The sequence below is a fragment of the Gobius niger genome, assembly GCF_951799975.1.
Source record: "Gobius niger genome assembly, chromosome: 24".
Classification (NCBI taxonomy): domain Eukaryota; kingdom Metazoa; phylum Chordata; class Actinopteri; order Gobiiformes; family Gobiidae; genus Gobius; species Gobius niger.
This window is the reverse complement of record NC_136875.1, coordinates 8,647,376-8,791,554: the sequence shown is the minus strand read 5'-3', so window position 1 is coordinate 8,791,554 and position 144,179 is coordinate 8,647,376. Positions and strand designations below refer to the sequence as shown.

At 42.2% G+C, this 144,179-nt stretch overlaps 1 protein-coding gene across 1 annotated transcript; it reads left to right on the top strand.

Annotated features, from left to right (window-relative positions):
• Positions 1-25,587: 25,587 nt before the first annotated feature.
• Positions 25,588-80,635, top strand: mdfi (MyoD family inhibitor; the record flags this gene model as incomplete). Its single annotated transcript, XM_079582228.1, has 4 exons — positions 25,588-25,772; positions 48,899-49,027; positions 79,032-79,409; positions 80,382-80,635. Exons 3-4 carry the CDS (start codon positions 79,040-79,042, stop codon positions 80,633-80,635), a joined length of 624 nt encoding a protein of 207 aa, XP_079438354.1. The 5' UTR covers positions 25,588-25,772; positions 48,899-49,027; positions 79,032-79,039.
• Between the last annotated feature and the right edge of the window lie 63,544 nt (positions 80,636-144,179).

The following is a 144,179-nucleotide window of genomic DNA, read 5'->3' as shown; positions in this document are numbered from 1 at the left end:
ATGTGCAACTGTTCATCAATATGCATTGTCCCGATCAAATAAATAAATAAATAAATAAATATCAGAAATGAACTTTGACTTTTTCTTCGAGAAATAAATCCCAGCAGCGGAGTCTGAATAATGGACGGAGCCAGGTTTAAACGTGTGCTTTTATTCTATTGACATCTTTGTGACTTTGTTAAGACTTTTTCAGAGGGGATTTTGGAAATCTCACTCAGTTTTAAAATATGCTGGGTTTTTTTAGTGGAAGAATCTGTAAAAAATGTAGATTTCGGCCTCGGTTTTTCACTTTCAAAACTCAATAAATCAGACTTGGAATAAGATGTTTAAAAAAAATCCCTCTGGAAAAATAAAAGCAACTTCGGTCCAAGGCTGTCCAAATTTGAAGTTGAGTTTTTTTATTTTTTTATTATTTTATTGAAAGTTAAGGTGAAAAGGGTTCAATTCTGACATTTTGCAACAACAGCGGCATCACATTCAATTTAAAAATCCCCCCCTTTTTATTTCTCTCCTTGACGATCCATGTTCTATAAGTTTGCATGACCTAGCTCCAACTTTCCCCGTCTTCTCTACACTCTTTCTTTTTTTTTTTTTTTTGTGCAGATTGTGGCACATGCCCTTAAGCCCTGTCTTTAAACCTGGGGCTGCACCGCGCTTCGTAGCCACGGGGAACTTTCTCTCTTTTTTTTTTTTTTTTTACCTTTCCCCGCATAAAGAAGAGAAAAGGCTTTTTTCATCCCGGAGTGAACTTTTGGGGAGGAGACCTGCTCCTTTCTGCTCCTTCTAAATCCCCTCAGTGACATTCGGATTTGGGTAGTGAGCGGCCCTGTATTCCCCGTGGGGTACCCGACACTGTGCACCGAGCAGGAATACTGAGCAGGGACGTGGGGGTGAGAGCAGAACAATGAGGTGATTCTTGGAGAGTTTTTTTGTTTCGTTTTGGGGTTTTTTTTTGGCGTGAGGGCCCAAAATGCACTCTGAGCGAAATGTGATACTCCAGCAATTTACCTAAAATAAAGTTGTGTGATGCGCGTTTGCTGTGGATTACAGACAGGGTCAGCCCTGAGCATAGGCGACCCAATTTAGGGACAGACACTCATAGAGACGTGCGGTCTTTTGTGTTGAAAACTTGAATTTTTGAGCTTCCAGACCACTCCTCCCTGGTCCTTATATGTGTCCAGGGATCCATGTAACATCACAGTGAAAACTGGAACATTGATTTCAGTTTCTCCTCAAATATATCCATCCATCCATTTTCTTCCGCTTTATCCGGGGCTCAGCAGAGATGCCCAAACTTCCCGGTCCACACACACCTCCTCCAGCTGTTCTGGGGAGACCCCGAGGTGACACCAGGCCAGCTCGGAGGCATAGTCCCACCACCGTGTCCTGGGTCTTCCACGAGGCCTCGTCCCACTAGGACATGCCTGGAACACCTCCCGCGGGAGGCGACCAGGAGGCATCCGGAACAGATGCCCGAGCCACCTCAGCTGCTCCTTTCGACGTGAACCACGATGAATAGATTTTGAGCCCACGTCTGCTCAGAACAGGCTCTGGCGATGGATCAGTGCTTCAGCAGTAGAAGAAGAAATGACTGTGTCAATGAAGCAAAATACTACTGTCTTCTGTTTTTTTTTTTTTTATAGTGAGGGAACAACATTATAACATGGTCGAAAGCTCCAAAAAGAATTATGCATGATGTGTTTCCTTTAAAATGGTGTAAAAGCAGCTTTGCACACATTTCCATGAGCTCCAGTAACGCCCAGTTATCCAAATCTTATCAAAACACAAGTAGCTTTTTCCATTTTTTGCATAAAAGTAAAGGTTGGAGATGGGAGTTGTTTAAATCCCTGACTGAAAGTAGGACGTCATTGCTCAGAGCCTTTAGTTCTCAAAGCACCACCTGAGACTGTTACCAAGGAAATGCTCATTCAAATTCTTTTTTGCAATTTCACCCAAAATAGAATGACCTTGAAGCAGTAATATGTGTCAGTGCACCAGTTTTTACTGCACAGCTGAGCTGCAAGTCTGAGGAGGGCATTACAGAAGTTCGATCCAGTTATTGTCCTGTTGTCCTGTGTGGAGGCCGCCCTGAGCAGCAGGACATCTCTGACGGAGCAGAGACGAGACAGGAGCAGTCCAGACCAAGCATCTCTGTGCACTCCCCCAGGTCAGTCTGCTTTCAGAACAGACCAGGGGCGGACTGGGACTGAAAAACAGCCCTGGACTCTGACCAGCTTGGCCCAAATTAGCATAAATGTGACACTTCCACAAATACATATTTTAACCTCTTCCCACCCGCCCTAACTGAGAGCATTTTCGACTCATCATCAGCAAAAAGAACGGGAAATGTGGTCATAGAAACAGAAGCACAATCATTAATATAAATAATAAATAATAATGGTCCCAAAATTGATCCTTGTGGTCCACCATACTCCACGGAATTCCTTTTAGATTCATGTTTTTTTATACTGGGCTTTACCCAAATCTAAAAGCTTCTCAACTGAAGAGCAACAATGTAACGCCTCATTTGAAAGCTAAGACCTACAAAAGTGATGGAAACTTTTTGTGACGTCATTTTTGGCATATTTTTGTTGTTTTTTTCATTATTTTTCTACGATTTTTTTTTGTGTTTTTATCACGGTTTTGTCACGTTTTTTGTTGATTTTCCAGCACATTTTTGTTTTGTTTTCATCCTCTATTTCTCGCTATGTTGATGCTTTTCTTTCTAGCTTTTTAGATTTGGGTAAAGCTCAGTTGAGGCGGGACCGGTGGCCCTAGAGCCAGTGGCCCTTCTGTGCTCTTCCAGAATGGACATATGGCCAGTCCGCCCCTGGAACAGACCCTGCTGGTCTGAGCTGCAGAGAGGTGGACATGGTGAACAGGATGTTTTATATAACATCCGACCTGCTCCATCAGCTGGAGGAGCGGGGCCCTAACTGGGACATTCAGGTGAAGTCGAGCGAGTGTCAAATAATGATAATGATAATAATAATAATAATGGCTTACACATACAGTTGTGCTCAAAAGTCTTCATACACTTTTTCAGATGATAAAGATAACACCAAGAAACTAACAAAATGACCCTAATCAAAAGTTTACATAACTTGTGATTTTAGCCTGATAATACACACACGTTGATACAAATGGGTTTGAATGGCTACTAAAGGTAAACATCCTCACCTGTGACCTGTGACCTGTGACCTGTGCTTGTAATTACTGTGTCTGTATAAAAGTGTTAGAGAATGAACAATGGTGTTCGAGAGGATAGATGAAAAATAGGCAGCAGTCTGGATGTCTTATAGATACAGACGGCATCTCTGGAATCGCCCATATATGGTCATTTTTTTAAACAGTTAAGGGGGAAAACAATTTTGAAAAAATTTAAATCTTCTCTAATTATTCAAAAACTACTGAACAAATGCTGAAATCTCAATATAGTTTTCTACTAAATAATGATGCAAAGACATGGAGAGGAGCAAAGTGGTTCAACAGCCCATAAATACATAAAAAACGGAGAATGCTAACTTGATGCTACATGTTAGCATCGCGCTAATGCTAACGGTTAGCTCGCGCTAGCTACAACTGCCGTTTTTTCACTTCTACTGAACAATATGCTGTGAGAAAATATCCATATGGACCCGATTTACACTTGACTTTCTTTGAATGATAAATAAGTTCATATTCCACCGGAAAATGGCTAAAAAGAGTGAAAAATTGTGTTTCTCTAAAGATTCTATGACGAGATGCCGTCTGTATCTATACAGGAGATGTTTATTTACCATCGGTGCGGGACCCGGAGACATGAACTTGAGACATTGTGCTAGTCCTACCATTCAAGTCTGTCTATGCTTCCACAGAATAGGGATCAATACTGATACACAAGCAAACGTTCAGTGACTGAGAGTGGGCTCCAGAGCACCACAGTCAAGGCTATGACAGAGACAGTGCGACTGTACAGCTTGACCCACTATGATAAATAGCGATTTAATGTCATCCTCGAACAAAAAGGTCAGTGAGTTTTTGGGCTTCTGACAGACCCTTTTTCATCCAGTGCTGTGCTGACGTTTTGGGTTTCTGAGTCATGGAGAAAGCAACATGTTAGAATGCTGTTTTTAAACTTCAGCTCAGCATTTAACACCACAGCAGCTAATACACAAACTGCTCCACCCGGGGGTCAACACATCACTGTGCAACTGGCTGCTGGACTTCCTGACGGGGAGACCACAGGCTGTACGTGTCGGCGGCAAGTCCTCCAGAACCATCACACTGAACACGGGGGCTCCCCAAGGCTGTGTGCTGAGCCCCCTCCTGTTCACTCTGCTGACCCAGGACTGCACTCCAAAGCACGACTCAAACCTCTTCATCAAGTTTGCAGACGACACAACAGTGGTTCTTGATTATGTCACTGGCTATCGAACCATCCTGAGATCCACAACCAGACCAAAAAGGCCTGTTTTCACATACAGTGCCTCTCAAAAGTATTCATACACCTTGAACTTTTGTACAGTTGTTGTGTTTACAACCCTAAACATCAAGATTTTATTTTGATTTTTTTACTGAACGTTCACACACAAGTAACAGACAACTGTGAAGTGAAAGCAAAATGATACATGATTCTGTTGTGTTTCAAAAAATAGAAAAGTGAAAAGTGGGGCGTGCATAAGTATTCATACAGCATGAATGAATACTTTGTGGAACCCCCTTTTGCTACAATAACAGCAGAAAGTCTTTTGGGGTTTGACTCTACAAGATTTGCACATGTAGAGACTGACATTTTAGCCCATTCATCTTTACGAAACAACTCAAGCTCTGTCACATTAGAAGGAGAGCGTTTGTGAACAGCAGTTTTCTGATCTTTCACAGATTTTCAATAGGATTTAGGTCAGGTTGTCCTGCTGAAGGTGAATCTCCGCCCCAGCCTCAGTTCTCTTGTGACTCCAGCAGGTTTTCCTCCAAAATGTCCCCGTATTTGGCTCCATCCATCTTCACAACTATTCTTACAATCTCCCCAGTCCCTGCTGAGGAAGAGCAGCCCCACAGCATGATGCTCCCCCCCGTATATTTGACACTGGAGATGGTGCACTCAGGACGATGAGCAGTGTTAGGTTTGCTCCATACAGAACGTTTTGCATCTGGGCCAAAAAGTTCAATTTAAATTTAAATCTTTATGTTTAGGGTTGTAAACATGACAAAATGTGCAAAAGTTCAAGGTGTATGAATACTTACGAGAGGCACTGTATGTATTTGAGCGTGTTTTGGGCCTTTTTTTTCTTTGATTATTTGACGTTGCACCACAGAAATGTAAAGGTTCTGCTGCCTTGAAGTTGTTGTCAAAACCTGAATGGAGCCTCTACTGTCTATTTCTGAACCCCTCGCCTGATCCTCCCTGTTTCATGCCACAAAGCCATCAAAACAAACGTTGGCCAATTACCATAATGATTTTCAGTCTTCATATTTGGAGGCAAAAACATGATGCAGCGTTGCTTTGAACGGGGCAAAAAACGTTTAGGCGGAGCTTGTTTACATTCAGAGAAGTGATGACAGCAGAGAAAGTGGGATTTTGAGCTGGGTTTAAGCAGATCCATGTGGACGCGGGGCAGCGGCCGAGACATGGCTCAAGAAACATGAAAATATGTTTCGACGCAAGGAGATGAGTTAAAACGACTGTCATGGTTTGCTTATTTAACAGGTATTTGTAATCATTTCAAACACTCCAAACAGTTTGTTGGTCATAACGGCGGTTCTCAACCTTTTTTTGTCTTGAGTGCCCCCTATGCACCCCCGAACTCAACTTTGGTGACTGAAAAGAGATTTTCGTTTCTTACTTTCTTCATAATATCACCAAAAGTTCCTTATTGTATATTTTCATTAATAGTCTGTAAGAAATGCAAAATGAAGAAAGAGCGAGTGACGGATTTCAAAGGTAAATGATTTAGTCCCGCCCCCGTCTCCTCCTGATTGGATCTGAAAGCCCACACCCAGTTTCTAAAATGACACTACAAAGTATAATTTCTAAGCGGATAAAAGGGGGGACTATATTGTAAGGCGTAGTAATACCAGGAGTAGTTTGGCATCCGCACAGTAAAGTGAAGATTACTGCGCGGATTTCGAACTACTCCTGGTATTATTACGCCTTACAATATAGTTCCCCCTTTTATCCGCTTCGAAAATCCACATTGTTTAATTTTGTGTAATTCTACTTTGTAGTGAAACACTTCACGTAACCATATTTAAATAGGGAAAACGTGGAAGAGCTTGGTAGCTTCTATCTTGACCTGTTTTGGAGCTATAGTGGAGAGAGGGAGAGGCTAAATGCTAACGCCGTCTGCGCTGTGTTTACGTGACTGAAGGCACGGGGGAAGATCAGACAGGTCCTAAAGAACTCGTTAAAGCTAAGGTAAGAACATATCTCAGCATGTAAAAACGGTGGCCTATTCCTTTAACAAATCTGTAACAAATAATGTAAATGTAAAAGTGCTTTACAGATTAAAATGAACCCCTCATATACAGTAAATGATGACGAAGACACACAATTTAACCTCAAAACAATAGTATCCTTATACTGCGCGTAAGGTTTTTGTGGTGTGGCTGAAACGCTCACAGCCCAAGGTGTTTATTCAGTGACTCAAGGTCTGCCTGGACCTCAGTGCTCCACACCCAGCACCATATCACTCTCACAGGCAGGAAATACAACGCACGCAGGCAGGAGCCAGCATAATGCGCCCATACAGCCTCATCTTCGTCACATGTGTAACCTCAGACCGGTTTGGGTACTAGCCTCTTTGTTTTCAACTAAAGGGAAAAAAACTGTCTTTTTTTGTTGTGTTGCTGTGGAGATTCGGAGAGTGATGTTAGACTTTTTTCACTGCTAATACAAAATAAGTCAATAATAAAATGATCCAGTTTTAAAGCGTTCAACATGTTGTAGAAACGCTGTTTTGTCACCGGCGGCGAAGTTGACATCAGTATTTTTTAAAACAATAGCTGTGCTCATCTCATAAACAGTTTCATTTACCCAGATGACCTAAGACATCTCATAAGCAACGAATGTTCACTGTAGCTATATTTACAGTTTCCATGTCGTCACGCTGCTTTACTGTTTGATTTGACGTACGCTATGTTTACATTGTAAAAGCTGATCATGTTCAAGTCTTAGAGGGAGGTCATTATCCAGCATGGATGTATGTTAGAGGCACTATTTGATTCTGCGCATGGTCTTTTAGGCTAATGAGCGTGTTTACATGCACTCCCGTTCTGGCCATATTCGGGTTATGGCCGTTTTGGGGATGAGGTGTTTATATGTAAAGTGAGGAACCGGAAAACTCAAGGTCCAAGTTGTAGTCGACAAATATAAAGCTCGAGAATATTCTTTAAATCAGCTTTGCTTGTTTACAGGCTCTTCACGGTCCAGCACTGAAGAAGATCTCTGACGTGCTAGAGCCATATACCTCAGGGACAGGTCTGCTGCTGGTCCCAGAGTCAGGACTAAACACAGTGAGAACCTCAGGGACAGGTCAGCTGCTGGTCCCAGAGTCAGGACTAAACACAGTGAGAACCTCAGGGACAGGTCAGCTGCTGGTCCCAGAGTCAGGACTAAACACAAGGAGAACCTCAGGGACAGGTCTGCTGCTGGTCCCAGAGTCAGGACTAAACACAGTGAGAACCTCAGGGACAGGTCTGCTGCTGGTCCCAGAGTCAGGACTAAACACAGTGAGAACCTCAGGGACAGGTCTGCTGCTGGTCCCAGAGTCAGGACTAAACACAGTGAGAACCTCAGGGACAGGTCTGCTGCTGGTCCCAGAGTCAGGACTAAACACAGTGAGAACCTGAGGGACAGGTCTGCTGCTGGTCCCAGAGTCAGGACTAAACACAGTGAGAACCTGAGGGACAGGTCTGCTGCTGGTCCCAGAGTCAGGACTAAACCTGAACCTCAGGGACAGGTCTGCTGCTGGTCCCAGAGTCAGGACTAAACACAGTGAGAACCTCAGGGACAGGTCTGCTGCTGGTCCCAGAGTCAGGACTAAACACAGTGAGACCTGAGGGACAGGTCTGCTGCTGGTCCCAGAGTCAGGACTAAACACAAGGAGAACCTCAGGGACAGGTCTGCTGCTGGTCCCAGAGTCAGGACTAAACACAGTGAGAACCTCAGGGACAGGTCTGCTGCTGGTCCCAGAGTCAGGACTAAACCTGAACCTCAGGGACAGGTCTGCTGCTGGTCCCAGAGTCAGGACTAAACCTGAACCTCAGGGACAGGTCTGCTGCTGGTCCCAGAGTCAGGACTAAACACAGTGAGAACCTCAGGGACAGGTCTGCTGCTGGTCCCAGAGTCAGGACTAAACACAGTGAGAACCTCAGGGACAGGTCTGCTGCTGGTCCCAGAGTCAGGACTAAACACAGGGAGAACCTCAGGGACAGGTCTGCTGCTGGTCCCAGAGTCAGGACTAAACACAGTGAGAACCTCAGGGACAGGTCTGCTGCTGGTCCCAGAGTCAGGACTAAACACAGTGAGAACCTCAGGGACAGGTCTGCTGCTGGTCCCAGAGTCAGGACTAAACACAAGGAGAACCTCAGGGACAGGTCTGCTGCTGGTCCCAGAGTCAGGACTAAACACAGGGAGAACCTCAGGGACAGGTCTGCTGCTGGTCCCAGAGTCAGGACTAAACACAAGGAGAACCTCAGGGACAGGTCTGCTGCTGGTCCCAGAGTCAGGACTAAACACAGGGAGAACCTCAGGGACAGGTCTGCTGCTGGTCCCAGAGTCAGGACTAAACACAGTGAGAACCTCAGGGACAGGTCTGCTGCTAGTCCCAGAGTCAGGACTAAACCTGAACCTCAGGGACAGGTCTGCTGCTGGTCCCAGAGTCAGGACTAAACACAAGGAGAACCTCAGGGACAGGTCTGCTGCTGGTCCCAGAGTCAGGACTAAACATGAACCTCAGGGAAAGGTCTGCTGCTGGTCCCAGAGTCAGGACTAAACCTGAACCTCAGGGACAGGTCTGCTGCTGGTCCCAGAGTCAGGACTAAACACAGTGAGAACCTCAGGGACAGGTCTGCTGCTGGTCCCAGAGTCAGGACTAAACACAGTGAGAACCTCAGGGACAGGTCTGCTGCTGGTCCCAGAGTCAGGACTAAACACAGTGAGAACCTCAGGGACAGGTCTGCTGCTAGTCCCAGAGTCAGGACTAAACCTGAACCTGAGGGACAGGTCTGCTGCCTTTCCCAGAGTCAGGACTAAACACAGTGAGAAGCTCAGGGACAGGTCTGCTGCTGGTCCCAGAGTCAGGACTAAACACAGTGAGAACCTCAGGGACAGGTCTGCTGCTGGTCCCAGAGTCAGGACTAAACACAGTGAGAAGCTCAGGGACAGGTCTGCTGCTGGTCCCAGAGTCAGGACTAAACACAAGGAGAACCTCAGGGACAGGTCTGCTGCTGGTCCCAGAGTCAGGACTAAACCTGAACCTCAGGGACAGGTCTGCTGCTGGTCCCAGAGTCAGGACTAAACCTGAACCTCAGGGACAGGTCTGCTGCTGGTCCCAGAGTCAGGACTAAACCTGAACCTCAGGGACAGGTCTGCTGCTGGTCCCAGAGTCAGGACTAAACACGCAGAGAACATCAGGGACAGGTCTGCTGCTGGTCCCAGAGTCAGGACTAAACACAGTGAGAACCTCAGGGACAGGTCTGCTGCTGGTCCCAGAGTCAGGACTAAACACAGTGAGAACCTCAGGGACAGGTCTGCTGCTGGTCCCAGAGTCAGGACTAAACACAGTGAGAACCTCAGGGACAGGTCTGCTGCTGGTCCCAGAGTCAGGACTAAACCTGAACCTCAGGGACAGGTCTGCTGCTGGTCCCAGAGTCAGGACTAAACCTGAACCTCAGGGACAGGTCTGCTGCTGGTCCCAGAGTCAGGACTAAACACGCAGAGAACATCAGGGACAGGTCTGCTGCTGGTCCCAGAGTCAGGACTAAACACAGTGAGAACCTCAGGGACAGGTCTGCAGCTGGTCCCAGAGTCAGGACTAAACACAGTGAGAACCTCAGGGACAGGTCTGCTGCTGGTCCCAGAGTCAGGACTAAACACAGTGAGAACCTCAGGGACAGGTCTGCTGCTGGTCCCAGAGTCAGGACTAAACACAGTGAGAACCTCAGGGACAGGTCTGCTGCTGGTCCCAGAGTCAGGACTAAACACAAGGAGAACCTCAGGGAAAGGTCTGCTGCTGGTCCCAGAGTCAGGACTAAACACAAGGAGAACCTCAGGGACAGGTCTGCTGCTGGTCCCAGAGTCAGGACTAAACACAATGAGAACCTCTGCTGGTCCCAGAGTCGGGACTAAACACAGTGAGAACCTCAGGGACAGGTCTGCTGCTGGTCCCAGAGTCAGGACTAAACACAAGGAGAACCTCAGGGACAGGTCTGCTGCTGGTCCCAGAGTCAGGACTAAACACAAGGAGAACCTCAGGGACAGGTCTGCTGCTGGTCCCAGAGTCAGGACTAAACCTGAACCTCAGGGACAGGTCTGCTGCTGGTCCCAGAGTCAGGACTAAACCTGAACCTGAGGGACAGGTCTGCTGCTGGTCCCAGACTCAGGACTAAACACAGTGAGAACCTCAGGGACAGGTCTGCTGCTGGTCCCAGAGTCAGGACTAAACACAGTGAGAACCTCAGGGCCAACTAACAGTGATTAGGCTCAATATTTGTGGATATTTTCATGAACTTTCTTTTGGAACCAGCCATAAACCAGGTCAAAGCCTATTTCGAGTCTATAATAGAAAAATCCATGACCTGAACACAGCTCATATCAGCCTCCTGGAGCCCGTCACAGGTTCTGTTCCCAGTGGGCGGCGGCTCAGATGGGAACTCGCATGTCTTCATGTGTGGCGGCGGTGCGGAGCGGCCAGGGCCCCGGCCGCCGAACAAAAGCATCTTTGTGAATGATTGGAACCACATTTTCACTGTTACTGCGATCTCGCTCCCCTCTCTCTCTCTCTCTCTCTCTCTTTACTTTCTTCCTCGTTTCTCGCTTTCCAGACTTTTCCCCCAAAAACCACCAAAACAATCAGCATGAAGAGATTACAGTAAAACACACACTGCCTGTCGGGTTATGCTCCGACTGACTGAAGTTTGCTTTTCTTCTTCTTCTTCTTGCGGGTTTTTTCTTTTTCTTTTTTGCAACTGGTTTGAAGACGACGCCCACCTTCCTCGACGGCTCCTCCCACAGCCGTGCGTGTGATTTCGGGTTGGCCCTGAAAGCGGCGTTTTGTGGAGTCAGGATGACAAGTGTGTTTTCAGAAGATACTGCGTGTCCAAAGTCCCGGACGAGCCCCCGAATGTTCAAATGTTTTCCTTTAAAGGGACAGGCCACTGTTTTTCCATACGGAGATATGTTCTTACCTGAGCTTAGACGAGTTCATACGTACCTGTCTGGTCCGTGTGCGTGCCCGTGGAAGAGCATGGTAGCTTTTAACTTCACTCCCGTTTGGAGCCATAGGAATATGCTGGGAGATGCCAAATGCTAACAACATCTTTAGTCTTTTTGCACAGTTTTTCCATATTGTGATATGTTCTTACCTGAGCTTAGACGAGTTGATACGTACCTGTCTGGTCTTTGTGCCCGTGGAAGAGCTTGGTAGCTTTTAACTTCACCCCCGTTTGGAGCCATAGGAATATGCTGGGAAAGGCCAAATGCTAACAACATCTTTGGTCGTTTTGAGTGACTGAGGGGACGCACAAAAACCAGACAGGTACGCATCAGCTCGTCTAAACTTAGGTAAGAACATATCACAGTATGTAAAAATGGCGGCCTGTTCCTTTAAGTATGTATGTAAATATGCTTACTTAAAGTGATAGTCTGAAGGTTGGCAAAGTGAGGAGACATAGGGTGAAATGTGCAAGTAAACTCCTCCCCTCTTGGACCAGAAAGCCCTTCTTAGTTTGCAAAATGAGGAGGACAGGAACAGGATTTTCAAAAGTAAATGATCAAGCTCCTCCCCCTCCCTCCTGATTGGACCTGACAGGCTGGTTCACAGGAAAAGCTCGTCTCATTGGTTAATGTGGGAGGATACTAGACTCTGATTAGCTGAAGAAATCTGGGAAGGAGGGACTTTACTAAAAAAATATTTAGATATATATTACTTTACATCAAAATGCAAAACCAGGTGGTCGATTTTGCACATAAAAAAAAAAAAAAGTAAAACATTTAAGACTTCCAGACTATCACTTTAACCTGTCGCACTGTTTGGATGGATTTTCCTAAAAGGTTCTTACTAGATTCTGACTTCTTAAAGCTACACAGTGGAGCATTCCGGGTTACATGGTCACAAGAGCAACCAAACTGTCGTAAAAGTCATAAGTCAAAACATAAACAGACGTGTCAGCGCTAACATGCTCCTAATGACCAGCCGACGCCCACAATGCTTAGCAGTGGATGAGAGTCGTAAATCCTGTCAGCGCAAACAACAGAGGAGGAGGAGGAGGAGGAGGGGGAGGGGGTGTTGTTTGTCAAACTGAAAGTTGTCTGAAAGATTTGTTGCAGTGAATTAGCTGTGAGCCCCGTCCCGCCTCGTGCATCAATGACACACACAGATCGAACCATACATGTTCTGACAGTCAGGTTAGCTTAATAAGGGTCTTTGTAAAGGCATTTTTAGTGTTGGTGCTAACTTTTTAGCTTGCTGGCCACTGTGGCTTGTCTGTTTTTTTTAAGTTGTCAGCCAGAATTATTTGCTAGCCCCAAATTAATAACATGTATGCTTAGTGGGGGTTACAAAAAATATGAAATGTGTACATTAATATGGTATGGGGGCTAGCTTAGAGCGCCAGTGCTTCGGGAAATTGTATGCCCGCTATTTAAAGGAAGGCTGCGTCTGAAACCATCAAATTGTAGCCTCTAAGCACTAACACTAGCAACTAACTCCTAACCTTTCATGGGGTCGACTGTTAGATCTCTATGCAGTCAGTGAACTGGAGCTTCAGCAGAATTTGCACAATCCGTCCGTCCTTAAACAGGGGAAAGGGAAGTGACATCACCAACAGCTGTTTTTCTTCTTCTTTAAAGTTATTGGTGGAGTGCAGGCCAAACAAAAGCGCATGTCGCCCCCTACTGTACAGTGTCCAACAGCAACATAGTGTCCAAACAAAGACATTTAAGGAGAAAAAATAAATACAAATGATCCAAACATTTCCCTTTAGTGTTATTTTATTTCAACAGCTGTTTCTTAAAGCTACATTATGCAAATGATCCATGTGGCTTAAGTTTCTACTAAATGAAAACAAAAGCATTTAATCTGTTTACTGAGTTTCCTCTTTAACACTGACATGTGACTGAGCTGTGGGGACGACAACATGGATTTATCACTTTTATAAAGTTTGACTTGTGCAGAATCTTAATTTTTAATTATTATTATTTTTATCATTAAATGTGCTCCTGTCAATCAACAGTGGTTGCGCATGAATCACTCCAGGGCGGGGCCGAGGGGTTTGGCGCAGTGGCTTATGGGATGGCACATAGCTCCTAATCACCGGTTAGTTAGCATCAGAGGTCCCTATGCTAAAGTGGCCATGATAGTTAGCATCAAGGCTCCTTTTCTTAACTACTTCCTCACTGACTTACCAATTCGGAAGCAACTTGCCATGGCGGACGCTGACGCACATCCGGTTTGGCGTAAGAGCTCTAACCAATCTGCTCGTTTCGGACGCAGCCGAACAGTTTTTCCATACCAAGATATGTTCTTACCTGAGCTTAGACGAGTTGATGTGTACCTGTCTGGTCTTTGTGTGTGCTCCCAAATACCCAGAAATTCAAATTGAAGCTGTGTATTACATACGTCACCACCGAACGCTAGCGAAAATCAGATCTAATCATTTCAAAGGAGTTCACCCCTCCCACCTGATGACGGAGCTCAATTGTGAAGATCCAGAGCCTTGTACGAAACGAAGTAAGTACGAGGGTATGGTAAAACCAGGCTACTGTAGAGGAGATGTGCTTGATCATTTAGCTCAAAGTGAAGGTCAGCAGCTAACGTTAGCAACTCTTTACCGTAACAATTTTCTATTAAAGTGGTTTATTCAGGAAAAATACAGCTGCCTGCTGTAACTGATCCTCTGAAACAGTGCAGCGCCTCCTGGGTTTGTCCCTGTTTCAAAGCGCGGTGTCCTGCACTGGTCAGCTCCTCCGCCGCCTCCTTCCTCTTGCGCAGCTCCACCGCTCCACAACAGTCTTTCACCATCTGGGAAGAGCTTAGCAGGCGAATATATAATCGATCTTATTCTCCAGTGAACGAACATTAGCCAGAACAATAGTAGGGATAGAAGGCATGCGTGGCTTAGCTGCAAGTCTTGCCCGGATACCTCCTCGTTTGTCCCTTTTTTGCTTCCAGTAGCTCCTCTTGTTACGCCTCCACTTTGCTGCAGGTGTGGGGGGCTCTTGGTGCCTCTTCAGTGTTTCAGAAGAAGAAATTAGTAGGTCTAAAATGTCTTTAGCTTATAAGCTAGCAGTTTGTTTACTTAAAACTTTTACTTCACGGCTAGTACAGACTGCAGTAAAGAATCTGTTGTACCTGATAAAAACACAACAAATAAGAAAATACAAAAGTTTCCAATCAAACAATGTGGAGCACAGAAACTACAAATGCAGTTTGTAGAAAAAGGCAAAAAAAAGATGCTGCTTGTTTACACGTCAATAAGTACATCAAAGTGGAATACATGGTTTGATTTACTGCAAAATCTAACATAGAATAGTGTAAGCCGTGTTGTGAAAATTTGATGTAATGATCTGGCATTCATTTGGTTGCGCAGCATGTGTTTAAATGATGCATTTGCTTTCCTCAAAACAATCCCCACTGTGCACATCGAAGCTGTTTCCGCATCTTTGTTTTGGTCACCGTTACGTTGCCTCTCAAAGAAACAAAAAAAAAGCCTCCTCCTCTCCGCGCTGAAGCCTATTCTCTGCAGACTTAGTGTTTCTTTTACGAGCGGCTCTCAGTGTGAAATCATTGGTTATGTGTTTAAACCATAGCTTCAAAGAGAAAGCTGAGCCTGACTCGTAAAAACTAAACAGCCTGCTCTGAAATGCTGGGTTCTTAACATAACGGTGCTTAACTCATTTTGTCCCCAACTGGTCTCTCACTCTCGTTTTTTTTTTTTGACAAGTTAATTAAGGCCTTTACCTGGAGTTGTTTACTTTACGGCAAAAGCGCATTATTTAGGGATTAGCCGGTTGTCACTTTCCTGTCTGCGGATTCGTAACGTCGGCTTGTGCAGTAACTCGAGCGTGGAAGCCAGATTATGCCCGAAACCTTTAAAGTCACACTGCACAACATTTCACCCAATGAGAGAAGGACACCGGGTATGGTTGTAGCACTTTTTACTTTTAATTTTTTCACACAAAGTACCCACATGTGTTTACTACAAATGGCACCAATTCAAACCTCTGCGAGAACATCACAAACCTCGCGAGTTGACGTCAAATACATGGTGTTCCTTTGTTACAACCTACCCCAGTAGTAAAGGCAAATAAAGACAAAATGTATTGAAAGATCTCAGAACAATTGAAATAATCTAGACCAAATGTCCAATTTAACAACTCAAAACAACTCAAATTTAAACATATTATGCTAAATTTGAGATATTTAAACAAGATTGTTTCTGTTCTCCAGGGCAGGCTTTACTTTCAAGTGGTATCAACTCTCTAGACAGTTCATAAGGATCGAATCCTACGTCTTCAGTTATCTTTAACCCTTTATAGGGCTCTATAAATCATTTCAACTTAAGAGTGTTATTGGGGGACAAAACACAAGTTTATTTCTGTTGTGACATTTTTCAGAATGTATCATTATCATGCAGCAACATAAAAACATAGTCCTAGGGTATAGTGGTGCCTTTGTCAAGAAAGTACTGTAAGTATGAATAATAGGTGCAACAGGCATGTCCAAATATGGACAAAGCTAATTAACTTCAGGTTTAAGTAAAGTATGATCAAATATGGTGCCTGCCTTTTTCATGCTGTAATTTCACTTATTTCACTATGTCCTCCAAAACCAACACATATATATCATCACTTAGCAGTTTTTCACCAAAGAAATGTACCATGAATTTAGCCAGACTTGGGGTTTTTTCAGACGTCAGAGAAAAACAGGAAGTTGAGAGCGCAGCCGGTCTCCGCTGATTGATCAAATGCCACAGGATCTGTGATGTAGGATGATCTCTTCTGATTGGCTGAATGAGGACTACATGCTTCTTTACTTTACAGATGTGCAGCAGGGAGGCCATAAGTAAAGTAAATCTTCTTCGGCTTTATCCGGGGCCGAGTCGCGGGGGCAGCAGTCTCAGCAGAGATGCCCAGACTTCCAGATCCACGCACACCTCCTCCAGCTGTTCTGTGGGGACCACGAGGCGACACCAGGCCAGCTCGGGGACATAGTCCCACCACCGTGTCCTGGGTCTTCCACGAGGCCTTGTCCCACTAGGACATGCCTGGAGCACCTCCCACGGGAGGCGGCCAGGAGGCATCCGAAACAGATGCCCGAGCCACCTCAGCTGCTCCTTTGGACGTGAAGGAGCAGCGACTCTACTCCGAGCTCCTCCCGGGTAACTGAGCCCTTCACCCGATCTCAAAGGGTACGCCCAGCCACCCTGCGAAGGAAGCTCATTTCAGCTGCTTGTATTCGCGATCTTGTCCTTTCGTCATTACCCAAATCTCATGACCATAGGGGAACAATAATTCAATAATAAGTAAAGTGTGTGGAAATAACCAAAAATAGTCACTTGCCCTATAAAGGGTTAAGTATCATTTGAGGCACTGTTTTAGCATGTAGCATCTTGACTTCAGTGCAGAAGCATAGCTTGACATGATGTACACCAGCCAGAGGTCCCCAACATGGCGGCCACAACAATAAAACTCACTTGACTGAAAGGCCTGTAGTTAGACATAAGGGTACAGTAAGGAGGCCCCCCATTATTTTTACTCCTTCTACAAATAGTTTCTTAAGCAGGAAAAGCATGAGCCCGAAACCCATGAATAGGCCATGAATATCAACACAGAGGGGAAAAAGAAGAACTCCCTGCCACTGTGGGACTGAAACTAATAGAGATGTAACTGGAGCTTCAAGTCGCAACAATATCCACAATTAATCCACCATGTCACTATAATAACACCAGTTCTAATATCTGCCTAAACCTGCCCGCGTAAGCCCCCGGTGTTATTGTTTTTGTCTGCCTCGGAGTTTTATAGTGGCTCTGACTCACTGGAGAGCGCTGTGATGAGAATAATCACACATGCATTTGTTTACAGTTTCAGTAAATGTGTGTTTTAAACCCCCATCTATTCTTGGAACAGTCTGAGTCATGGGTTCATATGGGACAGAAACGACTGCTCCCGACTACTGTGGGGAAGGGCCATTGTTATTAGTCACATCCACTCAAATAACAATGTTTTGGTTTTTAGTCACTGATGAAATACCGTAAGCCATTCTCAAGAAGCGGGAACACTTAATGTTGGACGCGGTACTTCTACAAATGATGTACTACAACTCTTTTTGTCATGATGCTTGCATACAGTGTCATAGCATTCTCTGTTGTTCATCTATTTATGGGCTTTTGAACCACTTTGCTCCACTCCATGTCTTTGTATCTTTATTGAGTAGAAAACTTTATTGATAATTCAGCATTTGTTAGGGTAGTTTTGGAGCAATTCTAGAAAGTTTTGATTTTTCTCCGTTTTGTTTTCCCCCTCAACTGCTTCAAACATGACCATATATGGGCGATTCCAGAGACGCCGTCTGTATAGTCCTTGCAAAATGATGACAATGGTGACAATACGAGGATGACAACGCAACAAAGGAGCCATGGAAAAGCAATCAAAAAAGTGACACAAATTTGTGACAAAAAAAGCAACAAAAGGGCGACAGAAAAGTGAGTTACACTGTCCTATAGGCTGCAAACCTTTTAGATTTGGGTAAAGCTGAACTGGTGAAAATGCACAGGGTTATGGTGGAGGTGAAGAGGTTAGAACAAGGAGCTGCTAGTATACAGCAAACCGACAGTGCTCATGGAAATAGGCAATAGAATATGCATAAAAAGGTTAGGTCCTGGCACTTATCATTTGCGAAAATAGAAAATACTTTATTTTAGGGCCAGAAACTTTAAAAAGCACTCCAATGCACAAGTACAGGTTTTTAGTGGTAGGGACAGACACAGGGAGAACATGCAAACGCCACAGAAAGGTGCCGTTCAGGTGGGAATCGAACCCGGGTGTCTCCTAGCTGTGAAGCACGCGCGCTAACCACTGTGCTGCCCCAAATGCCGCTAAAGGAGTTGGTATTTTACCAACTATCTCTCCCATCATGTATCATGTTAAAGGTCCTTTATCATGTAAAATTAACATTGTGGAGCTTTTAGCCATGATGTTATGCTATTTCCTTATAAAAAAAAAAACACCCTCAGAGTGGTTTTTGACTTCATTCATGCAGTTCTCAGTAATCCACCTGAATCCTGCTCTCTGAGCCGCTACACCGCCCTCTCCTGGCCTAAGTTGTGACAATCCGACGTTTTTTACGTCATAGTGTCAAACCAGAAAACAAACGTACCCCCTGAGTTTCTGTGCACTCCGCCCTCTGCCACTGCGTCCTGGGTGAAGAAGCAAGCGCGCTGCAGTTTTTGGACATTTTTGTTTACACATTGTAACAAAAATGAAGAAGGAGAAGGAGCTCTTTCTAACCTACTCTGGACACACCTGTTCTTTTTTCTTACCTAACGATAATGTCACGGAGAAAAACATAGACTTTATTCAACCTGCCAAAGAAGAGGACACTCGCCAGAAGTTGGAATTTCTTTCCGGGATTCAGCGACAATCAGCCAATATAGTGTTTTCCTGTGACTGTCTCTGATGGATGTTTGGTGAACCTTGGCCAGAATCAAAGTGGATTCACTTTTATAACCAACGCGAGTCCCACAATGTAAACCCCCAATGGAGCGGCCAGGACAGAGCGGTGTCAATCAAAACGTGTGTTAGCTTGTGTGTTAGCGTGTGTGCTAGCTTGTGTGTTAGCGGCAGTGTTAACTTGTGTGTTAGCTTGTGTGTTAGCGTGTGTGTTAGCTTGTGTGTTAGCCATTTATGAAGCTGTGTTGCAGATGTCAACTCCTTATAGCTGAATCGTGAAGTATCTTCACTTATTGCAGTGATGTTTATATTTCTACTGTTGCATGGGCGGATTGGCTCGGAGAGAGGGGGCGGAGTTAACTGAATCGAAGCGTTGTATCTTCCGGGTTTGCAAAATACCCCCAGAAAATACTTGTATTTCTTACAAAAAATAGTACTCCGTAGTGGTAGAGGTACAATATATCACATAAATGGCTATACTTTACTTTAGGATGGCTAAAATAGCATGATACCCTTTAACATAGAGACTGCAGTTACGCATAAGACCTGAGGTGGCAGTAGCGGGTAAAAAATGACAACTTCCACCAAGTCCCTTTAAAGGTGCTACGCAACATATTCATATTAGTGCGTCATTTTCTTTTCAATGGTCAAATACACCAGTTCTGGCAGTTTCTGGTAGGTTTTCGGAATGGAATGCATATGTAACCATGGATACGGTTTAGTTGAAAACCTAAGACAAAAATTGATCCTGGAACGTCCTACAGGCCATCAGGATGGTAAGTAAAGGCACTAGGCTAGCCACCCAAGCATCTGCTAGGTCACTCAAAGGTCAAATGCGTATTAACATCAACTTTCTTCCTTTTTTTTTTTACATAAACAATTTGCATAGGGTACCTTTAAAGGGACTATATGGTGTTAAAAAATCTTAAACTTATGTATTTTCCTCCCCCCATGTTCCAGCCATGTCCTAATGCAGGGGTGTCCAAACTTTTTTCATGGGGGGCCACATATTGGAGCGTACACGGGGTAAAGGGCCATGGGTCGGTGGTTAGTTCCACGAAACCTTCGACTAGCAGATGTTTAAATTGTGCCTCATGCCTTTATTTATGCTTAAAACCTTAATGCCAGCTCTGTCTCACAATAAAATGCTAGTTGTTAGGTTAGAATTGTGTAGAATTATTACATATTAAATAAAAAGGACCATCTCTGATGATGTGAACCGATTCAGCAAGCAGCCGGAGGGCCACCAAAAATTGGTCAGAGGGCCACATTTGGCCCGCGGGCCGCACTTTGGACACCCCTGTCCTAATGTGTAGAATGAGCTCAGACCTGTTCACCACAACTAATCCTGCACTGAATCAAAAAGTTGTTTAAGTGCCGTCATGCACGAGCTTAATATAGAAACTGCAGTTACGCGTAAGCCCTGAGGTGGCAGTAGTGTAAACGCAAAAAAGTACTGTGTTGTAGTTTAAAAAAAAGTTACTCAAGTACAACCCTGATATGTTATTTATCTATTCCCCGCAAATCGCCTTCTTTTTTTGTACATCCATCCAGAACGCTCGGTGAAACACTTTGATTCTCTCTCCAGACTCTGTCATCAGGAGTCTTAACTTTATGTGAACGGCGGTTTCGCGTGTTAAGTAGTGGCTATAACGCAGGAGTAGCCGGTACTAAAGTAGTATCCGTGGTGGTGGAGGAGGAGGAGGGAGTAAAAAAAAGAAAAGAAAACACACTCACACACACATGGGCTCCGGCTCGTAACTCCTGATGAAAAGCTCAGCCCGTGTTAGTGCCGTGTCTGGTTCGGGTTAGCGGCTAATTATATGACAGCGTAGCTCGGCCCAACTAGTTTGTAGCCCGGAGGAAGCGCAATCTCGCTGACTGGAGCTTCCTGTCCAATAACTGCACGGCGCAACACACACACAAAAAAAAAAAAAAAACTTGGGCAAGAGGCTGCGGAGAAGGGGAAGGGAAGGCAGAGCGGGGAGACGACAAGCCGAGCGCACGGGACACCGCAGGCGCCTTTCGCAACTTTTTAGGACGCGTTTACGCACGGGGGTTTTTTGGAGGGGGGTTTTCTCCTCGGCTTGCAGAAAGTTGGTGAAGACGTGAGGAAGAGTGGACAAAGCGCTTGGCTGCACCGACACATCTGGAGGAGTGCAAGGCGAGCCGGGAGAGGAGAGAGAGAGAGAGGGGGAGAGAGAAAAGTTCTGTCCCGACTGTGGGAATGCGCCGGAGAAGCGGGGTTTAGGATCCGAGGAGCGGGACCAGGGGGGTGGTTGTTGTTGTTGTTATTGTTGTTGTTGTTGTTCTGGAGGCACGTTCGGGGTTCGGGGAAGGTCTCAACCAGGCCGAGCTGTCTGTCCACCTGGAGCGGCCGAAGAATGAATTAGCCCCTGGACTCGACGCACCGCGCGCAGCCTCCGCAAAGGTAACAGGCTGTTTTTTTTGTTTTCGGCACAAGTTTGGAGATTGCACGTTTGCACGCTCAGAGCCGCGCCAGAGGCTGTAAAGAGAGGCTCTTCTCAAGTGGTTTCGAAGAGCGTGAGTGTGCGTAGACTTGGACCGACTCCAGTATTCTCTGGGTTTGTTGATGTTTTCTCTTTTTGGCCAAAGCTTTCACAACGCGGCTCCGAAATGCGCTTAATTCGAACCATTCCCGCGCGCTGGCTCCTCCTCGTCCAACTGTTTGCGTTTGTTTTATCACGTTTTTTTTCCTGCTCCAAAATAAAGTTGTGTAAACTTTCAGGGCAGCGAGTGCGTCGCGAGCCTCGGGAGCGCGCGCACAGCTGTCCAGCTGAGCCGCTGCGGGCACGGGGGCGCGCACAGCGTTGGCACGTGACAAAGCTCTGCGTTGGCCCTGTTCGTAAGTGGGGGCTTATCTGATCAAAACAGTGTTTCAGCAGGTTACATTTACAGGAGAGGAGGGACAGGGGCCAGGGGACAGACGTGTGTGAGGCTTTACAGCTTATTCTAGTCTTCAGATGTCTCAGAGGTTTGGAAAGAAACACATCAGCATCAGAGAGAGTTTGGCATTTACTTCCTAACAGCTCATTCTGCAGTAACAATAGACCACATTCATATTCCTTTCAACTTGTATTCACTTTCTTGTATCTCATCTCAAGAAATAGTTTGTCAATTCAATTTTTATGCCGTATTCTTTGGATAAATCAGAGCTTTCTCGTCCAGCATTAACCTTCAAACATAAATCAAACGTTCCCTCTTGCTTACTCAGCACTTAAGTTGTGCTTCTCTATATTTTTACTTCTACTTGAGTAAAATATTGCAATCTAACGTGTACTCCTGCTTGAGTAAACTTTCGAGTTATACTCTACCCACCTCTGCGTATCAGAAACGGAACTCTAAACCAAGCTGTGTGTTCGGGAAATACAAAGGGAGTCGCAGAACCATTTCCCGTGGATCGTGATTCTTCCCCAGGGATCATTTAACTTCTGAAAAAGTTACTTAAGTCTCATTAGTTGCTGACGAAGCCTCTCGGACGCTTAAACCACCAAGTGCAGATGTATGAAGTGGATGCTGCTGAGCTGTTTTGATCATGAAGTTAGCTTTCCTACACTTATTTAATAATTGAATAGTTTATTGGTTTGTTTGGTCAGGACAGTGTTTGGTAATGGACAAGCTACAGACTGCCAGTCACGACATCTCCGCCATAGATACAGACGGCATCTCGTCATCGAAGGGGGCGTGGCTTCGCCGAGGGGGAAAATAGAATCTTTAGAGAAACACAATTTTTCACTCTTTTTTGCCATTTTCTGGTTGAATATCAACTTATTTATCACATAAATAAAGTCAAGTGTAAATCAGGCCCATATGGATATTTTCTCACAGCAGATTGTGCAGTAGAAGTGAAAAAACGGCAGTTGTAGCTAGCGCTAGCTAACCGTTAGCACTAGCCCGATGCTAACATGTAGCATCAAGTTAGCATTCTCCGTTATTCATGTATTTATGGGCTGTTGAACCACTTTGCTCCTCCCCATGTCTTTGTATCATTATTTAGTAGAAACTATGTTCATATTTCAGCGTTTGTTACAGTAGTTTTTGAATAATTAGAGAAAATAAACATTTTTTCAAAATTGTTTTCCCCCTTAACTGTTTTCAAAAATGACCATATATGGGCGATTCCAGAGATGCCGTCTGTATCTATGGGCCCTTTAGTTGTAAACATAGTATTTTACACTACATATATAACATTACATTACATATATAACAAGTTCACTTCAGTCTTGACCTTTTAAAACCTTATCTTTTGTCATAATTCATTTTTTTGTTTTGCGTGACCCACGTTTGAGCAGAAACCTCCTGCTTTGTGCCACAACCCTTTTAACCCCCAGTCCCGGTTTGACCCACTTCTGTGCGCGCCCCACGTGTTGAGACACCTTGTAAGTGAGCTAATGAGTGATAGTCTGATGGCAGTGGGTTTTTTTCTGAATAGCTGGGAGCGGTTCATGCCGGCTCAGGTTCGTCTGTGCACTCCGCCCTCTGCCACCGCGTCCCGGCTGAAGCAGCAAACGCGCCGCAGTTTTCATCACTTTTGTTTGCACATTGTAAACAAAAAGTTATTGATTTAACAAAAGGATTGATGCTAATTTGCAAGTGTTATAGACGGCATGGCAGAGATTACAGACACAAGATTTGACAATGTTTTAAAGGAACAGGCCACCGTTTTCCCATGCTGAGACATTCTTACCTTAGCTTAGACGAGTTGATGTGTACCTGTTTGGTCTCAGTCACGCTAATGTTGCTAGCATTTAGCCTCTCCCAGCAAAGGTATAGCTTCAAACTGGGGTGAAGTTAGAAGCTACCAAGCTGTTCCACGTTATTTAAATACAGTTATGTGAGCCTGTACTAGTTAAACATGTCGATTTTCTAAGCGGATAAAAGGGGGAACTATATTGTAAGGCGTAATAATACCAGGAGTAGTTTGGCATCCGCACAGTAAAGTGAAGATTACTGCGCAGTAAAGTGAAGATTACTGCGCAGTAAAGTGAAGATTACTGCGCGGATTTCGAACTACTCCTGGTATTATTACGCCTTACAATATAGTTCCCCCTTTTATCCGCTTAGAAAATCCACATTGTTTAATTTTGTGTGATTATACTTTGTAGTGGAACACTTCACGTAACCATATTTAAATAGGGAAAACGTGGAAGAGCTTGGTAGCTTCTATCTTGACCTGTTTTAGAGCTATAGAGGAGAGGGGGAGAGGCTAAATGCTAACGCCGTCTGCGCTGTGTTTACGTGACTGAAGGCACGGGTGAAGATCAGACAGGTCCTAAAGAACTCGTCAAAGCTAAGGTAAGAACATATCTCAGTATGTAAAAACGGTGGCCTATTCCTTTAATTTTGTGTAAGTAGACTTGGATCGTGCAACGTTTCTTCACTTCACTCCAGTTTGGAGCTATACCTTTGCTGGGAGAGGCTAATGCTAACAACGTCTTTGGTCTAGTTCCATGACAGAGCGCACAGACAAAGACCAGACAGAAAAAATGGTGGCCTGTTCCTTTAACATACATTCATACATGTACTTTTAATAACGCTGAACACAATTAAACTCAAAAAGGAGTTGGGGGAATATATTTTGAGTTTTTTCGCTCTTGTTTGTGTCCTACATAATCCCATGTGTTCATTCATAGTTGAATTTGGTTATTTAAAGGAACAGGCCACTGTTTTTACATACTGTGATATGTTCTTACCTGAGCTTAGACGAGTTGATACGTACCTGACTGGTCTCTGTGTGTGACCGTGGAAGAGCTTAGTCGCTTCTATCTTCACCTCGTTTGGAGCTATAGGAATATGCTGGGAGAGGCCAAATGCGAACAACATCTTTGGTCGTTTGGGACATATCTCAGTATGTAAAAATGGTGGCCTGTTCCTTTAAATGTGCAATATGCAACTTTTTATGCACAAATAAAAGTGAATATGCGTATTTGACCTTTCAGTGACTCAGTAGTGGTATGGGTGCCGGCTCCCGATGCTCCAAGACCAATTGTTATTTTCAGGTTTCTGGTAGGCTTTCACTGCTGATGGATCTGTGTCCATGGTTACGCATGCATTCCATCCAGAAAACTTACAAAAGAGCCTGGAATAAAATTGGAAATTGGAAAGCAAAGGCGCCAAGCTAATCGGCCATGCATCCGCTAGGTCACTGACAGGTCAAATATGAAGACATCAACCTCTTAACCCCAACTTCAACCAGTTCGGTACTACCCAAATCTAAAATCTTCCCCACTGGAGCTTACAGCTCAATAGGCTAGTGTAATGCCTCATTCTACTACAAAACCGATCCTAACGTTTTTCCCCCACATTGCCACTGCGTTCATCTCTTTTTGATTGCTTTATTTGTCGTGTTTTAATCCCTCTTTAGTCGTGTTTTTGTTGCTTTTTCTTTGGGTTATTGTTGCTTTTATTGTTGCTTTTTTTGTCGCACGTTTTTGTCAGTCTTTTGTCACTTTTTTTTGTCGCGTTCTCATCCTTCTTATCGTCACTATTTTGACACTTTTTTCAAGAAGCTTTTAGATCTGGGTTATAGAAAATGTGCTCGGTTCAGGTGGGGAGTCAGATATTAGCTGATTTCATCTTCACATTTATTCTCACTTCCCAGGCTCCATCCTCGGCCCGTCCAGCTCCTCCTCCCCAGAGCCCATGGACGAGGAGCGGGGAGCGGCTTCCACCTCCCCAGAACCTCCGGACCATGGGGGGACCTCCGCGACGACGGCTACGTCTACCGCAACCACCGCAACTACTTCCAACGCTCCAAACACTACGAGTACTGCTACTACTACTACGACTACTTCGACCACAGACGCCTCTCCGACGAACCATCGCACGACTCCGGGCGCGCCAAACGGATTTACGGACCTCCGGGCGGGTCCGGGTGAAGGTAAGGATCACCGTAGAGATGTCTGTGTAGGCTCTCAGTCGTACAGGAGTTGTCCATCTTCAATAAAGGGTTTTGAGTCATCTTCTGTACTCGAAGTGTTGAACGTTTCTATATAGGCAAAGATAAACTCCTCCCTTTGGTCTATGGTCTGAGCTGAAACTTTAGTGTTGCTGAAAAAGCCTTTTGGATGAAGAGGCGAAACGTTCAACACTTTACCTAGTACAGAAGATGACCCAAGAACCTTCACCACTGTATAGAGTTCTCTCAAAGTGAACGGAAATATCTTGGGCTTTGTAAGTTAGAAATCGGCTTGTAGTGGAATGGAATTGGTTTGTCGTCATCTCTATGAAGAAGAGTGCGGTTGGTAGAGGCCGACCGATATTTGGGAACCCGAGAGTGATAGAGGCTTCCTGTTGTTCGCACTGGAAAGAGAGAATGGAGGGCTTTAAAACGAGTTCTCTCACAAATCCCCTAGGCCTCATAGGAACAGAGAAACACTGCGACGTAAATTGGTTTGCTACAACTTTGTTAAACAAGTTTCACCAACTAAACTTCGGTCAATATGGACACGCTGAGAGATGAATCACTGAGTTAGTTTGAACCCCTAACTCATAAAGTTCTTCTTCTTCTCTGCAATTGTATTTTGGATCGCCGTGCAAGATGCCGCAAGCTAGCAACATTATGCTAATGCTAACGGCAACTAATCAAAGCTGGGAGAGAATCACCTCAAGCAGTGAAATAAATTCGACCACTGCTGTAGTGACTAAGTAGCCTATTTGTGTATTTCCAGGATTATAGACATTATAGACACACCAGACATTTGGAAAAAAATATCGATCAATAAATATCGGCTGTGCATATTTGGCATCGGTCAATACCAATCCAAAATAATCAGAATTGGCCTTAGACAAACCCCCATATCGGTCGACCTCTTGCTTTTTGAAAGTTAGGAATCAAGAATCGTGCTCCAGCCGAGCTTGAGACTTGCAGTATTTTTTTTTTTATATAACGTGAGTACTGTGTTTAGGGCCTAAGGAATCTAAATAGGAATCTCCGTCAGGTGGTGGAGTGAATGGTTGTGGCTGTAGGGTTCCACGATGGCGCTAACTGGAAGCCATACATCCCTCAGTCTGCCTCCAGTCAGGTAGTACTTGTGCACTTGTTTCGCAGTACCTCTGAAGGGCCCCGGTCCTCACTTTGGGAACAACTGGTCAAATGGTTTAAGTGATAGTCTGCAAGATTCTAAAATTAAAGATGTACAAGTAGGAAAAAAAATCACACCACATCCTGATTAGACATGAAAGCCACTCCCCAAAGGAAGGGCATTTAGTAAAATAAAAAGTCTTATTTTTCTAATGCAGATGGTAGAGCGGGTCGTCTCGTGATCGGAAGGTCGGGGGTTCGAATCCCGCCTATTGAAGGTGCTCATTGTTGTTGTGACACTTCACCCGCCTTGCCTCCAGTACCCGCGCACATTGGTGAATGAATCAGAGTACGAATGGGTGACTGGATCCTTGCTGTGAAGCGCTTTGAGTGCCTAATGTAGGTGGAAAAGCCATTTACCATTCATCGGTGTCAGATCGTCCGATACCCGATTATTGCAAAATCCCCAACTATTGGCGTCGACGATCCAAATTCAACACTGTCTATTGAATTTGTAAAACATTTCATCCTACCGACTATCGCTTTAAGGCTGCTGCTGAATCCGCCATCTTTGTTTTTTGAGCCAAACACCCAACAAAGAACTTGCGCCTGCAGCATTGCATTTGCAACACAACTGGCACGGAGACAGAAGGCACTCGGATGGAAATTGGCGTGTGCTCCTAACGGGAACTTCCTGCTTTTACTCCACCACATTTGAAAGATACATGTACTTTCTACTCCACTGTAATACACTCCAGAACCAGGGGCGTAGCACCAAATTCTGGGCCCTAAGTACAAACTATCTTTTTGGACCCCCCTCATATTTCTTGTTCTTTAACCACATAACAGTGGTTTGACAGTGCAGTTGATTTATTTTCTATTATAACTTTATTATATACAGCGACCTAAAAATCTAGATTAGTCCTGGATACTTTTGTTTTTGTTTGCTGTGTACTCGATGTTTGACTTGAAATTTCATCTGGATTGGCTTCAGTTACAGAAATTGAATAACCTTCAATCCCGGTAGTGATATAGATATTTAAATAGGTGGTGGAATATTCTGCATGCAAAATGATTATTGGCATACCACATTAAACAGGACCAGGGACAGAGGATATGTGTGCTGTGAATAACAAATGTGTGACTTTAAAGTAGTATATGTTGTCTCATGAACATAAAAGCTCAAGGGCTTCAGCCTCATTTAGTCTCGCACCATATTTGAAGCCGGCTGAACCATTTGGCACATTTTTAAATTCATCCATCATTATTGTTTGTGCAAAATTCTGTCTAGCAACCATTGTATTTCAGCCCGGTTGTGTTCAATTCTAATAGTATCAATTATGAGGAAACTTGGAAAGTACAAAACGCTTTTTGCAGCACTTTTTAGGGCCCCCACCCTGCTCTGGGCCCTGGGTACACAGTACCCTTTACCCCCCCCAGTCCGACGCCCCTGTCCAGAACAACAGGGGGCGCCGTGCAGATTTACTGCTAAACACCACTGACTGGCAAAGAAAAGGAAGACGGTGCTGTGGGTGAATTTTTATGCTTTTTCATTTTTCTGTAAACTTTGATGACTTGGGGGGGGGAGGGAAAAATCGCAACTCCGGTCCGAGCAGATCGCCGTCGTCCCGGTCGGTGCCCCGGTTTTACTCGCCCCGATCAAAAGCCACGTCCCGAAAATATACACGTGAGTCAGCGCGGGCCGTCTTGTCCGTACTTGAGCGTGAACTGGCTGCGGGATACTAACACCGCGTTGCCACATTGGGATGACTCATCCTCCCAAGGGCTCCCAGACTTGACACAAATGAAGGAAGTGTTTCTTTTGTCTGGCCCAGAGTGACTCACCGCGTCTGGGGTCGGGCCAGCGGCAGCGGCGGCGGCGGCAGCAGCGGCCCTCGGGCGGTGGACGCGGTTCAGGATGTTGTGTGAAGACGAAACCAAAAAAGTCCAAACACGACGGACCAGGAAATTTGCGTGTTCAGCTTTTGAATGATTACTGTCCAGACTGCCTCTTTCTACGCATTACTTTCATATCAGCGCTCAAATTGCCTCCACTTCTGCTCCACTCTCTCTACACTCGGGCTGCGATCGGTCATGGTTCTGGTGCGTTGCTCGAGCCATCGGTGTTGCGGCGTTTGAAGAAGTAATGGGAGATCACGGGGCAGGTCCCGCGAGGTGTGGTTAAGCGTTTTGGGGAAGTGCGCTGCCCGCTGTCATGGCAACCCGCCGCAAAATCGTGGCTTTGTTTGACTTTTAAGGCAAGTCTCAACCTTAATATGATGATGCTGCGAGCTGGGAGAAATAGTCATGTGGTTTCTGAAGAGGATAGAAGCTATACGGTATACGCTGACACTAAACATTCAATTTGATAAAATGTCTCCTTTCAAAATGAATAAATGTGTTGGATCTTTGATAGCGTCTATGCTGCTTGGAGCGCCTGCTGCTGTGAGAAGGTTGACTCAGCCAACATCTCAGCTCAATGCTAACTAATTCATGGACCCCAGTTTCTGAGCAGGAGGGTTCTGGTGACAGACTTTGAGAGACGCTTTCGGGTTCAACCCATTAGGCAACAGAATCAAGAACTTAATCGATAAAGAAATGACCAAATCTAGATCTAGAAATCGATCTGCATGAGTGAATGATAAATGACTCTTCTGCTGATCCACTTTTGCACATGTTACTTGCTCTGCACATGACATACGACTCCAGGTGTGTTCAAAGGCCAAAAAGGTACATTTTTCAGTACTTACCGTAAATGCTCTAATATAGGCCCGGGCCTTTATTTACTCAAGGGCATCTAGGACCAGGCCTTTATTGGAACCAAGCCACAATTAGAGACAGGCCTTTATTTCTATTTGAGCAAAACGGACGACCAGGAAAATGAAGAAAAATGAGATTTGTGTCCATTTGCACCTAAAATATTAGGTTCATTTATTAATTAACATTTCAAACACTCTCCCATTGGCTGGAACATTGACACCTTTTATTTTGTCGGGACAACAGGAAGTGTTTCGATGCTGTAATCGGAGCATTGACATCAATGTCACTGCAGGTTTCTGTTTCGTTTTTACCGCGGACTGGATTATTTGTTGTTATCTTGTGTAAAGGCGAGTTTAGACGTAGCGTTTGTGTTTGTGATCGATCATGAGACTGACCCGAGAGAAGACGAGACGCTCGCGCTGATGGGAGGAGTTATTTTGAGGCGTGGGACTGACCTGCACACGGAGCAGCTGGACGTGCTTTGAAGACACGATGGTGACGTTATTATTAAAAGTGGCTAAATCTGTGTCAAAGTTACACTTGGATCAGCTCCTCCGCAGCGTCCCCCTCGGCCCGGGTTCCCGTCTGTTTACTTCCTGCACGTGAGTTTTCTTTTACACGAGTATGAGACAAATTCCTAACTTGGGGAATATTTCTACCGCTATAGTTTCTAATAAAAGCCCTGGCCTGTTTTAGAGACCGGCTTTAATTTGCCTCCGCCAGCCGCGAACCCGGCCTCTGTTAGAGACCCGGCCGCTAATGGAATACACGCCAGTATTAGAGAATTTACGGTATCTCTTCAGGATAGGTCGATTGCTTTCACGCCATTTTCTTAGTTTTTTTGGTCGGGACAGTGCATGTTAATGAACATACATGGGACTCATGCATGTAAACACGCCACACACTCTCAATCATCCTAGCCTATTGTACATGTTTTAGTGGTAAGGGGAAACCGGAGTACCCAGAGGAAACCTACGCAGACAAATATTCCTCCTCAACAGTATGTAATGTGTGTATGCTTATTTAAAGCATGTCCTGCTATGACATAAAACTGAAAAACAAAATGACCAAGGACACGTCAGTCTAATATGTAATACGCTACTTCACCCTTAGCTGAAATATGGCTTTAATATTTAATTAACTGTAGATAATAACAAAATATGGCAGAGTTTTAATAAGCTATAGCGTGATAAGATTTCAAAGGGTGCTCTTTTATGGCGTGTACTGAAGCTGAGGTCTGGTCTCAACAGGCTGCTGCTCCAGTGCGGTTCACCTCCACCAGTTAATGATAATATTTGCGAGAGGAGTTTTACAGTGATTAACCCGACGGCGTGTGCCTCGACACGTCCGCGACACCTCGCCCAAGCACAATGCTCGGGTCAAAGCATCATTCGCTTCATGCACAGTACACGGGTCAAATATGTTACTCCAAAGCAAGTTCAAGTGACTCATTCAAACGCTGCTTTCTGTAGAAAATGGTCAGCAAAGTTGAAATCATTGTAAATAAGAAATGAGAGCGCAGTCGGCCTGGCTGGGCGGAGGTTTGGGGGTGGAGGCAGGAGGGGAGAGAGGGCAACAAGGCCCTGCTTTGAGCGGCCCCTCACCCACTCCTCACATCGGGCCTAAGTTCACCGAGGCCTGCAGTTATGGACCGGCCTGTATGGATATAAGGAGTCCACGAGTTGGTAAAAAGCCAGCGCATATAGGACTTAGGAAGTAGGAAAGGAAACCCCTTGTGCTTTATAATTTCAGATCATTGCCAAACAATACCATTTTTTAAGACTTTATATTGGCCGATACCGACACAATCCAGTCCTCTTCAAAAAGGCTATGATGTTTTAGATACTAATATTAATAAATTGTATACATTGTAGAAGTACTGCATTTGACAGAAGTTACACCAACTTGACAGTCAATTACAGGCTTTTTTTTTTTAAATAAACATGTACGTATATTTTAAAGGTGCACTTTGCAACTTTTTATGTAAAAAAAAAAAGTTGATATTAATATAACAACAACAACAAAGGACCAGTTGCCAGACAGTAGACACAATATACGATCTATACATGGACTTATTCAAATAAACAAGTCTGCCTCCTCATCCAGGCTTTACAAAAAAAAAAGTTTCCAACACTGATCCAGAACTTTTCAGGCTTTTGAACAAACAATTCACCAATTACAGTTATACATTTCTAAGATCAAGAAATGAGTTTCACTTTCAACCTCTCTTGACTCACACACTCTACAGAGTCTATGTGTTTGACCTTTCACTGACCCAGCAGATGCTTGGGTGGTTAGCATAGCACCTTTGCCTTCTATCCTGATGGCCTGTAGGATGCTCCCGATTTTTAGGTTTTCACTGCTGATTGAACCGTATCCATGGCTACGGATGCATTCCATTCTGAAAACCTACCAGAAACCCTAAAAAACTGAAATAAAATTGATCGTGAAGCAGAAAGAGAATGCGCCAAGCTAGCCACCCATACAGCGGCTGGATCAAAGGTCAAATATGTATTAACATCAAGTCTGTGTAGGCTCTCAGTCGTACAGGAGTTGTCCATCTTTAATGAAGGTCCTTGAGTCGTCTTTTGTTCTCTGAGTTGAAGTGTAGAACGTTTTGCCTCTTCATCCAAAAAGCTTCGTCAGCGACACTAAAGTTTATGCTCAGCCCGCAGACCAGATGTATAGACCACTGGGAGGCGTTTAGCTTGGCTAATGTCTATTAAGGCGAGACACTGCAGGTGAATAGGGAAAAAATAAATAAATGTAGAGATCTCAATTTGAAACTTTTGCTGAACATTACAGATATAAATATGAGAAAAAAATGTATTGCATTTTTTCTGTCATTTTATGTTTTCACATAAAAATAAGGCATTTTGAGCATTAAAATGGCCAAAATTGCCTATATTTTGGGCAACGAAATCTAAATAATGAATTTAGCCAGATTCAATTTTATGGTTTTATTTTATTGACATATTAGTAACTAAGATTTTTTGTGTGTGGATATTTTGTTTAGTTTTTCAATAAACTGATCATCCGTGAAAAAATCTGTAAAAACTCAAATTTCGCCTGTTTTTTTTGTTTCAAAGCTGAATAAATCAGGCTAGGAATTAGATATTAAAAAATCCCTCTGATAAAACCTTCAAAATATTGTTAGGTCTCAGACTGGAAAGTTTGGAATCTGTGGGAGCTTCTATAAGGGCTCAGGCTCTGCCCGAGTGCGGCTTCTCTCATTCAGAGAAAACCAGCCCTGAAGTTTTGTAGCGACTGCGCATGCGCGGCCCGTTCTCCGACTTTTTCGCACCAGCGTCTCGTAGGAGGAAAAATACCATATTTGGGTGAAAGCGTCGTCACGGGGACCCTTCGCAGGACACGTGGATGTAAAATCTGTCAATATTTATGAATGAAAACCCGCTTGAAAGACGGCCTTTCTACGCGGCGCAGCAGCTACTTCCGGGTTGCCCCCACCTCGCAGACAAAACATCATAAAATAAACATCATGCGGGTGAGTTTTGTCATTTTTATATCTGACATGAAAACTAAGACGTAAAGGGAGGAAAATAGATAAAAATCTCCACTTCGACCACTGCGTGAAAAATCAATACTTTCACCTGCCGTGTCTCGCCTTAATGTCTACTCCAACCTGTAGGTAAACTTCTTTGCAGTTCTAAGTCTTTGTAGTTCTAAGTCCTATTGACCTGATCACTGTCAGCCTATTGATCTGTCCCGGGCCGAGTTTAAGATAGTAATATCAACTTTTTTGTTACATAAAAAGTTGCATGGTGCACCTTTGCAATTAAAAGTTGATATGTTAAGAAACCGAAACCTGAAATGTAAAAAAAAAAGTGTTTTGCCTGCAGTGTCTCCCCTACAACATAACTGGTGTCTGGACTCACAGAAGAAGTTACTAATTTAAAGAGGGGGTTTTATGCAAAATCGACTTTTTCAAGCTTTACATCATGTTATTATGTCATTCCCTCATCAAAAACATGCCTGAAGTGTTGCCTTGGCACATTCATGTATTTTTGAGTAATCTGTAAAAACTCTGATGGCGGCCATTTTAGGGATAGGTTTGCCTGAGTCCTCCTAGGAACGCCCCCACCTCCTGGAGACGCCTCCGAGCTTTCGTCACCAGCCGAGTAACCGACCACTGCTCCTCAGCAGAACCCCCTCCCCACTGATGCCACAGACAGCGTGTGGAGGGGGCGTGTCGGAAAGGCTCAGCGGTTCTTAAAGAGACAGAGGCCTATTTCAAGACATTCGCTACAGCCATTTTGAGAGAGCAATTTTATACAAGGCAGTTATTTTAATTTACTGCATTTACAGACCAACAGAAGGTTCATCATTGTAGTGTGCTATAGACTGGTGCTATGTGATTGAAAAAAGCATAACACCCCATCTTTAAGTTACTTCTTAATGGTCGTACAAAGGTGTACTTATCTCTTCAACCAGTGGCTTTGGAGATCCCAGCAGCTCTCCAATAACTCTCCAAGTAAACAAAGACTTTCAACATTTTTAAATTCACTCGATGAGGCACAATTTCTATTTCCATTTTGTAAAAGTAGCTTAGGGCGTTCAAAAAAATGTTTGAAAGCCCCTGGTGTGCATTACATTGTGATCTGGTGATGGTAGCCAAGAGAAAAAGAAAAGGCCTACTCTCTTCTGCCGTACGAGGGTCATGACTGTAGAAGCTAAAGGACAGAGGGAAGAGAGAGTACCGTAATATGACCGGCTGGAGAGGCTGTGTCAGAAATGTGTCTTATTTTTATGTTGTTTACACGGTCCACACCGACGCCAGTTCCCCGTGAAAACAGCAGCGTCCATGTGCTCCTCTCTGTCGGTGCGTTCTCCAGAGCAGCACTGGCTGTTGAAAGACGCTCGCCGAGGCATGAAGAAGCGCCGCTCCCGTGTGTTTGTCGAAGGCACCTCCGTGACACACAGTATTGACTCCTGGATCGCTCTGGTTTCTGCTTTCTTACGTAGAGCATTCGATCGTTCGGACATTGATCGCGCAGTTCAACGTAAGAAAATGTGGCGGTCAAATCTGTTGGCGTCTGGAGATCTGGGACGGCAAAGTGCTTTGAAAGAAGACTCTTCAGACATCCACATTGTCACAGAAAATGGAGTGGTCACCAGGAACGAAAGAAGAGTCTCCGGTAGTTTTGTTCATCATGGAAGAGTCAATGATGGCTCCTTCCAGTTTTTAATAATAATGCATTCTCACGGTAGGTTAATCGTAAATCATTTTAGGATCCACGGTGAACCTCTGTCAAGTCTCATGAGCTGTGGCGCATCATGTTGTTCCAAACGATAAAGGCTGAAGAAACAGCGTCCAGTGTTAAAGCAGTGCTAAGTAACTTGTTTACCTTAGTAAATCCTTTCCGTAGTCTCTCTGGGGGTAATACAAGTGTTAATTGTATTACTACCCCTCTGGCCAGAAAACCACAATTTGCAACTTGACTGCCACCGGACCAGAGCAACCAATGCGCACTAATAGAATCACGAAGAAGAAGCTAGCATGCTAACGGGCAAAGCTAGCTCCAGCCTAGCGCCACTTAAACAGTATTTACGGCCGAGTTTGAGGGAAAATAAATATTTCCATTGTGTAATTGGATGTACAATATCCCTCTCTCCCTTTGCCTTTTCTACAACACCTGCTGTTGCGCTTATGGCCTCCAGGGGCAAGAGTTACTTAGTGCTGCGTTAAATCCAGCCCAGAACACATGAAGTCAGCGGCAGGTTCAATAATCCGTTGTACAGTAAAAAGTAAAAGTACAGTTTAGTCTAGTTTAGATTATTGCTTTATTTGGTTGGGACCGGATTGTAGTCTTTTCATCCGTCGTCCCCCATACGCACTCTCAAACACACTCTTATTCATCCTGGCCTATTGTGCATGTTTTTAGTGGTAGGGGAAACCGGAGTACCCGGAGGAAACCTACGCAGACACGGGGAGAACATGCAAGCTCCACACAGAAAGCCCATGTCCTTGGTGGGAATCGAACCCGGACCTTCTAGCTGTGAAGCACAAGCACTAGCTGCCCAGAGTGCATAACATTACCAAAGGAAGAGTCCCAAAAGAACTATGTGCTGCTGCGTGTGTTATGGGAACTAGCTGTAGGTTAAATTGTTTAGGAACTCTTGTAATCATAGTGAATTCAGTAGGATAGAAAGTCTGTTGAAAACATTCACAGCCATTTGCGTCCTTTCGATATGGCTAATAATATTCTAATGCCTTGTTTTTTTGTGTGTGAGAAAAATCCAACAGTTATTTCCGTCCTTAGCTTGTTTAACCGTGAATAGTCAAGATTTTTCCTCACAATAATCGTGACTCAAAACTTTAGCACCGTGCCATCCTGACCAGACCGGAATCGATATTTGGTGAAATGATTCGTGGACAGGAACACGATCTTACGGAAACACATCATTCTTCTTTGTTCTGGCTCATTCCCGCCATAGTGCCCCCCATTGGTGATACATTGCTAAAGCTTGAGCGCAGTTTCCACAAGCGGTTCGATGAAACGATGACGCAAATGTGGCTCCTAATCCCGACAAATCCACTCTCAGGGTTGAGAAAAGTGAAGAGTGGATGGAAGAAAGGGCTGTTTGTTGGATTGAGAAAGGAAAACGTCCTCTTGACCGAATCCTTTTAAATCGAAAAGACATCACTAACTCCTCGGTTATGTCCTGTGCGAACAAACTCCTGGCCCCTCAGGTTGACTGTCCAGGCATTTCTAAGGCATACTTTAGTCAGAGAATGTGTTTTCCACCGCAGCTCTCGCAAACCGACCGAGGAACTGCTGCTGACGGCGCTCATGTCACTCAGTGCCGATTTGAGCGCGGCCGAGCTCCTTCGCAGATGGCTCTCGTCAACAAACACACTTCTAGGCCATGTGTTGAAAGACTTTTTTGAACTTTTGACTTGGTAATAAAGTCTGTTCATATGTAATCTCCTGGAAGCAATGACATTTTAAGGGGAGACACTACAGGAAAGACTATTTTTTTTTTTTTTCAGTTTTCAGGTTTTGGGCCAGATTGGTGTCTGAACATACAAGCTTTCACCTGGAAACAAAAAATATGCCTAATCTTCACAATAACATGTTTAAATATTGCGCTGATTCAATGTTCCCCCATAGACTTATATGGGAGAACGTAATTTCAAGGGCCTTTTTCTCAAAACACATTTTCCTCTCATTGTGGCGACACTATCTCTACATCAGTCGCTCCTAAAGACTTACAATTTTCCAACCTTGGACTGAACAATATTTTGAAGAGTTTTTCAGAGGGATTGTTTAATATCTAATTCTTAGCCTGATTTATTGAGTTTTGAATGTAAAAAAAAAAAGGCGGAAATTACATTTTTTACATATTTTTCCACTAAAAACAGATCATTTTAAAACTCCCCCCTGAAAACGTCTTGGTAACTCATTCATCAATAAAATAAAAGCATAAATTTGAATGTAGCTCAATCCGTTATTCAGATTTCGTCGCCGAAAAGATGGGAAATTTGGGGCATTTTTAGGCGTAAAACACCTTGTTTTTGCATAAAAAGATAAAATGACAGAAAACGTGCAATGTATTTTTTTCTCACATTTATGCCAGTCATCTACAGCAAAAGTTTCAAACTGATATCTGCAAATTTGCCATTTTTCCCTATTCACCTGCAGTGTCTCGCCGCCCACACAAATTCAAGATTAATTACATTTCACCCTCTTTTCGAAGCATCCTTTCAAGAGTTCTGGACTGTACAAATGACTTTCAGAAGGATATTCGACTTAACTAATGCAAGAAAGAGTTAGCTTGAGATAGAACAAAGTCGTGAAAGCGTGTATTTCCTTGTTTGTAGACAATCACGTACATACTATAACGTTCACGTGCTTGTCAGTCCGCTTCGTCCAGCTGCACAGCGACTCTTATCTGTTCCTGCCCGGTCCTCCTCGGGTTGTGAGGCAGGCATTTTTCTTTTTGCGTGTGTGTATGGGGAATCTGTGAGACAAAGCCACAGCATCAAATCCCCATTAGGCCTGTTGTACACGACACCGGGGCCCTTAATGAGCTGCTCCGTTCTCCCCTTAATCTACGAAGCTTTGGACCTCTTCCAGCGACTCCGCCGCCTCGCTCCCTCTCTCCACCGCCTCATGCGTTCCTCCCATTGCGTGTTTGAAGTGTCCCTAATGGCGGCAGGATAAAAGCGCAGGTTTCCTTAACGCGCAGGGGGGGGAGGACCGCGGCGTTTGTTGTTTGGGTCACAAAAGTGCGGCGTGTTTTGAATTAGTTCCACTCGTTACCGTTTGGCCCCCAGGGTCAGCGCTGCGCCGTTTCCACTGCGGAGGAGGAGGAGGAGGACGTACTCCAAACCTGGACTCAAGCTAGGTTTACAAAGGGTTACCGTGCAGGGTGTGTGTCTGCATTTCACCTATCCTTCGGTGGGATGGCAGGGATTGAAATGTCAATTCCACGCAGCTTCTTCCGGTTGTGGTTTCCTTTGGCAAGGCACTTCCACCACATGGCTTGGGTAATGGGTTGCGGACAGGGGACACGCAACATGACGAAATAATGACGTCTCGTGATCCCTGAACCACTCTTTCACAGCATGAGCCCGACCAATCCTGGCATTGTCGTCTTGGAACACGCCCGTGCCATCGGGGAAGAAGTAATCCACTGATGGAATAACCTGGTCGTTCAGATGATCTCATTCTTTGGGCGCAAATTGCTGAACCTAGACCCGACCAACTGCATCAACACCAGATCAGAAGAGTTACCGTAGTTAAGGGGAGACACTACAGGCAAAACTCATTTTTTTCAGTTTTCAGGTTTTGGGCCAAATTGGTCTCTGAACATACAAGCTTTCACCCGGAAACCAAAAATATACCTAATCTTCACAACAACATGTTTAAATATTGCGCTGATTCAATGTTCCCCCATAGACTTATATGGGAGAATGCAATTTCAAGGGCCTTTTTCTCAAAACACATTTTTCTGTCATTGTGGCGACACTATGTCCACGTCAGTCGGACCTAAAGACTTCACATTTTCCAGCCTTGGACTGAACAATATTTGGAAGATTTTTTCAGAGGGATTTTTTATTATTTAATCCCTAAGCCCCGTTTATTGAGTTTTGAATGTCAAAAAATAAGGCGAAAATTAATTTTTTACAAATTTTTCCACTAAAAAACAGCTTATTTTAAAACTAAACAAGAAATCCAAAATCCGCTCTGAAAAAGTCTTGGTAACTCATTCATCAATAAAATGAAACCATAAATTTGAATGGAGCTCTATCCATTATTCAGATTTCGTCGCCGAAAAGATGGGAAATTTGGGGCATTTTTAGGCATAAAACACCTTATATGAAAAGATAAAATGACAGAAAACTTGCAATGTATTTTTTTCTCACATTTATGTCAGTGATCGACAGCAAAAGTTTCAAATTGATATCTGTAAATATACATTTATTCCCTATTCACCTGCAGTGTCTCGCCTTAAATCCAGGTTGTGAATAAGACTGTAAACTTTGCACTGCGTTTACATTTTTATACTATCTTTCATTCTGTTTTTTTTTTTTTAATTATTATTCATTGTACAAAAGATACTACTTGTTTGCATATCATCCTGTTCTCCTTTGATTGCACATTTTCCTGACTACTTGCACCCCTAGAGTGTTCTCAAGAACCGATGCAACAAGTGAATTTCTCCATAAAGTTTTGTCTAAACTTATTTAATCTAAGTCAAATCAGGCTCTGTAAATTTAATCAAATAATGCAATAAAATGTGAATAATACGATATTACATGTATGTACTGTAGTAGGGCTGGGTATTGCTAAAAGGATTAGATTTTGTATTACATTTCTTTAAATTATTTGCGTATCACGACACAAGCGCCTCGGTACGCTATAAATATACGCTAGGGCTGCACAATTTTGAAGTGACTTGCGATATGCGACACTGCTGTGCAATATCGCGATAACGGTATAATGGCGATATTTCACTAAACGCGATATGTTCCATTTTTTGGGCAAATTGTGTCAAAAGAAGACTTAAAAAACACCCCATCAGGACCAAAACAAGGGTAGAATTTAACAAAGCTAGTAAATGTTCAACTAAAACTGAACTTTTACACATGACTTGCAAAAAAAAAAGGGTCAATCTCAGTCCGATGAAGGCTACGGTGATGTTGCGATATATTGTGGCTTCTCGCGATACGGATATTGCATCAGCTAATATCGCGCTACGATATTTATGCTAATTTTCAACACCTGTCCACCGGGGACTTTTAGCCTTCGACAGATTAAACAGATTTTTAACCTGAACAAGACAAGGCACAATTTGCACATGAGAACAACTCTGGCTGGATTTTAGCAAACGTTTGAGCTCACTGCTAAAGATGTTGATATTAAAGCAGTACTAAGTAACTTGTTTACCTTCATAAATCCTTTCCGTTGGCCCTCTGGGGGTAATAAGAGTGTTAATGGGGTCTTTCATCTCCCCCTGGTGTCTCTGACCAGAAAAGCACAATTGCAACTTGACTGCCACCGGGCCGGAGCCACCAATACACAATAATGGAATCACGAAGAAGAAGCTAGCAGGCTAACGGGCAAAGCTAACTGCGGGCTAGCGCCATTTTTACAGCCAAGTGATTTTTCTCCATTGTATAATTGGATGTACAATATCCGTCTCTCCCTTCGCCTTTTCTGTCAGTGTAGTATTGACTCTCACGGACAATAAATGAATTAAAAAAACGACACCTGCAGTGGCGCTTTTGGCCTCTAGGGGCAAGAGTTACTTAGTACTGCTTTAATAAGATCAGATCAGATCAGATAAGCCTTTATTGATCTCACAATGGAGAAGTTCACTTGTTACATCTGCTCTCAAGACACAAAATAGTGCAAAATAGACAGGAAAATGTGCAATCAAATATGTAGTTTTAGTCCTTTGAAAGAGAAACTGGACTGTCCCAAAGACATTCTGAACTTTGGGAGCACGCCGTCCCCCGCTAACTGTAAGCTGTTATATAAATCCAAGTCATTCTTACTAATGCAGTATGTTATTATGTCACGGGAAGAGTGTGATTGTCAGATGTTGCTTTACTCACTGTAGAGCAGTACTTATGTATATGTGCAGTACACTGGCTGTTCTCCGCCTGCACCACGGCAGTAAAAGCGTCCGTAGCCCGGGGTCCTGTCTGTAAATGGTGTAATAAAGCAGCTCTGTACAGGAGCGTGGAGCTGGAGGTACTGTATGTAAGGAGTTTTATAGCGACAGCAGGTAACTCTCCTGCTGTCCTATCGCTGCAGGAGAATTTGGCTAAAGAAAAAAAGAAGATATAGGAATTAAATGGATAAATATGAGGAATAATTTACTGAAAGTTTTCTTTTATTTCACTTTTTCAAATGTAAAGTTGACACCATAGAAGTAAACAAATACATGCGGATAGCTAGCATGTCAGCTAGTCCGGGAGTTTACGGAGTTCGTTAGCTTGTTCAATGCAGTTAGCAACTAGCCGTCAAACATCGCAAATTATCAAAGGTCCAGATGCTTCAGCTGTTGTCAACATTTACTGTAGGTGATATCAAAGCCGAATTAGAAATAGTTTCTGAATGTACAGACCTTTTGAGGTTTTACTTTAGGTAAGAATTAGCGAATAAAAGTGACCTCTGAGCTAAATGCTAACTCATATTCAGATCAGGTTTCTGCTTTTTGTGGGGTCAGAAACACATCCATTAAGGATAGAGACATCACAGAAATGATATACAGGTAAATGTGAGGAAACGGACATGTCATACCTCGCCATAGAGTTCGGGAAAGTCCACAGTTACCATGGAGATCCGCCATCTTTGCAGCTGTTAGCATACATTTCCATGATTAACATTAGCTAAAAACATTATAAAAGAAAAAAGCCGTCGAACAACTCCGTTAGCTGCTGAGTTACTGCTGGTAAAAACATCTAACTCACTGTGGTGTCCAAGTGTTTTAATGTGAACAATAACTCCAGTATTTTAACTTTTAAAATCTCTATTAGTTTACAATTGCTGCTAATCCCATAATGCTTAGCGATATGACGTCACATTCCCAAACTCTATACTTAGGGACTGATTTCACCATTCATTTGTGTAGGGGATAGAACACTCAATTCAAACAGGTCTGGGAAGCTGTTTGCTAACAGATGTGCACATTTGTATGAACAGGCTTTACCAGGATGTCTTGGGTTAAAGGGAAAATTCAGGATTTTTGACATGGCCTGATTTCCTAGTTATCCAGAGTGTTGTTGATTTCTGGAGATACTGTATGTATATTTTTCAATTCACGCAGTCCTTGTATTTGTGGTGCTAGGCTAGTGCTAGGCTAGCGCATGTCTATGGTAACTAGTAGCCTGCATTAAAAACAGTCTGACCCAAGCATAGTGCGCCTGAGGCAAATCACTTATAACACCAGACTACCGATATAAATGTCTGTTTTTACTGAATCCTTTTTGAAATATAACCATTTTGCATTTAAAAGAACTTATATTTGAGCATCATCAGCTTCCTGGTTGTAAGCTACGCAGCGGCGGAGTGATCTGCTAGGTTACCGGATCTACAGTAGTTAGTTTACTTTCGGCCGGCATTACTACACGTGGAATTCACAAAGGAGCTTTCTACAAATCAGATATGGCAACGATTGGATGTTTTTAATGCAGGCTACTAGTTACCATAGACATGCACTAGCCTAGCAATAGCCTAGCACCACTAAACTCTTCAAATATAAGGACTGCATGAATAAAAAATTCAAACAACACTGGATAGCTATAGGAAATGAAGCCCTATGTCAAAAATCCTGAAATATCCCTTTAACGCTAGACAACTGGATGTACATTTTCTGCCGGATGCCAAACTTTCACTCTCCATCCAGATATAGGCAGAGGAAACGGCAGTGAGATTGTCAATCAGTGTCAGAGTCTCTCTGGATGGAGAGTGAAACGTTGGCATCTGTCAAAAAAAGTAGGTCTTGTTTTAACTTTACTGGATTGAGATGTACTCCCTGGTTGACAGAGAATTGATGATGTTTTATGAAACTGAGGTGTTTTCCAGGTAATAATGGTCAAAATTGCCATACAAATGTAATAATGGATAGGATCAATTTCTGAAAGCGTCTTGTTTGGTTTTTGAATGGACTAGCTCTAACTGAAAATATCTGTGAAACATGAAATTTTCTGTTTCCCCGGCCTTAACCAAGCGCATTGTTTCCAGTTCGGCTTTACCCAAAATCTACAGCTTTCTTGACTGGACTGACAGTGTTAGGTCTCATTTGAAAGAACGCGCTCACTTTTTTGTGTTTTTGCCGCGGTTTGGTCACATATTTGAAGCGTTTTTTTTGTAGTTTTGTCTCTTTTTATAATGTCTATAGGTGCTACTTATGTGGAAATATGAGGGGATACAATTCCATACAATTTTTCAAAACATATTATTGGAAAGTCTAGGTATTATTTCAATTCCTCCAGTTGCCGACACTGTAAGTAATCTACACCCAGAAAACCAGTCATTCTGTCATTTCTTTAAGCCAAGGCAAGGCAAGGCAAGTTTATTTGTAGAGCACAATTCATACACAAGGCAATTCAAAGTGCTTCACAGTTGCATAAATATAAGAAAACAAATACAATCAATAAAAACATCAACATAGAATTAATCAATTACAGAAAGAGGCAAGTGTAGATAAAATACTTTCAGTTATATGCATTTTTAAGTCTTGTTTTGACTCGCTCTGTCTTGAGCACTATTTTTAAGTCTTGTTTTGACTCGCTCTGTCTTGAGCACTATTTCACTCTGTCTTGAGCACTATTTTTAAGTCTTGTTTTGACTCGCTCTGTCTTGAGCACTATTTCACTCTGTCTTGAGCACTATTTTTAAGCCTTGTTTGGACTCGCTCTGTCTTGAGCATTATTTCGCTCTGTCTTGAGCACTATTTTTAAGTCTTGTTTGGACTCGCTCTGTCTTGAGCACTATTTCACTCTGTCTTGAGCACTATTTTAAGTCTTGTTTTGACTCGCTCTGTCTTGAGCACTATTTCACTCTCTCTTGAGCACTATTTTAAGTCTTGTTTTGACTCGCTCTGTCTTGAGCACTATTTTTAAGTCTTGTTTGGACTCGCTCTGTCTTGAGCACTATTTCGCTCTGTCTTGAGCACTATTTTTAAGTCTTGTTTGGACTCGCTCTGTCTTGAGCACTATTTCACGCAACTATTTTCCTGTCCCGTACTGGTATACCTTTTTACAGCGACGGTGCTCACTCTAGCGGCGTGTGGAGCAGGCCGCGTTCATCCCCTGTGAAGGAGAACGGCTCGACATGCAGGATTACTCAAGCATTCATGAATGAAACAAAAGACTCCTGTGGTATTTCTGATGTTTGGAAATAGTCCAACCATTGCATCTCGGCAGCAGATGCGCAGCCAGTGTCTCCTGATTGCTGGGGTCTGATTTGAGTTATCTGCTCCCGCTCTTTCTCTGATGTCTCTAAGCTCCGGTGGGTTTGGCGGTCTGAGGTTTGTTCCACCGAATCATTGGTCAAAATCCTTGGAATGGTGTGAGGAGGGGAGGGGAGAGGGGGCCAGCTATTGTAGACCAGGAGAAACCCTGGCAGCCCAGATATATGGACCTAAACATTACGAGCGGTGATGGTGAAGTGGATCGGGTGGCTTTCGTGGTCACTGCCCACTGGTAGAGGTCAGAAACGGTGAACCTGTTTGATGATCCGGGAGGGCTGTAAGAAAGTTGGTGAGAATGGATTCGTGGAGTCTCTGCTGGACCTTCTCGTAGAGGGCGTCACTATCCTGAAAGGGTTGTGGCACAGACTTTGCAGATCGTTCCACGCCGCTTTTCTCAAACCCCAAAATATTTCACAGTAATTGAACTGATTGAATCTTTGCAAACGGCTCCTTTGCATCTTCTTGTGTTCCCGGGGAGTTCTTCAGCCATTTCATGCAAGCACCAGTAAAGCGTTAGGCAGTTTACACAGTGTTGTTGATACAGCGCACCGCCAAGCATACAAACTTGTTGTGCCGCTGCCACTTTTGATTGGCCAGTTGCCGAAAGGACGGGAGTTCTGATTGGCGAACGTGTCCATCACTCAGACTTCAGACAAGGTAGAGAAAAAAGAAAAAAACCCATCACAGCCTTTTAGGTTATGGCAAAAGTTAAAACTTAAAGGAACAGGCCACCGTTTTTTCATACTGAGATATGTTCTTACCTGCGCTTGACGAGTTGATACGTAGATACGAGGAATATACTGGGAGAGGCCAAACGCTAACAACATCTTTGGTCTTTTTGTGTGACTGAGGGCACATAGTTCTTCCATACTGTGATATGTTCTTACCTGAGTTTAGACGAGTTAATGCGTACCTGTCTGGTCTTTGTGTGTGCCCGTGGAAGAGTGTGGTAGCTTCTAACTTCACCCCCAATGTGGAGCTATAGGAATACATTGGGAGAGGCCAAATGCTAACAACGTCTTTGGTCTTTTTGCGTGAATGAGGGCATGGCACAAAGATCAGACAGGTATGTATCAACTCGTCTAAGCTCAGGTAAGAACATATCTAAGTATGGAAAAACGGTGGCCTGTTCCTTTAACTGTCGATGTTGATGGTTTGTATCAATCTGGAAAACAGTAAAATGTGTTAGCGTAAAATCTCTACGTACATGCCAGAGTTCGAGTCCAAGCTACCTTTAAGTTGTCATCGTCTAAGTCCTAGTCTTCAATTTCCAAATCGTCTAAGTTCTATATGTGTGAATTATGCAATGTCGTCTGCCGCTGCCTCTCAGAGTCTAGTCACCAGTCCCGGTTAAGCCGCTCTGAAATACTCTCCTATGATAAATTTTCTTTCATAAGGCAGTACAGAAGGCAGACTGCCTGGCCTTGGAGCTGATAAACTGTCGATGTGTACTTTTAGGGGCCCATCTCCTCACGCTGTATCAAAGCCCCAGTCTGACTGGTTTACGTAAGGCGGCCATGCTCAAGTGAAGAGGAGCAGTGTGCGCAGTTTGGGGACTGGTCAACATGTTTTCTGTGGACACGTTTGTGGTCAGGAGAGGCCCGGGGCGGCGGACGAGAGACACTATAAACAGAGGAATGGGATAGCGCTTCCTGCTCAGCTGGGCGCCACTCGCACAACGGGCAAACAAAAGATCCATCATTAGGAAGAGAGAGGTTACGCCTGCGAGCGGCGGTACCCAGCTCGACTGCAGTGTGCTTGGATCTGCCTTCCTCCCGAGTCACTGTCTGTAGGTCTTTAAGTGGAGACACTGCAGGTGTATTGGAAAAATATTTAATTTATTTACAGGCATCATTTTGAACTTACGGATGCATACAAAACGTCTGAAAATGTGTATAGTTTCAAAGTATTCAAACATTATACAGTCACGGACTCATGGATAATCACTGACGTCAGGTTTAAATATTGTGTGGGATGTAACCTCACCAGAGGTCACTTGGTGTTTGACTTAAAGCTAAAGGATAGCAGTAATTGATGTGTAAAATAAAATAAACAACAATACAATTATGCCAAAGTCATCTTTTTACGATCCCAGAAAGGCGTCCCCTAGTCAGCCAGATATGACCTGGAAGCTAACTTGTTGGAGCTAACTGAGTTTAACTTGTAAATTAGCTGCTAGCTTGAAGACAAAAGCAATAAAAGTGACAATAAAAAGGAGAATTGCCTTACAAACCTAACGTATGCGGAAAGTGAACAAGCCTGTTCAGAGTTTGCTAGCTTCTTCAGTGTATTTTTCTTCCTGTATAGCCGTTAGCATTTAGCCATAGCTCTTCTTAGCCATTTTCTGGTGAAATATGACCTTATTTACCACACATAAATAAAGCCAAGTGTAAATCGGGCCCGTATATTTTATATATATTTTATATGGGCCCGAATATTTTCTCACAGCAGATTGTTCAGAAGAAGTGAAAAAATGGCAGACGTAGCTAGCGCCGTTAGCATTAGCACGAGGCTAACATGAAGCATTCTCCGTTATTTATGTATTTATGGGCTGTTGAACCTCTTTGCTCCTCCCCATGTCTTTGTTTCTCTATTTGATAGACAACTATGTTCATAATTCAGCATTTGTTAAAATATTTTTTGAATAATTAGAGAAAGTTTAGATAGAGCGATCAATTAAAATGTACGGTAAACTGTTGGCTAACAGATGTGTAGCCAACAACAGGCTCTTATTGAACCACTATTACTACATACTGTATATGCCACATCTGACAGCAGTAAGCTCCAGTCAGTGTGTGTGTATTAATATTGCAAAGGAGGCACCGTGAGACTTCAAATAGTTGTCGCAAGAGTGTCAAATATTTCTCAAACATGCATGATTGACTCAGAACACATCTCTTGGTGCATTTTCCTATGATAAAACAACATTTAATGTGGTAGAAAGCTATGAAAAGCTGATTTTCTACAACATCCCTCATTTTACTCTCAAACACTGAAATCCTCACCCACTGTTGCACCTTGTTTCTTCACTGTAGATGATAAGACTTCAGCAGAAGAAACTTAAGCCCAGTGTTGTACATTTTTCGTGGTTTCAGTGGCGTCGAACCCAAACCTCCATCTTGTAACATTTTTGAGGCTTCTGCCGGCCTACTCCTGCAAATTCTACTTTTGTGCTCTTACCCACACATCTCGTTCTAAATATAAACCCTTCTAAATATGAGTCCAGATAGTAAGTGAAGGAATTTGTTTGTGAGAAACGTGTGTGAGAGACAGAAAGAGGCCGAGTGCAGATAGATGAGTTAAAGTGGCTAAGGTAAATAAATAAGCTCGGGAAGTGTGGGCCACGACAGGACGTGGTTTGGACCTCTGTATGTGTCTATGAGAGACTGGGAGAGCGAGATTATCAAAAGCAGCTGGCTCCGTTTGCAGTGAGTGCACGTCTGTGAGCCGCCTGTTAGAGCTGAAAGTGTTGGGCTCAGTATAGATTCATTAAGACTGCTTTATAAGAGGGACCTATAGGTTATAAAATTCATAACTCAGAACTTGGGGGTAAACTTTCTGCTCTAAGGCAAAACTTAAACATGTTTTCTGTTAGCAGCAGCCTTACTACAATTGTGCAATTGTGCAGTGTGAGGCTTTGAAGCTTGTAAAAACTTATACAAGAGTTTAATTTTGTGTATTTGTTGTGACTATGAGATTTCGGATTGTTACACATTTGTTACAGTGCACTGCAATGTTACACTATTAATAGGCTGTGTTACACTTCTGAGGTAACTTTTGTAACTTTTGCACTGAGGACAGTAATAAGGTCATGTTGCTTTCAGAAACTGTAACCACTCCATGTTACGAGACTGTGTTACACTCAGGACTGTGAAAAGGCTTGGTTGCACTATATGCACTGTCACAAAATGTACACTCTGGACAGTCCCGCTACTCTCTGGACAGTAACAAGACTACGTTACACTCTGCACTATAAACAGGGCTTTGTTACATTCTGGACTATCAGAAAACTTTTATACGCTGGACAGTAACGAGACTATGTTGCACTCTTGACTGTAACAGTCATATTATTATCTGGACTGTATCACGACTGTGCTACACTCCAACTGTAGCAAGACTGAGTTACATTCTGGAAAACAACAAAGTCTTGTTGCACTATGGACCGCAATGAGGTTATGCTTGTGTGACATGCTGGACTGTAACAAGGCTGTTACACTCTGGACTGTAACAAGGCTGTTACACTCTGGACTGTAACGAGGTTATGTTTGTGTGACATGCTGGACTGTAACAAGGCTGTTACACTCTGGACTGTAACAAGGCTGTTACACTCTGGACTGTAACGAGGTTATGTTTGTGTGACATGCTGGACTGTAACAAGGCTGTTACACTCTGGACTGTAACAAGACTGTTACACTCTGGACTGTAACAAGACTGTTACACTCGGGACTGTAACAAGGCTGTTACACTCGGGACTGTAACAAGGCTGTTACACTCGGGACTGTAACAAGGCTGTTACTCTATGGACTGTAATGAGGTTATGTTTGTATGACATGCTGAACTGTAACAAGACTGTTACACTCGGGACTGTAACAAGGCTGTTACACTATGGACTGTAACGAGGTTATGTTTGTATGCCATGCTGGACTGTAACAAGGCTGTTACTCTCTGGACTGTAACAAGGCTGTTACACTCTGGACTGTAACATCTTTGGTCGTTTTGTGTGACTGAGAGCATGCAAATAATTGTTTCTCCCTCTGCCCTTCCTATCGTAGACGAGGTCCTGACCTACACAGAGCCTCTGATCCTGAGGTCGAACGGCCCTCACCGGTTCCTTTGTGAAGATGGAGACAGCCTCATACTACCCCACACAGACATCACCACGCCCGCCCGAACGGTCACATGTGAGTAAAACAAACGCACCCGCTCGAACCGAGACACTTGTGACGGACTTTTCATCCATTGGCAGGGGAAACAGCTATGGCACAGTTGGACAGTATTTTGGGAACACTATGTATTTGAGCAAGTCACCTGAATTTGACAATCTTTACTTTCGCACGTACGGTCTCATTCGTTTGTATTTGTAAAGGCTCCTCAAATGGATACAGACCGATGTAACTAAAGGTCGTTCTGCTGTGAGTAAACAAGCAGAGGAAGAGGAGGAGGTGGAGGAGAGGGGGATTGTGGGAGTTAGAGTTTCCATTACCGATGGCTGCCCACTGACTCACTCTGCCCTGACCTTTGAATACTCCTATCCCCGAGAAATGGGTCAACTATCAGTCACACTGGAAACCTACAGCGCACGAGCTAACTACGGGGGAACACACACACATCTTGTATTTTTTGGGGGGCTTTTGGCTCCTTCTCCTAATAAATGAAATTATTATGATGACATAGAGGTGATGTAAGCTTGCTACAGTTTCGGTTTAATGCTGAAAGCGGAAGAAAGAGGACTGCCATTTTGAACTGTGAGAACAGCCAATAAATAACCATTGGTTTTATTTAATTATGGTTTTAGGCTCATTTATGTTTATGTCTTATTGTAGGTTTGCCCTGTTAGTTTAAATGGGTACACCCCTTGGAGAACGTGATACTTTTTGATTGGGATGTTCGGGGCCCCTATAGTCTTCGGTCATGGAAGGAATTTGGGCTGCCAAAAAGTTAACTTACCTTCCTCTTCTGTATGTTTTTGATTTTTTTCTTGTATCTTTGTATTGGCTGCTGTGTGGGCAGGTCTTCTCTGTAACAACTTCTTGGAATGATTATGGAATGGCTCAAGTGATAGAGGGGTCATCTTTTCTTGGAAGGTTGGTGATTTGAGTCGAGGTCAGGTCATCCAGTCTGGTTAATGGCTAATGGTTGTAGTGGTGTGTGTGTCAGACATCACACTGGCAAATAGAATATCTTTTTGGAACAAATCATAAGAAATCAGTCATTAATAATGAAATGATGTTATTTTAACCCTTGTGCCCAGATTTAACATCCACAGACGTTACAGAACATTCCACTCTTGCAACAGCATCATGCTCCTACAGACTCCAAATATTCCAGGCTTGGACTGAACAATATTTTGATGTTTTTCAGAGGGATTTTCTAAACATCTGATTCTCAGCATAATGTGTTGAGTTTTGAATGCAAAAGACAGGGCCAAATCTTGATATTTATATCAGTAATCTACAGCAGTGCCCGTAGAGGCCATGAGCGCCACTGCAGGTGTCGTAGCATGTTACGTTTTTTTACTCATTAATTGTCCGTGAGAGTAAATACTACGCTGACAGAAAAGACAAAAGGACAGAGGGATATTGTTCATCCATTTACACAATAAAGATTTTTTTTTTCACTCAAACTTGGCTGTAAATACTGTTTAACCTGTTAGCTTCTTCTTCGTGATTCCATTAGTTTGTATTGGTGACTCCGACCCGTAGGCAGTGAAGTTGAAAGTGTGGTTTTCTGGCCAGAGACACCAGGGGGAGATGAAAGACCCCCCAATCATCCCATAAACACTTGTATTACCCTCAGAGGGACCACGAAAAGGATTTATTAAGGTAAACACGCTACTTAGCACTGCTTTAACCTGATGCATGTTTGATTGAAAACGGCATGTTTTAGTGGAATTAAGCCAAATATCAAAATACGGTTTTCAAACTAACATTATGAACCCAATTTTAAAAGTTTTGGGCTGGTTGTTGAGTGCTTATGGGGGTCGCACCCTGAAAAGTTTGGGAACATCTGCAGTGTCTCGTCTTATAAAGAACTAAGAGGGCACTGGTTGTACTTTTGAAATAGCTGTTCCTTTTACTGGACATTCGTCGGAAAAAAAAACAAGTTACAAACAAACCAATACCGTACAGCTTTGAGACCCCTGACCGGCATCAGCGTCATCGTTTTGCTGCGGTTTTCGGATGAGTCGCTGAGCAACATCTGCGAGCATGTGGTTTACGTCGCGCTGCCGTGCAGGACGTCAGCGCCTCGATGATGTCAGAGTCTGCAGCGCGCTGATGACATCGCACAATCTGCTCCTGCCGTTACCAGTGAGTCAGGTTCAAAAGTGCTGAGAAAAACGCCCCGTTCTCCATCAAGGGCTGTCTCCACTCTCCTCACAGCCGCTTCTAAAGGGCGACGCGCCAGACTTCTCGCATTCTGCTGCGCTGATGTCATCACTACGGGACGCGAGGGGGGAGGCAGAAAGGGAGAGGAGCGGCCCGGAGGGTGGTGGTGGTGGTGGTGGTGGATGAGAGTTTGCGCTTCCGAGTCTGCTCCCGCCGGGCGAAACACGTCTGGAGTATTTGCAGCAGCTGTGACCGGGATTTGGGCCTGAGTCAACCTGACGGGCGTTATTTATGAGCTGCGCAGACAGACGGTACACACTGACTGCGTTGTAATTATATGTCATCGTGGTGTGACAGGTTCAAGTGCTCCTCTGACCTGAAGTGTGGTTGAATCCCGTTCTGTTGGCTCTTTACCTGTTGTCAGTGTCGGTGAGTCAGTGTTTGTTTGTAGATGGTTTTGTCAAATTAGACTGGACTAAATACAGTCCCCGTTCAAAAGTTTAAGACCAGTTGAAATGTGGCAAAAAATATAGATCACATTTTGCATGTTTGGATCTTAACAAGGTTTCATTATGCAACAAGTTTGTTTTTGCAGCTGATCATGTTGTGATGTTGATGATGATGTTTTTACATACTGAGATATGTTCTTACCTGAGCTAAGGCAAGTTGATCCGTACCTGTCTGGTGCCCGGAAAGAGCTTGGTCGCTTCTAACTTCAACCCCGTTTGGAGCTATAGGAATATACAGGGAGAGGCTAAATGCTAACAACATCTTTGGTCTTCTTGCGTGACTGAGGGCACACAGTTCTTCCATAGATACAGACGGCATCTCTGGAATCGTCCATATATGGTCATGTTTGAAAACAGTTAAGGGGGAAAACAATTCAAAAACTACTTCAAATGCAGAATTATGAATATAGTTTTCTACTAAATAAAGATACAAAGACATGGGGAGGAGCAAAGTGGTTCAACTGCCCATAAATACATAAATAACAGAGAGTGCTAACTTGATGCTACATGTTAGCATCGGGCTAATGCTAACGGTTAGCTAGCACTAGCTACAACTGCCGTTTTTTTCACTTCTACTGAACAATCTGCTGTGAGAAAATATCCATATGGGATATCGATTTACACTTGACTTTATTTGTGTGATAAATACGTTGATATTCCACCAGAAAATGGCTAAAAAGAGTGGAAAATTGTGTTTCCCAAAAGATTCTATTTTCCCCCTCGGCGAGGCCACGCCCCCTTCTATGACGAGATGCCGTCTGTATCTATACTGAGATATGTTCTTACCTGAGCTTAGACGAGTTGACGCGTACCTGTCTGGTCTTTGTGCGCGCCTGTGAAAGAACGTGGTCGCTTCCAACTTCACCCCCGTTTGGAGCCATAGGAATACATTGAGAGAGGCCAAACGCTAAGAACATCTTTGGTCGTTGTGCGTGACTGAGCGCACGCACAAAGACCAGACAGGTACGCGTCAACTCGTCTAAGCTCAGGCAAGGACATATCTCAGTATGGAAAAATGGTGGCCCGTTCCTTTAAAAGGCCAAATCTGTGGAAAAAAATGTGGATTCAGTCTCATTTTCTGTCAGGTATTCACACTGTCATGACGTCCTGATGGCGTCAGTACCTTCAGGAGCGTGTTTGTGTTGTTGAGCTGCTTAAGCAGGGCCTCACAGAGCGTCGTCGCCGCTGAGTGGGGATGCAGTAAGGCAAGGCAAGGCAAGGCAAGTTTATTTGTAGAGCACAATTCATACACAAGGCAATTCAAAGTGCTTCACAGTTGCATAAATATAAGAAAACAAATACAATCAATAAAAACATCAAAATAAAACTAATCAATTGCAGTAAGAGGCAAGAGTGTAGATAAAATACTTTCAGTTATATGCATTTTTAAGTCTTGTTTGGACTCGCTCTGTCTTGAGCACTATTTTTAAGTCTTGTTTGGACTCGCTCTGTCTTGAGCACTATTTTTAAGTCTTGTTTGGACTCGCTCTGTCTTGAGCACTATTTTTAAGTCTTGTTTGGACTCGCTCTGTCTTGAGCACTATTTTTAAGTCTTGTAAGACATTTGGAATTTCTTAAAAGATCCTGAGGGTTATGGAACAAAAAAGTCAAGACCCCAAAAATGTCACCCGCGCTGAGCTGGAGGATCCGATTGGCTGTTGACCCTTTACCCAAAGGCCGTTACTGGAGCAGACTGCAGTAACAGATTTCACATTTCTACAAAACATATGGACTACAAGTTAAAACCAGCCTCTTGGGTTAGGAGAGACGTTTTTAAATATAAAGGGATTATTTAAAGTGAAAACATTTATCAACTAAACGGCTTTTTCAGTAGGCAAATCTCTATACTGCAAATTCAACAACAACGTACACTGTCCGTGTGGCGCCTCAGGATTAACTCATCACACAGGCGGGTGGTGTAAGTTGTCATGGTCTGTCTTTTAATTTAAGTCTGTCATATCATGGAAATTAGCTTTTTTATGTCACAATGTCTAGATCAGAGACAAAACAAGAGCCATTGGTCTCCAAACGGTCTCCATTTTCACTCACCCAGTGTCCTCTCCTGCCCCTCGAGCCCTTTCAGGAAACAGAAGTGTGTCGCCCACAGTACAAGTTCTGAGACGTGGCCGGCGTCACGAAAAACCAAAGGCCCTCATTTCCTCATCAAGCAGGCGGACAAAAAGAAACAAAGAAGGTGTATTCAGGAGCGGGGTGATGGATTGGACGGTGCCCTCTGTATTTGTTTACCCCAGGGCCCAGACTATATAGGCCTCTGTCACTGTCTGGGCCCCTGCAGCTTGTGTAAGAAGCAGAGGAAGCTAAGAGAGACAGACAGAGAGGATGAGGACGGAGGGGGGGGGGGGAGGCAGTATACGAGGCGGCCATGGAGGTACATTCTGTCCAACCACACTGATGTTGCATAAGTCTGAAGCATATGGAGCTGCTGGCTTTTATTGGGGGAACGAAATAAGGAGGAGGAGGGGGTTGTACGTATAGGAAGTGAATTCAGCTTTCCAGTCTCAACTCAACTGTTTTTTTTCGGAGATCCATTAGCACTTACGTTAAACCAATGGGAACGTTTCACACTCTTCCAGATACGCCCCAAGGATCAGCTCTTTCTTCCTCTCTCCAGGAAGTCCTTTTGGATATGATTTTGAACTGGTCGCCTCACGATGACTTCAATGACACTGACCCTCAGCTTTAGAAGGAAAGGCCATCTCTTTTCATGAATGAGTAGGACTGCTCATGTCCCGCCTATTTCCTACTGATTATTTGTGTCTAATTGTATTACAATGCCGTAGGCTTTAGATTGGCTTTCAGAACTATCAATTTGAAGCTTTTGAAACTTAAATATGTGGGGAAACAATGCAATGCTTTCATTTTGTTGATATATTAGTAACAAGGATTGGCTCTGAGGTCATGTTAGATCTTGTGTTGGTGTTTGATGGAGAGCTACTTATGCCGATATCTTCAAAACCGAAAGTGACGCAGACTTCCACAACCTCCCCGACCTCAAGGGGAACTGAAAAACATCACATGTTTGTGCACCCGTTTTATGTGTTTTATGTTGTAGATTTTTGCGTATAGTTTTGGAACCACATGAGATAGAGACTTTCCGTGTTTTGTTTTGGACGCTATGTTTGTCATCTGAAGCACTTACTAAACAGGAATATACAGCGCTCCCTACTGTCACAGTTCAACGCTGACACACTTAGAAGCTTCATACACAGGATTATAAACCAGACATTTTTATAAATGTGGCCAAAAATATCGTTATCGGCCTCAGAAAAACCCACATCGGTCGACCTCTATTAGATAAATTCTCTATATTTGAAACCATTGCTATAATAATACATGTTTAACTATAGGCTATTTGAGAGATAAAAAGAAGAAGATCAAATGATTTGAGGTGAGACACGCCAGGTGAAAGTATTGATTTTTCACGCTGTGATCGAAGTGGAGATTTTCTGCTCGTTTCCTCCTTAACATCTTAGTTTTCATGTCAGAGACACAAATGACAAAACCTGCCCCGTACGATGTTTATTTTATGTAAACAAACCCTGTTTTTGTAGAGCTAAACCTACTGAAAATCCATGATCTTGTTGATCTTAATACATGAGTCATAGTGTACAGAACACATAATAATCTCCTCCCTCCTCTCATCCAGGAGCTTTTGGAACACAGCAAAAGTCAGTATAACCTCAGAGGAACCTGCATTTTCAAAAAAGTAAAAGCCAGAAAGAATAAAAAAAGTTGATGTATTTCTGTAAGAGGTGTAAATCTGTGGAATGACTTGGAAGATCAGTTAAAACAGTCCGAAAGAGTCAAAGCTTTCAAAAAGTTGTATAAATCTACTAAAATTCGAGAATATATAAGCTTAGGATAAATAAGGTAAGAAAAGAAAGTGAAAAGACTTTAATAGATGCGTAACGGATGAATCTGAATTTAAATGATGACATGATTTAGTTAAAAATAATTTAACATAAAACAAATTGTATATATACATATATATTGGAATATTGAAATTTCTGTTATCAATTCTAGATACTACATGCTTATTTCTCTTCTTGATGTTGTTTATTATAAATATTTGCGTCTGTTTTCTCGTGGAAGTCTGTAAACTGGGTTAGGCATAATAAGTTTTCACTTCAGCCTAAACCCTTTCAGTCGTGTTGTACATGAATAATTGGAAATGTTTGTTTAATGTTTAAAGGAATGAGGCGACCGAATACTACTACTACTACTATGTTTTGTCACGAGCGAGACGGAGATAACCCGGCAGTAGCAACAACGCCGCCTTTCCCACGGGTATTCATTCACAAATATTGACAGATTTTACATCCACGTGTCCTGAAGAGCGTCCATGATGATGCTATGATCCAAATATGGTATTTTTCCTTCTTCAGTACAGAAGAGCAGGGAAATGTGCTGCGCATGGGCACTCGTAAAAAAAAAAGTGTTTTCTCCACTAAACGACATAGCCATGATAGAAGCTCCTACGGACTCCAAACTTTCCAGTCTAGGCAGGGCTTAACAAGATTGTTTTAATGTTTAATTCCCAACCTGATTTATTCAGCTGTGACACCTTAGCTTATTCGAAAAATAAACAAGATCCAAAATCCCTCTGAAAAAGCTTTGTTACTAATACATCAATGAAAAAAAAAAACTACATTTAAATCTGAGTCTGTGATTTAGATTTTGTCCCTGAAAATATTAGAAATTTTGACCAGTTTTATGCACAAAATGCCTTCTTTTTATATGAAAACATAAAATGACAGAAAACTTGCAATACATTTTTTTCTCAGTGATGCTCTGCTCAGACTGCTGCCATGAGCGGCCCGGCCCTGGATAAAGCAGAAGAAAATAAATGATAGATGGATATATCAGTAATGTTCAGCAAACGTTTCAAATTTCCATCCATCCATCCATTTTCTTTCACTTTTCCGTTTCCGGGTCGTGGGGGCAGCTGTTGGAGCTGCCCAAATCACATTGCACCAGCCCCTATGGCTCCTCCTGCAGGTGGTGGGTCCACAGAAGGACGGCCTCACGATTAACCGGGCCTGGTGGTCTCTCATAAAGGGCTTCTGAACCGCTCTTTGTCTGACCCATCACCTATAGGACCTGTTTGCCCTGGGAGACCCTACCAGGGGCACGAAGCCCCCGACAACAGAGCTCCCAGGATCATTCGGGCGCTCAAACCCCTCCACCACGTTAAGGTGGCGGTTCCTGGAGGGGCCGAGTTTCAAATGTATCTCTCTAAATTTATTGATTTTTTCCTATTCACCCGCAGTGTCTCGCCAAAAAATATCGGCATACACATCGGCTATCGGCCAACCCCCTTCATATCGGTATCGGACCCCAAAGATCATCAATATCAGTCGGGCCCTACTTTAAAGACACAAATACGACTTTGGTGGAGTTCATCCAGGAGAATTAGTAGCCATGGGGATATTTAATAAGGCGAGACACTGCCGGTGAATAGGGAAAAAATTAAATTTTCCAGATATCAATTTTAAACTTTTGCTGTCGATCACTGGCATAAATGTGAGAAAAAAATACATTGCAAGTTTTCTGTCATTTTATCTTTTCATATCAGAACAAGGTGTTTTATGCCTAAAAATGCCCCAAATTTCCCATCTTTTCGGCGACGAAATCTGAATAATGGATAGAGCTACATTCAAATTTATGGTTTCATTTTATTGATGAATGAGTTAACAAGACTTTTTCAGAGGGGATTTTGGATTTCTTGTTTAGTTTTAAAATATGCTGTTTTTTAGTGGAAAAATAAAAAAATAATAATTTTCGCCTTAATTTTTGACATTCAAAACTCAATACATGGGGCTGGGGATTAGATAATAACAAATCCTTCTGAACAAATCTTCCAAACATTGTTGAAAATTTGAAGTCTTTAGGTCCGACTGACGTGGACATAGTGTCGCCACAATGACAGAAAAATGTGTTTTGAGAAAAAGGCCCTTGAAATTGCATTCTCCCATATAAGTCTATGGGGGAACATTGAATCAGTGCAATATTTAAACATGTTATTGTGAAGATTAGGCATATTTTCTGTTTCCAGGTGAAAGCTTATATGTTCAGAGACCAATTTGGCCCAAAACATGAAAACTGAAAAAAATGAGTTTTGCCTGCAGTGTCTCCCCTTAAAAGAAAATCACTTTAGTTTTGTCCCTTTATACTTTATGATATTGACCCAAATGTTTGCAGATTGTGTTCAACAATTCGGTCGCCTTTCATGCTACACATGGATACCAAACCTGTGGATAATTGTGAAGCCTCATAAAGGGTGAGTTTGGTCCATATCTGAAGCCAGGACGTCAACTATTGCTATTGCTCAAATCTCCGCACGGGATGTTTTCCACCTGCCGCCTGGTGAAATGCGTATTGTTACAGGAGGCCGAAAAGGTTGGAACGGGTTGTTGTTTTTTCTCACTATCGAGGAAGCGTGACTCAACCCCCCCCTCCTGGTCCTAAACACACACACACCACGGGACAGGCAGAGACAGGCGACAGAATGCCCCCTCTCTCTCTCGCTCTCTGTACTTAGCGTTTCCTGTCGTGTGCGTCTGACTGCAAGCTCTGTGTTTGTGCAGGATTCCAGGAAAAAGCTCCCCTCTGCAGTCTCACATGTCACCCCTGCCCCCTTCACTGCACCGCTCCCTTCACGACGGGGCTAAAGGCAAATATCTATTTCGGTGCCTTTCGAACTGCGGTGTGCCTTTAGGGTGACCAGAAGTCCCCCCCTTCAGCCGGATATGTCCTCATTTATACGAAACCCAAAAGAGAGGTCCGGGAAGAATTTCGGAAATGACCCCAAAATGTCTGGAATTTTTGTGCGAGGCGGCTTGTCCCGGTCCCCCTATGATCACGGGCTGGGTGGAGGTTAGTGCTATAGATCGTATGCTCCGGAGGGACAGTCTGCTGTGAAAACGTGAGATATCATGACAGAAATTAAGGTTAGGGCCAGGGAAATGGTTAACCTCTTAACTCCCGCCTGAACCGAGAGGATCTTTTTCCTCACGTCATCAGATTTTTTTTCCAACATTTTTTTCTTGGGTGTTCAACTCATTTTTGAAACTTTTTGGTAATTTTTTATCACATTTTTGTCATTTTTTCGTCCATTTTTTTGTCCATTTTTAATCAATTTTTTGTCACATTTTTGTCACTTTTTTGTAATTTCTTTGTCATTTTTTATCACATTTTTGTAATTTTTTTGCCACATTTTGTCACAATTAGTCATTTTTTCGTTAATTTTTCGTTAATTTTTAATCAATTTTTTGTCACATTTTTGTCACTTTTTTGTCACATTTTTGTAATTTTTTTGTCATTTTTTATCACATTTTTGTCATTTTTTATCACATTTTTTCGTCCATTTTTAATCAATTTCTTGTCACATTTTTGTCACTTTTTTGTAATTTCTTTGTCATTTCTTATCACATTTTTGTCATTTTTTTGCCACATTTTGTCACATTTTAGTTATTTTTTCGTAAATTTTTCGTAAATTTTTTATCAATTTTTTGTCACATTTTTGACATTTTTTTAATCCATTTTTTGTATTTTTTTTTTTGTCACATTTTGGTCATTTTTTTGTCAATTTCTTGTGACATTTTTGCCACTTTTTCATACATTTTTCGTCACTTTTTTGTCAATGTTTTCTCACTTTTTTGTCACATTTCCACCATTGTTTTATTGCTATTTTCACAGCTTTTTTCCAGAAGCTTTTGGACTGGGCTAAAGCCAAACTGGAGAAAATGTGCAGCGAGTTCCTGGTAGATGATCATTTACTGTGTGTTCAAATCTTGATGTAACGAGTTCAGATCGGAGACACCGGTGATCATAAAGGATTGATAGTTTGTCTTGAAGCTAAAGGCTAACATAGATACAGACGGCATCTCGTCATAAAGTTGCTGATTGTTTACACGTCGCCATAAATTAATCAAAAAATCTTCCACAATGAACATGAAATACAATGAGATGCAAACCAGTCAACCGTGGGTAAACTGTTTCAGATCCCACACTGCTGCCTGTAAGTAATATCCAGGTACTTTGGTGTATTCCGGGTTGGAAGGCCTCACGTTTGCTGAGCTGTTGTGGGTGTTATAATAGGCCTTGGTCAGTTAAGTGAAAGAAATTATAAAGCAGGAACGGCAGAGATGTACTTACAATGTGCTCTGGAGTTTTTACGAGGGCCTAAAATAGACGTGGGCCGAGGTGGGAGAGGTACTGAATGTATGAGTGCTGCTGATTTGATATTACTGGACAATGAAACAATGGCGGTAGTAGTTGTGGTGAATAATAAGGTGTGATTTCCTAAAGTGGAACAAGCGCCAGTGTAATTACCATTTCAGTTGCTGCTATTACTGCACGTTACTGCTGTTAGAACCTTTGCTCCACCACCACTGCAAACACTCTTAGATACTTCTAGTTATTTTCTATGACTTCTGCTGCTAACGCTTAGTGGCTCAACATATCAAACTTCAAATTCTGCTATCGTGACAGGCCTAGTTGTGTTCCTTTTTCACCGAGATCTTGTACTGACGATGGGGGAGTGTGGCCACTGCGTAAAGCCTTCTCCCAAAGATTCTCTACCTGGAACCAACTCTTTCACAGTGTGAGCCCGATGGCATTGTCATCATGGAATATGCTCATGCCATCAGGGAAGAAGAAACCCATTGATGGAATAACCAGGTCATTCAGGATGTTCTGGTCATCAGCTGGTCCCATTCTTTGGGCACAAAGTGTTGCTGAACCTAGACCTAGATCAAAACAGTAAGTAGCATCCAGGTAAAAGGCACTTTTGTTTTTGTTAGGCAGTGGAACTGTACAAAAGTGTTGGGATTTTGTTTTAAAGTCTTTGTCATTTGGAGGGTCAGGAAAGTCAGGAAGATGTTGTCAAAATCGGATCTTGCGTTGATCGTCCACGCTTCTATCTCGTCTCGTGTAGATTGTTATAATTCTGTCGACTCGAAACAGTCATCTTATTGGACACAGTGCTGCAGCCAGACTTTTGACAGGTGCACCCAGAACACATCATCCCAATCTGTTCAAGTCTGCATTGGCTTCCTGTCAAGTTTCGTGTTGGGTTTAAGAGTTTAGTTCTGACTTTCCAGGCGTTACATGGTCAGTATATCGCTGACTTGTCGTGCCCCTACACCTCAGAGCATAGTCTTCAGGTCAGGGTCTCCTGAAGATCCCAAAAAGTCATTTTAAAACCCGGGGAGACCTGGCATTTCAGGCTGTAGCCCCCAGACTCTGGAATGTCCCAGTCCCTCCGTGAGCTCGATTGTGGACTCTTTTAAAAAGCGTTTAAAGACTTTGTTATTTAGGAGCGCTTTTTCTTAATTGAGTCTTTACTTTTGTTATCTACAGTATGTTGTTCTTCTGTTGTTTAATCCACCCAACTTTTGTACAGCACTTTATAAAGAGCTTCATAACTAAACTTCACTTGCTTACTTCCTCTGCACAATGTACTTTTAATAACTCTGGAAACTCCGTAATGTACAATGGGGCAGCAGATCTGGTCAAATACTTTATCCTCTCCACAGCACTGCACAGTGTGTTCACATGATCATTCTCTAATCATTTGTTTGTGAGGGTCTGGTACCTAGATTCCGGGTGTTCTTTCACATGAATGGCCCTACTGTTCATGAGCGAGGTGGACCTCATGCAAGTGCAGAAGCATCCACAACACTTCTTTCAAAGGGAAAAAGGTTCATTAGGATAAACTAGACGGTAATCGGTGCAAAATCCAATCTTTTTGAAAGTTGCAGAGGCCTCGTCAGATACATGAGCAGTTTGTTTCGAGCCGCCATGTTTGTTTTGGTGCAGACTAACGCGTTTCCCTGGTCGATTAATCCACCTACCAATCTATCACACCCGTCATAACTTGCAGCGATGACACCAGGTCCCACACAGCAAGTTTTAGTGATGAGAATAGGAAAAGTAGAGTTGTCTGACGGGCCAGGCTTACTTACATATAGACTGGAACACGTAACATCCTTGTGGTATAGTTTCTGTTCTAGCCCCTGATGCACATTGCGTTTGTAGACACAGACACACAGAGGGAGAGAGGCTTTTGAAAATGTGACGTCTTCTCGCCGGGGAGAGGGTTTCTGTTCCCAGAGGAGAGTGGAGTGACAATAGAGCGACGAGAGAGAGGAGGGCGTGCGAACTTAAATCGTCTTCCATATGTCTTGTCGTCTCTCTCTCTCTCTCGATTCACCGTGCTGTCTATTTGTTCCTCTGACGGTCGTGGGTCGTGTTGGGGGAAGCAGGACGGAATTGAGTGCTATGCTGTTTTGGGGATTTAGCTGTAGAGTGCCAACAATCCAGACCATTTTTCATGATATTTGTAGCACCACAGCGTATGCTATGTTACAGCTGTGGACACATGGTATGGCTTGTTCGAAAAAGGGGATTCTCTAAGCTCTACGTAGGTGGAAGTGAAGGTTCCTGAGAAATCTAAGCTAAACAGAGACTCGTTTTGATCAAAATCACCGCTATTTTTCTAGAAACTGAGATATTGCGTGTTTTATGAAACTCTCTCCTTTCTGATGAACTCTGATGAAACTGCCTGGTTCTCGGATTGAAGACTTTAACAGCATGTTTCTCAGCCGTCCCAATGAAATCGTTTAAAAACTCAGAGAAACGCAAAGAAAAGAAACGCAATAAAATATGAAATGTCCAGATCGTGACTTTTCACAAGTTTTTGATCGTCTTTTATTTCACTTCTGTTCATCACAGAGCTACCAAAGTCACACACAAGGTGTATTAGAGTGGATAGTTTTTTCCGTTTTTGGCACTCAATGTGTCGCGCATGGACTTTGATTCTCATGAACAAGCCTTTCTTTGCAGAGTTTACCTGTTCTCCCCCGTGCCTAGGTGGGTTTTTTATATTTAGATGGTCTAAATTCAGCATTCAGCACACACTTTTGTAATGTAAGGGGAGACACTACAGGCAAAACTCATTTTTTTCAGTTTTCAGGTTTTGGGCCAAATTGGTCTCTGAACATATAAGCTTTCACCCGGAATCAGAAAATATACCAAATCTTCACAATAACAGGTTTAAATATTGCGCTGATTCAATGTTCCCCCCATAGACTTATATGGGAGAACACAATTTCAAGGGCCTTTTTCTCAAAACACATTTTTCTGTCATTGTGGCGACACTATGTCCACGTCAGTAGGACCTAAAGACTTCAAATTTTCCAGCCTTGGACTGAACAATGTTTGGAAGATTTTTTTAGAGGGATTTTTTACTATCTAATCCCTAGCCCCATTTATTGAGTTTTGAATGTCAAAAAATGAGGCGAAAATTACATTTTTACAAATTTTTCCACTAAAAAACAGCTTATTATAAAACTAAACAAGAAATCCTAAATCCCCTCTGAGAAAGTCTTGGTAACTCATTTATCAATAAAATGAAACCATAAATTTGAATGTAGCTCTATCCATTATTCAGATTTCGTCACTGAAAAGATGGGAAATTTGGGGCATTTTTAGCCATAAAACACCTTGTATGAAAAGATAAAATGACAGAAAACTTGCAATGTATTTTTTTTCTCACATTTATGCCAGTGATCGACAGCAAAAGTTTCAAATTGATATCTGTAAATATACATTTTTTCCCTGTTCACCTGCAGTGTCTCACCTTAACTTTAAAAAAGCTTTTAAAGGCCAGACACGGCTGATGAAAACATTCAATTTGAGATTTTTTTGCTAGTTTTCTCCCTTATGATCGTTGTTTCTAATGTCAAAAAGTAAAAAAACAACAACTTTACAATGCTTATTTTGTGACGTTTTGAAGACTTCATGTCTTCGATTGTGTCCATGATGACTAAAACCTCGCAGCGTTCCCAGACGGATCCATTCACAAATACTGAATTGTTTAGTATCCACGTGACGCACATGATCTCCCCGACATGACTCTAAATATGGTTATTTCCTTTGTGGGAGATACAGCACCTACCACAAGCGCTCATTCTTCATAGCATAAAAGGGATTTTTCAATATCTAATTCCAAGCTTGATTTACTACGTTTTCAACCCCCCCAAAAAAACAAGGTGAAGCTTGAATCTTCCCAGACTTTGTGAGGACTGAGTGAAAAGTCCATTTGGATCTGTTCATAGCTCCCAAATCCCTCTGAGAAAATCTTTGGAACTAATACATCAGCAACTTGGCTCCATCCATTATTCTTACTGTATTTAGTCATCGAAATCACAGCCACATTCAATCAATCAAGCATAAAATAAGAGAAAACTTGCTGTCTCATATTTCTCAATGATCTACATTAATATAATCTTTTGCATTAATATCTTTATCTATCTCTATATCTCTGCTGCCCCCACCAAGGGTTCAATGTGCTCTCCGTGTGATACATCTGACAATAGCTGTACCCACTCTTAAACGTCATCCTCACCAGCCCCAGGGTGTGGATGGGCCGACCTCACCTCCCGTTTGTTATTATGCTGTCATCGCCACAGGAGGAGGAGGAGCGGCCATGTTGGTGGGTGAGACGTCTCTTCAATCAGGGCTGATGCTGCTGCGGAATTCAGACGCGTCACTGTGGACCGTTTCAGTTCTTAAACAAATCCCACCAATGACACGACTGAAACCACAGCGTCATTGATAGAGATATGGTGATGATATACCCTGGTGTGTTATAGCAAACAGACTGTGTTTTAAAGACACTAAGGCTACGCTCAGACTGCAGGCTGAAGTGACCCAGTTCCACCATGTGACCTGTGTGATCTTTTCCCGACACAGACCTGATCTTTTGAAGTGCGACCCTAAAATGTGACCTGTGTCTGACCTCCTGTCTGAACTGGATGCCAATAACCAAATAATTTTAAAGGAACAGGCCACCTTTTTTTACATACCGAGATATGTTCTTACCTGAGCTTAGACGAGTTGATACGTACCTGTCTGGTCTTTGTGCGTGCCCGTGAAAGAGCTTGGTCGCCTCTAGCTTCACCCCGTTTGGAGCCATAGGAATATATTGGGAGAGGCCAAATTTGGTCATTTTGCGTGACTGAGAGCACACAGTTCCTCCTTACTGTGATATGTTCTTACCTGAGCTTAGACGAGTTGATGCGTACCTGTCTGGTCTTTGTGCGTGCCCGTGAAAGAGCGTGCTAGCTTCCAACTTCACCCCCGTTTGGAGCTATAGGAATGTGGTGGGAGAGGCCAAATGCTAACAACATCTTTGGTCATTGTGTGTGACTAGGCGCACGCACAACGATCAGACAGGTACGCATCAACTCGTCTAAGCTCAGGTAAGAGCATATCTCAGTATGGAAAAACGGTGGCCTGTTCCTTTTATTAGAAACAGTTTTTGTACTGTGGACTTTTGTGGAGCAGAGGCAGCATTAATCACAGTGAACACGCTGTACATAGTTTAAAATATGACAGGCAGTAACTTACAGGAAAAGTTTTCACCCACAGTCTCCTCGTCAGTCAGCCCCAGGGCAGCTGTGGCTTACCGTTAGGACATCCGGCAAATATCTAGAGCAGAGGTCACTAAATGGTGGACCTCTTAAATCCATGATACTTTTTACATTTTTAGAAATGGTTTCGGAATGCCTGAAACACGGCTCGCTAAAAAAAAACCGCCCTAATTAAAAATGCACGTGTGATCGTTAAAATAGTGCAACTGTTTCCTGATCAACAGTGAGCAGGTCTGATCAGGACTAAACCTGGACTAAACCCGGACTTAACCTGGCCTAAAGCTGGACTTAACCTGGACTAAACTTGGACTAAACCTGGCCTAAACTTGGACTAATCCTGGCCTAAACCTGGACTCATTCTGGCCTAAACCTGGACTAATCCTGGCCTAAACCTGGACTCATTCTGGCCTCAACCTAGCCTCAACCTAGACTTAACCTGGACTAAACCTGGCCTAAACCTGGCCTAAACTTGGACTAATCCTGGCCTAAACCTGGACTCATTCTGGCCTAAACCTGGACTAATCCTGGCCTAAACCTGGACTCATTCTGGCCTCAACCTAGCCTCAACCTAGACTTAACCTGGACTAAACCTGGCCTAAACCTGGACTTAACCTGGACTTAACCTGGACTGAACCTAGACTAAACCTGGACTTAACCTGGACTAAACCTGGCCTACACCCGGCCTAAACCTAGACTAAACCTGGCCTAAACCTGGACTAAACCTGGCGTAAACCTGGCCTAAACCGGGACTAATCCTGGCCTAAACCTGGACTCATTCTGGCCTAAACCTGGCCTCAACCTGGACTTAACCTGGACTAAACCTGGAGTTAACCTGGACTTAACCTGGACTAAACACGGACTTAATCTGGACTAACTATGGCCTAAACTTGGAGTAAATCTGGACTAATTCTGGCCTAAACCTGGCCTCAACCTGGACTCATTCTGGCCTAAACCTGGCCTAAACCTGGACAAAACCAGGACTAAACCTGGACAAAACCAGGACTAAACCTGGACAAAACCAGGACTAAACCTGGTCTAAACCTGACCTAAACCTGGCCTAAACCTGGCCTAAACCTGGCCTAAACCAGCACTAAACCTGGACAAAACCAGGACAAAACCTGGACTAAACCTGGCCTAAACCTAGACAAAACCTGGCCTAAACTTGGACTAAACCTGGACTAATTCTGGCCTAAACCAGGACTAAACCTGGACTAAACAGGGCTCAGTGCGTTGAAAGAGGAGAAACACACTGTCATGTATTATGAGCACATTGTGTATAATAGAGGCTGATGCATTCTGCTATTTAGAAGTCAAAACTTATTTTTAGAGCAAATTCATTCATTCAATTCATCATGCATTATTCTGAAATCACAGTAATGGATTTAATAAAGGCTTAAAAACCCCCATAACCGTGAATGAATTAATTTGAATTTGTGACCCCTGACCCAGAATATCCCGACCTTGTGAGGAGCCGTGTTGAACCTCTGCACCTCTGTGTCCTGACTCACGCTGAGGTTAAGCCCATGTTTAACTGAAGCTGAAACAATGGCGTGAACAGCAGAGTTTGCACACGGAGGGAAGCGTGTGCCGACATGAACAGTATTCTCCCTCTCTCTCTCTGATACAAGTTTATGATGTGTGCAGTAAACACCGGCTGCATGTATCTTTATGATTATAGGCACTTAGAAGCTTAAAGCCGGCCTTAGAACGAGAGGGAAACAAAGCCGTGTTATTCTGCGCTTCTGCCAGGATCCTTAACCCCACAGCGACCGGGCACTTTTCTGTTCACGTGGATCACTGAAGGGAGCCTTTATTTTCTACATTTTCTCCAGTTCAGCCTTACCCAAATCTGAAAGTGTCTTGACTGGAGAGATATAGGCAGGTGCAATGTCTCATTTGAAAGCTAAGACCAACAAAACTGATCTAAACTGGTCTTTTTCCTCACCATTTTTGCCACTTTTTGGTCATTTTTAACGCTTTTTAATCCCATTTTTGCTGCTTTTTTGTTTGTTTTGTTTTTAGGTAAGCAAATTTACGAGATGTTAGAATGGCCACTTGTTTTACTGATTAAATGTATTATTTATCTATTTTTTTTATTGACCTTTATTTAACCATGCAGGATAGTCCCACTGAGATTAAGAATCTCTTTTTCAGGGGAGTCCTGGCTCCAGAGGGGAATCTATTGTACATGTTTTTAGTGGTAGGGGAAACCGGAGTACCCGGAGGAAACCTACGCAGACACGGGGAGAACATGCAAACTCCACACAGAAAGGCCCCGTCCAGGTGGGAATCGAACCCGGGACCTTCTAGCTGTGCAAATGTAATGCAAAATGCAAAGTACTGCATACACAAACATAAACTACAATACTTACTATTAGGGCTGGGTACTGTTTTTTGACTCAGCAAATATTTTAGTGTAGGTATCGGAAAAAGTAGAGTTCAGGTGTTGGTATATCGCAAATCAAGTATCGTTAAAGTACCAGGATGGTTTAAAGAAAGAAAATGAAAGCTGCTTTTGCTTTTTCAGTCATTGTTTACATGAACTACCGTGAACGACCATAATGTCATGTGCTTTCTTTTTCAATTTTCCTTCATTTCAGTATGACTATATTGATACAGATGTACTCACAGCAAAGAGGACAGGGTCACATACAGTAAGTTCCCTGGACTATACCTACTTCATTTGGTGCGGCGGAATAAAAATATTGTGAAAAATATCTTGAAAAAAACATTGTTGCCGGGTTTTGTTGTGGTGCTTGTTGTGTTACTGTTGTTTTCCTGGCACCGTTTTGTCGCTGTGTTATTGCTTATTTGTCACTTTTTTTGTTACTTATTTGTTGTGTTTTTATAACTTTTCGTGGCTTTTTTTGTTACTTGTTTGTTGCGTTTCTATAACTTTTTGTGGCTTTTTTTGTTGCTTTTTTGTTGCGTTTTCGTCCCCGTTTTCGTTGCTATATTGACAGTTTTTTTCAAGAAGCTTTTAGATTTGGGTAATGCCAAACAGTAGAGAATGTGCTCAGTTCACGCGGGGGTTAAGAGGTTGAAAAGAGACTCGGGATTTGATTCTAACATACACTTCGCAAGTCGCTGATCAATGTATTTGTTTCCTATAGTATTTGTTGATGGCTAATGCTAGAATTAGCCAGTCGTTAGCATTAGCCATCAAGCATCATATTACGGAACAGGCTATCAAGATGTTCTTATCAACAACATTTACGTGATGTCAATTCCTGGTTTAAAAGCACTACTTAATGTACAGACTTTCGATGTTTTACTTTCTTAAATTTAGCATTGTGATTTTTGAGCTAAGCGCTAAATCATTTTCTTACTTTGTGGAAGATGCTAATGGCCTGTAGCCTAAACCAGCTCTTTTTATTGGCTAATGATGGAGAAACCACATAAATTCTATAAATGTCGTAAAATCAACACCCCATACTTATTTATTTGTGTTAAAAGAATCAGAAAAGAATATCAGCCAAAAAATGGAAGCCAGACATGCACTTTTGTAGCAATTAGCGGAGCTAGCTCAGACCGCTTCTGTGATTTCTATGGTTGTTAGCCATGTGTGTTTTTTGTTACATGTTTGTTGCGTTTTTCTAACTTTTTGTGGATTTTTTTGTTGCTTTTTGTCGCGTTTTCGACCTTGTTTTCGTTGCTACATTGAGACTTTTTTTTCAAGAAGCTTTTAGATTTGGGTAATGCCAAACAGTAGAGAATGTGCTCAGTTCACACGGGGGTTGAGAGGTTGAAAAGAGACTCGGGATTTGATTCTAACATACACTTAGCAAGTCGCTGATCAATGTATTTGTTTCCTATAGTGTTTGTTGATGGCTAATGCTAGAATTAGCCAGTCGTTAGCATTAGCCATCAAGCATCATATTACGGATTAGGCTATCAAGATGTTCTCATCAACATACATTTACGTGATGTCAATTCCTGGTTTAAAAGCACTACTTAATGTACAGACTTTCGATATTTTACTTTGTTAAATTTAGCATAGTGACCTTTGAGCTACAGTAAGTGCTAAATCATTTTCTTACTTTGTGGAAGATGCTAATGGCCTGTAGCCTAAACCAGCTCTTTTTATTGGCTAATGATGGAGAAACCACATAAATTCTATAAATGTCGTAAAATCAACACCCCATACTTATTTATTTGTGTTAAAAGAATCTGAATAGAATATCAGCCAAAAAATGGAAGCCAGACATGCACTTTTGTAGCAATTAGCGGAGCTAGCTCGAACCGCTTCTGTGATTTCTATGGTTGTTAGCCATGTGTGTTTAGGGCAGGACCAGCAAAACTGTACTGACTCACACACACACGCGCACACACACACACAAACACACACGCGCACACTCACACACACACACACACACACACACACACACACACACACACACACACACACACACGTCTGGGAAGGCCCCGTTAGCGCCAGTGGCTAGCTCACACGCTAACACACCCACACCCGCGCTAACTCAGGCTGCGGTTTCTCAGTGCCATCATGCTAATCCCACTCATTTAGCTCTTTATTTAACCACAGCTGCTCATTGTGCTTCTCAGTCACGCCTTTCTGCTCATTTTAGCACGAGAACAGGGCCGACCGTGTTGTAAAATTTTGTGCATCAAAGTCGACAAACACGGCAAAAACCTTTACACAAATGTGCGACAATGGAATGTGATAGCATCATAATAAAAAAATGCCTTTTCATTGTGTTGTAAATCCACATTTGGTAGTAAAGTGCCACATTTTCTAATCATTTTCTTATTTGGCAACATTTAATAATAACACTTAATGCCATAAACTTAATCTTTGCTGTGGTATTGTATAAGCATGGGCCCCCCTTTAACTTTTCAACATTTTGCTATGCTATGGACCATAAACATAAACATATTTAATTGAAATTTTAGTTGAAAGACACACACTAAGTGACACACAATCATGAAGTGAAATGAAATCTATACATGATTTAGATTTTTTTTTATAAACAAAAAACTGAAAAGTGAGATGTGCATAAGTACCTAACCCTAACCCTAACCCTTTCCATTTAGTACGACCAATAGATACAGACGGCATCTCTGGAATCGCCCATATATGGTCATTTTTTAAAACAGTTAAGGGGGAAAACAATTTTGAAAAAATGTCAACTTTCTCAAATTATTCAAAAACTACTTTAACAAATGCTGAAATATGAATATAGTTTTCTACTAAATAATGATACAAAGACATGGGGAGGAGCAAAGTGGTTCAACAGCCCATAAATACATGAATAACGGAGAATGCTAACTTGATGCGAAGCCACGCCCCCTTCTATGACGACATGCCGTCTGTATCTATTGCCTTCAGAAGTTGAAAGAAGATTTCTGAATAATCACATGTTGACCTATTGACTAAACAGAGTCTACCTGTGTGTAATCTAATGTCAGTTCAAACACAGCTGATCAGTGATTTGTGCAGTGTACGACTATTAGTTGTTCTGTGGACAGTTTCCCCCACCTGAGCTGTAGCTCTCTGCAGTTCATCCAGGGTCATCTTAGGCTTCTTGGCAACAGTTCTGGTCAGTGCTGTCCTCGTTCGGTCAGTAAGTTTAGGAGGACGGTCGGGTCTTGGTAGGTTTGCAGTGATGCCATACCCTTTCCATTCCTGGATGGTGTATTTAACTGTACTTTGAGAGATGTTCAAAGCTTTGGAAATCGTTCTATAACCAAACCCAGCTTTATACTTCTAAACAACTTTATTCAACTCCTGGCAATTGTTGGCACTAAAAGGAAAGGGAGCCTATACTTTTGCACATCCCACTTTTCTGTGTTTTATTTATAAAAAAAAATTAAAAAAATTAAAATCCTATATACATTTCACTTCACGATTATCTTTCACATAAAATTTCAATTAAATATATTTATGTTTATGGTCCATAGTATGGCAAAATGTCGAAAAGTTTAAAGGGGGGCCCATACTTATGCAAAACCCACTGTATGATGACTGAAATCAGCAAAGCGTCTTTGGTCAGTGTGGTTTATTTTTGTGTGAAACATTTAATATTGACTTTGTTGCAAGTTGTATTACTCAACAGAGACCATTCACTTGGCAATACAACATTAAACTAGGCTATTTTTTGACTGAATGTCTCAACCTCTTAGCCCTCGTTGGCAATTTTCACACTTGTTTTTGTGTCATTTTTGTTGCTATTTTGACACTTTTTTCCCCATGAAGCTTTTAGATTTGGGTAAAGCCGGGGAAAACAGTGATTTAATGAAAGAATTCATGTCGAAGATGATCCTTTCCGGCAGCGACAGACCATCTCCAAAACGGGGCAGGGGTTAGGCCCACTCGCTCGCTCAGATATCTGCACGCAACAACACGTGCAAACACAGGCTCCAGCCAGCACCAACAAGGGCCCTTTGTCTGAGGGCAGCAGCAGAAACACCCGAACAAAAGTCAAGAAATAGGGCAAAAGTTACGGAGAATGTGTCTATATCAACAGCACGCTCTATCTAACAGTGACGTCTAGCTGAAGCTACTATAGCTGCATGGATCTGGGGAATGCATCCTGCTGGGAATCTGTACAGCCTGGAGAGTTAAGCCTCAGAAAAGTAAAGGGACTTTGATTTTGGCTCCTTCTTTTTTTTTAAGGCGAGACACGGCAGGTGAAAGTATTGATTTTTCACCCAGTGGTCGAAGTGGAGATTTTGATCTATTTTCCTCCCTTTACATCTTAGTTTTCATGTCAGATATAAAAATGACAAAACTCAGCCCACATGATGTTTATTTTATGATGTTTTGTCTGCGAGGTGGGGGCAACCCGGAAGTAGCTGCTGCGCCGCGTAGAAAGTCCGTCTTTCAAGCGGGTTTTCATTCATAAATATTGACAGATTTTACATCCACGTGTCCTGCTAAGGGGCCCCGTGATGACGCTTTCACCCAAATATGGTATTTTTCCTCCTACGAGACGCTGGTGCGGAAAAGTCGGAGAACGGGCAGCGCATGCGCAGTCGTTACAAAACTTCAGGGCTGGTTTTCTCTGAATGAGAGAAGCCGCACTCGGGCAGAGCCTGAGCCCTTATAGAAGCTCCCACAGACTCCAAACTTTCCAGTCTAGCAATATTTTGAAGGTTTTTTCAGAGGGATTTTTTAATATCTAATTCCTAGCCTGATTTATTCAACTTTGAAACCAAAAAAACAGGCGGAATTTGAGTTTTTACAGATTTTTTCACTGATGATTAGTTTATTGAAAAACTAAACAAAATATCAAAAATCCCCTCTGAAGAAATCTTAGTTACTAATATAGTAATATTAATAATATTTTATTCTAGCTCAATAAAAAAATTTATGGTTTTATTGAGCTAGAATAAAACCATAAATTTTATTCTAGCTCAATTGCTGGGTTGCAGGTGACATCTCAGCATTCTAAAGGCCTATACTATTATATAGAGGAAAAATAATTTTGTTTTGAAGGAAGTTTTTGGTCTTGTACAGAGAGATCATGGACCCAGTGACTGATATTAATGACATTTTTTTTAATTCATATATTTTCTTTTTAGCTACGTCTTGTGAAAGTGTAATGCTGTTAATAGGAAAAACTGGCTCCTCATCACATTTTAGAACCTGCAACCCAGCAATTCATTATTTTGATTTCGTTGCCCAAAATATAGGCAATTTTGGCCATTTTAATGCTCAAAATGCCTTATTTTTATGTGAAAACATAAAACATAACATTTTTTTCTCATATTTATATCTGTAATGTTCAGCAAAAGTTTCAAATTGATATCTCTACATTTATTTTTTTCCCCTATTCTATTTCTATGTCGAGCTAGTGATTAGGAGTATGTTTTGACAACAGTAGAATCCAAAATGGTACACTGTGTGCCTTTAAGAGCTTGGTGTGAAAACCATACAGCTAACCATATAATTCTACCCTTTAATCCAGGAACTGCTTCGCCAGCTCTGCCTTGCCAATGTTTACAATTGCATTTGCTTTCCAGATTCAAACAAACACTCCATGGCTTACGGGGGAAAAAACAGTTTGAATCTTCATTATTATTATCCTCATTATTGTTATTGCAAGACGGGGACAATGCCTTGGCAGAGGTCCGCTGCGCTCTCCTGTTTCAACTATACATTTCGCAATTTCTGCTCGGCCTAAAACTCACACAGCCTTCGCTTCCTGCCAAACATCTGGTGCAGGGTTAGAGAGCTGAAAAGGCTCAATGAAAGAATCTCTGAACACGGTGGCGAAGATCCGTCTGAGCCAAAACAAACATGGCTGCCGGGTTATCTGTCCCGGGCAATAACGGCACGCACATTTTATTACTGCGAGAATGACTTTGTTAAAAAATCCTCAGAGAGCGGCATTGAAAGGCATTAAATTAGAGGCAGGCTGGAGTTAAATCTAGATTTCTTGTAAAATAGTGATGTTGGTCAACTATATTTACCAGTACGGCTTGAATGAGTGATGATTGCAGGGTAGTGCTTTGAAAGAACTTGGCAACACAGACTTGTAAAGCGCAATACAAGTGCAATATTATCAGTATTATTATTATTATTGATCGTTTCCGCAATAGTTGCCCACTGTCTGCGTCTCTGGCTTTACATATAGAGTGTATTCGATCATTAAAATGATGACAAAGCATTCAATATGGCTCGCTTACACCTGGGATTTCTGACTGAATTTCAACACACCTTTGTGGTTCCAAACAAAATGGTCATGCAGTTAAACAACAAGTACAGAAAGGAAAAAAAACATCACGAGAATGGGGGACACAACGGGACAGAGCTTGTGAAAGTGTCGTCTCCAAAGTTTCCAACAATGTGTAACACGTGGAAATCTGATCATATTTGGAGAAGATGTGGCAAGTTGAATTTAGGAACTGGAAATATGTCAAAGAGAAGAATCGGCCTCTAAAGTCTTGGGCTGTTCTCGCCTCTCTCGGAGTGACAATGGGGCTCATTTTGTGCCTCCTCCAAAAACAACAAAAGGAAACAGGAGACGAGCGTATTCGAGACATCAGAGATCAACTCAAAAACAGAATCCACCGTAATAAAAAGATACAAAATTTACAGTTTGGTGCTTTTGTGGCCAAAGTGTGGTCCTGTCTGGGGAGCAAAGCAGCGCCTCTGTCCCGTGGTCGGTGCTTTGCTCTCAAGGCTCTTCGTTGTGACATCAATGGTTCAGTTCGTCTGCTACGATCTTTGCGGCGTCCATCCAACACGACCCGGTGTTTGCCCAGTATGTAAACACACACAGACAAAGTCACGCTCCCAAATCTCCCTAAACAAGCCGGTTTGAACCATAAAGTTTACGCTTTTGAATATACCATTACTGCTATCTTAAAGGGGCTAGATGCAAGTTGGCCATTTTATGCTCACTGCTGCCACCTCATGTCACACTTGTAACTGCACCTTCTATATTAATTGTGCATGACGACAATTCGGACCTGTAGTAAAAGTTTTTGAGTGACAGTGCAGGATTTTAGAGGCAGGTTTGGGCTCATTCTACACATTTGGACATTGTTGGAACATTTAGAGGGAAGAAATCTGATCATTTTACCATTTTTGAACTCCGTATAGTCCCTTTAAACATGGAGAGCAACGTCAGGCCTGGGGCCCAAATCCATCCATCCAAATCCGGCCCTCCAGCATAAAACCTTTGGCCCACAAGAGGATTTTGAAGAAATATTTTTGCATTTATCAGAGCCCAAATATGTGATAAAGTACTGTCAGTATTTTCCCCTTTTTTACGGCAAGACACCCCATAAGGGTATATAAAACTGATATTTGTAGAAAAAAGGTGCTTTACTTTGGGCTACAATTGTGAGTTTCAGCTCTTGGACATTCTGGCAATATAGAAAAGCGGCCCTCCACCACACAAGCTTGCCTACCCCGGATGTAGAGGCTTCAACTGAACGATTCTGCAAAAAAGCGAAAACCATGGCCTCCAATTCAGCACCTCCAAATCTGAGGCCATGGTTCTCCACCGGAAAAAGGTGGCTTCCCCTCTTCAGGTGGGGAGTCCTTACCTCAAGTGGAGGAGTTCAATATCTCGGGGTCTTGTTCACGAGTGAGGGACGGATGGAGCGTGAGATCGACAGACGGATCGGTGCGGCGTCAGCAGTGATGCGGTCGCTGTATCGGTCTGTCGTGGTGAAGAAGGAGCTGAGTCGAGGCAAAGCTCTCGATTTACCGATCGATCTACGTTCCCACCCTCACCTATGGTCATGAGATTTGGGTCATGACCGAAAGGACAAGATCGCGAATACAAGCGGCCGAAATTAGTTTCCTCCGCAGGGTGGCTGGGCGCACCCTTCGAGATTGGGTGAGGAGCTCAGTTACCCGGGAGGAGCTCGGAGTAGAGTCGCTGCTCCTTCACGTCGAAAGGAGCCAGCTGAGGTGGCTCAGGCATCTGTTCTGGATGCCTCCTGGTCGCCTCCCGCGGGAGGTGTTCCAGGCATGTCCTAGTGGGACAAGGCCTCGTGGAAGACCCAGGACATGCTGGTGGGACTATGTCTCCGAGCTGGCCTGGTGTCGCCTCGGGGTCCCTCCAGAACAGCTGGAGGAGGTGTGTGTGGATCGGGAAGTTTGGGCATCTCTGCTGAGACTGCTGCCCCCGCGACCCGGCCCCGGATAAAGCGGAAGGAAATGGATGGATGGATGGATGCGTTTTTCTCGAAACTTGGGCTAACGATTTGTGTCCCTGGTTCTAGTGACTGGGCACATTTGTTATTAATATGTTGTACGTTTACCTCTCTACATTTTTGAACCTTCATCTGTACTTTCTACTCCTACGTTGACCTGAAATCCGCGGGTTTGGTACCTCAAATATATGGCCAACCTCTGGTGTGATGGGTCGGGTTGGAAAGCGCACATTTATTTTTTTTCTTGGCATTCTTATCCCTAAATGCCTCTCAAAGTAGGCTGTGTTTTGTCGAATGTCCAGCTTTATGGGGTAAAGATATCACTAGCATGTTTTGTTTTCGTACAGTGCCGAGTTTAGCTGTAGCTTATGTTGAAAGACTTCGAATGCGTGCCCAACAGCCGAGCCCAAGCACATCACTGTCTAACTACAAACCCTTTGTATCAATCACCAACCAGCAGATGTTGTTGTTTACAGCAAAAAGAGACAGAATTGCTCCCAGAAAGCTGTGAAACGCGCTCATAAACTCATCCCTTTGAAGAGTTGGGACGTTAGAAATGAGTTGGGAAGTTAGGAATGAACAATTAACCTCAAAAAATAAATCAAGTCTAGGACCTTTTCGGGTAATGACAATCAGAGATGTTAAAAAAAGAACGTTACACATCAATTTGACTTTCATGAGCAAGATTCTGGATTCAAGTTGTCTTTTTATTTTTTGTAACGTTGCCCTATGCCCTGGGAAGTCTAGCCACACCCCTCGCGCGCCATATGTTTTAGGGTTAAGACAAATACTCTGGGCCTCTGTAGGATATTAAATACTAGCATAATATGTAGAGTCCAGGCTCCCACCGGTGTCCTCTTTCAGGGCGGGTGTTTGAGTTGGCCCGGGGCTCGCTGCACTTCTGGAGGCTGAGTGTGGCGGCGTGAAAAGGCCCGCAGCTAAGCGACACGGGCAGGATTTTGACGAGAGAATGAAAAAAAAATCAGTGGCAGTGCAGGTCTGCAGTCTGACATAAAGGAACGCGTGTTATTGGAGGAAGGTATATAGGCCGATCGCAAACATTGGCGTCAACGGTCCAAACTGAAGGACAAGAATTTGACTTTTTGGAGCTTTTCGTTCGGGCTCCACGATACATCGCCCAATGAGAGTCATGAGTTTCTTCTTCTATGGTGTCGGCTCTTCGTTCTGTACTTCCTGGATACAGTTTGGTCTTGTGAAGTAAGTAAGTACTTAACAATGACCCCATTATTTGTCGTAGTACAACCGTACAACGAAATAGTCTTCAGGCGTTAGTCCTGAGCCACATCACCTCTGTGGGTCAGCATGTTTTTGGAGGTCGGGGAAACCGTAGCACCCGGAGGAAACTTGTGTCTTCAGTCTCTTCAGTCTCCTCTGAAACGGTGCAACGCCTCCTGGGTTTGTCTCTGTTTCAGAGCGTGGTGTCCTGCACTGGTCAGCTCCTTCCTCTTCCACCTGTGCAGCACACTCCACCCCACAAGTCTTTCACCGTCGTTAATTTCTGATCATTGACACCTTGTTGGGCCTTATCCCTTACTTATTCTCCAGTGAATGTCCATTAGCCAAAACAATAGTAGGGATAGAAGGCATGTGTGGCTTAGCTGGGAGTCTTGCCCGGATACCTCCTTGTTTTTTTGTTGTTGTTTTTTTCCATTTTTTGTTCCCTGTAGCGCCTCTTGTGACGCCTCCACTGTGCTGCAGGTGTGGGGGGCTCTTGGTGCCTCTTCAGTGCTTCAGAAGAAGACATTTGTAGGTCTCCAATATCTAACATTCTTAAAGACCATAGATACAGACGGCATCTCTGGAATCGCCCATATATGGTCATTTTTAAAAACAAGGGGGAAAACAATTTTGAAAAAATGTATGTTTTCTCTAATTATTCAAAAACTACTGTAACAAATGCTGAAATATGAATATAGTTTCTACTAAATAATGATACAAAGACATGGGGAGGAGCAAAGTGGTTCAACAGCCCATAAATACATGAATAACGGACAATGTTAACTTGATGCTACATGTTAGCATCGGGCTAATTCTGGCTAACGGTTAGCTCGCGCTAGCTACAACTGCCGTTTTTTCACTTCTGCTGAACAATCTGCTGTGAGAAAATATCCATATGGGCCCGATTTACACTGGACTTTATTTGAGTGATAAATAAGTTGATATTCCACCAGAAAATGGCAAAAAAAGAGTGAAAAATTGTGTTTCTCTAAAGATTCTATTTTCCCCCTCGGCGAAGCCACGCCCCCTTCTATGACGAGATGCCATCTGTATCTATTATGGACTCTCTGCAGTAAAAAAAACAATGCGCTAAACGCCACAAAAACACAGCAAAGGCGTACAAAAGCATCCAGAAGGACAACGTGGAACACAGAAAACACAAATGCAGTTCGCAGGAAAGGCAAAAAACACAGCTGTACCAAGAGAAAATGAGGTTGCTGCTTGTTGACACGTCACCATGACATTTTCAAATCCAAAACTGTCCCTTACATCAGAAAAGCCAATAATCCAACATTATATTGGTTCTGAGTTTGTTTATCACACCGTGCTGAGGTTGTAAACCACGGCGTGAATTGAAACCGAAAGTTATTCCTCTCGAGCACCTGTATTTCATTGTTTCTATTTTATTCTTATAGACATTGAATTTGATGTATTTTTGATGGAAAACAAACATACTTAAGTGAAAATAAGAATAATATTACGTTACTAAACCTGCACCTGAAATTATTATGAATGCTAATCACAATTTACGTTGGGGGAGGGGGGATTTTGAGGGTTACAGTCCGACACCTATAGTCTAAAACACACCTGCTGTAGTTTTGCGTAACTCTTTTGACTTTACTTGGTAATTTCTTCATTTGTAGAAGTGCCGTGATCTGTAGGTAAAATGTACATGAAGTTTGAGTTTGGTGAAGAGGTTTCGACTCTAGTTTGTGGGTCACTGTTGCTTCCGCAGACATGACATCAAGAGTGTAGACAGAGAGAGAGAAAAGGGTTCCTTCAGTCTGTCGCTGTGGGGCCGGTCTCTCTCAGATCCTCCTGAGATCCGCTGACTCAGCACTTCTCTGCACACACTCTCGCCGGGACAGGGGGATATGGGTTACCTTTGAGCAGACGACTTTTGAAAAACAGACAAAAAATGACACTTTTTTCAGATTGTGCAGTCAGTACTGTGCAGCATCATTTCCCTGACACTAAAGCTGAACCTAAAATATCTATTTTCCTTGCTTGTCTCCCCAGGTCAACCCATGGGCCGCTCCACCCCGCTGCGCCACACTCAGCCCTGCCGGACGCAGCCGGGCGGCGGCACTCAGCTCCGCAACAGCACGAAGCCCCACTGCCCCCACCACCACGCACACTCCTCCCCCCATCACAACCACCAGACCAGCCCGCTCACCCACTCCCTCCAGGCCAACGGGGTGCGCAACGGTGGCCCCCACCCCAAGCTGGGCTCGCTCCCACGGGGAGGCTCGTCCACGTCCTCCTCCTCCTCAGCAGGTCCCAGGCACTCCTCCAGGAAACTGCAGTCCAACCCCTCCATCACCTCCCAGAGCAGCAAGAGGAGCAAGAGCAGCTCCAAGAGCACCAGCTCGCAGATCCCCACGGAGGCCCAAGACGGTGAGGAGGAGCAGGGGGGAGGGCAAATATGCGGGCTGGGGGTAGAAGAACTGTGTACTTAATGTGAAGGAAAAATGTTTATCATAACATAGTGCCACCACGAGCTTAATCAGCATGATTTACCAATGCTGTTTCTGGCACTTGTGATCATCCATGATGGCAGATGGTGCCTCCAGCAAGAAGTCACTGGGTTCAGTCGCTTTTCCACTGTACAATGCAATTATGATAGAATTAATATTTATTTTAAAAAGCTGTTTTATTTCATACTTTGTGAGCTTTCCTCATCTTTTACAAGCTGCAGCTTTACTGTATGCTGCGATGTTGTGTTTATTGTGTACTTTGATCGAACACCTTTGATGGTGGTGGTGGTAATCATTCATGTAAAGGGATATTATAATATCTCTTGCCCTGAGATACAATATTTCTCGCCCCTGTTTTTGTCAGTGAAAAACCGCTGTGTGTTTCTGACAAAGAACTAGTAAGTTACGTCTCTTGGAATAGCTGTATTTATAGCGTTTGTAAAACCGCCTTCACAAAACCAACTGACCCTAACACAGCAAACCTCAAACTGGGTCAACGCTGACAGATAACATCAGTGTTTAAGTTAGTTGAAAAAGATTGATATTACCAAATATAAACACAATCTGTCTGGAACATGCATTGTTTTAGAGTTCGTCTCCAAGAAGACATTTACTTCCTAAAACTCTCTCAGACAGTGTGTGACATATTTACTATTCTCTCTAAATACTTACCAAGAGTCAATGATGCCTGATGGAATTAAGCATATGCATTATGGCCTATACGTTCGAGATACATTATATTTTACTCTGCCACTTCAAACCTGATACCCAATAAGTAAAGCCAAAAAGACAGTTTCTTGCTTGTATACAGGTAAATGGTCATTTATTAATAGAATAGAATATTGCAGAATTGTTCTTGTATTGAGCATGGTTGCCTTCTGTGTCCCCTCAGACTGCTGTGTGCACTGCATCTTGGCCTGCCTGTTCTGCGAGTTCCTGGCGCTCTGCAACATCGTGCTGGACTGCACCACGTGCGGCTCGTGCGCGGGCGACGACTCGTGCTTCTGCTGCTGCTGCGCCTCCGAGGAGTGCGGGGACTGCGACCTCCCCTGCGACATGGACTGTGGGATCATCGACGCTTGCTGCGAGTCGGCCGACTGCCTGGAGATCTGCATGGAGTGCTGCAGCCTCTGCTTCTCCTCCTGAGGACAACACAGTGAAAACAGTCAGAGGGAGAAAGCTACAAGTTGATTTCTTGTCGGGGCGACCCTGGATTAACTTGGACCAAGTGTGGAAACACAGTTCTACGAAGCTACGTCGAGGCTTGTAGTTTCCAACGCGTCCAAATGGTGGAATAACAGCCAATCGTGCCTTTGTGTTCTGATGTCTCGCACCACCTCGTGCCCAAAGGGAATGGCCTTGGATTCACTTTTGCCAGCGTGGAATCATAGTAAGACAAAGCCGCACCTCAACTTTCCATCGCGCCAACGTACTGATGGCTGCTATTAAGAAGAGCAGAGGCACAAGAGGGAATGGCCAACTTAGTGCCACCTTGGAGTCACTTTTACTGGTGTGGAATCACAGTAAGACAAAGCTATACCTGAACTTACAATTATAAATGAGCAGTTTTTTTTTTCGTGACTGGTCTCATGTGTTTGGATGTGGAGAAGGTTCATCTCAAGACCAAAGAAACTGGAATCGCCTGCATCTATCTTGGCGTCAACAAAGTCCCGTAACTTTGCTGCACATCCAATGAAGGTTCCAGGTTCTGATTAAGATTCTGCATTGAAAACCAGACGTACATACTTGCATGTATCTGCCTCCGTGGTCAGAGCTAGGACCGATGTGGAATAACAACATCGAGGCTTGTGAAGCAACATTCCAACACGCTCAAATGGCGGGAAAATGGCCAGACAGACCTCACGTCCAGTGGAGCTGGTTGAACTTCCTCTCTCGAGCCTTTGGATTAACTTGGTGTGGAGTCAGAGTTTGAAGTAGTTGGACTTTTCAGCACGTCAAATGAGTTCAGCATCGAGGACATTAGATTAGATTTGCACATATGAAATGTACAAGGTTTACAGATCGATAAAATAAAATACTGTTCAGAGGAGTGAGAAGACTGAAACCACCTTCCCAAAATCACATTGACACAAACAGGCATAAACAAGCATGAACAGGCAAGTCAATGAATTAACATATCAAACATTTATTTCACACAACCTGTTGAATATTTTTATATACCTGGCTTGAAAATGACAAGCGTAGAATGAAGTTTGAATTTAGTTTTCACCAAACCTTTAAGAGTCCTAGATCCTAACCCATACAGATGGCAATGTGTTATACTAAGGGGCGTGGCCAAGTTGACTGGGCAGGAAGCTTGTTATGGGAATCGCAATTTTTCACTTTTTAACTTTAAGCACATGTTGCATACACACATATAAAGTCGAGTCAAATTGGGTCCTTTGGTCACATTATCTTCATTTGAAAGTTAATCAGATGGTCCAGTAGATGTGAAAAACCAGCGCTTGAAGCTAGCTGTTAGCTTCTAGCATGAATCCAGTGTTAGCATTATGGTTAGCAATCTCCGTTATACATGCATTGATGGATTGATTAATTTGGAAGAAAATACATCCATAATTCAGCAATTGCTAAAATAGGCCTTGTGCAGCAATGGGTGAAAGAGTAGTTATTTTTCTTCTGCGTTTTAAAGCAGTACTAAGTAACGTGTTTACCTTAATAAATCCTCCCCGTAGTCCCTGTGGGGGTGATACAAGTGTTTATGGGATGATTGGAGGGTCTTTCATCGCCCCCTGGTGTCTCTGGACAGAAAACCATGTTTGCAACTTGACTGCCACCGGTGCGGAGAAAGCAATACACGCTAATGGAATCACGAAGAAGAAGCTAACATGCTAACGGGCAAAGCTAACTGCGGGCTAACGTCACTTTAAACAGTATTTACAGCTAAGTTTGAGTGAAAAAAAATATTTCCATTGTGTAATTGGATGCACAGTAACCCTCTCTCCCTTCGCCTTTCCTGTCAGCATAGTATTTACTCTCCAAGACAATTAATAAGTTAAAAAATCGTAACTTGCTACTACACCTGCAGTTGCGCTTATGGCCTCTAGGGGGATGAGTTACTTAGTACTGCTTTAAATAGATATTTAAACAGTGGGCTACAAGGCAGGAAACAAGCAGCTGTTGGATAACTACTAAAAACATATAAAACACTTCCTCGGGATGTAAATACTTCACCGGAGGATGCTTCTGTGTTTATAATGTAGCTGTTTTAGCCTTGAAGCTAAAGGCTAACATTAATTCGATGCCAACCAATGCTAAAATAGCGCCACAATTTGAACTAATTGTTATGAAACACACTTGACTTGACATTTATTTATGTTTTCATCTCTTTGTTTGTCGTTTTAGTTTTAATCTACGCTAAAATGTGGACAGGAAGTAGCCAGTACACCGCAATGGCCAACAGGAAGTTAGCCAAAAACATTCAGTACAAAGCCAACAAAGCAAACACATTATCAGCTAGTTTTCTTGACTTGTCTGAAATATAAAAAACATATATACCATGCACCAGGATAGTTTTGTCACTGAAAACTAGGAATTGACACTAGGAACAAAGTAACGTATAGACAAACTCTCTGCACTTCCTTGTTTTTGAACACCAGCACCTGCCAACCTGCACAGCTATTTTGCAAAAACATTTTCACTTAATGCCCGTCGCAGTGTCAAGAACAGATTTTTTTTTTCTTTTTTTTGAAACGCTCTAAAGAGGAGGAGAGAGTGACGGACTAATTTTAATTCAAGCCCTCGCCATTTAAAACCTATTATTACAGGGACTCTCATCTCGCCTTTCTGACTGACTGGAGCTATTTGGAGCGTTAAAATTGACCTCTAAAGGCAAATGAGAAAATGGCTCCCTTTTAAACTGGATTTCTGGAGATAAGAGCCTTGAGACTTAATGAGAAAAAATGGACGTTTAGATCTCTGCTCTGGTCTCCGCAAGGTTATTCTCATTCACTGCAGTGGCCTTTTCGGAAACAATGGACAATTTCCCAATGTTCTGACGACGTCCTTGTTTGCAACTTTTACAAGACGTGGGGGAACTTCTCGGTGGCTCGTTGCAATAGAAAGACACGCCGGGCGGAAAGACGTTGCTCGAAGACGATTTCGCAAAGGATTCCTTGGATACTGGATCGTAAAAGACTTTGGGAAAACATGGGAACAAGTGACTTTATGCAATTAGATTTTTGTTTGGATTTTGTTGTGGAATTTCCGTCTCTTTTGAACGACACTGCAAGCGAGAACATCTGCATCGGCTGAGACGACTTGATTTCAGATTCTGAGTTGTTTAGAGCGGTTTAAGGCGAGGCGCGGCAGGTGGAAAACATCTTTAGTGTCATGGTATGAAAAAAGACGTTATTTAAGTGTGAACCTAAAAGAACAAGCCACAATTCTTTACTTCTTTTTACTTTCACTCTCAAAACAAGACATCTAAAATCTTCTCTGAGGAAAAAAATCTTTGTAATTAATATATCATCGAAATAAAACAATACATTTTAACCTGGCTCTATCCATAGATTTGTGTCGCTGAAAATACACGCAATTTTGGCCTTGCATTACCTTCTTTCTTCAGATATTTATCAGTGACCTACAGCAAATGTTTCTTACTGGTATCTCTGAATTTAAAGTGATAGTCAGGAAGTCTCAGTGTTTTAAAGTTTTTTTTAAAATGTGCAACATTGACCATATGGTGTTGCATTTTGATGTTAAAGGAATAGGCCACCGTTTTTACATACTGAGATATGTTCTTACCTTAGCTTTGACGAGTTCTTTAGGACCTGTCTGGTCTTCACCCGTGCCTTCAGTCACGTAAACACAGCGCAGACGGCGTTAGCATTTAGCCTCTCCCCCTCTCCTCTATAGCTCCAAAACAGGTCAAGATAGAAGCTACCAAGCTCTTCCACGTTTTCCCTATTTAAATATGGTTACGTGAAGTGTTCCACTACAAAGTATAATTACACAAAATTAAACACTGTGGATTTTCTAAGCGGATAAAAGGGGGAACTATATTGTAAGGAGTAATAATACCAGGAGTAGTTCGAAATCCGCGCAGTTATCTTCACTTTACTGCGCAGTAATCTTCACTTTACTGTGCGGATGCCAAATTACTCCTGTTATTTACATTACTTTGTAGTAGAACACTTCACGTAACCATATTTAAATAGGGAAAACGTGGAAGAGCTTGGTAGCTTCTATCTTGACCAGTTTTGGAGCTATAGAGGAGAGAGGGAGAGGCTAAATGCTAACGCCGTCTGCGCTGTGTTTACGTGACTGAAGGCACGGGGGAAGATCAGACACGTCCTAAAGAACTCGTCAAAGCTAAGGTAAGAACATATCTCAGTATGTAAAAACGGTGGCCTATTCCTTTAAGTGAGTAACATATATGCATATTGGAGATCAACCGATATATTGGCCAGCCGATATATTGGGCCGATATTTGGGGATTTTATAATATTGGCTATCGGTCGATCTAGCGCCGATAAAAGCCGATATCTCCGGAAACCGAAAGTGATAGAGACTTCACGTTTTTTGCATTGGAAAGAGCGAAGTCAGGGTTTAAAACAGGTCCTCCCACAACGTCATAATCCTCGGGAACAGAGAAACTTTGCAATAAAATTTGGGCTAGCTACAGTTAAGTTAGCTAGCTTCACTGAATCTCAGTCAATACGGACATGCTGCATGTCAATTTGAAGCATGTAATGAATGTAATCGCTGAGTTAGTTTTAACCTCTGCTCTTTTAATTTTGATCGCTAGCAACAGTGTGCTAATACTAGCGTCAGTATGCTAATGCTAACGGTAACTCATCAAAGCTGGGACAGAAACTATGATTGAATCACCTAAAGTAGTAAAATCGGCCATTATTTATGTTTTTGCAATATTATATGCCAGACATTTGGAAAAATCGGCCAAAAATATCGGCCAAGCACAATAAAAATCTACAAAAATCAGCATCAGCCTTAGAAAAACTACTTTGAGCCTCAAATTCTCGAATGTCATTGTGTAGTAACGCAATGACAATAAAGTTGATTCTGATTCTGAGGTTGATTCTGATATCGGTCGACCGCTAATGTATATTATTTTTTGTTAAGTCCCTCCTTCCCGGATCTCAGCAACTAATCACAGTCTAGTATCCTCCCGGCCTGTCAGGTCCAATCAGGAGGGAGGGGGAGGAGCTTGATCGTTTACTTTTGAAAACTCTGTTCCTGCTCTCCTCATTTTGCAAACTACGCAGGGATTTCTGGTAAAAAAAAGAGGGGAGGAATTTGATTGTTTACTTTCAAATTTCACTTCATCTCAGTTTGCAAACTTACAGAATGTCACTTTAATTTCTAAAAAATGATTTCCCTCCTATTCACCTGCAGCGTCTGGCCTTCAGCCATCACTAGGTGTCTTGAAGTGAGAGCTCACACAAAAGCAAAAGTGGGGTTGTAAAAAAAAAAAAGAAAAATTGCACTTAATATGAAAGAAAAAGGTTTAACTTGTGCAGGTTTTCTCGTTTGCAGTGACGTCATCTTGATGTTTTTTTTTTCTTCTTGTACCCAAAATCCTGTATTAATCCTCGTTCTGTAGATTTTAGTGAGAGATATTTTGCATTTCTTCCAACCAATGTGAAAAAAATATATCTTTAGTCTTATCAGGTCGACTTCGCTTCGCAAAGCTAATTTAATTTCCGTGAAGAAATCTCACAATGTTATGCGCACTTCGTCCTATATTCCGTCTTGTATAAACGGTACGTGTTTTCTTTTTTTTTCTTTTTTTTTTTTGATAACAGACATTTCATATGCCCAGACGCGTACCTTAAAGCGGCGAATTCAATACCTCCCCGTAAACGTATGGCCCCGCCGGATCTGTTGTGCATTTCAAATAACTTGATACAAATCTGTCTGCGAGGGGGCCAATAGGAACCGGTATTATTTGTGCAATCATATTTTTTTTTCTTTATGGAAATACCAACGAGTTTGACCAGGGCTAAGTTTCTAAAGGTCTGTAATTACTTGTTCGAGTGGTAGCGTGCGGTAGCTTCAGATGAGGCCCTTTTGTGGGGAATTTTTAATATAAACACGGCAATACAATGTTTTCTTCAGTGGGAAGCGAATGGCGAAATGTCGAAGTGTCGGCTTGAATAAGGGTTTTTGCGACTCGAGCCGAAGTTGGAGAAAGTCTTTTGAAACACGCTTGTTCCCTTTTATGTTGGAGTAAATACCAAAGAGTCTGACTGAATTCGAGTCTGAGTGTGACTTGTGAGCAGAAGCGGCTGCGTTAAGGGGAGAGACACTGCAAGCAAAACTCATTTTCCTGCACAAAAGTTGCCTAATACAAAAAAGCTGTTTGAATATTGCGTTAATACATTGCAACTTCAAGGACCGTTTTCGCAAAGCTTATTTTTTTTCTTTCGTTGCAACATCTCTACCCCCCAAAAATTATCTGCTCTTGTATTTGACGAGACATTTTTGAACTTCAACAACCAAGGATTTTTTCATTAACGACTCGCTTGATGTGTCTACATTTAAAGCCGTACAATTCATCCATTATTCAGATCTCGCCATAGAAAATATAAGTAATATGCATGGTTAAGGACGCCATTTTGAGGACAGAATTCTGCACAAAAACAAGTAAAAGCTCTACTCAGGATGAAACTGAAGGACAGCTGATTGACTGTAGGATTTTGTATGTAGTCATGATTATTGCTCAAGAAGATTACTTAACAAAACAGCATGTGGTAGGGCTGTCATGATAATTACTATATGGTAAATAGTCTCAACTTATATAGCGCTTTTCCACCTACATTAGGCACTCAAAGCGCTTTACAGCAAGGATCCACTCACCCATTCATACTCTCATTCATACACCAGTGTACGCAGACACTGGTGGATGAAGTGTCTTGCACAAGGACACAACGACAGTGTGCACTTTCAGGAGGTGGGATTCGAACCCCCGACCTTCCGATCATGAGACGACCCGCTCTGCCATCTGTGCCACTGTCGCCCATTGACTTACTATTCAAAAAATAACAGTTAAACGATATATTTTTGGCAGAGGTTTGAGACTCGAGTCACATGACTTGACTCGAGTCTCAATTTTCAGGACTTGAGGCTTGACCAACGCTCCAAAAAGACTTGACTCGGACTTGCTGTTTGTGACTTGAGACTTAACTTGGGCTTGAGGCCAATGACTCTCAATGACTCGCTGTGACTTTATAGTTATTATTTATTTGAGTGAAACTGTTTATGTTTACCAGTGTTAATTTTGACAACATATTTTAATTTAGTTTTAGTTTCTTTTGACTAAAATGTAATTTAATTTTAGTCTAGTTTTAGTCAAAAAAAATCGTTTCAATTTTGGTCTAGTTTTAGTCGACTAAAATTGCAAGTAACTTTAGTCGACTAAATTTAAGACGAATTTAGTCGACTTTGCATTGATAATGTTCATTATAATCATTTTTAATCTGGTTCCTCTGCTTCATGGAGCTGCTCCACATGAACAAAGCTCAGAGCTGATCCTTTGGCAGTGACTTTACATGATCTGAGGCTCTTTCAGACGGTCAATACAAGTTTGGATGATTTTAGTCTCTCCCTTTCATTTTTATTTAGTCTTATTTTAGTCGACTAAAATATCTGGACATTTTAGTCACAGTTTTAGTCTCATGAGAAACTTTTAATTTTAGTTTTAGTCCAATATTAGTCGGCAAAAGTAACACTTTGACTAAAATTAAATATTTTAGTCAACGAAATTAACACTGATGTTTACAGATGGTTTTAAAAGTCAAAAGTTACAGCATTTAGAGGCTATTCTCCACATCCACACACAGCCCAGTGACAGCGGGACTGAAGGCGGTGTGGAATCTACTTTGAGCAGGGGCGAATCCGAGCATACAGGGGCTGGGGCATTACAGGGGAACCACTGCCAGAAAAACTACCAGAAACTAACGAAAATAAAAAATATTACTTTATATTTATCTTTCAGACTGCAGGGAAAAAGCAACTCATGTTTAAAAGACTCTGTTTCCATTTGTTTTAAGTCGGCCCCCCCCCCCGGGCCCCCTTCCTTAAAATGCTGTCCCAGTAGTTTTGTACATAGACTGGATTTAAAAAATAGACATTTTAAACTGGAGTGATTTGAAAATGAATTAGACTGTAAATCCAAATCCCTTAGACTTTAAAAAGCTTGTTTAAGCCCAAATTTTCAAAATCACTAAATCTTGAGAAAGCACATAATATATTCAAGTAGATGAAACACATTTTGAAAAGAAGAATTATGCTTAACGCTGTTGTTTGCGACTTGAGGTGACTTGACCCCATGACTTGACTTGGACTTGCTTGGGACTTGGACCTTCACGACTTGGACTTGACTCGAGACTTACTCCCACCTCTGATTTTTGGGCTCGATATTTATCGTCTACACATTTATTCCTTTCCCCAAATTGAGTTTCAGAATATTTCATGTTTACTGCAGCTTGTGAGGTATTTTAGGATAGGATTATGTACTTTTAGATCAAAGTTCTACTGTCATTTTTGTGCTTGAGAGTTGATCATCTAATATCGTTAGACCCAATATTATCGTTTATCGCGATACTTTCCCACCTCAATATATCGAACCTCAAATTTGTTATCGTGACAGGCCTAGCATGTGGGCAAACACGTAGCAACGCAGTCAGTCCAGCTACAGCAGGATTCACCAAAGATCTGCTTCCACTCCTCAGACTAAATGAACGCATCAAAGAGGTAACAGAAAACCGATTGAAGCGTTACACTGGCCTACAGGCTGTACGCGCCGGTCGAGAAGCTTTTAGATTTGGGTCAAGCCGAACTGGAGAAAATGGCCTGTGTTAAAACTTGCAGTGTCTCACCTTAGTAATGCTAGCACGAGTATGAAATACAGTTTGAAATGGGCCCGCTAAAAGGGTCGCTTGCTAAAAACGTCGGAAACTAAACATCCGCACAGCAAATGTTTACTTTGAATTTACTTTGAGTTTACTTTGAAACAGCAAACGTTTATTTATGAAAAGGGGCCGACTCTCGAAGACATTAGCCCGACGAGGTATCGGTGCCAGTTTTGTTGGAAAATATTCACTTTCTCTATTGTTATCATGGAACATAACTGGATTTTTCAGAACTGTTGCTATCGTTTGTGTGCGCCATCTCAGGTTCTCCCAAACCAAATAAATATCGCCTATACCGTTATGGTGCCTACAGGAAAAAAACGTGTTTATTGTTTTAGTTATAGAGGTCACGACAGTTTCTCTACTTAAAACCAAATGTTATGTCATGAATTGTATGTTCCAGCAGCATTAGCTCTGTATCCATTGTTATATCGAACTTGGACCAAAGACGTCCTCAGTGTGCGCCCCTGTTCTGTTTTGCTGGTGTATATTCTTATTTAAATTTGGAGATTTTTTTTTTTCACTCTGCCAAAAAGGAAACAAAAGAAGAGTAAACTGATTTCAAATCTGAATATTTGAGAAGCTTTGACGATGGTTTGGATTTTGTTTCGTTGATAAACAAAACACCAGGGCATATTAAAGCTATATTTAATTTATATTTATGTATTTTTTGGAAAATACAGACATGGCTCGACTTAAACATTCAGAGACATGTGATTTAAGTTTCTTTTTTTACATTCATGGCATTATTAATAGAGAATCTTGGCATTAAAAGCATAGAAATTACATGGGGAAATGTCGTACGATCCTAACGTGTGCAGACAGTTAGCAAGATGGCTAGTCCGGGAAACTAGCATTAGCATTAGCCATCAAACGTTGCAGATTATGAACAATCTAGATGTTTTCACCTAGGGATGCACCGATACCAGTATTGGGTATCGGGCCGATACCACAGGCTTGTACTCATACTCGTACTCATTCATGAGGTCCCGATACCAGAAACCGATACCACTTGACGTGTGGCCAGCGCACCTATGAGGCGCAGCTCTCAGCTGAGGAGAGAAAATAGCAACAAACTGGAGAATTCTTTAGTGGAAATACAATAATCCACATAGAGCTGACTTTATTACAGACTGCGCTCTCTAAATCAGAGTCTGAGCTGGATTTAACCAGAGCTTAATGTTAGTGCTGCAGCGTCTGCAGTGTTTACAAGATACAGGCTAACGTTGCTAACTCGCGGCTAACAGTTTTGGCCATTCTGACGGCGTTTTATGCCCAGGGGTTTATTCTTCTGAAAAACTAACCCAGCAACTAAAAAGTCCTCAGAAAATCCAAATTAAAGACATACAGCATGTTTATATTGAGCGAAAATGAGTTGCAGCAGAACAATGAAAACGCTGTAGCTACTCGCTAAGTTGCTACAAAACACACATGAAAATCTACAGGAGCTGAAGTAAAGACGAAAAGAGACCATTTAAGTAACATCTCAATACTATTGTTAAATAAAAACACATAAATGAATAAAGCACAGGCATTGGGAGCTTTTGGACATGGGCTTTTCTGTCTATGATGGACAGTGCAATAACAATAAAAAATTATATTGAATGAAAATAAAATAAATAAATAAATGGCATCAGCACAATTCTAATATAACTGCTCTTAAATGTGTCGCCTACTTTACTTAAGGAAATGCAAATGAGTAAATTTACTAATTACAAACCAATCTGCTGTGAAAAAAGTAAGAATGTTGAAGAAAATGGCTTGTACTTGTATCGGTATTCGGTATCGGCGAGTACTTAAATCAAAGTACTCGTATCGGTTTTAGAAAAAGTGGTATCGGTGCATCCCTATTTTCACCTGTTGTCCACCATCGACCACATTTAGCTGAGGTCAAAGCCGAGTTAGAAGTCATTTACGGATGTACAGACCTTTTGAGATCTTACTTTAGACAATCATTAGCGTATAAAAGTGGCTTCTGAGCTAAGTGCTAAATCATATTCAGTTACGTTTCTGCTTTTTGCGGGACTGGATACACATCCGATAGCCACTAAACATCATTTTACAATATGTCAATGGAGAAATCACAAAAAGTATATAAATGCCATGAAACGGACATGCCATACCTCGCCATACTTTGATGTAGGGACTGGCTTCCCTATTCATTTGTATGGGGATGGAACACTCAAAAAAAGGCATTACATTTGACTTGCTGCCACCTGTAAAAAGCCCAGAAACACCACAGAATTAGTCACAAATAATCACGTCAAACTGTCTAAATATTCTGAAAGAAAATGTTCTCGCTCTGTCTTTATTCCATTTTTTTAGCAGTAATTGTATTTAAATGTGGACTTGTTTTTAAGGGCTTTTGGCCAAATGTGCCGAGTTTGACCGAGTTGTTTTTGGTTGAAGCCTGTAGTACTTTTTTGTAATTGTGTTTACATTAGTCCCGTGTCGTGTCCGTTTGAATCGCTGAATCCTGGAGGTCGTGTCGAGACTGTGTTCATACTGAATAAACAATGTGAAACGCAGGCCCGGCTCCGAGAGGTGATTCGTGCGATCGAAAGTGGCACCGAGCAAATAAACGGTCATAAAAACGTCCGGAAGGAACATGTCAGGCTGCAAGACGAGCGGGGGTTCCCATGCGGAGGGAGGTGGGCAGTGAAGTGGGTCTTAAAGTGTTCAAAGTTCAGCTCTTATCAAAACTTTACTGTGAACAATGAGGCGAGAGGAAGATGGAAAGATCTCCTAAAGGCACAAAGTTTCATTTCAATAACATTTTCACCACAGATTTAAACGCTTTTCTAGACAGCCAACAGTCTTTCAGTTCTAGTTTGAGGGATTTTTGCCTTTTTCTTCCTTACTAAAGTCTTCCGGAGCTAGGATTTCGGGGTTCGGTTGCACGCACTGCTAATTCAAAGCCAAGTTTAGAGCCCACCTCACCGGGCAACATTGCAGAGCTTACCCTGACTGGCTACAAGGCGAGTCTCTATAGGTAGTCTTGGTGAAAACAAACAGGACTTGGTCTCTTTATGGTCTCTGAGAGGTCTATAAAGCTGCTTGAGACTATTTGTTTGGGCGGCACGGTGCTTCACAGCTAGAAGTAGGGCTGAACGATATGGGCAAAATTTCATATCTCGATATTCATGCCAGATATATCGATACAATACGATATAACTGTGGGTTAGGGGAAAAACAAGCACTTTTCAGAAAAATAAAGACACAATACAAAAGAGTGCAGTTTTATTGATGAAAATCTATGTCGTTTATATCTTGCTTTTAATATCTTGAATGTTCATATCTCGATGTCGATACGATGATGATACATCTTTCAGCCCTAGCTAGAATGTCCTTTGATTCCCACCTTTCTGTGTGGAGTTTGCATCTTCTCCCCGTGTCTGCGTAGGTTTCCTAAGGGTACTCCGGTTTACCTACCGCTACAAACATGTACAATCCACCAGACAGGTGATTCTGACCGTCAGCCTGGCTCCACATCTGGAGATGGGTTCCCGGGTGCAGTACTGTCGCCGCCCACTGCTCCTTACGGGTCGTCCAGCGGCGTCGAAGGATGGGTCAAATGTTGATGTCAAATGTCAGTTTTTGTATAATGAGACGTAAAGCACCTCAACCCAGCAGTATCTCTGAGACCTGTCAGACACCAAGGAGATCTTAAACATCTCTGACGTTACAGAAATGTCTCACAGGTTGAGGACAACAAATGAAGCCTAGGCATTAATTCAACCTGGGAGACTAATTCCAGCATCAACAAACCTCCAGCCAATGATCGCCTCCGTGAGGGCACACCTCCACCTCAGCCCATCAGCGTTGGAGCCGCACCTCCGTAGCAGCCAATCATCGCCCTCGGTCCCGCTTTTAAGCCTCCAGAAATCATGGATCATTCGCTTTCCAGCTGCGCTGCAACCCGCCTCCGCCCCATCTCCACCTCTTCCGCCTTCGGCTTCCTTCGGCCCGGGGGAAGACATCCCTAACTCTAAGCGTTCGTCCATTCGGACATCAATGCATACATCGATGTCTACTGCCGGGGTCTGATCGCCAAAACAAAATACATGTTAATAAATCTTCCTAATTGCCGCTTTTGTCTGTCTGAGTCTATCCAGGTTGAAATAGTATTCGCGACAGCTTGAGACTTCGCGTGGTCTCTGCTGAAATCAACCCCTTTTGTTTTCACCGAGACTACCTGGAGACTCGCCTTATCTCCAGGGGACATTTCGTCTCCAACTAGGCGCATTGAGTTTCCCTGTTTCTGAAATACGCGGTATAAATACTGTCGGCCCTTAGACTCACTCCGGCCCCGCTGCTGCTGTTAATGCTGCCTTCACGTGGTCTCGTAATCTACTTCCCCGAGTACAAAATCGCACATGGACACCACCTCATCTCATATTTTCCACCGGGAAACTGGAAAATGATTCGGATGTCAGAGTTCCCGAGATGAGAAAACCTTTGACCTATTTACCGTCGCTACTCAATTTCAACGTCATCTCTTTTTCCGTTCCGCCAAGATACGCAGATGCAAAGTAGCAGCAGGTCGGGCGGTTTGTAGACGACTTTCTCACGTGAATTTACTCATTAACAGCGTTTTCTTATGTGTACTTTAAAACGTTTCACTCTTGCTTCGACACTGAGGCACTTGAACACAATGCTCTCGTGATTTCCACTTCACAACTGGAACGGATCAGTGTGAACACGAGCAGAGAGGACGGAGAGTTCCTGCGACTGAAGAGTTACTGACAATGGATTTCAAACTCTTATGTGAATGATGCATGAAGTATGGATGATGCATGGATTCAAAAAATTCTCTCTCCAAAGGGTTCGAGGTCCAGGCTATCTATCAAAGAGTCCTATCTGTGTGACTTCCCGAAAATGAAGGTTTCAACGCCCCTCTTCCTGAGCCATGGCGAGCAGAATTTGTTGCTCGATGTGGTTCCTCGTCTCCCTGTAAAAGAAAAACAGGGAAAGTGGGCGAAAAGAGGGCACAGAAGAAAACAACAACTGCAGACTTGTTTTTAAAGATGTGCCAGAGTCCTGCAGAGGAATGTGCGCTCGTGCCAGGGATGAAGGAGTTAGAGTTGACGGCTTCTCTTTCTTAAAAGGCTTCACGAACACACTCCGCGCTCGGACACAAAGGTGAGTGCGTGGATGGCGCCCTGCTATGGGGGCAGCGCTCTTCACGGATCAGGAACCGACTTAAAGCAAGTTTGATCAGAAGAGAGGATCCGAGGAACTCCGACTCGCACATCGAAAGTCTTTCATTTGGCTACAGGGACATGCTGATGCGTTTGGAAAAGTGGGGGGAAAGTGACCACACAGAAAGACACATGTGTGACAGACAGAGCCGCGGGAAGGTATTTTAGTTAGGGGGTGCTGAGGGACAAAATTTACCCCCAAAATACTTTTTCTGTGCATAAATCCTATTTATTAACCTCTTAACTCCCGCCTGAACCGAGAGCATTTTCTCCAGTTCAGCTTTACCCAAATCCTGTAGGTCAGTGTAACGCCTCATTTGAAAGACCTACAAAACTAGATTGATCTTTTTCCTCACATCAGATTTTTTTCATCACTTTTTTTTGTCATCTCATTTTTTTCTTTTTGGTCAAATTCTTCGCATTTTTTTGTCAAATTCTTATCAGTTTTTTGACCATTTATTCTCAATTTTTGTCAAATTTTTCTCACTTTTTTGTCAAATTTGTGTCCATTTTTGTCATTTTTTGTAATTTTTTCGTCACTTTTTCGTCAAATTATTTGCATTTTTTCGTCAAATTTTTCTCACTTTTTTGTCCATTTTTTGTCCATTTTTGTCCAATTTTTCGTCAATTTTTTGTCCATTTTTGTAAATTTTTTGTCACTTTTTTGTCAAATTATTTGCATTTTTTGTCAAATTCTTCTCACTTTTTCGTCCATTTCTTCTCAGTTTTTCGTCAAATTTTTCTCACTTTTTTGTCAAATTTTTCGTCAATTTTTTGTCATTTTTTGTAAATTTTTTGTCACTTTTTCGTCAATGTTTTCCCACTTTTTTCACATTTTCCTCTTTGTTTTCGTCCCAGCTTTGTCGCTATTTTCACATCTTTTTTCCAGAAGCTTTTGGACTGGGGTAAAGCTGGAGAAAATTTGCTTGGTTCAGGTGGGAGTTAAGGGGTTAATATTGCCTGCAGTTCCCAAACTATCCACCAGGGGGTGCTGCAGCGCCCTCAGCACCCTGGGTTCCCACGGCCTTGGTGACAGATGAAATAAATGTTTTGAGTTTTTTTTTTTTCAGTTTTCAGGTTTTGGGCCAGATTGGTCTCTGAACATACAAGAAATATGTCAAATATACCTTATCTTCACAAAAACATGTTTAAATTTTGCGCTGATTCAATGTTTCCCCATTGATTTACATAGGAAAACGACATTTCAAGGGCCTTTTTTCTCAAAATGCATTTTCCTCTCATTGTGGCGACACTATCTCGACATCAGTAGCACCGAAAGACTTCAAATTTTCCTTGGACTGAACAATATTTTGAAGAGTTTTTCAGAGGGATTTTCTAATATCTAATTCTTAGCCTGATTTATTGAGTTTTAAATGTCAAAAAATACGGCGAAATTTCTATTTTTACAGATTTTTCCATTAAAAAACTGATAATTTTAAAACTATCCAAAATCCCCTCTGAAAAAGTCTTGGCAACTTATTTATCAATCAAATAAATCCATAAATTTGAATGTATCTCGTTCCGTTCAGATTTCGTCGCCGAAAAGATGGAAAATTTTGGGCATTGTTAGGCATAAAACACCTTGTTTTTACATAAAAACACAAAATGACAGAAAACTTGCAATATATATATTTTTCCTCACATTTATACCAATAATCCACAGCAAAAGTTTCAAACTGATATCTGTAAATTTAAAAATGTTCCTTATCTACCTGTCTGGTCGTAAGAGCGTGGTCGCTTCCAACTTCAGAATTCACCAGTTCAGTGACAGAAGGGACAAAAGAGTTGGAGAACCAAACCACTTAGTTTTCCGACAAGGTACTCTGAGGACATGGAGCGGCATTTAGCTTTCTTTCGCTAAATGTAGCTAAATATCCATCTTCGTAGCTTTCTAGGTTTAATATCTAATTCCAAGCTTGATTGATTGAGCTTTGACCCACAAAATATAGGGTGAAATTTGAATTTTTACAGATTTTTTTCCACCTATAAATGGCATATTTCAAACTGAAAAAAATATTTATCTGGAAAGTCAAACTTACTCTTAATTATAGTCATTATAACTCAACAAGATTCCTCTTTTGCAACAACCTGTGTGATAAATAATAATACAAGAAGAGTGTGTGATTCACACAGTAATGGCTCCTTTGCATCGCTCAAACAAGAAAAACTACTCTGTGCACTGGATGTTGAACCCATTACCAAGGATAGAATAACACGTTATAAAAACGACACTATGTAAAAAGGACAATGGAAAAATACTGATGAAATATGTCAAAACTTCGATTCAATAGCCCACTTTCCGCCATACCTGAAGTGGAGTTTTCATTTCTCCATCACCCACACTTCATTTGTATAACTAGACGCACATATTATTTCAAGTTATGCTACGAAGTGACCATGGTTAAAGAGTCTGGAGTAGCTTTATAGCCTCAATAAAGCAAAAACAACATACAGCTATACTACGCGCCAATGCTAAGTTATTTACATAAAAGTGGAACTATTTTCAAGTCGGCCCGCAATCAACACGCCAGGGAACATTTCTTTCAGATTTACCTGAAAAATATTAACGGAACGACCTGAAACACTGCATGGTGCCGAGCTGTTCTGATCATGATTTGAGGCATGGGATGAGAGAACCGACGCCTTATAGTGCTCATTTACACCGAGTACGTTATGTCCATGAGGCGTTAACTGCTCTCAGACTTTTGTTCCCAAACTTTTCACACCTTCCGAACACAACCTCATGAAACACTTGACCTTCCAAGTCCCACCAGGCCTAAAGCAAGACTGTATCAGGACTAAAACAGACCGACGTTGGACTAAATCATGTCAAAGCTGTAAGAAGACTTAAACGAATAGGCCACCGTTTTTACACACTGAGATATAGATACAGACGGCATCTCGTCATAGAAGGGGGCGTGGCCTCGCCGAGGGGGAAAATAGAATCTTTTAGGAAACACAATTTTTCACTCTTTTTTGCCATTTTCTGGTGGAATATGAACTTATTTATCACATACAAATGAAGTCAAGTGTAAATCGGGCCCATATGGATATTTTCTCACAGCGGATTGCTCTGTGAAAAAACGGCAGTTGTAGCTAGCACTAGCTAACCGTTAGCATTAGCCCGATGCTAGCATGTAGCATCATGTTAGCAGTCTCTGTTTTTTTATGTATTTATGGACTGTTGAACCACTTTGCTCCTCTCCATGTCTTTGTATCTTCATTTAGTAGAAACTATATTCATAATTCAGCATTTGTTACAGTAGTTTTTGAAAAATTAGTTTAGAGAAAAAAAGTTTAGATTTTTTTCAAAATTGTTTTACCCCTTAACTGTTTTCAAACATGACCATATATGGGCGTTTCCAGAGATGCCGTCTGTATCAATGTTCTTACCTTAGCAGTTAAGTGAAGATATGAAGGATGTCGAACTACTCCTGGTATTATTACGCCTTACAATATAGTTCCCCCTTTTATCCGCTTAGAAAATCCACATTGTTTCATTTTGTGTAATTATACTTTGTAGTGGAACACTTCATGTAAACATATTTAAATAGGGAAAACGTGGAAGAGCTTGGTAACTTCTAGCTTCACCTCATTTGGAGCTATAGTGGCTATATGCTAACGCCGTCTGTGCTGTGTTTACGTGACTGAGGGCACGGGTGAAGACCAGACAGGTACAAAAGAACTTGTCTAAGCTCAGGTAGGAACACATCTCAGTATGTAAAAACGGTGGCCTATTCCTTTGAAGCAGTACCAAGGAATTCATGCCTCTAAAGGCCATAAGCGCCACTGCAGGTGTCGTAGCAGGCTATGGTTTTATACTCATTAATTGTCTGTGAGAGTAAATACTACGCTGACAGAAAAGTCAAAGGGAGAGAGGGATATTGTACATCCAATTACACAATTTTTTTCACTCAAACTTGGCTGTAAATGCTGTTAAAAAGGCGCTAGCCCGCAGTTAGCTTTGCCTGTTAGCATGTTAGCTTCTTCTTCGTGCTTCTATTAGTGTGTATTGGTGCTCCGGGCAGGGGAAGTTGCAAGGGGGGGAGATGAAAAATGGTAAACAAGTTACTTAGTTCTTCTTTAAAGCAGTACTAAGTAACCTGTTTACCTTAATAAATCCTTTCCGTAGTCCCTGTGGGGGTAATACAAGTGTTTATGGGATGATTGGAGGGTCTTTCATCTCCCCCTGGTGTCTCTGGCCAGAAAACCATGTTTGCAACTTGACTGCCACCGGACCGGAGCCACCAATACACACTAATGGAATCACGAAGAAGAAGCTAACATGCTAACGGGCAAAGCTAACTGTGGGCAAACGTCACTTTAAACAGTATTTACAGCAAAGTTTGAGTGAAAAAAAATATTTCTATTGTATAACTGGATGCACAGTAACCCTCTCTCCCTTCGCCTTTCCTGTCAGCGTAGTATTTACTCTCCAAGACAATTAATAAGTTAAAAAATCGTAACTTGCTACTACACCTGCAGTTGCGCTTATGGCCTCTAAGGGGAAGAGTTACTTAGTACTGCTTTAACTTGGGTGAAAATATGGATTTTTTCCCTCATCTTAATTTTACGGTCAGATTATAAAAAGAAATCCAGTCTTCACGATGCTTATTGAACCCAGTGCGCCGATGTCGTATTTTGTTGATGAGACACTTGACAGAGTATTTCAAAACTAGCCAAGATAGTCTGAATGCCAGAAACCTAATACATTTTTTCTCTCTTATACATGTCGGTAATTCACAGCAGACGTTTCAAGCTGATATCTCTGAATGAAAATGTTTTCCCTATATCCACCTGCAGTGTCTTGCCTCCAATGCATCACTGAAGAATGCAGAAAGAATACCGCAGCTTGAGAACCGCCGCTCTAAAGGTCCGACCTATAACTAATTCATAGGATTTCACGTATATAGGTGCCTTTCCCCATCTACCGTGAATAAGGCCAGGTTTCATACATTGCTAATCTCATGTCCTTCCCGGGCCACCGTAGGGACTCTTTAGACATCTGCCACTGTTTCCTCTTTTTTTTTTTGCCACAGAAAGTCACGCTCCAGCCCTTTACCCCGTCTCACTCGCTCTCACCCTTTCGCCTCTCTCTGTCCGCCAATTTGACGAAATCAAAAATCAGTCCGTCTTCCCTTCCATAAATTTCCCCCACTGCACAAAAGCCGCCACACCGCACCAGCGCTGGGGACAAGTGGCTATTGAATATTAACCACGAAATTACAAAGGCTGCATTCTAATGGAGGTGATGGGGTCGGCCGGCTCGGATGGAAATCATAAATTAATACCCCTGACATGACAAACCACTCGCCCTTGGCACTGTACCCAAACTCCTGCCTTTCGCGCTAAAGTCACAAAGACGCCGGGGCTAAGGAATACAATTTATTATTAATACTGGGTCAGGACGGATGGCACAACACGGCGGAGCGCGTACAATATGGCTGTTCTGATGTGGTTATTGTACCAAACGGCGAGCGCGTAACCTTCGCGTGCGGCTACATTTAGTGAGCCGGCACGAATGGTCGCGTAATGAAAAGCGCGCTGAAAACTGTTTGGCGTCTAAAGAAGCTTTAAGGAAGTCGTGACATTGGGCGACGGAGAATGAAATGCCAGGAGTCCCAACGGCTCCGAAGTTGAAACTTTTCCAACTGTTAGATGAGAAGACGGAAGGGCGGCTTTTTTCCAGCGTTCTTTATCTGATAGTGGAAAGCCATACTTTTGTCACTTTTACTGTGCATAGAAACTTTAATTCAAGTGTGTTACGCGCAGTCCGTCAATGATACTAGCTTATTCAATCGCCAAGAAGCACATTCTGAGACGGGAATGTACATTGTGTCATGGGGGCAGGCTTCATTATCAAGAATTCAAGTCAACATGTTCAACTTTACAATAGCGCAATAGCAACACCTGCCCGCTACGGAGAAATAGTCCAATCCAAAGGTGTGGGTTGAAAGTACAAGGTCTTGAAAATAAAAGACTTTGTTAAAAAATGTTCAGATGAGCGTGATTGACAGTGTAAAAGGCTTAAAGTTACTAACAATAGTGATAAATGCGATAAATGCACAAAACACAATGCTCTTTTATCCAGTGCTCCACTAGGCTCTCGCAGACCCTGAGGGGTCTTCGTACCCCCGGTTGGGAAACACAACCTCTTGGCTCATTCTAGAGCGTTTTATGTGGCCTGTGATGTCCACAGTAGCAGAGCAGCAGAGGCCAAATGAGTGTCCATGTGAACGACACATCTAAAGTGGGAGTGGTTAAGATTTGACTTGCTCAATCTGCCAGTAACTTGTTTTGTTTTACTTCCATTATCCACAGTAATTCACATGGCTTCATTTACAATTCATTTGGAGAACAACAAGTGCTAGCTAATTTTGACCCAAATTGAGTAAACTGTTTATTGAGAACAACCATTAAACTGAAATAGTCTGTTTTGCAGCTGATCAAAAGTGAAAGAGCACATGCCTTTAAAAGGCCAAAGTGTGGATTCATTGTCATTTTCTGACGTTCTGGTTTTGTACGTGGTTGGGTTGTTCGCACCAGTAACGACCTTAATGTGGGTCGAGGATCGCCCAGTGTCCTGACGGACAGCCAATGGGATCCTCCGGCTCACGGCTGGGTGCAGCCATTCAAAATGTCTTACTGCGTCCTACCTCAGCAGCGAGAGGCCCGGCTTATGCAGCTCAACAATCCGACCACGTTCAAAATGAGAACATTTTTGCCTTTACCGTCAGGACATCATGACAGTGTGAATACCTGCCAGAACATGACACTGAATCCACATTTAAGCACAGATTTGGCATTTTAAAGGCATGTGGTATTAAACTTTTGATCAGCTGCTTTTTGCATGTTGAAGTTCTACTTGGAACCTTGATAAGACTCAACAATGCAAAATGGGAATTTTTAAATCTTAAATCTTTGGATCAGGGCAGCATTAAAAAAGCCAAGCATACTGCTCGTTATACAAGGAGTTATTGGTTTTACGATGGAAGCATCAATATCTACTTCTACTGAGAGTCATAAAAGAGCATTGAACACCATCAAAACAGAGGACGGTGAAGAAGATGTATCTATTTATAGAGCTAAGCTCATCACACGTAAGTTTTACGCAGGTACATTAGTTGAGTACAATCAAGAAAATGTTTTACTTGCGGTTTATCCTGTCTCATCATGGCAACGTAGTCTCTGATTTGGAGCAATAAAAACCGTGCAAATGCAAAATCAAATGTATTGCCTCGTGTTGAGTAGGCCAATAATAGACCTTGAAGTCACCAAGTGAACTTCAACGTACAAAACAAAACCTTAATTCCATACATTGTGAGTGCTTTCATTTATAAATCCTTTCTCCCATAACCAATCCTACCTTTGTAACCTCGTCTCTGACCCCGTGAACGCCGGTGGTCTATGGTAACAGGAAATGGACTGCGGTGTCGTCATGGAAACAGCAGCGTTTTGGGCCAAACAGACTCCTGGTTGTGACTCCAAACCTCTCTCTGCCCGAGCCGTGACCCTTAAAAACGCTATCCCCCTCCTCCTCTCTCTCTGTATCTCTCTTTTCTTCCCTTCTTTCTCTCTTTCTCCTACGGGCCGCCCTTTATGAGCTGCAGGCATGGGTCAATGTGTTTATTTTACAGGGCTTATGGGATTATGAGACTAAAGTTTAGCTCAGATGTCTAACCGGACGTTGAAAGAAGTGTAAATTTGCTGACTCAAATTCTCTGAAAAGTTTTTCGATTCGTAGGTATTGGGAAAAAAACTCTCAAGTGATCATCAGCTTTTAGGCTTAATGTATATTTTGGGTGGTTAAACTGGAAAGTTTTTATTACAAATAACTAAAAAAAAGAACAACGTGTACAGTGGCCAACTCATTTATTGCAAAACATCAGCTATTGATTTATTTATTGATTTATCATATAAATCAATAAAATTAGGAAATTGGACTGCTTAACTAAAACAGTACAGATGTTGTTGTTTTTTTTAATGATTTCTAGAGCTTCTTTTAACTTGAAGTTATTGAAGAAATTTGCTGTTGGGATATTTATGTGTACACATGTGGTGAGGCAGGAAGTGGCGCCCGCTCTAAACAAACACTTGTTTCCTCTCCACTGTCCGGCACACTGCTGGGGGCTATTGTGTCTCACTGAGCCACACACGAGCAACTTGCTAACATCAGCTAATTACACTCTTTCAACAAAGGCTAACATCACAACAACAAGTTAATAACATGCTTTGAACGCAAGCTAACAACCTGCTAACATAAAGCTGAAAACATGCCTTTGAATGCATGCTAACAACCTGCTAACATAAAGCTAAAAACATGCCTTTGAACGCATGCTAACAACCTGCTAGCATAAAATTAAAATCATGCTTTGAACGCATGCTAACATAAAGCTAAAAACATGCCTTTGAACGCATGCTAGCAACCTGCTAACATACAGCTAAAATCATGCTTTGAACGCATGCTAACATAAAGCTAAAAACATGCCTTTGAACGCATGCTAACAACCTGCTAGCATAAAATTAAAAACATGCTTTGAACGCATGCTAACAACCTGCTAACATCAAGCTAAAAACATGCTTTGAACGCATGCTAACAACCTGCTAACATCAAGCTAAAAACATGCTTTGAACGCATGCTAACAACCTGCTAACATAAAGCTGAAAACATGCTTTGAACGCATGCTAACAACCTGCTAACATCAAGCTAAAAACATGCTTTGAACGCATGCTAACAACCTGCTAACATCAAACTAAAAACATGCTTTGAATGCAGGCTAACAACAGAATAACACTATTACAGTTTTGTTCTTTTAGTAAGACAGAAGGTTTAGTTTACCTGCTTTACTAAAAAAAACTGAATAACACTTTCAATATGTTACCCAATAGGCAAGGAAAGCTCTTCTCTTGGTCTTCAGGAATTGACATTGTTGTAATACCACCCCCTGGTGGCCAAGGGCGACTCCAAAAGACACTTGGTGAATAGGATTCCTCTGTAGCTTTGGGCCTCATTTAAACTGCTTAAAAGCCTGGCTCCAAAGAGTTTTTCTTTTTCTAAACATTGCTATGACCCATGTGACAACCACGCTGGTTTTTGTATGTTAGAAATAAAAAGTGGAAGCTTTAGCTTGTGCCTATTCCATTTCAGACTTTATGTTTATTTATGTCTGTATCTGTTAAATGTGAATGAATCAATCTGAATCTGAATCTGAAATGACTGACTCTGGAGCTCTGTGGAGGCTCGCAGCCGGTCCACTTGCCTTTTTAAGGAACAGGCTTTAAACGAAGAGATTGTCTTAATTTCACAGACCACTTGGGATCATATGAATGGGAACACCGGATATCTCTTCTATATTATATCTATAGCAACAACTTTCTAAAATGAAAACAAACAACACCCTTTACAAATAGATACAGATGGCATCTCTGGAATCGCCCATATATGGTCATTTTTAAAAACAGTTAAGGGGGAAAACAATTTTGAAAAAAAAAATATTTTCTCTAATTATTCAAAAATTACTGTAACAAATGCTGAAATTAGGAACATAGTTTCTACTAAATAATGATACAAAGACATGGAGAGGAGCAAAGTGGTTCAACAGCCCATAAATACATGAATAACGGAGAATGCTAACTTGATGCTGCATGCTAGCATCGGGCTAATGCTAACGGTTAGCTCGCGCTAGCTACAACTGCCATTTTTTCACTTCTACTGAACAATCTGCTGTGAGAAAATATCCATATGGGCCCGATTTACACTTGACTTTATTTGTGTGTGAAAAATAAGTTGATATTCCACCAGAAAAAGGCAAAAAAGAGGGAAAATTGTGTTTCTCTAAAGATTCTATTTTCCCCCTCGGCGAAGCCACGCCCCCTTCTATGACGAGTTGCCGTCTGTATCTATGCTACCAACACAATGAAAACAAACTCACCCTTTCAACATGCTAACATGCTAGCATAGCGGCAGTGCGTCAACACGCAGCGGCCCGGAGCTCTCCGCGATGTAAAACATATTCGCGAGCGGATCTCCTACACCTGAAGTATTTCTGTACTGACTATTTTTGTGTAACATAAGCACTTTTAGAATGCTGACTTAACCTTGTGATTCTCTGTCTCACGTTGTGAATGAGAGATTATCATTTGTGATTTGTCATCACAAGCTAACATGCTAAAAAGTAACTAAATGATTCACTTCCTTTGAGAGGAAGAAATAGAGAAAATGAGACTGAGGTGGTGGATTTTTCCGGTGCCGTGGCTGACGTGGGTTGCGAATGAAACAGTGGGATGACAGAGGGGAGAGACAGTGTTTTTATTTGAATGACTTGAGCAGAGTGAGGTGAGACTGGCTGACTGGTGACAAGCAGTTTTGCCTTCACTTCACACGACTGATGTAGCATATTTGTGCGTATAATTGGAGGTATTAGTTCTACCTATACGTGACAGCTCCACTCCACTTACCAAGTTAACCTGGAGATTGAACCTGCAACCTCCTCTCTCTGACTGAACAATGGATTTCTGTTTCCGAACAGCTGCGTTTACATTGCGCTGAGTCCAGTCCTGATGAGCTGAATGAGTTATTATTGGCATCTGCAGCCCTGCAGTGGGTCAGTGGAGAGGCAGGCTCCAGACTCCAGAGGGGACTGCACTACACAAGTATATTTTAAAGCCGCAGTGCTCATTGTCTATGGGGTCAATCATTTTCAACATTTTAAATGTATGCTCGTATTTTCTTTCTTTGAGAATACTAATTTAGTGGAGTGAAACAACTGTCAATAATGCTAAGTGGTGATGGTCTCAGGCAACACTTGGAGGTCAGAACTTAGACCTAAAATCACAAATCTGTGGTTAGCATGTGAAATATGATGCTCCGTCAACCTCCCTCTCCTTTTTTGTTCATTTTAACCTGTTATCTGCCAGCTTAGGGTTAAGTTTAGGGTTCGAGCTGTGGGAGTGAACCCACACATAGTAAATCTGCCTACAAAAAAACTTTGATTCGTTTTTGTGCCGTCAACACCATATATATGTTGTAAAGCACATTAATTGTTCAAATCTCTCCACAAGTTTCTGCAGCACATTCATTATTTTTTTGGCAGCTGTATAAACAGGGCTCCCTAATGCTCCCTTTAGCTTAAAGGAATAGGCCACCGTTTTTACATACTGAGATATGTTCTTACCTCACTTTAGCCGAGTTAATATATCCCCATCTGGTCTTTGTCCGTGCGCTCTGTCACGCAAACGGAGCACATACGCAGCCTCTCCCACATGTCATATAGCTCCAAAAAAGCTCACGATAGAAGCTACCAAGCTCTTCCACGTGTTCCCTATTTAAATAAAGTTACGTGAAGTGTTTTCATGCGAAGTATATTTACACAGAAATGTAACATGTCGATTTTATAAGCAGATAAAAAGGGGGACTATATTGTGAGGCGTAATGATACGAGGAGCAAAACGTCCGCACAGTAACTCCTAAAGGTTATTGACGGAAGTGAGCGGGAAGTCTTTAGGAGTTACTACGCGGACGTTTTACTCCTCCTTTTTATTTGCTTATAAAATCGACATGCTACATTTCTGTGTAAATATACTTCGCATGAAAACACTTCACGTAACTTTATTTAAATAGGGAACACGTGGAAGAGCTTGGTAGCTTCTATCGTGAGCTTTTTTGGAGCTATATGACATGTGGGAGAGGCTGCGTATGTGCTCCGTTTGCGTGACATAGCGCACGGACAAAGACCAGACGGGGATATATTAACCTGTCTAGTGAGGTAAGTGAGGTAAGAGCATATCTCAGTATGTAAAAACGGTGGCTTATTCCTTTAACAGACCTGCCAAACAATTGTAAAACGACATATACTCCACCTTAACAAACAAAATGCATTTTGCCGTTTTTTGTAATCTTCTGTAACATTCGTCTCACCGTTTCCTCCAGGAGGATGACTTCATCTCAGAGTTCTATAACAGAAGTGCGTCTCGGTCTGAACTAAAGCGTTGTGACCGTCTTAGGCGAACATGTCCGATGTGGGACGGTTATTTGGCATGAAATAGCCGACTGTGAAGTTCTCCTTTGCCTGCGCGTGTTGACATAAAGCAGTCTTTTAGCTCTAGCAAAAAGCGCTTGACCAATCGTTAAAACAAGCACAGTTTTGATGGCATCCATGTTGTTTCTGATGTAAACACAAATCTAAATTAGTCGCTGGCAGACGTACGGCTGAATACTCCGGTTATTTATGTCCACACTCAAGCGCATAACCGGAGTATTCTTAAACTTTGGCCAGAGGTTTTAGAAACCTTCGTTTTTATCGACAGAAATCTCTGCTTTTGTGTGGATGACAGGCCAGATCGTAGGAAAATATCTTTGTTTTGTGAGATACCCTGCTACGTGTGGACGGGGCCTAACTCTCTGATCAGGGGGAACTCCAAGTAATATCCACACGAAGACACAACGCTTATATTTTCAGAAACTTTCTTTGTGAGCACGAAGCCAGCTTAGTAAATGTGTGCGTCCACATGGGTCAACTCAGGTCTGTGAAAACGGTGCAATTCATCTTCCAGGCCTGTGTGAGGCGCTGTGACGCCAACACAGATAATAGAACAAGATGTAGAGGGCACATGAGCAGTAAACTTTTGTGGAACGTAAACAGTGAAAATGAAACTGATTCAAGGATTTACGATCTACAGAGGAGGCGAGTTTATTCTTCAGACGTAAACGGGACTAAAGCAGAAAAACCTGTCAGTGACTTTTACTGTCAGTCCAAAAACACAGACTGACTCCGTGTTTTTCTACTTGTCACCTGTGGCTCGCGGACTGCAGTGGAGCAAAGAGGAGCGGAGTAAAACCATCATAAATCCATGAGTAAAACTCATTATAAGGTCAGTAGATTATGGATTACAGACACCACTCTGGTGCTGTGATGTCATCGTTTTAGTAAAAGTTGCGGGGACGTTGTAACAAATGGTGCCACGTAAACAGCGTTTTGAGATCTTTCCACTCTGGGACCTAGTTTGGAAAATGTTCGTTTACAGACCCCCAAAACACCGGCTCGTATGGACGATACACTGGATTGATAAAATATCTTTGCGTTTGGTCCTCAGCTTGACTTCGTATGGACAGGGCCTTAATCCAAGTGGTAACTTCTTGACCAAGTTTCAAGTTTAATGGTTTTGTATAGCCCAATATCACAACAGAAGTTGCCTCACACGGCTGCATCGAGCATTAAGGCAATAAAACAGAGTAATAAATATGACAATGTAAAGTTCAGGTGAATGAAGTGTCCAGGCAAACATAATTTCCAATAACCGTCGGCAGCAGGTGGCAACAAGCGACGCGGGTGTCTCCTGTCCTTAGACTCTCCAGCACGGGAAGGAAAAAAAAAACAGCGGGAGAAAAGAGAAACCTTGGGGAGAACCATAGAAGGAGAGATCCAGAGATCCACTCCCATGGACGGACAGGCTATAGAGACCCAGGGCCGAAGGATCCCTCAGCAGACGGGCCAAGATTGGCCAGACAGACAATAAATTGTATGCGTTGAAATTGAAAACAAGAGTTATGATATCTTCCTTATCAAGTCAAGGCATTAAAACTAGTCAACACAAATTAAATGACATGCTGCTCAACTGCTGACTTTTCTGCAGTGCATGTGGGATGTTGACTTCATTTGGGTGAATATTTGGCCGTATTTGCAGGCACAAGGCTGTGGTCTGTGCTCCTGTTTGTCTAAGGCCCATGACTCAGCCCTGAAACACCAGCCTGTTTCTGCCCAACGTCAAAACCCTGACCCAGATCTTCACTCCTTTGACCTATTAATTCACGCTACGACCAAAAAGGACAAGCAGAGGGAATGATGTGTTACCTCGAGGCAAAGGTTTGGGCCTGGTTAGTACCGGGATGGACAAATAAGACTCACTTCTCTACCCTGTTTGCACGGTCATTTCCAAATATCTAAATCTGAACCTCATGCGTACTATTTTTGACAATCGGCTCATGGTCTTTAAGTTCTGCAAAGCTAGGCTAACACTGACGATTCTGATGCCAAACTAGTCATCGAGTCACACTGTGCGACTGAATGCAATAAGAGCCCGAGCCCACGATGAAAGTGCACACTCTGTACTGGCCTTCGCACATTGTTCGGGCGGTGTAACCCCAGCAACGTGTGACATCCTCTCAAACAGAGCGATTTAAAATTCAGACATTAACGCTGAGCTGCTGGCGAGGCTAACTTCAGAAGCACATGGAAAATTGCCGAGCTTGATTTGGAGCCATAACCACAAAACTTTGTCAGACATGCAAGTCTACGGTGATATGTACAGGAAGGCCTTTTCAGTTCGTCGGAATGGAAAATGTCCAAATGTTTTCCCTGATCATTATTCGGAAGTGATTGGATTAATTAACCATGATGAAGCATTTTAAATATTGTCTCCACTTTTGGACACCTTTATGAGATAATAATTTGGCCATAGTTCAGTTTCGTACTGTTGAGAGAGGAGGTTGAATTTTGTGACAGTTTTTGTCTCAAGTGGCTAGGTCCAGCCATGACGGAGATATTAACCATAAAGTCAAAAATTCAGCATTTTGAGTTTGGTTACAATCTAGAACTGCATCAACTCAATTTCATCTTAAAGGAATAGGCCACCGTTTTTACATACTGAGCTATGTTCTTACCTTAGCTTTGACGAGTTCTTTAGGACCTGTCTGATCTTCACCCGTGCCTTCAATCACGTAAACACAGCGCAGACGGCGTTAGCATTTAGCCAAAAGTATAATTGCACAAAATTAAACAATGTGGATTTTCTAAGCGGATAAAAGGGGGGACTATATTGTAAGGCGTAATAATACCAGGAGTAGTTTGAAATCCGCGCAGTAATCTTCACTTTACTGCGCGGTAATCTTCACTTTACTGTGCGGATGCCAAATTACTCCTGGTATTATTACGCCTTACAATATAGTTCCCCCTTTTATCCGCTTAGAAAATCCACATTGTTTAATTTTGTGTAATTATACTTTGTAGTGTAACACTTCACGTAACCATATTTAAATAGGGAAAACGTGGAAGAGCTTGGTAGCTTCTATCTTGACCTGTTTTGGAGCTATAGAGGAGAGGGGGAGAGGCTAAATGCTAACGCCGTCTGCGCTGTGTTTACATGACTGAAGGCACGGGTGAAGATCAGACAGGTCCTAAAGGAACTCATCAAAGCTAAGGTAAGAACATATCTCAGTATGTAAAAACGGTGGCCTATTCCTTTAACTATTCTAAATAGTAAAGAGGATTTTGTTGTCCTTATAGAGTCAAGAAGATAGTTGGAAGGTAGTAGAAGATACAGTATGGGAAATTACGATACGAATATGTTGAGATTACCATTGCGCTGGTGTCCGTCCGTCCATCCATCCATCCATTTTCTTCCACTTGTCCATTGCCGGGTCATGCACCAGCCCCTTATGGCTCCTCCTGCAGGTGGTGGGTCCACGGACGGACGGCCTCACGATTAAACGGGCCTGTTGGTCTCTCATAAGGGGCTTCTGAACTGCTCTTTGTCTGACCCGTCACCTAGGACTTGTTTGCCCTGGGAGACCCTACCAGGGGCACGAAGCCCCCGACAACATAGCTCCAGGATCATTCGGGCGCTCAAACCCCTCCACCACATTAAGGTGGCGGCTCCAGGAGGGGTGGCGTTGGTGTCATAAAGGAATAAGAAGTCCAAGTGTCCAAAGTGTTCAAAAGTTATAACCCAAATGCCAGTGCAAGTGCATCAACAACATGAAAGTTTAGCAAAGTACTTTATAACCGTTCCTGAAAGGGAGGGAGAACGAGAAAGATGCCGACAAACACTTATCAGCCCATAAACAGAGGCTCACTGCTAATAAGCTAACTTCAGCCAAAGCTAAACAAAGCTTCTCATGTTCTAAGATGCGAGGACAAGCAGTTGGAGTGAGCTCTATCCGGTGCCTCTCTCAAGAGTTTGGGGTTGTTGGTGATGTGTGTGTGTTGTGTGTACGGGGAGTTATGTGGCGGTGAGGGGATGGGGGGGTGGTGCAGTAGGTGTGAGCTACGCCTGTCTGTCTGCTCCGTCCGGTGCCTCTCTGCTCCACGTCGCTGCGGTTTGGACTCAGCCACAGGGTCTGGAGTGAAGCCAGAGGTTTCATAATCGTCCCATTAAACGCGTGGGGTGTCTCTCCCCCCTCTCTCTCTCTCTCAATCTCTCTCTCCTCTCTCACCCCCTCGTCTCCCCCCTTTCTCCATTGCTCCTCTCCGGTTGCCTGTCCCATCTGAAGACTGGATCCCACGCTGTTTAACGTCTTCCTGTTGCTTGTGCAGAAGTGCCTTTGTTCCTCGTGTTCATTGTGTAAAAATGTCACGCAGGCTGTAAACAAGTACAACACTGAAACATTGATTAATAGTTCAATGTGCTGCAGACCAAAGAAATTGTTTAGCTCTTTACGAACCACAAGAGGTAAAAGAAGCAACAAATGAGCAGCGTTGGTAGATTCTTCTACGCTAGGACACTAGGAGGGGTGGATGAGATCCGTCCGAGGCACCTTAAGTCTCTGGATGTTCTGGGACTGTCTTGGCTGACACGCCTCTGCAACAGGGGACAGTGCCTCTTGATGAGCAGACCAGGGTGGTGGTCCCTCTGAGATGGAGGGTGTGTTCCAACTACAGGGGGATCCCTCTCCACAGCCTCCCCTATAGTCAAACCTTTTCAGGAGGAGCAATGCAGTTTTCGTCCCGGTTGCAACACACTGGACCAGCTGTAAGCCCCCCCCCCATCAAGTGCTCGAGGGTTCGTTGCTGTTCGCCCAACCGGTCCACATGTTCTGGAGAAAGTGTTCGACCGTGTACGTTTTCTCTATGACCGCAGGAGCTTGGATCACATTGCCGGAAGTGCGTGTTGGGTTCCCACAGGGCTGCCCTTTGTAACCGGTTCTGTTCATTACCTTTATGGACAGAATTTGTAGGCGCAGCCAGGGGCCAGGAGGGTGTCCAGTTTGGGAATTTCAAGATCTCATCTCTGCTGTTTGCAGATGTTGTTCTGTTGGGCTTCATCAAATCAGGACCTTCAGCGCGCTCTGAGGCGGTTTGCAGCCGAGTGTGAAGCGGCCGGGATGAGGATCAGCACCTCCAAATTCAGTCAATATCTGTCTTCAATTTATAGAAAGACATCTTTAGCAAAGGCCTTTTCCAGTGACCCACTTGAAATCAATGTCAAAGTCATTCATTTCAGAGAGTACTCGTCAAATACTACTCCAAAAAAAGTAAGTAGACATGTGTTACTTAAGTGAAAGTACTGAAGTATTTGCTGTAGAATATACTGAAGTGTTCAAAGTAGAAACTGTGTGGATCAGAAGTACAAATGCTGTTCCCGTTTGTACGGCAACACAACGGGGACAAACCTTCTTCTTTGTTGTGAGCCAGTGGCCTTTGATAGCACATGTGCACAGCGCCACCTACCGTTCTGGAGTGTACACTTTTTGGGCATTTAGAATGAACAAAACACATGGACAAATTCACTTTTTACTTTGGAATCAAAACACAGTGGAGTAGCAGCAAAAAGGTCAACAGAAAAACTACTCAAAATTCCGAGTAACTTTTTTCTTGTCATTATTTTTGTAATGACAGTACCTTCACGGGAGCAGATTTGGAATATTTTCTCTCCTCCGTGTTTCCTCCTGTTGCACATTCTTGTATCAGTGCACTGTTGGCTGTGGGTGGGTCAGTCTGACTCATGAAGAACCCTGTGTTTTTGGCAGCTTTTTAGCCCAGTGCTGCTGTTCTCCTGTAAGTATTTTCGGCCCCCGATGACTCAGCCTGGGCCCAGTAAAAACAAACGGACGCACGCGGCTGACAGTATAATTCGGCTTAATCGTTGATAATTAATCAGCGCTAATTTACTCCGGCTCGTTTTCACGTTGCGTTGAAAAATAGCCGCGTAATGGAGAACAGGGAAAAGCACCGGAGCTAAAGGTGTCCATTCGGCTGTGTTATTCGTATGCTAAAACTAAATAAAGGCTTCTCAAACCTTAGGCAGTTTCATGACGGGACACAAAGCATACGGGACACAGGCATAATGACGTTCTGCAGCCATTTTTAGTCTCCTTTAGTCTCTATTCGCCTTACTTAGGACAGCTTTGCGGCTTGATTATAAGTCTCATGCGATTGAACATGCCGCATGGATCAAAACAAACATTTTGGATACTGTTTTTAGAGGCAAACACAGAAAAACAGCGCTTACGTATCATGTCACTATGGTTACATTTAATTGTAGGTGTTATTTTTAACCACATAAAGCTTAAGTGGCGCTGTTTGCGGGCATCTTGATAGGGCATACTTAAAGTGGTATAGTCTGTAAGTTTGCAAAGTAGTAATAAATAAACAAATTCGTCCCCTCTTTAACCATGAAGTCACTCCTAGTTTGCAAAATGAGAACGACATTTTCCCAAAGTGAACAATAAAGCTCGATTGGACCTGACAGGCCGGTCCGTCTCATTGGTCAAAGTGGTATCCCGCGGATTCTGATTAGTTGAGGGACTTTCGAAAAAATATTATTGTTTATTATGACTTATATTGCCTGAAATGTCAGACCCAGGTGGTCAGTTAAACACAATCTATTAAATTAGCAAAACATTGATACTTACAGGCTATCACTTTAATGGATAATGTTTGTAAGTTTTTCCCATAGTGGTAAGACACATGTATGAGGACAGAAGCATCTGCACAAACCCGAGTGTGCTCTGAATCAGCCACAAATCTCTTATCAGAACGATGATTACGCTTAATCTTTCATGAAATATCGAAGGTTTTCATACCTAGACCAAGGCATTCAACTATTTCACACTTTTCATCAGCAGACAGATCCTTTTTCTTTCCCATATTGCTTGAAAATGATGATCTGCATAATAAAGTGGAACACCCTTTTTCAGTAGTTTTTCCCTTAACTGGGCTTAACCTGAAAACTAATCATCCCAGGTCTCTGAGATTAATGTCAGTGATTCATAGAGCCCCGAGACACGATACCATCCATGAGTTTCATTATTTTTTTTATTTTTTTTTACCTTTTTGACACAACAATACAATTTGCATAATAATTTGGAACGCAGTGTAGAGTTGTTACTTATATTTATTCAGGCACAGTTCCAAACAGATGACTGAGAATGGTCTATACTAAGATAAGATCCTCAAAAGTTCAGCCACTGAGCTCTAGCTACTGAAGGCTGCACAAGCACTGGTTAAGATTCGACTGGGAAAAGGAATTGTAAAAAATTCCAAATTAATTTGAGCCTTAGGATCTGGCAACCTAACTTTGGGGCTCATTCTGTTTTTCTGAAAGGATAATCTATTTTAAGGCCTAAAACAGAGCATGTAAACATACACGTAAAATGTTTTTGTACTTGTAAATTACAGATTGGTGAGGCTCCCACTAAAAACAAGCGCAATACGCCAGAACGAATTATGCGTGTGAGTAAATGAATGTTGTGTTCGGAAAGTCGGTTTGTGTGGACTGAACGTAAATTGAAAATGGCAAAAAAAAAATTGGAAACAAATGGGGGGGAATCTGGAAAAAAAAAACTGGGGGAAAATGTGGAAAGTGTTTTTTTCTGTCCTTTTGTCGTCGGTTGTTATCTTGTTCAGCGACAAAGCAATTTCCGTTTAGATGTTTGCTGCACCATTTTTTCCATTCCCGGCGTTTGCAAAACACATCGCTTTGTCATCGTCATCAAGAAAGTCTCCAAAAATATTGAGGTAATATTTTTTTGGTCAATGTCGCACCCAGCACTACATCAGCCTACAAGCTAGGGATGGGCGGATCGATACCACAGTATTGATATATCGATACCAAACGGCTACTATTTAAGCATCGATATTGGGCAAAAAGTATCTATACTAATTTGCATATGTAAAAAGTAGGCGTGGCAGCAATTTTAACCCCTTAACTCCCACCTGAACCAAGCACATTTTCTCCAGTTTGGCTTTACCCCAGTCCAAAAGCTTCTGGAAAAATAAGCTGTGAAAATAGCAACAAAACTGAGACGAAAACAATGATGGAAATGTGAGAAAAAAGTAAGAAAACATTGACAAAAAATGGACGAAAAAATGACAAAAATGTGATAAAAAAATGACAAAAATGTGATAAAAATTTGACCCAAAAAATTACAAAAATTTGACAAAAAAATAAATAAAAAATTGACAAAAATGTGAGAAAATATGACAAAAAAAGTTACAAAAATGAGTTGAATACCCAACAAAAAAATGATGGAAAAAAAACTGATGACGTGAGGAAAAAGATCCTCTCGGTTCAGGCGGGAGTTAAGAGGTTAAACATAAAAGGACAATTTACATCAGCAGCAGGGGATTGAATTAAGCCAGCCATATCATTCTGGTTTAGATTCTGTTTGTCATTAAAGTATTACTTTTACACTTTGTTTATGTATTTAATTTCACACCAACATCGTGTAATTAACCAGTGAAAGTAATATCATTTCAATGTACCTATTAATTATATAAAATAACTAGTTTTAGAAATGTATATTGATTGAAATACATTCACCCATATAAAAATGACCAGCATCGGTATCGGTATTGGTATCGAGAAAAATTACCCCAAAAGTATCGGTATCGTATCGATTCCAAAAAATGTGGTATCGCCCATCCCTACTACAAGCCCCTACAAAACCTCTATTACCTTTATGACAGTGTTAATTTTGACAACATTTTTTAATTTAGTTTTAGTCTTAGTCTTTTGACTAAAATGTAATGTAATTTTAGTGAAGATTTAGTCGAAAAAATCTTTTAAATTTTAGTCTAGTTTTAGTCGACTAAAATTGCATGTCAATTTAGTCGACTTTGCATTTATAATATTCATTATAATCAGATTTAATCCAGGTCCTCGACTTCATGGAGCTGCTCCACATGAACAAAGCTCAGAGCTGATCCTTTGGCAGAGACTTTACATGATCTGAGGCTCTTTCAGACGGTCAATAGAAGTTTGGATGATTTTAGTCTCTCCCTTTCATTTTTATTTAGTCTTATTTTAGTCGACTAAAATATCTGGACATTTTAGTCATAGTTTTAGTCTCATGAAAAACTTTTAATTTACTTTTAGTCCAATTTTAGTCGTCAAAAATATCACTTTGACTAAAATTAAGCCTAAATATTTTACTCGACGAAATTAACACTGCTTTATGAACACGGAAGCCTCCTCAGTATCACAAACCTCTGCAAACCTTTTACATAGCGACTCATTTACACCTTCACGGGAATACACGTGTGGAAAAGTGAACTCTGCGAGCTCGCTCCGGGTCATTCCAGATCAATGCCTTTTTTGTACTATAGTCTGCAGCTGGAACCACTGGTCCCATGGTGCCTAGATGCTCCTCGCCCTCCCCTGACGCTGTACCACTACAAGCACAGTGGTGGGGATTAGCAGGACCGAATCTCGCCCGGGGCGCCACATTCATTGGCAAGAGCGGGCCGTACTCTGGGAAGCATTATATGATGTTATTTATTTTTCTGTTGCCCACTTTTTTGCCTGGAAAACTAAAGTCCTAGCATTTCAACAACTGCCCTTTCCGCAGCGAAGCGTGCCAGCACTTCTTCACTCGACTCGATATCTATAAAAAAATGAACAAATTTGACTTGATCCTCCCATTCTCACTGGTTCCCACTACACTGCTGCTGCTGCTTCCGTGAGACCGCGGCAGTAACAAAAGTCCGCTGCGTGCCAACTCCGCTGTGTGTGTGGAGAGTTTTGTCTTCACATGTGCTCGGAGGAGGTTCGCATGCATGCTCTTTCTTTCCTCCCTCCCTCATTCCCTCCCCGACCCCCATTCTCCCTCTTTCTCCGGTTTGCGGTCTCCTTCAGTAGTTGTCTCCTCCTCTTCCCTCCCCGTCGGTAACTCGATACGCGGCGCGCACATTTTTGACGGCGCTCCAAGCCTTGTCCGCCTGCCACGGGTTTTTTTTTTTTTTTTTTCGGTTTGGCTTCGGCGCGTTGTAAAAGCCCGCTGTGCGTCGTTTAAGAGAGGAACGCGTAATGAGTGGATAACAAATAGAGAGAGGGGCTTGTTGTGGAGGATGCGCGGATTATCGAGGCATTGCGGAAGCGGCGTAGCCAAAAGCAATGACCTCGTTTGACAAAAAAAAAAAATGGAAGCGCCAGTTAGTTGCTTTCATTGCGGCGTGTAAACAAGCAGCGACCTCCCTCTTTCTTGGTGCAGCTGCGTTTTGCATTTTCTGTGAACTTCGTTTCTGGTTTCTGTGTTCCACAGTTTTACTGGATACTTTTGGACGTCTTTGCCGTGTTTTTTTTTTTAACTGCAGAGAGTCCGTAGATACAGACGGCATCTCTGGAATCGCCCATATATGGTCATTTTTGAAAACAGTTAAGGGGAAAAACAATTTTGAAAAAATGTAAATTTTCTCCAATTATTCAAAAACTACTTTAACAAATGCTGAAATATGAACATAGTTTCTACTAAATAATGATACAAAGACATGGGGAGGAGCAAAGTGGTTCAACAGCCCATAAATACAAGAATAACGGCGAATGCTAACTTGATGCTACATGTTAGCATCGGGCTAATGCTAACGGTTAGCTAGAGCTTGCTACAACTGCCGTTTTTTCACTTCTACTGAACAATCTGCTGTGAGAAAATATCCATATGGGCCCGATTTACACTTGACTTTATTTATGTGATAAATAAGTTGATATTCCACCAGAAAATGACAAAAAAGAGTGAAAAATTGTGTTTCTCTAAAGATTCTATTTTCCCCCTCGGCGAAGCCACGCCCCCTTCTATGACGAGATGCCGTCTGTATCTATAATGGTCCTGAAGAAAGCAGCTTTTTAAAAGTAAACAAACGGCTAGCTTGTTTGTCACTATTGTGGCTCCATAAGAGGGGGTATTATGCACGGAATGTATTAAACGATTTGATTCCGATCTAGAAGAACTTTATTGCCACTATACAATTGTACAACAAAATTGCGCAGGTCAGTTGTCGGGACCCGGAGCCGCCGCCACTGCACGCCGCCACTGCACGCCGCCACTGTGGACCAACCTGACCAGCATGTTTTTGGAGGTAGAGGAAACCTACGCAGACACGGAGAGAACATTTAAAGAAACACAGAAAGACCCGGTCGAGCATTGAACCTGGGACCTTCTAGCTGTAAGGCAAGAGCGCTAACCACTCAACCACAAACATATGCGGTCGATTGCTGTGGCCGTGGTTTGTGCTCAGGCCTTTCTGATTTGTCGTGGAGAATGATGTGTCTGTTTTCACTCGCTGCAAATGAATTCCCTCATAAGGACAATAAATTATCTACTACTACAACTAACAAGAGTGACAAGAGCTCACGTCATGCCGCAGGACGGAGAAGGACCAGACAAGGCCACAATCTTCTTTGTTTTGTGGGTTAAACTCAGGGGCGGACTGGCCATGTGTCCATTCTGGAAGAGCACAGAAGGGCCACTGGCTCTAGGGCCACTGGTCCCGCCTTAACCGAGCTTTACCCAAATCTAAAAGCTGAAAAGAAAAGCATCAAAATAGCGACAAAAAAGAGGATGAAAACAAAACAAAAATGTGCCGGAAAAGCAACAAAAAAAAGTGGCAAAAAAATGTGATGAAAAGTCAACAGAAACACGACAACAAAGCAAGAAAAAGGGCCACAAAAACGTGACAAAACCATAACAAAAAAAAATGATAGAAAAAATGTGACGAAAACACAACAAAGAGCCACGAAAAGTCATGAAGAAACAACAAAAAATGCAGCGACTTGACAAAAAGCTACAATCCCAGTCCGCCCCTGGTTATACTCAGGGTATATCCAGACTTGTCTTCTTTTTTCGAATCTTCCCTTCAAAAGTCATCCACGTCAACCGCACGCACCTCAGCTGACCAGAGCACACGAGGTGACCCGGTTATTTTTGCCCTCGCGAATGTCAGAACGGCCTGTTCTTTCTAAAGCCCCGCGCTTGGCTCTTCTCCTGGGTGTAATTCAGGAGTTTAAAGTTGCTCTTTGTAGTGCTTCACTGGCAGGAGGCTGGAGGTGACTCAGAGGCGTCTCCTCCCCTGGCTTTCAACACGCTGCAGTGAACAGGGGGATCAAGCCGTGAGCCGGGCCTCTCAGCGCCGAAACATCCACTGAAACACTGGCTTTGTGCGCGCGACCTCGAAGAAACCTGGCCCGAGTTAGTTTGCTGAGAAAAACATCCATACAGTCGGAACACTGACCTAAATTCATCGTAGCGCTACTGTAATGGAACCTAGTAGCCCAGTTAAGTCTGACAACGATACAGTGAAAATACTTTGTTTCAGCACATTGACGGTTCCAAAGTTCTGCACAAAAATGTACCTAAAAACATCCCGCTGCAAATCCGAATACAGTGGGTCTTAAAGGAATAGGCCACCGTTTTTACATACTGAGATATGCTCTTACCTCACTTTAGCCGAGTTAATATATCCCCGGACGTTTTACTCCTCGTATCATTACGCCTCACAATATAGTCCCCCTTTTTATTTGCTTATAAAATCGACACATTACATTTCTGTGTAAATATACTTCGCATGAAAACACTTCCCGTAACTTTATTTAAATAGGGAACACGTGGAAGAGCTTGGTAGCTTCTATCGTGAGCTTTTTTGGAGCTATATGACATGTGGGAGAGGCTGCGTATGTGCTCCGTTTGCCTGACAGAGCGCACGGACAAAGACCAGACGGGGATATATTAACTCGGCTAAAGTGAGGTAAGAGCATATCTCAGTATGTAAAAACGGTGGCCTATTCCTTTAAGGCGAGACACTGCAGGTGAATAGGGGGAAAAAAAATAAATGTAGAGATATAAATTTGAAACTTTTGCTGAACATTACAGATATAAATATGAGAAAAAAATGTATTGCACTTTTTCTGTCATTTTATGCTTTCACAAAAAAAAAAGGCATTTTGAGCGTTAAAATGGCCAAAATTGCCTATATTTTTGGCAACGAAATCAAAATAATGAATTGAGCCAGATTCAATTTGATGGTTTTATTTTATTGACATATTAGTAACTAAGATTTTTTCAGAGGGGATTTTGGATATTTTGTTTAGTTTTTCAATAAACTAATCATCAGTGAAAAAATCTGTAAAAACTCAAATTCCGCCTGTTTTTTTGGTTTCAAAGCTGAATAAATCAGGCTAGGAATTAGATATTAAAAAATCCCTCTGAAAAAACCTTCAAAGTATTGTTGTGTCTCAGACTGTAAAGTTTGGAGTCTGTGGGAGCTTCTATAAGGGCTCAGGCTCTGCCCGAGTGCGGCTTCTCTCATTCAGAGAAAACCAGCCCTGAAGTTTTGTAGCGAGTGCGCATGCTCGGCCCGTTCTCCGGCTTTTCCGCACCAGCGTCTCGTAGGAGGAAAAACACCATATTTGGGTGGAAGCGTCATCACGGGGCCCCTTAGCAGGACACGTGGATGTAAAATCTGTCAATATTTATGAATGAATACCCGCGGGAAAGACGGACTTTCTACAGCAGCTACTTCCGGGTTGCCCCCACCTCGCAGACAAAACATCATAAAATAAACATCATGTGGAGTGAGTTTGTCATCTTTATACTCTGACATGAAAACTAAGATGTAAAGGGAGGAAAATAGATACAAATCTCCACTTCGAGCACTGCGTGAAAAATCAATACTTTCCCCTGCCGTGTCTCGCCTTAAAACCTGATGAGAATATCCCATCATGTTCCAGAGAAGAGCGCGACTCCGCTGACGACGCTGAACAGGTGAACACTTTGTCCTTTTGGAGCTGAAGGTTGACTGATGTGCCATAGGGCCTGCTGTGATTAGAAATATCTCACTAATCTTTCAGCTGAGAACATTCGGACTGGGCCGACGGGGGGCGGGGGGGAGGCTCCATTATCGGCATCGAAGGAGCTCTCGGGCCGGACGCGCCAGACATCTCGGCCCCATCTGAAGGCCTGGCAGGTGGGAATGAGCCCGTTCACAGATGAGGATTCGGGAGATTGGAATGTGGAGGAGACAGGGATGTTCTTTTTGTCTTGTAGGTGGTGGATGTAACGGGTCACGTAGCAAATCGAAAAGACTGCACTTATAAAGGCAGTGCAGTGTATTCTCCTTCTACTTTGGGATTTTGCTCTTTCAAAGCAGCAGTTGTCTTTCTCTTTTAATGCGTTTGCTCTGATGCAGCCTCCATGATTCTAAAACTTTGTCGAACGTTGCCACAACAAGGTCCTCCAGGTCATGTTTCGTATTCCATTTGATGCTTTTCAGTTGGATAGAAACAGCATTGGGTCTGAGTAATGCGTCGGTGATGCCATATTATAAAATTAGCTTAAAAATGCAGATTTTTACTTTCTGCAGGTAAATCATCACTGTTTTACACTTTGGTGGTTAGCACATGCAATATCGATCTGAAACAGCAGAAACAAATGATCCATATTTCACTTGTGGATTGTCCAAGCTCCCCTTTGCTGTGTAGCTGTGTTAACCCCCCACATTAAAGCTCGGTTACGGTGCTTTAATGACCGTAAAAGAGCTTAGGCCTTAGCTTTCAAATGAGGCGTTACCCTGGCCTATAACAGGTCAAGATAGAAGCTACCAAGCTCTTCCACGTTTTCCCTATTTAAATATGGTTGCGTGAAGTTTTACACTACAAAGTATAATCACACAAAATTAAACAATGTGGATTTTCTAAGCGGATAAAAGGGGGGACTATATTGCAAGGCGTAATAATACCAGGAGTAATTTGGCATCCGCACAGTAAAGTGAAGATTACTGCGCGGATTTCGAACTACTCCTGGTATTATTACGCCTTGCAATATAGTCCCCCCTTTTATCCGCTTAGAAAATCCACAATTTTGTGTAATAGGTAGCGTTCACGTGACATCACAACATTCTAAAGAGCCTATAGTTTAACATTGAGGTGGAGGTCAACTGACGGTAACTATGGTAACGGTGGTAACTGACAAAATGCATATTTTTATGTCTTCGTTTTTTGGCTCATATCTCAGTCGTGACTGGAGGAATCCACATGAAACAAAAACTGTCACAAAGTTCATCGTCTCCTCTGTCGGCACATATGAACTAATGTCCAATTATTATCTCTGAAAAATGTCAAAAAGTGGTGACAATATGCGAAAACATGACCATGATGTTGTCCAATAGAAAAGACTTTCAAACAAAAAAATAATATCACAGGTTTGTGAATCCAATCACGATCAAATACTGAAGAGGAAAAACATTTGTCAATTTTAGTTTTGGAGATTTCTTCCAAAAACTGCATTTCTCCCATAGAGTTGCATTGGCCCCGCCCTCCATCTGACATTATGACATCATCACATTCTAAATCGTGAACGCTACCTATTATACTTTGTAGTGTATCACTTCACGTAACCATATTTAAATAGGGAAAACGTGGAAGAGCTTGGTAGCTTCTATCTTGACCAGTTTTGGAGCTATAGAAGAGAGAGGGAGAGGCTAAATGCTAACGCCGTCTGCGCTGTGTTTACGTGACTGAAGGCACGGGGGAAGGTCAGACAGGTCCTAAAGAACTCGTCAAAGCTAAGGTAAGAACATATCTCAGTATGTAAAAACGGTGGCCTGTTCCTTTAAATCCAAAAGTTTGATTTTAGCCTAAATTTTCAAAAATCGTTATATCTTGAGAACGATTAAACACGTTTTGAAAAGTCGACACGCTGGCATTTGTGACTTGACGGCTAAAGCAAGACTTGACTTGACAAAAGCTATGACTTGACTTGACCCCGTGACCGATTGACTCGGACTTGACTCGAGACTTGACTCGAGACTTGCATTTAGTGACTCACTCCTCTCACACCTCCTCACACCTCTGCGGAAATCGGAGCTGGGACAGACGATTAAATGCAGTCAACTTCCAAAATCTGACTGTTCGCTCATGTGCACAAGTCTTTCTAGCACCAGAATAACCGGCCTCCCAAAACCACCTCGCATACACGTCGACTAACCCGAGTCTACGCGCCCAGGTTTTCTCTTTGTATTTGCATCTGTCTGGGCTCAAGCGCCTTCACCTCATACGCCGGGCCAAAACTCTTCGCTGCAGCCGAACTCTTGACGGTAACGGGATTGCAGCTGTGAGCCGTCATTTCGCGGGAGCAGAGGCGGAAGCGGCGGCTCTAAATCCCGCAGATCGGCTGAAATCGACCCCGGCGTTTGTCAGAACAATTAACGGCGCCGAGCCTCGCATTGTGCACGACCGTCTGCTTTTGTTTCTCCGGCGGATTTTGGGGGTTTGAAACTGAAATCCTACCTTTAAAAAACTGTATTGGAAAAGAGTAAACCAATCCAAAGTTTGCATCACTGTGTCCTTGGGGAAGATGGTAAAACTATACAACTACTTTGGAAAAACTGTACCACCACCAGTGAAAATAAGATAAAGAGATTTAGATACAAGTCAAGGAACGTTTGCCTGAACTAGCATCATGGTGGGGGCAAGAAAGAACAAACTTATTATTGTGCGCTTTTTAATATTGGGAACGACAATAGGCTACATATGTTTCCAGTCATGTCACACATAGTTACCGTCTCCATTTTGAGGACCGGCCATGTAACACGTGTGTATGAGAATGAAGGACGACTGATTTACCGCAGCATTTGCATGTAATCGTAATTACTGCTCGTCCAAAACGTTCCCAGAGAGCACATGGCTCCGTAAACAAACCGGCACGTGGTTATGTTTATGAGGCAAAAATGGAGCCGTCTGTCACACGGAATCTGCTTCCACTCCTCAAACTAAATGAACACGTCGAAGAAGAGAAATACCAGTTTTTGAGATTTTTACACTGTGGTGTCAATAGAGTGTCAGTCTGAGTCAGTGTTTAAGAATGCTGATGTGGTTATAGGTCGCATTTGGGACCAGGACTCCCCTGAAAAAGAGATTTTTAATCCTGGTTAATAAAGGTCAATAAGAGGCCGCCTTTAGCCCCTACATTGTAATAAACGTGTGTGTGTCTCACATCTATCCAGGGAGTGTGGTTCATCCTCTTGGAGAAGTTAATACAACTTGTAGCTCAGCAGCTGTGTCCATGTTCTCCAGGAAATATACAGAAATATACAGGAAGAAAAAGTAGTCCGCTCAAAACTTCACACAATGCATCTTTAAAAGTCATACAGATGGACGGGACATTGTGAAAGTCAGAGAGCAGCCGACAGAAACAGGTCTTTGAACTGGACTCAGCACAGCTGAATGAACACATCACAGACGCTGTTTTTACAGGTGTGTACGGAAATAATCCACTTAAAGGGACTATAGGGAGTTTAAAAATGTTAAAATTAAGTATTTTCCTCCCCCTACATGTTCCAGCCATGTCCTAGTGTGTAGAATGAGCTCAGACCTGTTCACCACAACTGCCTCTAAAATCCTGCACTGTCACTCAAAAAGGTATCACTTCTGCCCGAATTGCTGTCATGCGCGAGCTTGATATAGAAGGTGCAGTTACACATATGGCCTGAGGTGGCAGTAGTGAGTATAAAATGGCTAACTTGCATCCAGCCCCTTTAAATAAAGCGTTGAAAATGTGACCTTTAGCTTAGGCTGTTGAATTATCGTTTGCTTCTTCTCTCAGGGAAGTAGTTCCAATAATTCAGAACGTTGTCTTAATTAATGTAGAAATTACAGGTTGACCAATATATCGGCCGTCCGATGTAGGAGGCCGATATTTATTGATTTCCAATATCGGCTATCGAAGATATCTTCACGACTGAAAGTGAACGAAAACGAGTTCTTCCACAACTCACTAGGCCTCAGGGCAAAAGAGAAACATTACAATGACAATAGAGTTCAGGAAAGTCCACAGTTACCATGGAGATCCGCCATCTTTGCAGCTGTTAGCATACATTTCCATGATTAACATTAGCTAAAAACATTATAAAAAGTGGAGAAAAAACCAGTGGAACAACTCCGTTAGCTGCAGAGTTACTGCTGGTAAATACATCTAACACACTGTGGTCTCCAAGTGTTTTAATGTGAACCATAACTCCAGTATTTTAACTGCTGCTAATCCCATAATGCTTAGCGATATGACGTCGCATTCCCAAACTCTATTGGTTTGCTACAAGTTTGTTTCAATAGCTACAAGTTTCACCAACCCTCAGTCCATATTGACATGCTGCATGTCATTTTGAAGGACAGAACCTGGAGAATCAACCGCAGATTTCTGATCACCACGCAAAATGCCGCAGTGAGTTAATACTAACGGCAGCATGCTAATGCTAACGGTAACTAATCCAGACTGGGACAGAAAATAGGATAGATACAGACGGCATCTCGTCATAGAAGGGGGCGTGGCCTCGCTGAGGGGGAAAGTAGAATCTTTAGGGAAACACAATTTTCCCTCTTTTTAGCCATTTTCTGGTGGAATATCAACTTATTTATCTCATACAAATAAAGTCAAGTGTAAATCGGGTCCATATGGATATTTTCTCACAGCAGATTGTTCAGTAGAAGTGATAAAACGGCAGTTGTAGCAAGCGCTAGCTAACGTTAGCATTAGCATTAGCCCGATGCTAACATGTAGCATCATGTTAGCATTCTCCTTTTTTTAATGTCTTTATAGGATGTTGAACCACTTTGCTCCTCCCCATGTCTTTGTATCTTTATTTAGTAGAAACCATGTTCATATTTCAGCATTTGTTACAGTGTTTTTTGAATAATTAGAGAAAATATACATTTTTTCAAAATTGTTTTCCCCCTTAACTGTTTTCAAAAATGACCATGTATGGGCGATTCCAGAGATGCCGTCTGTATCTATTGAATTGCCTAAAGGGGTCTCCAACCTTGTTTACCCGGCGAGCTACTTATACACAATGAGAACGTCAGAGAGCTACTTACTCTTCATAAAGGTGGACTTCCCCCTGGAGAATTAGTATTTCAAAGAGAATGACTCTAGTTTAGTCCTTATACTTTACAAAATTGACCAAACTGTTTGCAGATTGTGTTAAGCAAGTTCAGAACAAGCAGAAAATGCATCTAAAATTTGAGTTATCAAGCGTGTAGAGATGGCGAGCTATTGGTAGCTTCCGAGCTACCTGTGGGAGATCCCTGTCCTAAAGTATTTAAAATATAATAGGCCACTGCTGGAGTAGGGTTAAAGAAAATATTGGTCGAAAATATCGTCTGTGCATATAAAAATCCCCCAAAATCGACGTCGCCTTTGAAAAACCCACAACGATCGACGTCTAGCAAAAAGGGTTCGACGCTTGTTGAACAGACTTTTGAATTCGTCTTCATTGCAGTGTGTTGGTCACTGATTCAAAGCAAAATACAAACACACACACACAATTCCTCTCAGTGTCATGCTTTGGACCGCACTTTGGGGAACACTTATTTAGAGGCGAGCGAACTGTTGTTTTGCACGGTACCCTTTAAAGCGCTCTTCCCGCCGCACTCCCCCCCCCCTGCCCGCCGTGTCCGTGGAGCACTCTCCTCTCCCTTATATATATTTTCATCTCCGTTTTTTTTGCATAAGCCCGCTCTGACAGAAGGGGAAAAAGCCAAATTAAGCTTCTGTACCACAACACTGAAAGGCCATTAGAGCGGAAACGTCTTCTCCTCTTCTTGCCGCCCACCCCTCCTCCCCCCTCCTCCCCCTCGCCCCGCACCAACTGCAAAAGGTTAACCACGGAAAAGCGCTCTCGCCGACACTCCAGTCATACTCCAAAGTGATATTTTCTTTAATTGGTGTCCTCCCTCGCCTCGCGCTGCGCAGCGGGGCTGAACCAAAAGGACCGCGGCCACGGAACCGCCGTGTTAAATGTCTCACTATTTGAACCGCCCGCCCGTCTTTCAGAAGTGCGGGCGAAAGTAAATTGAGCCGTCTTGAACTCCCCTCTCTCTCTCCGGCGAGCTCTTGACACCGTGAGGCCCCCCCCCTCGTTTCCTCGTTTCTCCCCCCCCCCCTTGCACTGTCATATGGAAAATTCATAGCCCGCGCGGGTGACGGGTGAAGACTATTACCGGCTATATGGGATCTCGGTAATGGGAATCAGGTGTGAAGAGAAAAGAAAGAGCAAAGGACGTCATCCATAGGCGTTATTATCGAGCGCGCATGAGAGCGGTCAGACGTTCATTTACTCTCGCGGAGGGACGTCCCGTCAGCTGGTTCAAATGTCCCACTTATTTAGGCTTTACAAACAGATCTTTAGACATTAGCATTGTCTATGTTTTTGTTAAAGGAACAAACCACAGTTCTTCCACAGTTGATACGTACCTGTCTGGTGTTTGTGAGTGCCCATGGAAGAGCGTGGTAGCTTCTAGCTTCACCCCCGTTTGGAGCCATAGGAATACATTGGGAAAGGCCAGATGCTAGCAACATCTTGGGTCTTTTTGCGTGACTGAGGGCACGCAGTTCTTTCACACTGAGATATGGTCTTACCTGAGCTTAGACGAGTTGATGCGTACCTGTCTGGTGTTTGTGAGTGCCCGTGGAGGAGCGTGGTAGCTTCTAGCTTCACCCCCGTTTGGAGCCATAGGAGTATACAGAGAGAGGCCAAATGCTAGCAACGTCTTTGGTTGTTTTGCGGGAGTGAGGGCACGCACACAGACCAGACAGGTACGCATTAACTAGTCTAAGCTCAGGGAAGAACATATCTCGGTATGTAAAAACGGTGGCCTGTTCCTTTAATATAATGGATGGTAAACAGTATGTTTTGATCATTTAAGGCGAGATACTGCAGGTGAATAGGGGAAAAAATTTAAATTTAAAGATATCAATTTGATCACTGGCATAAATGTGAGAAAAAAATACATGGCAAGTTTTCTGTCATTTTATCTTTTCATATAAGAACAAGGTGTTTTATGCCTAAAAATGCCCCAAATTTTTTCGGCGACGAAATTTGAATAATGGATAGAGCTACATTCAAATTTGTTGTTTCATTTTATTGACACAAATATAGATACAGGCGGCATCTCTGGAATCGCCCATATATGGTCATGTTTGAAAACAGTTAAGGGGGAAAACAATTTTGAAAAAATCTAAACTTTCTCTAATTATTCATAAACTACTTTAACAAATGCTGAAATATGAATCTAGTTTTCTACTAAATAAAGTTACAAAGACATGGAGAGGAGCAAAGTGGTTCAACGGCCCATAAATACATTAAAAAACGGAGAATGCTAACATGATGGCGGCACGGTAGCACAGCGGTTAGTGCTTGTGCTTCACAGCTAGAAGGTCCGGGTTCGATTCCCACTCCGGTTTCCCCTACCACTAAAAACATGTACAATAGGCCAGGATATATGAGAGTGTGTTTGAGAGTGCGCATGGGGGACGACGGATGAAAATTAGCCTAAGGCTACAATCCGGTGTGGCTTGTTCATTAACTTGCACTGTCCCTACCAAAATAAACCATAAATAAATGATGCTACATGTTAGCATCGGGCTAATGCTAACGGCTAGCTAGCGATAGCTACAACTGCCGTTTTTTCACTTCTACTGAACAATCTGTTGTGAGAAAACATCCATATGGGCCCGACACTCAACTTTAATTGTATATGATAAATAAGTTCATATTCCACCAGAAAATGGCTAAAAAGAGGGAAAAATTGTGTTTCCTAAAAGATTCTATTTTCCCCTTGGCGAGGCCACGCCCCCTTCTATGACGAGATGCCGTTTGTATCTCTCAAGGTTTTTTTTCCCCATAAAAAGTTACATAGTGCACCTTTAACATTAAAAAGAGCCAGTCTTTTTAATGGCTATTTGAAATGAACGGATCCTAAAGCAACCAGTAAAGAGCCATAAATCCCATCACAAAAAATGACCCACGTAAGTACTTTAGGTGGATACTTCTTCATATTAGCTATGCACCTAAACCACTGTCCTCTTCAAACCATGACGGTCAGACATGCAGATGATTTCTTAGATACCTTTAATCTCTCTTGTGATTGATATTTCAGTGCGTTACTACCAAATCAGATTCTAACGCTGCAGTTTACATCTGTGTATAGAAGCAACCTTCACCTGCTAATCCCCCGTATATTCCCTTTAAATCCCCATGTGCAATTCCCGACTGCGAAAAATCCTGTGATTCTGCAACCCCATCGACGTGACTGCACAAACATGAATGAAACAAAACGCGATAAAGCCCTGAGATTGAGTTGTTTGCGCAGGACTTTTAAACGTCTGCAGACTTCGCCAGTTGGTAAACGCAAACGTCCAATATAGATTAATCTCATTACGCGGAGAGGAGAGGGAGCCCTTTGTGGCTTTCGAGCGACTGAATCGGAATCACGTCTCCTCTTCACACTCGGGCTCCTCGGAGGCGCAGAGGGCGGGCGGCTGGAGCGCGCCGTGGGGCGGGTCGGCGCGGGGAACCCCTTTAATTGCAATCACGGTGGCAGCTCTGTGGGGATCTGCATGGCGCGTATGCCATTATGAGAGGGAGGAGCGAGGGGGGGTGGGGGGGTGTAAGAGGGAGAGGTGGGAGACAATGAGATGGAGTGAGAGAAAATCATCAGCCCGGTTTGGAACAATCTGTGCCTATTGATTTTCTCCACTGACGAATGAATGAAGCCTGGCCCTATGTGAAAGTATGGAATATTGATTTCGTGATTTGATGTGACTTCTCCACCATTACCATGTTTAAAGGGGAGGTTAGTGGCCATTACATGTCCATGTTTAAAGTGCATATGACAGATTAGACACATTTTTTGCCAAAACATAGTTGCCATGGTTGCCGTACATCCAAGTAGTTTTGGCGTAATTATAGAAAGTTGAATTTTTCTCCACTTTGTTTTCCTCCTCAACTGCATCAAACATGACCATATATGGGCGATTCCAGTGATGCCGTCTGTATAGATTCATGTTTGAAAACAGCTAAGGGGGTAAACACGTTGGAGAAAAATCTAAACTTTCTTCAAAAACTACTTCAACAATTGCTGAATTATGAATATGTTTTCTACTACATAAAGATACAAAGACATGGGGAGGAGCAAAGAGGTCCAGCAGCCCATAGATACATAAAAAACGGAGAATGCTAGCATCGTGCTAGTGCTAATGCTAGCTACAACTGGCGTTTTTCGCTTCCACTGAATAATCTGCTGTGAATAAACATCCATAAGTTAAGTTAAGTTTAGTTATACTGTATTAATCTCTGTAGAGAAATGAGTTCTCTGCATTTGACCCATCCTCAGTGTCGCATGGGGGGACCTGTAGGAGCAGTGAGCTGCCAGCGTGGGCCGGCGCTTGGGGACCCATCTCCATGATGTGGAGCCAGGCTGGTGGTCAGAAACACCTGGCTGGAGGATTTACCTATTGCACATGTTCTGTATAACCAACCACTAACCTACACAGACACGGGGAGAACATGCAAACTCCACACAGAAAGGCCCCGTCCAGGTGGGAATCGAACCCGTGACTTTCGAGCTGTGAGGCACGCGCGCTAACCACTAGATCACTGACATAAATGTAAGAAAAAAAATACATTGCAAGTTTTCTGTCATTTTATCTTTTCATAAAAGAACAAGGTATTTTATGCCTAAAAATGCCCCAAATTTCCCATCTTTTCGGCGACGAAATCTGAATAATGGATAGAGCTACATTCAAATTTATGGTTTCATTTTATTGATGGATGAGTTACCAAGACTTTCTCAGAGGGGATTTTGGATTTCTTGTTTAGTTTTAAAATAAGCTGTTTTATAGTGGAAAATTTTGTAAAAATTAAATTTTCGCCTTATTTTTTGACATTCAAAACTCAATAAATGGGGTTTAGGGATTAAATAATAAAAAAAATCCCTCTGAAAAAATCTTCCAAATATTGTTCAGTCCAAGGCTGGAAAATGTGAAGTCTTTAGGTCCGAGGACGTGGACATAGCGTCGCCACAATGACAGAAGAATGTGTTTTGAGAAAAAGGCCCTTGAAATTGTGTTCTCCCATATAAGTCTATGGGGGAACATTGAATCAGCGCAATATTTAAACATGTTATTGTGAAGATTAGGTATATTTTCTGTTTCCGGGTGAAAGCTTATATGTTCAGAGACTAATTTGGCCCAAAACCTGAAAACTGGAAAAAAAAAAAGAGTTTTGCCTGTAGTGTCTCCCCTTAAAACTCAGATGTTAAAGGAGAAAATGCCTATACTGACCTTATCGTGATGATGTTTGTGACTGTAAACCTCCCCAAATTCCCTCTTGGAGCAGCAACAGTCCCAGCCTCTGTTGAAGTCTCTGGGCCCTGTCCGAGTGTGCTCTGTATGTGCGCCGTGTACATGGGAGTGCGAGGGTTAATTGAGACACAGCGCTCGTCGGTGCCTGATGAGGGTCACAGCACAGCGCCACTTCTGCCGCGTTCATCTCAACACAATTTAAACTGCCACACGCTGTCAACCCCGCGCTCCCACACACACATCCACGTGCACACGGCGCCCGAGCCACCGCCGCTCCCCTGCGTCTCAGACCAGGCGACCGTCACCGCCGATGCTGTGGATGGACTTCACAAACGCTCCAAGGGACAGATTGAAAGAATAAACCTTTGTGTGCTGTGCATCTAATTACAAAGCTGTTTTATCGGACAGTAGAACTGCCCATTATGAAGACAGGAGTCCTGGACGAAGATGCTTTTCAAGTACATGCCCTCTTTAACATGTATCTCGAAGAACAGTGTGGACAGCGAAACAAACTGTACACACCCTATATTCTGTTTTCCGCCTCCCGGCAACTGGGGGCGCCCTATAAAAAGGCATGCCTACCTGTGTTCGACCTCTGACCCCTGTACTTCCATGTCCGCGTGAGTGATGGATCCAAAAGCAAAAACGAATTGACCCACCCAGAACCTGCGGAAACCACAACAACCATCGCTGCTTTGTTTACACTGACTGAAGTGAAGTCGAGGAGTGTCTGTGGAAATGTGAACCTGTGGAACGATGGAGAAACGTGACGAGCGGTGTTGCCAATGAACGGACATTTGCCAACCTTTTTGTTTGACCTTGTTTTAAGACATAAACTGAACTGAAGCGAAAAGACTGGAAGATTGAAACTTATTATTCTGGAAATACATTTTATAAAACAAATGGAACGACTTGCCTCTTGAATGAATGAACCTGTGGTCGTTTTTAATGTTATCTGGAACTGAGCTAAGCTAAAACTTCCACCCGGTCATACAATCAAGGATATTTTTCAATCTAAAGGAGTGTGAGAGTTATTGCATTCTAGATGAAATCAACCAATTGGTAGCTGGATTGCCACAGGGATGGATACTATGGCCCACACTGTTTCCGTAATGCTGCACTGAATAGTCCCTTTACTGACCCCATGTGGCTCATGTTGTGTGTCTTGTTTGTTTGTTTGTTTATTAAGATCCCCATTAGCCATTGCCCTTGACAATGGCTAGTCTTCCTGGGGTCCAGATTATAAAATCAAATTTTCATACAATGATCACAGATCACAACAGCATAAAATATAAATACACAATTACAACATATTACATTTGTTGCAGTGTGACAACAGAGTCTTTTTTTAAAAATGTTCATGTCTGCAATGTTAGAAATGTCTTTAGGCAGAGAGTTCCAGGATTTCATTCCTCTGAACATAACAGCCTTCTGTCCAGTCTGGGTTTTACATGATGGAAGAGTAAAATGACCATTTACTGCGTGTCTTGTGTTAAACTTATGTACGGAGCAACTGAATACAATGTCTTACATTACTGTGATAGTATTGCTCCCTGGAAGTTGTGAATCCTGTGTGAAGAATTGGGATCTTAAAAATGTGTCAGGAAAGTGAGGTACAAGTTTGGACCATAAATAACGTGATCACACATGCAGTGTTTTCAAAAACACAAAGTACATGGCCTTCAAAACATAAGCAACAAAGCCAGTGATAACTGCTGCTAACACTCAGCAACACACACAAAATCAAAACAGCATTTGGAAGAAGATGCTCTGTACTTAGACGGTATATTTGGTTTCTTGTCTAATAGTCAAAGTAAAGCAGTAACATCTCCATGGAGACGAGTATGTGGTCAAGAAAGTTGCTTTAACAACGTATTTTTAACCAATGTGAAAACCTATAACTAAATACTGTTATTTATTAAAAACAAAATGTGAGTGAAGCAATACATGTTTTGGTGTGGCTTTAAGGCACATTAACCACCATGAAAACATATCGATACATGCAAAAACACTAATGCAAAAGTTTTTTGAATGTTGAATGTACTTTTACATTTTGAAAATAATACAAGCCCATCATGTTGTAATGTGTTTCTATTTCAATAGATTCTGAATCCTTGCTAATTGTTTATTTCTGACCTTGAACACTGTCTGAAGAGTAAAAAAAAAAGTAAATAAAAATCATTGCACACTCATTTGTCTCTACAGTTAAAACTACATTTATTTTCTTTCTTTTTTAATTGAAAGTAAAAAGTAGTAGATGTAGGCCAAATCCTTGGCAGCCCCAGTAGTGAGTGTTCAGCCCTCCCTCTCTCTGCCTCCCTCAGTGCGGCTGGCCTCTCTGACTGGGCCACATGTTAGCTAATTAACACCCGTGTTAACGAGGCTCTCTGCTGATTAAATAATGAAATAATGCATTCATTAAAACTGGGCTGTGATCTCTGGCTCGCTGCCTGGAGAGAGAAAGGAAAAAACTGCACTGAACAAGCTAGAACCAACCCACAAGACTGGCACCTGTCAGCAGCGTCAGCCGGTTTCTCACATGGACCAGAGCTCAGTGTGAGGTTTCTCCTGTCGATTCATCAAAGGCCTTTTTCTACAGAACATACAACAGCTCAACGTAGAATGAGTAGTATTATTACTTATTTCACTTCATATTCGTCATCATGTTTTCATTCATCACGTTTTTCATCATGTTTTCCGTCATGTTTTTTCGTCACATTTTTGGTTACGTTTTTTGCCACGGTTTTTACCACGTTTTTTGTCACGTTTTTTTTCGTAATTTTTTTTTCATCACGTTTTTGGTTACATTTTTTGGTCACATTTTTTGTCACGTTTTTTTCGTAAAAATTTTTCATCACGTTATTTCATCACGTTTTTGGTCACATTTTTTGTCACGTTTTTCCGTCATGTTTTTTCGTCACATTTTTTGTTACGTTTTTTGTCACAGTTTTTTTGCCGCATTTTTTGTCACGTTTTTTTCGTCCATTTTTTTCATCACGTTTTTGGTCACATTTTTTGTCATGTTTTTTCGTTATGTTTTTCCGTCATGTTTTTTCGTCACATTTTTTCTTACGTTTTTTGTCACGTTTTTTTTGCCACATTTTTTGTCACGTTTTTTTTTCGTAATTTTTTTTCATCACGTTTTTGTGACGTTTTTTGGTCACATTTTTTGTCACGTTTTTTTCGTCAATTATTTTCATCACGTTTTTGGTCACATTTTTTCGTCACATTTTTTGTCACGTTTTTTTCGTCAATTATTTTCATCACGTTATTTCATCACGTTTTTTGGTCACATTTTTGGTCACGTTTTTTCGTCATGTTTTTTGTCACGTTTTTTCGTTATGTTTTTTCGTCATGTTTTTTTCAACACGTTTTTTCATCATGTTTTTTTTTTACTCTGACAAATGAATGAATTTCAGCGTCACATGCCTCCAGAATAGAATAGCCATGGATTAAATGAGGGTCCAATGCGGGATCCCTGAAGCAGTTTACGTGGAGGTCAGAATGACAAGCTTGTGTTCAATAACAACTTAAAGAGGCATTTTATCCTCAATCTCAACAACTGATGTTGCCTCCAAAATTTGGAAACGGCGCACCACTGAAAATGTCAACCAACAAGAATTACTCAAATAAAAGTCGACGTATTTTAGTCGACGAAATTAACACTGATGCACCATATAACCGGGCATGACTTAGACGAGTGGGAGACACTCACTCTCATTCTCGCGTTGGAAATGAAGCAGATTGTCCAGTAGAGGTAGTGGAAAAACTAATTGTTAGCATGTACGCTAACGTTGGCATCATAATTATCGTGGACTGTTGAACCACTTATCTCTTCTCTGTGCCTTTGAATCTTTATTTGGTAGAAAGTACATCCACAGTTCAGCATCTGTGAAAGTTGCGATGCAGGTGAAAGAGCAGTTCTTTTTCCCTCTGTCATCTTTCAACCATGACCACTGATGGGCACTCACAGAGATGGCGTCAGTATCTACATACAGTGCCTCTCGTATTCATACACCTTGAACTTTTGCACATTTTGTCATGTTTTCAACCCTAAACATCAAGATTTTATTTTTATTTTTTTACTGAACGTTCACACACAAGTAACAGACAACTGTGAAGTGAAAGCAAAATGATACATGATTCTGTTAATTTTAAAAAAATAGAAAAGTGAAAAGTGGGGCTTGCATAAGTATTCATACAGCATTTTCTGAGTGCATTAAATTGCCTTTAAAACATTCCTAATGACTCCAGAATGTTCACACCTTGGCCTAACGGTTAAATAGAGGCACCTGTGTGTAATCTACTCTCAGTTTAATTTCAGCTGTTCTTTTAGGCCGTCAGAGCTGTGGTCGGAGTGTGTTGGTCACTAGAGTGCGGATCGGGCCGTTTTTTTTCTGTCCGAGCCCGGCCCTCGTCCGACAGAGCAGTGATCAAATCCGAACCGAGCCCGACAAGCATTAAGATATTTGTGTCCGAGTCCGACCGAGCCCGACACATTTAAAATCACAATATTTCCATAAGCCTAATGACACAGTAGGATACGATGTTGTTTGTGTGGAAAAAGTCAGATTTTATCCATCAAAAGGCATTCGGAACGTAAACACAGATGAGCGGAGCACGCACGTACGCGGAGCAACAGTTTTACCTGTTCGGTCACTACACGTGTTTCGTTGTCACAGCAGTTCACAGCTTCTTAAAAGCACTACTGCGCACTGCATAAGCGGGTTTAAATACCGCATCTTCTATTTATTTATTTATTTCGTTTTTTGACAAATGAACGCTTGCAATGCATGAAATGAAACAGACCCATTTTATTTTAATTTTTTATTATCGTGCTGATGTGTCCGAGTCCGACCCGAGCCCGAAAATAAGTTATAAATATTTGTCCGAGTCCGACCGAGCCCGTCGGGTTCTGACGGGTCCCGTCGGACGTCAGACGGGTCAGCACTCTATTGGTCACTGAACAGCAGAATGAAGGTCAAGGAGCACCAGAGAGGTCAGGGATAAAGTTGTGGAGAGGCACTGTAGTTTTCTATTTACGCTCTTTTCCCGCAGAGCACAGAGCACAATGTCCTACAGCGGAAAAGCATTTCTATTTTTTAAAAAATGTTTAAAGACGAGAATGGCACCTGTCAGCCGCACATTCGTAATTTACTCACTTGGACGGTGCTGAGAAAAACGGTCGGAGTTTTTTCTATTGTGGATTCTTCAAAAGCAGCCGCAGGAGCTCCCCCCCCCACCCCCCCTTTACCCCCCTCCAGACAGACTTTTAAAAAACGCCGCATAACTTCAAACTAAACTGCACACGCCGCGCTTTGTATTTATATGTTCCATTATCTGCCGGAGAAAAAGCCAATTACGGCGGAGCCAAGCGAACTGGAGAAAAGCTGTGTGTTTTAGAGAGAGAGGAGCGGGACGGGCCTCGTTACCGCGCCGCTCGTGGCCAGCCGTTTCTCTTGCACTTAACACACTCTCCAAAGGCATTTTTTTAAAACAACTGTGGCTTTATTGTGAATTAGGAAGAGATTTAGAATACACAAATGCAAGTGTTTAGGAACAAAGTATCGTATTTTGCAATATATTGGCCTACTTTTTTGAAAACCATGTGTTGCGATATTAAAATGACATACTAATAAACATTTAGTAATAGACTAATAGACATTTTGTTTGTGATTTTACAAAATGGAGTTCTCTATTTTAACCCCACCTGAACCAAACTCCCTTTGTCCCCTTTGGCATCACCCAAATCTAAAAGCTTCTTGAAAAAAAAACATCAAATTAGCGACAAAAATGAGACGCAAACAAGGATGAAAATGCAAAACAAAACAAGTGACAAAAAAATGATAAAAAAAAGCTTAAAAATACAACTGTTATGGTGAGTGTTAACACAATGTGGAGATTCTTGCTAGTTTTCCCCATCTTGACATCTTAGTTTTATTCAGCTTGGATAGACTCAGACAAAAGCAGCGATGAGGAAGATTTATTGACATGTATATTAGTTTTGGCGATCAGACCCCGGCGGTAGACATCGATGTATGAAAGTCAGTATGGATGAACCGCTTGGAGTTAGGGATGTCTCCCCCCGGAGCCTGGATGAAGCTGCAGCAGGTAGAAGCCGTGGGCAGAAGAGGTGGAGATGGGGCGGAGGTGGGTCGCAGCACAGCTGGGAAGCAAACGAACCATGATTGCTGGGGCTTTAAAGCAGGAACCGAGGGCGATGGTTGGCTGCTATGGAGGTGCGGCTCTTACGCTGATGGCTGAGGTGGAGGTGTGGCCCTCTCGGAAGTGATCATTGGCTGGAGGTATGTGACGCTGAAATTAGTCTACCAGGTTGAATCAACACCAAGGCTTCATTTGTCAGAGTAAAAAAAAAACATGATGAAAAAACATGACGCAAAAACGTGACAAAAAACATGACGAAAAAACGTGACCAAAAATGTGACCAGAAAACGTAACCAAAAATGTGATGAAATAACGTGATGAAAAAAATCGACGAAAATAACCTGGCGAAAAAACGTGACAAAAAATGTGACCAAAAACGTGACAAAAAAAGTAACCAAAAACGTGATGAAAAAACGTGACGAAAAAAATTGACGAAAAAAACGTGACAAAAAACGTGACCAAAAATGTGACCAGAAAACGTAACCAAAAACGTGATGAAATAACGTGATGAAAAAAATCTACGAAAATAACCTGGCGAAAAAACGTGACAAAAAATGTGACCAAAAACGTGATGAAAAAAATTGACAAAAAAAAACGTGACAAAAAACGTGACAAAAAACGTGACAAAAAAGTAACAAAAAATGTGACGAAAAAACATGACGGAAAACATGATGAATAAAAACATGATGAATAAAAACATGACGACGAAAAAAAGGCAAAGAAAAAGCAAAAAAGCCACAAAAGAGCAACAAAATAGGAACAGAAAAAGTGACAAAACAGCAACAAAAACGTGACCAGAAAAGTGACAAGAAAGCAATGAAAAAAAAAGTTCAAAAAGGTGACAATGCAGGGAAAAAGATCAGTTTAAATTACTTTTGTTGGTCTTCGCTTGTGGCTATCACCTTTTTAGATTTGGCCAAAGCCGAACTGGAGAAAACACACTCGGTTACGGCAGGGGTTTAGAGTTTACCGCCCTCTACAGCATCAAGCCATCATTTTATCATGAATGAAAAGGCACTTTACGCTTAGATTGAAATAAACCAAGGCATGTGGAACATCGTTTTGCACAATGAGCCTGTGATCACTGCAGTCGTTGATGTTGTCTTGTTAATCACACCAAACCACTAACCTGCAAGAACTAACCGAGGACTAAACCAGACAATGACGCATCGCCGAATAACAACATTACTCCACTTATTTTAACCTAATATGAACAAAATATGCCCCGTCTGCACGTCCATTAGCGACATACGCCTTCATCTCGCCCGAGCATGAGCGATGACTTTCCCCTTTTCTCTTTTTCGTACCCGCTAATACTTCTCCCTCCTCTACGTCTCATTTGGCCCATCGCCGGATGAGTTCAGGGCACCGTAAAGCGTTAAAAATTTAAATATATATATGTTAAAAAAAAAAAAGGGAAGAGCTTAAAAAGGACGGGGGAGAGTGAGGGGGGGGGAAAAAAACGGTCACGTTCTTTTTAATTAAAAAGGATCCTAATAATCCACATCATATTATACGTCGGCGATTCATCGGTCAACTTAATAACAGTCGGGCTTTGCAATCTTAATATCTCGCCGAGCAGGTTTCCTTCATAACTGAGAGCTGCGATGTTAATTACACCGGGCCTAATGGCGGGGAATATTCGGGGGCTCGCCTGTTTTGATAAATGGGTTTTTGCTAAGATTTATCCCTAATTATCCCATTTGTCTTTCTCCATTACTTTTTATAGCTTAAATTTATGAAGTCGTTAAGACGTTACTGGGCCTGATAATGATTAGGAGAAGGAATTGTATGAAAGTGAATTATATTAAAATGATTATAGCTAAAGGAGTGCCTAAATGGAGAGAGTGGAGAGGGAGAGAGAGAGAGAGGGAGAGGGAGCTTTGTGTGAGAAATGATGCGGGATTTGGGTGGCCATCTTTCTTCCTTTTTTTTCAGGAGGTGGAAAAAAAAGAAAAGAAAAAAAAAGATTGTGATTAAATAGCGCCGATCCGTCTTCATCTCGGGTTCTTCGGCGTCGTCAGAGTTGTTCAGACGCCGCGTATTAAAAGTTCATCTATCTGTCTGGGACGCTATACCCCCCCATCCCCAAAAAAAGTAGCCATCCCTCACACTCCAAAAATATGAACTATAGTGGGAGCAGCTTTTGTTTTATTAAAGAGGGGACATTTTAACCACGGTGGAATGTTTCCAGAGTTCGGAGAGGACTGGTGGCTCTCTGCGGTGAGTGTGGGTGATAATAGACTCTGGCGATTTTCTACACGCCATTAAACATTATGCGGATTCAATTTTGTATGCGGTTTATGTTACTTAATTACTACTGTTAGTGCTGCTATGATTACTGTTTCAAATACTGCACACAGCCGGTCACTTTTGGTGATGGTGGACATGAGATTTTGATGAAATGTTGAATACAAAAGTAAAAGTTACCACGTCAAATAAAATAACTTTTGACGTTTTGCAATGTCACGTTTTATGGGGAGACACTACAGGCAAAAGTATTTTTTTTCAGTTTTCAGGTTTTGGGCCAAATTGGTCTCTGAACATACAAGCTGTCACCTGGAAACAGAAAATATACCCAATCTTCACAATAACATGTTTAAATATTGCGCTGATTCAATGTTCCCCCATAGACTTATATGGGAGAATGCAATTTCAAGGCCCTTTTTCTCAAAACACATTTTTCTGTCATTGTGGCGACATTATGTCCACGTCAGTCGGACCTAAAGACTTCAAATTTTCCGGCCTTGGACTGAACAATATTTGGAAGATTTTTTCAGAGGGATTTTTTATTATTTAATCCCTTTAGCCCCATTTATTGAGTTTTGAATGTCAAAAAATAAGGCGAAGATTAAATTTTGTACAAATTTTTCCACTAAAAAGCTTATTTTAAAACTAAACAAGAAATCCAAAATCCCCTGTGAAAAAGTCTTGGTAACTCATTCATCAATAAGATGAAACCATAAATTTGAATGTAGCTCTATCCATTATTCAGATTTCGTCGCCAAAAAGATGGGAAATTTGGGGCATTTTTAGGCATAAAACACCTTGTTCTTATATGAAAAGATAAAATGACAGAAAACTTGCAATGTATTTTTTTCTTACTTTTATGCCAGTGATCGACAGCAAACGTTTCATATTGATATCTGTAAATATACATTTTTTCCCTATTCACCTGCAGTGTCTCGCCTTAACCCATCAACCCCCACTTTAAAGTGATAATCTGGAAGTCTACATGTTTTACAAAATGTGCAAAATCGACCACATGGTCTTGCATTTCGATGTTGAGCAACTAATAATATATATATTTATAATGTTTTGTAAAGTCCCTCCTTCCTGGATCTCAGCAACTAATCAGAGTCTAGCATCCTCCCGCGTTAACCAATGAGACAAGCTTTTCCTGTGAACCAACCTGTCAAGTCCAATCAGGAGGCGGGGGGGAGGAGCTTGATCATTTACTTTTGAAAATCCTGTTCCTGCTCTTCATTTTGTAAACTGAAAAGGGCTTTCTGATTAAAGAGGGGAGGAATTTGATTGTTTTACTTTTAAATTTCACTCTATCTCCCTCACTTTGAAAACTTAAAGACTATCACTTTAACCAAGCACATTTTCTCCAGTTTGGCATTACCCAAATCTTAGTTTAATGTGTTAATTTGAAAGCTGAGACCTTTTCAACGTTCACCTTTTCATTGCTTTTTGGTCACATTTTGTCATGTCTTCTTTGCGTTTACGCCGCATTGCTTTAATTTAACTGTGCCACAAAAATGTGAGCAAAACATGCCAAAAAAGCGACAAACATGGTATGAAAACACAACCAAAAAGGACGAAAACATGACACTCATAACAGGGAAAAATATCAGATCAGTTTTGTGGGTCTTTGCTTTCAAAATGGCCTGTGGGCTGTTAATTCCAGTCGAGAAGCTTTTAGATTTGGGTAAAGCCGAATTGGAGGAAATGCACTCGGTTAAGGGTGAAGAAGTTAAACTACACAAAACTACACTGTAGAGCAGGGGTGCCTAAAGTGGTTCCTGACCTAGGCCTGCCAGAGGGTGACCTACTTTTGTGTGGCTTATGGTTTATAAATACTAACTGTCTCCCATTCATTCTCAATGGTAAATATGGATGCAGTACACTTTTTGGCCATCAGGGTCAAAATGGGGGCGCTGTTCCACTCCTTTCGCATAGTTAAGGAAACACTTCTCTGGCGTCTTCGTGTTTATCAATCACAGACCGTTGTAGCATCAACTTTCCCAGTGTTGACATCAACTAAGGTACAGGTTAAAAATGTACTTACAAAAGAATTAAAGCTGAACTGACACTTTCAAAATGATCTAATATCGCATTTTCTTGGAGTTAAGAAATGAATGAGGTAAAGTCACCGTAGGTACTGCAGATACAGGTGGTGTTGTTGTTTACATTTTGCACTATATTGCTACAATAATTGATTTTGTTCTATTAAAACTTGGCTTTTGCCATAATTAACATTTGTTTTTATATAGCATGTTATTTGCATAGATAGAATTAAATGCAAATATATACCAAAAAAGAAAATAAAGTAACCATTGTTATATACAGATATATTCACATTTGACATCGCTGTGTTTGGCCCACGACCCAAAGGCACTTTTTAATTTTGGCCCTCAGAGACAAAAGGTTTGGTTACTGCTTTAGAGGCAAGTAAAGTCAATAAAACATAAATAATCATAAAAACGTGCTTTTGTCATCGATATATTGACATTTTAAGCCTGGATTTGAACCATATCATTTTGATAGCAGCGTATAAGCTAAATGCTAAAGGTCATTGAAGTCAAACAGAATATGCACAAGTCTAATGCTAATCCACTAAATCCCTAATGATTGAAAATGTGTGGGTAATGTCTTTGCCAGTGAATGTAGCCTAGCGAACAATAGCAAGAGACGCACTAAGCTAGGCCAATTTGTAGAAGACAATTTGTACACAAAGTTAACAAGTGCTTTATATTTGGTAGAATATACTGTATCAAATCACACTTTAATCAGCGCACAACTAAACAGAACCATCATCATCCTGGAATTGGACAGTATTAATTTTATGATGACAATTAGCAGTGTATAAGCTAAATGCTACATGCTAAAGGTCACTGAAATCTCATATTAAACAGGACGAGAAGACGTAATGCTGATTTGCTAAATCCCCAAAGATTAAAAATGGGTGTGTGTAATGTCATTGCCTGCGTAGCAAAAATGTAGCAATCATTAGCAAGACACGCAATATTAAGATAGGTCAATTTGTAGAACAACGCAATGTGTACACAAGGTTATCAAGTGCTTTGCATTTGGTAGAATGTATAAAATTAGACTTAAATCAGTAAACAAAACAATTTTCATCCCGGAAATTGAATAATATTAGTTTCATGATGACGATTTGCAGTGTATAAGCTAAATGCTACATGCTAAAGGTCACTGAAATCTTATATTAAACATGATGAGAAGGAGTATAATGCTAATCTGCCAAATCCCCAAAGATAAAAAAGAATGGGTGAGTGTAATGTCATTGCCTGCGTAGAAATATGAAAACGTTAGCAAGAGACGCAATATCAAGCTAGGCCAAGTTAAATCATTGCATAACTAAACAGGACTATTTTAATCCAAGAATTGAACATTTTTAGTTTTATACGAACAACAAGCTAAAGGTTACTGAATTCTTATGTTTAACAAATGTAATGCTAATCCGTCAAATCCCCAAAGATTAAAAATGTGTGTGTGTAATGTTATTTCCAGTGTAGAAAATTTAGCGAACATTAGCAATATGAAGCTAGGCTAATAGGACTCGTACATAAAGTGCTTTACATTTGTTCGGACATACAACATCACACTTGAAAGGCAGGAACTATTTAAAAAATATTCTTTTTATACATACTGCCAATTAGCAGCGCACAAGCTAAATGCTACAAGCTAAAGGTCACTGAATTCTTATGTTAAACAGGATCAGAACAAATGTTAATGCTAATCCGCCAAATCCCACACTATTTCCAACGACTCCTCCTCCTCTCCCTCCCTCCATCTTTGTCTGGGCTAAGAAACAGTCTTCTCTAAAACGTTTTTTTTTTGTTGCCCATATCAGGGATTTTCCCCTTTATTTCCCGTGACCTTCAGAGCAGTTTTTGGTGGCTTTGACAATGGCCTCTTTAAAAGCCATCACACTTTATTGAGTTTCCAGAAGCCACATCTAAATGGAGCTCATTCTTTTGGCAATGAAAGTCGCCGAAGAAAGGACGGGGGACATTTGCAAAGTCTCCTATAAGACCGCCATAAAGCTTCTAATAAAATGATTACTGCTTTTTATGTAGCCTACAATGCATTTTCAAATATAGAGTGGTTAGAGATTAACATCGCGACCTACTGACTTTAGCTGTTACGCTATTTTTAATTGACAAGTGTGATCCCGGTTAAGACCTCGGTTCAGTGGTTTGGGTTTAGTCATGATTACGCCGCAAAGTTTACAAGACAACACAAAATCATTAAAAGTAATGTGGGTACATTTTGGAATTTAGCGGGTAATAGCGTTTCTATTGTGTGGTCACCTTTGAAATGGAAATACTGACTTTAACAAAAGAAGGTTTTGCCCAGAATGTATAAAACATAGCCAATATATTTAAGTGAAATGATTGCACCAACATAATCTTTTCCTTTTCGGTTTCGGCAGTGACTCACTTGGTGGAGCGTTCGCCCGCTGATCCAAAGATCGGTTGATCAATCCTGGCAAGGGCAGGGCAAAAAACACTGAAACGGAAAGCATTTAGGTTTGGTTTGAGATGAGGTTTATTTGGAATGTTTATCTTGTTTATGCTCATGTTTCAACTGCACTGTCTGATTAAAAATATATATATATAAAAGTGCTACTGTGCTGATTTGAGGTTGCTGCAGTTGGTCAGGTCAAGGTTTGGCAACACAGGTTATTGATGGGTTGCAGGTTCTAGAATGTGATAATGTCACCGGACCCAGCGGGGGGCAGGGCCCAGTTTTTCCTATTAACAGCATTACACTTTCAAAAGGTGTAACTACACTGCGTTCCAAATTATTATGCAAATTGTATTTTTGTGTCAAAAAGGTAAAAAAAAAAAATGAATTAATGAAACTCATGGATGGTGTTATGTCTCAGGGCTCTTTGAATCACTGACAATAATCTCAGAGACCTGGGATGATGAGTTGTCAGGTTAAGCCCAGTTAAGGGAAAAACTACTGAAAAAGGGTGTTCCATTTTATTGAGCAGATCATCATTTTCAAGCAATATGGGAAAGAAAAAGGGTCTCTCTGCTGATGAAAAGCGT